General features: G+C 44.2%; 2 protein-coding genes and 1 long non-coding RNA gene across 5 annotated transcripts in view; 2 read left to right on the top strand and 1 right to left on the bottom strand.

Annotated features, from left to right (window-relative positions):
• Nucleotides 1-23,369: 23,369 nt before the first annotated feature.
• Nucleotides 23,370-75,009, top strand: GLRA1 (glycine receptor alpha 1). Its single transcript, XM_059416329.1, has 9 exons — nucleotides 23,370-23,458; nucleotides 24,110-24,237; nucleotides 30,613-30,680; nucleotides 51,500-51,723; nucleotides 54,450-54,532; nucleotides 56,110-56,247; nucleotides 58,152-58,366; nucleotides 68,314-68,460; nucleotides 74,711-75,009. Exons 1-9 carry the CDS (start codon nucleotides 23,370-23,372, stop codon nucleotides 74,999-75,001), a joined length of 1,383 nt encoding a protein of 460 aa, XP_059272312.1. The 3' UTR covers nucleotides 75,002-75,009.
• Nucleotides 75,010-94,322: 19,313 nt separating this feature from the next.
• On the bottom strand, nucleotides 94,323-126,730 carry G3BP1 (G3BP stress granule assembly factor 1). Of its 3 annotated transcripts, XM_059417200.1 has the most exons (13): nucleotides 126,613-126,730; nucleotides 124,822-124,889; nucleotides 113,794-113,906; nucleotides 109,016-109,097; nucleotides 108,366-108,539; nucleotides 105,556-105,646; nucleotides 103,859-103,952; nucleotides 102,473-102,674; nucleotides 100,897-100,998; nucleotides 100,368-100,479; nucleotides 100,036-100,164; nucleotides 99,157-99,266; nucleotides 94,323-95,817 (listed from the first exon to the last, which is right to left on the bottom strand). In XM_059417200.1, the coding sequence occupies exons 3-13, from the start codon at nucleotides 113,886-113,888 to the stop codon at nucleotides 95,611-95,613; spliced, it is 1,398 nt and encodes a 465-aa protein (XP_059273183.1). In that variant the 5' UTR covers nucleotides 113,889-113,906; nucleotides 124,822-124,889; nucleotides 126,613-126,730; the 3' UTR covers nucleotides 94,323-95,610. The 3 variants fall into 3 exon arrangements, with proteins under 3 accessions (XP_059273183.1, XP_059273182.1, XP_059273186.1); XM_059417199.1 differs by lacking the exon at nucleotides 124,822-124,889; XM_059417203.1 differs by lacking the exons at nucleotides 124,822-124,889; nucleotides 126,613-126,730 and adding an exon at nucleotides 125,885-126,271.
• A 295-nt stretch (nucleotides 126,731-127,025) lies between these two features.
• Nucleotides 127,026-130,186, top strand: part of LOC132027798 (uncharacterized) — an 8,565-nt gene continuing 5,404 nt past the window's right edge. The window contains exon 1 of the long non-coding RNA XR_009407207.1: nucleotides 127,026-127,785. This is a non-coding gene — a long non-coding RNA (uncharacterized LOC132027798). The remainder of the gene's footprint in view (nucleotides 127,786-130,186) is intronic.

The raw sequence follows: 130,186 nt of genomic DNA, 5'->3' as shown, positions 1-130,186 counted from the left end.
GGGGGGGGGGGGGGGGGGGGGGGGGGGGGGGGGGGGGGCGGTGCTGATGCTTCCTTGGACCAAAGGTTTGGGTAGTAGGGCTCTAAGTGACTCTGCCTGGGGACCCCTGACACAGATTAAACCCTTTGATTCTGCAGATGAGGAAAGGATAAATGACTTCCTAAGGTTATAGAGTGAATGGCAGAGCTCCCCAGGTCCTGCACAATTCTGTTCACCCCCAAACTGATTTGCCTGCGTGGCATCTCTAAGGGTGGTGTGCCTGCGACTCTGCCACTGCCTTTTCTTCCTTTGGCATTCTCACACGTTGTCCTCCCTCATAAGTAGAGACACACACCTCAAGAAGTCTTCCCCAGAGAGCTATCCCCATTCCCAAACTGGTGGTCTGGGCCCCGGAGTTCTAGAGAAGCTGGGAACTCTGACCATGCGAAGTTGGATAAGGAGAAAGGGCACCTGAGGAATGGGCTATGAATCCCAGCCCTGTGGGGCCTGAGGACACTGCGGTGAGAGTCTGTCGGGACCGATGGAGGAGAGAGATCATAGATCACAGTGTTCAGAAGGAGGAAATCTGTGGTTTATGGCTCCAAGGATGACCTCACTGACAGTCCCCCTTGTGCACATCACACTCTCAGCTCCACATAACTGGGGTCCCATTTCGGACACCCGGATGGTCAGAGGGTCTTGCCCCCTGCTCCCATCTGTCTGATCTCGGGACCAAGTCCTTCCTTCTTCTTTACTCCCTTCAACCTATTATCCTTTCCGCAAAGCACATTATCATCTTAGACATCAAATAAAGTAACCGCTATGATCTTTGGCCTTGGAGAGCTGCATGTTTATTGCCGTGCTCAGTTCTGCAACATTGCCTGGCTGGGGGGGGGGGGGGGGGGGGGGATGCAGCACGGCCGCAGCAACCCTGGCGGCCAGGCAGACTTGCCGCACTCCCTTCCACGAGCACTTGACACCTGATCGAGTGTCTCACACTCACGATCCCATATGAGCTTCCCAGTCTCCTAAAAAAATAGATACAAGACCGTGGTTGCTATCCCCATTTTAGAGTTGAGAAAACTGAGGTTTGGGGAAGTGACTTGCCTAAGACTATACACACACACACACACACACACACACACACACACACACTCCTAAAGCTGGAGGTCCGGTGAGCTGGTGCACTTCTCAGGCTGAGTGCCCCCTCCCTGCATTCCAGTGGGCCTCAGTGGGAGGACGGAAAGAAGCCTATGAGAGAAGATCTGGGAATTCTCCATCAGGCCTTTGGTCTAACAGCCATATTCTTCTGATTCCTAGCCAGATAGGTATTCCTTTCTCTGTTCTTGATCATTTTTAGTTATACAATATATGCATATATTCCTTTTTCAAAAATCGTATACTAGACTCCAGCCTAAAAATCCCCTTTGATAGGATCTCCAGGTCCATCCCAGCTTTTGTGTCTTTAAGGGGTATTGTACTTGATATTTCTTATTCATCTATGTATGTGTGTGTGTATATGGATACACACGCGTGTGTTAACTATTGGAGTATACACATACTATCATTTTGAGGAATCGGTCTTGGAAGATTTACCCATGGAGGCACAGAGCTTCACCTCATTCTTTTAACTATCACAGAGCATTTCATGTTCCATATATCCCATCATTTTCCAGCCATCCCCCTACTGAGGGGCATTTATACTTCCTTCTCAATCTTCCACTGATATCGGTGCGGCAACAGTCACAGTGCACCTACATCTTTTTGAACACGGGTGACGTTTTTCCAGGTGGATTAAAGAGCAAGAAATGGAATTGCTGGGGCATGGAGTATGTACGTCTTTATGCTAATAGATGCCACAGGCTAATGTTCCTTTCTTCCCAAAGCTTCTCTTCTTCCTGCCTCATGATGCTTCTCTTAACCTGGACCGCAACAAATGCACTAAGAATAACTGTTACTATTTCTTGAGCATTTATCGAATGTCAGGTCCTGTGCCTCGTCTCATAACCCCACAAAAATCCTTGGACATAAATACTATTCTATTCCCATTTACAGGTAATAAAATTGAGGCATAAAGAGGCTATGTCATTTGCCCAAGGTAAGACAACTAGTAAGAGGCAAAGTCGGGACTCAAAACCAGGCTGACTCCAGAGAACATTCTTTTAATTGCATTGATATTGTTACTCCAAGAAAGAACCAGAGAGGAGGAGAGAAGAGACCAAAGTGGATGAGGAAGACAGAAGTAGAAAGCAGATTAATTTCCCTCCCTCAATAACCAAGGGCTAATCTCTTTCGGATGGTTCTAGATCATCAGAAAGTTAATATACATCGGTAAATAGATGTGTTTTCAATCTCCACCCTTCACAGAGGAGGGGAATGGCACTGCCTCCCGCCCCCATCACAGACAGATATGGTCAGGGCTCGAAGGGCAGACCAGTCACTACAGTACCTTTCCTCTTCATCTCACCTGAAAAGTGCTCGATTCAAAGAGCTATTGAAGGTTCTGGAGGACAATTCCTTCTTGGGCTGGGGTCCAGAAAGAAAGGCAGCATAATATGTAGCCCATTAAAAAAAAAAATTTTTTTTTTTTAAGAGAGAGAGTGTGTGTGTGTGAGTAGGAGCAGGGAGGGGTAGAGGGAGAGAGAGAATCTTAAGCAGGCTCCACGCTCAGCACGGAGCCCGGTGAGGGGCTCCATCTCACAACCCTGAGATCATGACCTGAGCCCAAAATCATGACTGAGCCATCCAGGTGTTCCTAAAAAATTTTAATTGCCAGTTCTTAGTCCTCCCACCAAAGCGTCACATCCTAACCCACAAACACACAAGACTGAGAATATGGTTTCCCTTGGTCTCCCAAAGGCAGGCAAGCTCCAGCATTGGTGGTCTTGCCATGGGTTCCAGATCTGCCACTCCCGAAGCACGGCCAAAGGGCTTCTCAAAACATCTCTAATCCGAGAAACCACTCCCAGGCCTGCCAAGGGTGGCGGGAGCAGAATGGGGACAGGGAGCAAGGACCAGGCCAGCTCTCCTGCATAGTCACGAGCGGCACTCCCCACCTGGCCCGAGGGAAGCCCAAACGCTGATGTTTCAGACACCTGTTTTCAATAGCTCTCTGAGCGACACCAGAGACCTCTCCAAGTGTTTCCATAGCAGGCCTGCTGCTACTAGAACAACAATTACAATATAAACAAAGTCTCCTAATATCAACTCTGGAAACAAACTTGCTGGTTTGTTTACATTATGAGCATTACAGGTTAGCTATAAAATATGTAAACCACATAGGGAAATGGGATTCAAACTAAAATCCACAGAAATCTTACCCCATGGGGCAAATCACTTAACAGTTTGATACTCAGCCTTCCAGACGATTTTAATAACGTAATGACAAAAACATGAGTGCTTACTATGTGCCTCACATCTTTCTACAAGCTGTGTATTAAGCTACGTAAGCTTCAGAACAATCCTATAGAGCATCGTCCATACCATTGTAGAGATGAGGTTACAGATGAGGAATCGGAGAGGGTAAGTCATTTTCCTCAGGTTACCCACCTTGGAAATGGCAGGGCTGGACTGAAATACAAGCAGTCTGGCTTCAGAGAGCCTTGAACCGCTGGGCTACGCGAGCAAGCGCTTTCTGTTTTACAGAGATGGGATTATACGAAACACCATGTTGTGCAACTTTCTTTTTTCACTCAGCAATACACTGTCAGTGTGCGTGCAGATTTCTCTCACCCGTCTGCTTTCGTGGTGCCCTTCGCTGAGCGTTCCAGATTTCAGCAGGACAAAACTGCACTTGCCACCCCACAGCCCCCGCCTCCACGTCAGGCTCTCCTTTGCACAAACCAAATTCCAGCCTAAACTGAACTTCTCATCAGTCCCTGTAGTAGGCGCAGTATTCTCATCCCTGTACTGTTTTCACGCTGTTCCCTATCTCTCCATAAACCCAGAAAAAACCCTCCCCTTCGTTTCTGGCCGGAAAGGCAGAAACGAGCTCTGGATTCAAGCTTGTTGACTGAATCCTGCCTCGGTCACGTCCTTGCTGTAGGATCTTGGCAGTTTACTCATCTTAAAAACCGAAGATAAAAGCTTCACCAATAAATCAACGGAGGGACTTTTCATGCACTTTTTCTGCACAGAGCATAAGCCCTTAACGAGCCGCAATTTCTTTTCCATTCTCTGAGATCCTATCCCTGCCTCAGGGTCCAGCTCTAGCCTCACTTCCTCTGCGAGGCAGCCCCTGGACGCCCCCATCTCCCAACTGGTCAGAGACTCTCCTTCCTAAATCCCCTTGGAGGTATAGGCATGACTCTCGGCACTCAGGTCACTCACGGAGGCCTTACGTGCATTTGCGTGCCCTACTTCCTGCCCTACTGGACTGTAATCCCTTCCAAGGCCAGGAACATGATGAACCTTGTGGGACATGTGGAAGGGGAACAAGAAGATTAAGACATACCCCCAGGCGCTTCCCAGAGTTTTCAGCTTGTTCTACTTCTTCCTCACACAGAGCATCGCCCCTGTGACATGTGTATTAGGTATTCAGGGCCTATTAAGTTGAACTACTCGGTCCCCACAGGCCTGCTCCTCCATCATCTTCTTATTGGCTCTGCAGAAGCCCATGACCGGAAGGCTTCCAACCAGCCAACCCCAAAACACTGCTGTGTCTCACTGTGACCCTTTTCTGCTCCAAGACATGAGTCACAGTGAGAGTCTGCTGGACAGGGCAGCTCAGCCCAGGGTCAGTAGCCAGCGAGGTGAGCAGCTCAGCTTCATCCTTGCCATCTGGCTGAGCATGTTCAAACTCTGGGCCTTTCAACGCACCTGCACCATCACAGATAAAGCTCCTTCCCACCACGACCCGGGTCTAAAGAGAGGCCCCTTCCGGAGGGCAAGGCAATCTTCCTACAGTGGTTTTTAATTGGGCAGAAAGCATGAACTTCATTAGAGATCATTTTCTTGGTGTGACCTAAAACATTTAGCAGAAAAGAGAAACTCCTGACAGGGGCCAAGAAAAGACAAAATCATCTCTAGAGAGAAGGGGCTTGGAGGACTTTGTTGACTCTCCCTTGGAATATAAAAAGCCATGCTTCCTGGAAAAGAGGGTGACGAGTTTCAATTAAAGGTGTAACCCCCACCCTGCCTCAAGATTGTACATCCTGAAGATGAGAACAGGATTTCCCTCCCCCTGCAATTCCTGTTCTGAGTTTATAACTGAGTCTCGGTTCTTCTACCCCTATAATAAGACTGGACTGTGTAAAGACTATAGGTCTTTCCAGCTGTCATTGCATAATTCTTAAATTAAGTTGGCTCACAGAAGACCCAGCAGCTAAAACCTCTGATGAATCAGTCAGATATATTCCAGAATCCAGGCTATACCACTTAATTGACACCTGTAGGTCCGGGACAAAGACTGTTCTTAAGATTCCTAAGCCTCAGTTTTCCTCATCTGTAAAATGGCAATCATTAGTATCCACTCCCCTACCCCCCAAAAAATCACCCTAAGTTTTCAATAGGAGAAGGTGTACAGAGTGTTAGGCATACACGTGGCACAAAGAAATTGTGCAAAGCAGGAAAACCATGAGGACTCTTATTAAAAAGGGATATGTGCAGAGCACTTTGGGAGCATCAAGAAGAGTCTGTTTAACTCTGTCTGGAGGTGGGGAGACAGAACAAAGTTGAAGGAGCCAGGACACTTCAACTGGGCCACAAAGAATGACTAATTCACCTAGTGGCAATGAGTGCCAAGAGAGAATGTTGCAAACAGAGGGGGAAGGCCTGCAGAACAGGCAAGCTGGAGGATGGGGAGGTCAAGGACACTGGAGGGGCCAACCATCCACTGTCACCCAGGCTCAGCCTAGTCCTGCTCTGCCCTGTTCCCTCCCAATGGGCCTTTTACCAACTGGAAGCCCACCTGAGAGTAGACAATTTGCTCATTACCCCCAAAGTATCTATTGAATTCCTACTATAAGGCAGTAATTGTTCTAAGTTCTGGGGACAGACACAGTGATGAACAGAACAGATTTAGTCCCTGCTCTCAGACAGCTTAACTTCTAAAGGGTCAACTTGGGAAACTATGTATTTTCAGGTAATGGACACCACTACAAACCCAGGAAATCCAATGATGGGACAGATACTGGTCCACTGGAGCCTATCCCAGGCTGCCTACCCTTGCACATGCACACATCAGCTCCTTTAAGACTTGTATCATGGGGTTGCGGGGGGCCTGGGTGGCTCAGATGGTTAAGCATCCGACTCTTTGATTTCAGCTCAGGTCACGATCTCAGGGTCATGAGCTCGAGCTCTGCGTTGGGCTCTGCACTCAGTGGAGATTCTCTCCCTCCCACTCCCTCTGCCCCTCGCCCAACCCACGCTTGCTTGCTCTCTCTAAAATAAATAAATAAAATCTTACCAAAAAAAGACTTAGCATAGGTAGATGGGCCGGTGAGGAAAGTCCCTTTCTTTTTACTGATGAGGAAACTGAAATCCTGAGAGGAGAAATGATTCATCCAAAATCTCATGGCCAAGAAGTGCCACAGGCAGGTGACCTCATTCCATGCAGAAAAGTAAAAAATATCCAGGACAAAAGATTAAAATGGAGGGGGAATGTAGAGAGCGAGTAACAAAACAGGATGTACAGTAAAATCTCATTTCTATTTTTTTAATGTTTTATTGTTTTTCTATGGGGAAAAAGAAGTCTAGAGAAATGGACCCAAAACTGCTTATAGTTGTTTTATCTCTTAAGAATGAGACTATGGGGGACTTTTATTTCCTACATTAAATATTTTGGTAATGCTTGAATGTTTCACAATATGTATTACTTTTGAAAGCTGAAAAAACAGATTTTTTCCAAAAGAGGGTGTCAGAGAGCATGGGAACACAATAAAATGTGGAGCCCACCTAAATAAAAGAACATGCACCAGCTAGGGAAAAGAGACATTTGGGGTGGTCTGAACCAGTGCCCCATTGATTGGTTTCTCCAAGTAAAAATGAGCATAGAGGCTCAGACCGTATGGTGTGTTTGGAGGAATTTTCTGAGCAAATGGAAGTTGCTCTCCCCACTGAAGTCACTGTGCTAGACGTGAGATGTCACTGGAAAGCGGAAGGCCAGAGTTATGTTATATATACTTGGGTTTTTAGAACCAGTGATAGATGTATTTTCATTAGGGTAAAGGAAGCCCTACACATTCTTTTTTGTAATTTCATAAAATCTTGGTCATCAAAAAAAAGTTAGAGATGGAAAGAATCATCTGACCCAATCCTTTCAATTCCCGGGGGGAACAGAGACCAGAGGGAAAGGGATTTGTTGAAAGTCAGCGGTGAATTAATGCTCAGCCCAGACAAGGACTAAGGACTCTAGGTCTCTTATCACCATGACAGTTTTCCCTTAAAACTAAAGATTGTTCTTCTGGTAGTGTGCAAGACAAATTTCAATGGTACAGAATAATTTTATTTTATTTTACTTATCATGAATTTTATTTTACTGGGTACTGGAATTTACCAATTTCATTTTAATACTAGTAATCTCTGTTAAGCTAAAATATCAAATTAAGGGTAAATTAAGTAATAGTATATGAACTGGGCAAAATCTGTCATATGCTGTATAGGCAATTTGGGTTTGAAGAATGCTGTACTCTACCATCCCATCTTAGACACGGCCATTGGATTGAATGGAAAATACCAGAAGGACTTGTGAAACTCAGTTTTGAGTAAAGCCTAACTGTACCTCTAAGTCTCAAATGGCTTCTCAGTGTGAATCACGGACATGGGCTGCTCTATGAACTCAAATAGTTGGGAAAAAAATGGTACATTTGGGTAAAAAGTAGGCGCATTCACAAATAGAGCACAGTGGGGACATGGTCACCAAGAAGTATCTATTGAAACTATTCGTAGTTTTCTGTTCCCTTCTCATGTTAAAACATTTGTGACTCCCAATCCTTTGCCTATGAACAGAAATTCCTCTAAATAATATTTATGATATTATCAGATAACATGTATTTAGAATCTACTATATGCCAGAAACTTTTCTGAAAGTTGCATATGCTTAACCATTGGGTCTTTAAAGCAACTCAATGAAATACGTCCTAGTATCATCCCCACTTTGTGGAAGATGCCAGCTTGTGCCAAAGCGGTGACTTTACTATCTGGGACACCTTCAGGCCAATCCCGTTCAAAGTCTTCATAGGCAGAAAGACGTGCACAAACCTCACATCCAGAGATGTGTTGGGGCAGAGTGGAGGGAGTGGAGTCTCTGAGGAAGAAAATGGAGAGACTCACACCAAATCACAGCCCTTCCTAGGGAGGAACGCAGGTGGGGAGGACTTGACGATATACTGCCTTCAGTTCTGCCACCCAAAGTCCTGATTTCCTTTCCATCTGTCCCCATGGATTCATGAAGAGACGAAAGAGAATAAGAAATAATATAGGGCCGGACATAAAGGGTGGGGGGGGGGGGGCAAGATGAGGGGATAGACAAAAGGGGAGATAAGCAGAGTAATCAAGAAGGAAGCGTCTCCTCTGGGTTCAGCCAAGACCATTCTGTGTGAGTCTCCCTCGCTCTCAGGACCACACTATTCTCCTGTGTAAAATGGGTGGGTGGACTGGACTAGCTGACTTTTAAGGTCTCTCTCAGCTCTGTCATTCTAGGATTCAGAAACAACTGAAGGAGAAGGGGAGAGAGGTACAGGCGGGAAGAGGCAAATGCTAAGGAGGAAGGATGAACCGAACCACGGGGGAGGAAACCAGAGGAGAAAGAAAAGAGGTATTTCCCAAATCAGCTGGAGTCTGCCTTCTTGTTGAAAGAGAAGAATTTACAGCAATAAAAGCTTTACCCTTGGGCAGTCAGCTCCATGCCTCCCCCTAGTGGGGACCATGGTTGAGTGTGGTGAGGGCCAGGCTGATGTCTGAGGAACAGGGGCCTGAAACAGCCCTGGGAGGCTGGCAGGAATGCCTGGTTCTCCCTGGCTAGGAAGGAGGGCAACCCCTCCTCCTCTGGGCCTGACGACAGACAACGATGACTGGCATATTCCCAGGTCTGAGGGATGTCCTGGGAAAACTAGAGGCCATGCCCAAGGGAGCTAGATACACAACATTATCCCACTGTGCCTGCAAGGATGTCATCCCGGGAGCCACCCGAAAGACACAAGCCCAGGCCTGCAAAAGATCTTCCAAGGTCATCTTCTCCAACCTCCTGCCTTTAAGCATCCCTTTCGTAATAGTCCTGTGCAAGGGAGTTAGCACAAGTGACACCCAGTCCTGTTCTCCAGTTTTCAGAGTTGTCTGAGCCGTCCCAGGCCTTGAGGCAAAGACAGTACCTCGGACTGATGGAGTACGCCCTTAATGTACAGGACACGGTGCTGGGCACACAGTGGGCTCTCTGATAATTGATCAGTAGGTGAAATGGCTCTCCTCTCTCTCCCAATAATGTCTACTCTGCTGTTTAACATTTCCATCTCAACATTCTTCCTTTTGTTTATTCCACTACCCCTGTTTCAAAGTCCAACCTGTCATTTCCCTGAGAGGACAGAGCCTGGCAGATACAGGCCTCTGTACAAGTGAGGGAGAATACCCATTCTGCAGGTGACATCCCGAAAAAGACCAGAGATAAAATTGTTCACCTAACATACAATGAGCAACTTTTGTATGCCAGGTTCTTGGCTAGGAAATTGATCTGAATTTTTTATTCTTCCCAACAATCCTAAAATTAGAATCAAGCATTCCTAGCTTACAGAAGAAGAAACTGAGGCTCAGAAATGTTAACCAACTCTCAAGGTCATCGAGTAAGTAGTAAGGTCACAGTTCTTGTCCACTCTCGGCTGACTCATCCTTACAGCATGTCGCTCAGGATTCCGCCTAATCCGTGAACACTTGCGGCAACAAGAAACATGCCACCTCCTGATGATGCCCCTTCCATTACTGGGGAACCCTCCTGGTCAACCCGTTCTTTCCTCCCATGTATCAGGCAACCCCCCCCCCCCCCCCACCCACACTCTTAAAGTCCCCTCTGCCTTCCCTGGTCACCTGGCACAAATCACTGGGCTGGAAAAGGTACCTCAGATATGGAATCAGAAAACTCTGTATCTAGTCCCACCTACCACCTACCAGCCATGTCACTTTCAACCAAGGCGTTTTTGCCATCTTCTGCCATCTGCACCTCGGGTCTCTTCATCTGTGCAACAGGAACACACATATATTCCTCATCTAGTGTCTGGGAGAGGAAAAAATAAATAATATCTGCACGGGGCTGAACTCCGTGCCTGGCAAACAGTAAATATTCAAGAACGTTATTTTACAGATTCCCTCTTCCCCACGACAACCCAACAGAGATTTGTAAAAAATGATCTCCCTGCCTAAATCTTCGCTGAGCCAAACACCCACAGAGTCTTTAATTATTCCTTACAGGTCAATTTCAAGTTTGTTTACCAGCCCCGTTGTTCCTTTCTGGGCCTGCTCCAACCTGTTAATGTTCCTCTTAAAATGCAGGGCTTACACCAGAACATAATAAATTAGCCAAGATTTGAAGCACAGCCCACATCCCTTATTTCCTGCCGTACCTGCCTCTCTTAGCCTTTCTATTTTTCTGAAGTTCTTCAGAATTATTAGGTGTAAGCTAGACTGGCATAGAACTTGAGTGAAGAATGTTTGAATCTCACAAAGACTTTAATTTTTATTTGCAATAATAGCGAATAGGCCGAGTGGTTTCTGTGTGTTGGGTACCACATCAGTATCTGGGATGAATTTTGTCCTCAACCCCAGCAATCCCAGGAGCACATTTTTGCTCCATGGTCTCCTTTTTCTGATAAAGAAATAGATTTGAAGAGGCTAAGTGAATTGCCCAAGATCAACAGCTCTGTGACAGATTTGAGCCTGCTACGCCATCCCCCCTCTCAAACCAAGTATTTACTGTATCTAAGTACTTTCAGGGATAAAAAATTGGATATGATGCAGGCAGAAGACATGGGCAGGGGGAACTTAATATATAAAAAGAAATGTCTGGCATCTGCAACATTGTATTCTGAACTACACTGTCACAAAGGTCTCTCTTTCTCCCCTGTAGCACACGCTGATATCTATGGGCTCTTGGGCAATCTGAGTTAATGGAGAAAGAGAAAAAAGATAAATGTGGTCATCTCTATTAACTTTCACTGTCCCACCATTTCCTTCAACCCTTGCCCTAAGCAGACTCCACATTATAAAGAATTTTCAATGAGGAGCCTGCTGGTCCTGGCATTGAAGGAGACGGGAGCTCCTTTGCACTGGTTTAGTTGTTCTACCTTAGAAATAGTCATACTCTTTGACTCAGCAATTTTGCTTCTAGGACATGAACAGAGGTTTGTGACCAAGGGAGGTTTTCACAGCATCATTTATAATAGCTAAAACTTGAAAATAATACAAATGCCTATCAGGAGAGGGATAGCTAAGTGAATGCTAATACAGCCACACATTGGCCTAGGCAGTCATTTATAATTGTGTTTCTAAAGGTTTAATAACAAGAGAAAAATGCTCATTCAGAATCTTCAGTTAAAATTAAAAAAAGGCAGGAAACAAAACCAATTTATAATCTACAGAGGCAAAAATAAAACCCAGAAGAAATTTACTAATATGGTAACAGTTGGTATCTAGATGATGGGATTTCCAGGAGGGTTTTATTTTTTTTTCTTTGAATTTTTCTTTTTTTTCTTTTGTTGTTGTTGTTGTTGTATTTTTCCAATGTGCATTTATTGTTTTAATCGTCAGAGGAAAATGTTATTTTTTTAAAAGGGCTATAAGAGTCTGGTCTGAGGGCAGCTAGCCAGCTTGTGAGGAACAGTTTTTGCCACTGGACAGTTTCCATCTGTGCAGCAGCAGTTACTACTCTGTTACCATCAGATCATCTTAATCCTATTGACTGAAATGCCAAAGTAATGCTATTCATTGACTACCTACCCGATAAATTACCAGGAGCACAGGAGAAGGATCCTCCAGAGAACTCCTGGAGGTGTGGCAGCGGGTGGTCCTTGAGCATCCAAGTGTAAAGCCCAAAGAAAGCTCTAGAAGCCCATCTATTTATCCCTCATCAAAGAGCCTAGATCCATCAATTCTCTCTGAATCAATAGAAAATGTATTGGGCATTCACGATGTGCTGAGAATCAAACCAAGCACTACAAAAGATGGACTTACTCATTACAACAACCCCATAAGCAGCAACTTCTATCACCCCCATCTACAGATACAGAGACAGAGAGAGGATAAGTGGTGTGTCCAAGGCCACACAAGTAGGAAATGGCAGAACCTGAGTCTGATGGCAGAGTCTGTAGAGCACGCCCGGGTTCCAGGCCAGAAGGGCATTCTTACTTGGGTAGCACCTTATGCTTTCTTCAACATGGTTTCAAATAGTCATTCATAAGTTAGCACAGAAGATATCTACACCCTATGGATGAAGAAACGGATGCTTAATTATGGTAAAGGGCTAGCCCAAGGACACACAAGAAAGGATCAGGCAGGAGTCAAACAGGGATTTCTGACTCCACATCAGCAGCTTGCCCTGTACCCCTGGCTATTTCTCTTTGCCTCGGACACCTGCAGCAAGAAGCAGAAGGCAAAGGAATTTGGCCTCCTGGGTAGTCCCCCTGTGAGTTATGAAGAGGTGACCCTGCTGGAGGATCCCACAGAGTAGAAAGGAAAGAAACCCCAGAAGGAAAAGAAAGACAAAGCAGCCTTGACCCTGCATTCCTTCTGCTATTAGCCTTCCTTCATCCTCAAACCAGGAAGGGGCACCTAGTCGTTCCCTCATCGTCCATCTGTCTTCCTTTTGTCTCATTGGGTCCCACAGGTTTCCCTGACATGTCTTCCCCTGAATTCTCCTCAGGCAATGTTTCTCACAGAGGCTTACACTAAACCACAGAGGAACGGAAAGTCAACACGATGCACAGTCCAGTTGAGTGAGCTGTTGTAACACCTGTGAACAGCTGCTCCAAAACCTGGGCCCAAATTCCACCTCAGTTACAGCCACGTACCAATTCTGCCATCAGAACACCTTGATGAGGTCTGTAAGCTCTCCAAGCCTTCGTTTCCTTACCTGTAAAATGGAGGAGAAAGTGGTCCTATCTCAGAGTCGCTGGATGGCTTAGAAAGCACCGATGTGAAAGTTCTCAGCTCAGTACGTAGCACCTAGAAAGTGTTTGAGCACAGATGGCAATTGCTATCATTGTCAGCTAACCTCCGAGTCTGTTTCCTTCTCTCTAAGATGGCGGCGATCTACTCTACTGATTTTGTAATACCAGAATATACGGTCATTAACTCATAGCAGGTGTTCAATAAATGCCTCTTTTTTTAAATGCACAAGATGACCAGGTTCATAATTCTATATCTTCTCTCCCTTTGGTCTTCCCCAAGACTTTGGAACCCGCTGAGTGAGACAAAGAAGTTCCACCCCAGTGAGCAGAGCTGCAGCTCTCTGTCTTAGAGGATTCAAGAGAAGGAACAAGGGCTATTTAGAGAAGGATTAGAGCTCTGGAGCTTCTGGAAAACTCTGTGTTTACATACAAATACCCACCTCAGCTAAACCCAACCCTCTCAACTCACAGTTAAGCTCCTCTTTCCAAAGCCCCAGCTCTCTGTTGATTAAAGGCAGCTTCACATTTGAATCCAAGTTGCTCTTTCTACAATTTAAGGTCATCCTTCCTCCAAGCCCAGCGAGGATGGTTTATTTTCTCAACATCCTCCTTTGAAATCAGTCTCCTGGATGTCTGAGGACCACACACATCCAGGCTCCCCTCATGAAAACCTGTTTTCTCTGAGATAAATATCCCTTTTTGTTGATGCATTTCCTAGGCTTCATTGCAATGTGGCTTACTTTCCACTACAGGCCTCAGCTGGTATAGACTTGGAGGGAAAAGTGATACGTTTTTTTCTAATAGGCCCAGGTATTCAAACACTCACATGTCTTCATGTAGGTCCTCCTATGTGTTTGGCAGTAGGAAGTTTGGGAGTTTGTGCAAAGTGAGGGCTAAGGCATATTCACTACTGACAAAGTTAAGGGAGAGTGCACCAGGTCAGGTCTACCTAGAAAAGTTATTTAACCTCTGTGAACCTCAGTTTCCTCATGAGTAAAATGGAAATTATGACTCCCCAACCCATAGGATTATATTAAGGACTAAATACTGAAACCTAGTACTTTATAACTACTCAACACGGGCCTGCAGTTATAACTATATTATTCATATTTTGCTCAATCACCTGGTACAATCTCTGACTTCTAGTAGGTACTGCTTAGACAGTTGGGATAAATAAGTAAACAAATGAACTGATAAATTAATCCTAACTCAAAGGAGATGAGGAGGACCTCAAAGTGCCAAGGGAATGAAAAAGGTTGACCGCCTTCTGAGGGGAAAGAGCATGTTTCCACAGCATCTGTAAAAACACAGGGTCTTCGGCCAGTCGAACAATACCGGCAGTTGGTAAAGGCAGGTTGTATTTTAAAGATGAGTCAACTGAGATGGAAAAACTAAATGGAAGTCAAGCTAATGCCAGGGAAATTCCGAGAAACAACTTAATGAACAACCAAGAAGGGTTCGCCCATCCCCTTCCTGTCTTTTGGGAAGGGCCGAATTGTCAGGATGACCCAGACCACATCTGAGATCCTGGTCACATTATGGCTTTGCCAGTGGAGGCCCTGAGCAGCTCTCTTATCCTTCCGGTGGGGCCTCCAGGCCATCACCTGCACACAGAGAGGCTGTCATGGGCGTGGGACAAGGAGCAAATGTAGCGACCAATTTGGAAGTGCCATATACACGGAAAGTGTCCTCTGTCTGAGAGTGATCAACATATTGTTCTCAACCCATCCTTCCTGATTCCCAGAGTTCCAGGAATTCCCACCAGTAGGTCCAAGAGTCATGCCGGCAGTTTATCATGAACCACAGTGGCTCCTCAGAGGGACTTTGCAATCTCTGTCCCTTGGAAGAATCACCAGAGTTTAGCAGATAATAGCGTGGACTTCACAGGCCAGCTGACTGAGGGCAGAGCCCTATATAAGCCATACAACCTTGGCTACATCCCTGACAATGCAAGCGTCCGCTTCCTCATCTATAAAACAGAGGTAATGATGTCATCTCTATGGGACTGTTGAGAAGATTAAATCCAGGGACACCTGTAAAGAACTCTGCCCATAGTAGGTATTAAGTGATTGGAGGCTCTCCCTACCATGAGCTAATACCATGACTTTATCTGCTTTTATCCTATTATTATTTCTCCTCAATAGTGACACTCCCAGGTCTTGGCAACCTCAAATGATCAATCCCTACTGATCAGTGCAATTTTTCCTCCCAAAACTTTTTGTCCAGAAGCCTCAAGCTCCATTCTCTGCAAAGATATACTTTTCCAGTGAGATTTATCTGATTAAAAAGAAAGCTGCATTGAAGGTAATGAGAGCCATTTGCTCTCTTGTCCAGCTCGTGGGTTGCATGCTGATTACGTAGGGCCTGCTAAGAGCTTCGACTCTGGCAGAGCAAACCCCATAGGCCTGTTCTTCAGCACTCAAGTCTCTGAAGGGTCCCCTGGATTCCCCACACTGTGACTCATTGCGGAATGACATGCACTCAAAGGCATGGGAAAATTCCCCCAGGTGAGACATACAGGGACAGTCAGTGAGATGGTTGTTGTAGAACTGACAAAGTGAGAGGGCTGTTGTAGAATTGTAATTAGGGACCTCAGTGGCCTAGGTCAACCTGTGGGAGGGTTGTGGATGCTGCTGAAACAAAAGGATAGCTTCTCCTATTTTCCAGCCTTGGATTTTCCCAGAAGATATCAAGTATTTTCCCCAGGGACTAACTAAAGGTATCAGGGCCAGAATTGGGGACTTCTTGACTCCAGTCAAATCACATCACAGAGGCCTAGTACCTGCACAGCTAAATTCTGCTTCCCCTGGAATGCCAGGTGCTTATCACCCGCTTAACAAGTAACTATTGAGCCCTGACCATGGGCCAGGCTCTGTGCCTCATGGAACCATACTTACTAAGAGCCTGGAAGGAAGCACGCAAACACCATTCTCGCCTATGTAACCCCTTGAGTGCCCCAGACCCCAGAGAAAAGGGAGGCTACAGAGTAAAAGGCTGAGCTTAAACCATAAAACACCAAGAGCTGCTGTGATTCCAGCCTTGGAACCGACACATGGGGTGAGGAGGAGAAAGGCCGGAGGAAGGAAAACCTTGACATCAGTTAGGCAAATACAGTGTGGTGTGCCACGGCTAGGCCGCCACGCGAGTCTTAAGCCTTAATTCTCTTACTTGTAAGATGGGACAGACTTCTTACTGCTCAGGCTGTTGGCAGGACACAATGAGGCAGAATACATAATGCTGTTTCTTGCCACTAAACAAGAAAAAACAAAACACAGCTTTCTGGAAATGAAATGAGAGGTTGCAGGAGGTCTAGACTCCCTCTCCTATAGGAGATTGCCTACAGCATTTGACGACCGACAGGAAATTTTATCTTCGATGGACTGGGTTGGTGGCTCCGTGATGCCACGGTAGGGCCAGGACTAGGGTGAGGCAAGTGAGGCGCCTACGACACTGCATTTAAAGAGGGGCTCACTCTCGGGCACCTGCAAGGGCCTACCCAACCCTAAGAGTGAGTGCCTCCTTCAGTTTCCCAAGGAGCCTCCTCCCCACCCTCTCCTGCCAGCCTGCTTTGTGGAGATACAGAACATAAAGCAGAAGAGTTATTAGATAGAAGGTTATCCAGAAGAACAAACCAGAAGCAATGATAAGGCATATGAAAGATCCCTAAAGATTCCCACTGCCCTAGGGGCAGAGGAAGAACCAGATGGAGTCTCAAGGTTCCTTCCAGCTCCAAGGATCCAATATTTTATCTTCCTACACAAGAGAATCATATTCAAATACATGTGCTTTCTGACATAGATAAGGTTTTCTTACAGGGAGCAGATATAGCTGGGGGAGGTGAGCCAGGAAGGGGGAAGTAGGTGTTGTTCCGTAAGTCCCTGGGGAGAACTGGGCTCCAAGCATGCCAACTGGGACATTCTGCCCCCAGGGATGCTTAGCAGGTCACGAAGCGAGAGTAATAAGTTGTCAGGCCCTCCCTGGCCAGCTTAAGCCCCTACTGCAATCAAATAAAATTGGAATTGCACAGCTGGCCATGAAAAGCCAGATGTTGACCTCAGGCGGCAACCCAGGCCAAGGTAAGGGCAACCTGCAGGGCCTGCACTGCACAGCAACCCCGAGGTTCCCGAATGCCAGGGCCAGGGCCCAGAAAACTGGTCAAATTCAGAAGGCCAGAGAGTAACAGCCGCACCTCTTCCCAGGAGCCTAGGACATGAGCCCTCCCCAGCACCTCTCCCCCTACCTTTCCCCAGGACAGCCCACAGGCAAAAGAAAGAAAGTTTTCCCTCTAAAATGCACAACATAGACAACAGCAAATGTTGTTTCTCTCTGAAAGTGCAGAAGCTAAAATTAAAACTCAGAAAAATTCTCTGATTCATGTCTCCACCTTCCCCTAAACACTGCCTGCCTTCTCTGAACCACCATAGCCATCCGATGATACCTCCTAAGCTGGGTGGCGACCTCTGATGGTCGTTTATGTCCCTGATCTGTTCTATCTGATCCACTATCAACAAGAGGGCAAAGGTCCTTCATCAACAAATGATTATTGATTGCTACCACACACCAAGCCCCGAAGGAGACAAACACAAACCCTACCCACACGGTAGGCGTTTTCTGTCGGCAATGACATGTTCATCTGCATCTCCCCCATAGTGCCTTACATGTTTAGTGGGTGCTTAATAAGTCAGAAGGATCAGAGCAGAAGATTTCACAGCAAGAGGGCCTGCAAAATGAAGACAAGCTGGAACTCCACAGTCTAGTCCCTGGACAGACTGATGAGCCGTCCTGGTACCTTCCCTGCTGGGTCAAGTCCCAGAACCCATCTCCGAGCAACCAGCCCCTGCTGAACGGAAGTGGGCACTCAACACAGAACAGGCCATTGTGCCTGACCTAATGCCAACTGGCCAATTCAATGAGAAAGCTGAGGCCCATCTAGGAGACAGAATTAGCCTGAGACCACCCAGGAAGTTAGAGCTAGAGCTGCAACTACACTCCTGTTCCCCAGTTCCCACCTTAATGTGTTTTCTTCTGTTCCATAGTGACCTTCAAAACTGTGTCGTAAGTAAATGCCCATGCAAGCAGCTAGCAGACTTTAAGACAATCTCGGACTAGTTGACCAGGTACTTTCTGCCCAGAATAAATACTCTCTCATTGGATCACTTCCTTGCCAAGACAGAGCGGGGAGATATTCTGGCCCAAGTCAGAGGACAAGTTGCCTGGAAGCCAAGTTGGACACCCCTTACTGGGAGATGTTTTGGGAGGGCCCATTCCTCAAGCCTGGCCAGACCACGATTCAGTATAACCCGAAACAGCTGAGCACTCAAGATAGATTCATTTTACTGTAAAGGGATTAGCAAGGGGTAATCTTACCTTAACTTTTGGACTCACTGTAAGGACAGAGACCCAGGGGACAAGTCCCTGCTACTCCCAACCTCACAGACTCATTCTTTCATCTTCACCACTTATCATTGTTCTCTCTCTCTCTCTCTCTCTCTCTCTCTCTTCCTCCGCCACCCTTTCCTTCCCTCACACACGCTAAACATCCTTCAGTTCTCCAAGCCTTGTCTCCCCTCTAGACTGAACACGCGCTGTCCCTTCTACTCAAAGCGCTCCTCCTCCTCCCCTATTTCTTCCAGGCCAACCCCACACCCCACCTTCAAGCTCTACTATAAAAAATCGCTTTCCCCGCACAGCCTCTTGGAAAGCCCCCACCGTCCCACTAAGTGCAGTCGAGCGCCCGTCCCTTGTGCTCACTGAACCCTTCGATTATAGGACTGGCCACACCTGAGGCACCTTCCCGCTCACATTCTCCTCTCCTGGCTCCACGGCCCTCCCCTTCTCAGCCCGCACCTGCAGCTTCTCCTCCAGCCCCGCCTGCCCCTCCCTAGGTTACCCTCTGCCTGTTCGTCTCTCTCCTGCCCCTCACCTTACCCTCCCTGTTTCCCACCCTGGACCTCCTGACTTATCAGCTATATTGAGCCATGGAGATGGCATCTGTCAGGGGGACTTCCTCTGCTAACCCAGAATGGCTCTTGGTGGTGTGGGGCCATGCAGGGTATAATTGAAAACCGTTTCTCACCCACATGGTGCCAACCCCAGCTCATTTGAAATTCGGATTGACAGCTCCATATCGATTCCCTATTTCCAATTGATGTTGCAAGAGGAGAATGAGAACCTGAGCATTGATCTGGCCTTTCTTCCAACAAATCCCTGAAACATGAGCTGTTCCACTGGAGAGAAATCTCGAGACTGGATTGGGAAAAACCACGTCACAGACATGTTCCCTCAAAAGATTCCAGACAAATTTAGATGCCAAGAACAAATGCATGTAAAGGGGGTTGGGGGGAGAGGGAATATTATGGACTTATAAAATGATAGTTTAGGGCCAGAAGGACTCTTAGAGACTTTTCTAACCCCCTTATTTTGTAGCTTGGGAAAGTGAAAGCCACAAAGGGGAATGACTCTCTGAAGATCACACATCCCCCACTTCACAGTGTCCCCCTGCTTCCACCCCCCACCTCCTGCTTGGAAACCCACTCCTGGATCTTTCCACGGTCTCTTTTATTAGGAGTCAAAACTGAGGTCCTTTAAGTACCAAAGTCTCCCTGTGTGACAAATCTCCAGACACTAAGGTGACTCTGTCCAGTCACTGCAGCTTTTGCCATAAAGCCTTCCCAGTGAGGGACAGACAGCACACTTGGTCCCAGAAGACCTCACTGTCTTTCTGAAATTACTATTAATCAAATCTGTCTCAACCGAGTCTGATTCACTCCATTACATTGCAGTAATCCCTGAAACAATTTGCATCATTTCCAAATACTTTCATAGGGTTAGCAAATCCTCACAATCAAAGGTCTCATTTCTCAGGTTCATCCCCAACTACTCTGTTCAGTAGCTCACGGTCTATAAGCAAATGTTCAAGTTCACCAGAGGTAGTGGTTCTAAATGTACACCAAGGGCTCCTTGATGCATATGTACTCTGCAAAAAAGAACAGAGCACAGATTTACTATAGGGGGCCCTTGAACTAATTCCCTGTGAACTGTGCTTTCTAAATATAGACGGAAATGTACAATGATTATCAAGTGGAGGGGCATGGCTATTTTGACATTCAAATAAAGACTCTGCATGTAGAAAAGAATTAGAGAGATTTTGGTCTTGGGCAGTAAGAGATGGGGTATTTCACACAGAGTATCAGTGAATTATGATTGAGCTCTTTCCTTTTCAGCTCTCATTAAAGTCTCAGACAGGTGTTAATGTGTCTCCAACCTTTTCGCAATCCTTACTGGTCTTCCCCTGGGACTCTGGGCAGGCCTTGTCCATTGTGAATGTTGGTAATCAATAGTGGGCAACTAGAATTTTAGGTTTCTCTTTTTGTTTTGTTTTCACCGCTTTCCCTCTTGGGGGTTATGTCTATTCCGAGAAACAATGGTGCTTTTTCATTTTTAAGTTGTGAAATACCAAGTCCGGTGTTTAAAAAGAGTAAGTTTGAAAGAAGTGAGGTGATTTAAGGAAACATTGTAACTGACGAGGACAGGTGGTGCAGAAACACAGAATCAAAAATGTGAAAGCGATCCCCAGAAAACCCACAGGTACAGATACCAGCTGGGACTAGTGAATCTCAGAATTTCAAAGAATTCTTCCGTGAATCCCTTGAGGACACAGATCATGGGGCGACCCACAACCCTTTCTTCTCCACGTTTCAGGGTGGGGAGTGTAGCTGCAGGATCAAAACTGTCGAGTCAGACTCCTGTTCTGATGCTCCCAGATGTCACGGGAAACCATAATCTTCCACCACAAATAGTAACAGTAGCAGCGAAGTTGTGGATACTCTTCACAGTTTACAAGGCTTTCCCATATGTTGTAGCTTTTGGATGAAGCAGCGCTTTAAAATTTGAGTTCTAAACCCTTCTGTCGTGAAAGCGCTGTGTGACCTGAGGCCAGTTACTTAACCTCTCAGAGTCTCCATGGCCTCAATTCAGCTCCCCGTGCCAGAGCTTATAGGGAGTCAGTGGCCAGGTAACTGGACCGCAAATGCAGCAGACTTGGGAGCTGGGTGACCAGAGGACTCCTCGGCTTGGGGGAGGATTCTGGTATTAAATGGCACATTTCACTAATAGCAAATGGTAGAGGGCAATTTGGGGCGAATTCATTCTTTCCCAGTACGGCATAATGGGATTCGGGCTTATGAAAGAGGCCTAAGGGCCAAGAGATGGCGGGCGGGTGCTCTCCTAGCTGCTGGGAGGGAGTACCATGTTCCCAAATCTTATTATCTGAGAGGAGGGGCTGGAGAGAGAACAGGAGCTTATGAAAGCTTCATAACCACCACTCCTAGAAAGGCTCTAGAAGTGAATTATAGCAGCAAAAAAGTCATAAATCAGCAGTTGGACGCCTGTGGTCCCTTTGGCTCATGCCAGAGCCATGAAGCAGCCATGAGTCTGGCGGTGAATGGGGAAAAGCCTGGGACTACGGTACTAACTTGGGCCCACAGCAGGCATCTGGAGAGACCTCCCAGTCACTAGGGCCAGTGGTGCAGCGGAAAGCAGCCGTGAGACCAGAAGATGCCCCCAGACGTGCTCTGAAGTGCTTCAAACACACACGCACACATGCACACACGTACACATGTACACAAACAGAACAAGGCAAGAGCAAGACAATATACCGAGGGCCCGCTATGTCCCAAGAACTGTCCTTGGTTGTTTTTTAGCTGTGCTACCTCAGTTACCACTCATGTAAAACTAATGTGACCTATGGGACAACTCAAGTTCAGAGAAGTTGAGTAACTTCCCCAAGGTCACACAGCTTATAAGTAAGTGAGACAGGATAAATTCCAGACATGTGTTCTCACTGTTTTTGCGCTATCTTACATTACATTTCACGGTACATTTCAGAAGCACATACAGGTAATGCACATACCACATCCACACATCCACACAAGCCTTCCACACACTCACACCCTATACCCAACACGTACATCTACCCCACATGTACACAAACAGATGCCACACGTAACAACACACTTTCACATGAACAGAGGTATTCACATGTTTGCACATACATATCTGTGTAACACAATCCATCGCATATCCACAAACACCCCATCACATCCCAGTCGTCACACACATCTGTACCCATCCACTCACTTGTACATATCACACCTAGAAACCTGTCCACATCACACCCTCTCACAAACATCCAGGCTCACACACACACACACACACACACAAACAGTAAAATGCATTGTCCCTCATCTTGACAATCATAAGGAGCTCCTGAGTATGTGGATAAGGGATCTTCAGGTTAGGTAACGTGAGTGTTTAATAATCCTCAAGTGCCTTCTGGACCTGCACAGGAATAACAGGTCACTTTCGGTATTCTTCATTACTGGAAATAATAGTCTAATTACTTTAAAAATTGTTAATCCATACATGAATATTTATGAAGATCCTACTAACCAGAATATTTGATTAATTAAAGTAGCATCGTATTCATTCATTCATTCACTGTGCAATCGCCGAGTATCAGTTATGCCTGAGACACCGTCGTAGACACAGCAGGGGACTGAAAGAACAAGAAAACAAGACCATGATTCCTGGTCTTCAAACACAAGCACAACTATATTACCGGGTAGCATGGTCCAGGGCCTGGTGAGCGAGGGATGTGACGGGAAAGGGGGATGAGGAGACAAGATAGCTCTGGAGCTTGTAGACCTAGACAGTGGCCAAACTCGGGCGCTGTCTGGGGAAGTGGGATCTGCAGGAGCAAGTTCAGAGAGGAAACTGGGGCATCCCGTTCACGAGATGAATTTGAGGCACGGGCAGGTTTGCCAATGAGTAAAGGGGGCTTCTGCGGCAGCCAGGAGGAGACAGACTTGAGAGTCGTCCCTTAGAGGGGATCACTTAAACCGTTACAACTGTGAGATCAGAAACAAGCAAAGGCGAAAAACAAGAGCGGTTGAGTGTGGATCTTTGGGGAACGCAATGTCCTACTTGGCTAGGTGACAGAAGCTCCCATCTTATGCAACATACACACACACACACACACACGTGCGTCACACACTCATCCCCCTACGCATGGCCGTCCCGCAGTGTACAAGCTCTTGACAGGGCCGCACGCCATGGCGGCGCCTGCTCCCAGCCATCTCTCCGGCTATCATTTCAGGACTAGGAAAGCTCTCTGGCCCAAAGCAATGCAAACGACTGTTCTCGAACCTTTCGGCTTCCAATCTTGACCCTTCTTGGGGATCTGCGCACCTCATGGCAGGGGGACAGCCACTGTTCATAGACATCAGTAATTCATGCTACGGCATGAGTGAGGACCTGAAACCGCTTTGTCGCTGGGGGCTGGTGACAGAGACGGTGTGGAGCACCTCCTCAGGCCACTGTCAGATCCCCCGGTCTGGAGGCACAGAGGCAGGCTGGTTTACTCGGGGACGTCCCTCCGTGTCTTCCACTAACTGTGCTTCAATGTTCCCAACTGAGCATTTTCAAAAGCGTATGTTTCGTGAGACGGTGGTCCCCTAAGTATAGGCCTCCAAGCTTGTTAAAGCTTCTGAGAAGACTCGAAGTAAAGATGCCTGATTAAATTTCTGTTCCCGGAAGTATTTGACTCGGGCAACCTTTTTTTTTTTAATTAGTGGCTGATTCTGAAGAGCAGCTTCAGGGAAAGGCTAGACTATGAGATCTCTGAGAGTCTCTGGATGAGTTTTCCCCCAGACCCGTGAGAGTGCAGCGCCTCCTGGGAAGCTAACCCTTCAACCTCCTCCCCAGGGAGGCCCAGCAGCCGAGTGCGATTGCAGAAAACCCCAGAGACAAAGCCTGAGGAGGCAGAGGCTTCTCAGCAGCCTCAGACCCACAGCCGCCTGCCAGGGTCCCGTGTTGGCCAACAGCTGGCCAAGTAAACAGCTGAACCTGGTCTTTCCTCATTAAGGACACACACTGCCTATTTCTCAGGCTGAGAACACTCTGGTGGTTCTTGGGTGTGGGTGAGGCTGGTCTGTGAGTTCAGGGTCATCATTAACCCTCTGCTTTCCTCTCTCCTTTCTTAGCCTTGCTGCGTCCAAGGAGGCTGAAGCTGCCCGCTCCGCGCCCAAGCCTATGTCACCCTCGGATTTCCTGGATAAGCTAATGGGGAGAACCTCTGGATACGACGCCAGGATCAGGCCCAACTTTAAAGGTAGAGAAAACTTGCCTTCCAGATCCTCCGGGATCTGCTTTCCTAGATTACAGAAGCAGGCAGCGTGGTATTGTATGCAGATGATAAACTCCTGCAATGAATCCCAAGACTCTTCCCTCCCCCAGAGGCCGACATTGCTAGTCAGTTCTGTCTCCTCTCCACCAAGTCCAAACAAGTTCTCAGAGAATTGCCCTCAGCCGTACCTCTGGTTGCCAGTTGTCAGTAGGTGAATTAAAACCTACTGGCGGGGGCGCCTGGGTGGCTCAGTGGGTTAAGCCTCTGCCTTTGGCTCAGGTCAAGATCTCAGAGTCCTCGGATCGAGCCCCCACATCGGGAGCCTGCTTCCCTTCTCTCTCTGCCTGCCTCTCTGCCTACTTATGATCTCTCTCTGTTAAAAAAAAAAAAAGAGTCTTAAAACCTACTGACTCCCTCTGGCATAACAGACAGATAGACAAACATGGAATGTGAGGAAACAGGTCCACATTTTGTTTCCTACGCTCTGAACTCTGATAAGTCACTTCCCTGCTCTGATAAGTCACTTCCCTGCTCTGGGAGTCAGTTCCTCATCTCTGCGGGGATTGAGTGGGCTGTACCTGTGGGCTTTAAACTATGCTTCATGGAGCTCTCAGCCTTCCACTATGTGCCCGAAAAGGGAGTCGAGGGAATAAGGAGCAAACTCACGCTCGCTTCTCCCCCAAGCCGTCCTACTTTTATTTGTTTTAGAGAAGAAATTTCCAGCAAAAATTCATCTGCTGGAAGTTCCCAGGGATTAATATATAATTTTGAAACGTCCTATTCTCAGAGTCACGATTTCAAATGGCTACAGAGATTAGGCAGGTCACTTTACTGAGTGAGGTGAGCCAAAAGTAAGGCCAAAGGGGGTTGTAGGGACTGTGGAGAAATAGAGGTGCGGACCCCTTGAAAGGGGACAGCCTCTCCTTAGCCCTAGCCCACAGTTACCCTGCAGGAATCAGGGCCCCATATTTCCAGATCATCCGGTATTCTAAGATGAGCCAGAAATCAAGATTTATGCAAAATTTCCTGATGCCAAAAACATATAAATTTAAACAAAACACGTTTGTGAGCCAGATACGCCCTGTGGGTGACCAATTTACAAATCCTCACCGGAGTGATCTGAAAAGCTTCTTCTAGCTCAGAGTCCTACAAGATCCCGATGTCTGTTACTAGAGGAGATGGGTCCCCTTTGTCCGTGGATGCCCCAAAGTTGCAGTGATCTCAAGCAGAACAGACTTCTGCAGGTGTGGTCTTGGGGTGCTCCTGGGACCCTTCATACTCTGACATTCCCCCCAGGACCCCTGCAGAAATCTGATTTCAAGGACTAGCCTAGCCTCTGAAGACTGCGAGGACTGCTAGCCTCCGAATCAATTCTTGATTCCAGATGCCCTTCCTCACTGTTCCTTTTGGCTCAAGTCCAAGACCAAATAAGGGATGTGACAGCTGGTAACAGCTTCCTAATATTTGCTTACCTTGCTCCCCGTTCCCTAAGTACCCTTCTCAGAGTGCTCTGCAAATGGAGAGTGGTCTGTGAGATGCACTGGGGTCGATTCTTGGGGGCCCACCTCCCACTCCTGTTTACCTCCAGGCTCCCCTGGTCCCTTCTCCTGAAGCCCTATCTTCCAGCATCCTTAGCATGACCCTGGTTCCCTCAAGGACAGGTAAGGACCAAGGTTGCTGTCTGGACACCAGCCCTTCACCAGGGTCACAATCTCAGACACCCAGAAGGATCAGGTAGGACACCTGAGTGATGCAGGATGGGGATAAGGGAAAAACAGAAAGCATAGGCTCAGCCAAGGGCAGCCACCTGTCAGGTCCTAAGGTAGCTGCCAGGCAGGAATGCAGGCCCCGGGCAGCACGCCTTCCGAGATAAGACTTGAGTCTGGGGTTTTCTGTGAAATCTTCCAAGTTGGCAGCTAAATGATATCTTTTAGAAACACCATTGGCCAAATCCAACACATTCAAGACCTGACCGCCAGGTTACCTCCGGCACTGCTGGCAATTTTCCGAAATTCCGGCCCACCTCGCCCCCTGGTGGGCTCTCTCGGAACTCCATGTGACTGCCGCAGTCCAGCTCTCCTGAGAAAGGAGAGTGGAACTCGATTGTGTGCATACGCATCCAGGGCTCATGTATTCGTCATCCTTTATGCACAGCACTGCACTTGGCACATAGATGGCCCTCAGTAAACCTTTAAACATGGAATGAATGAACAAATGAACCAAAATATATGATAAGGCTTAGAACAGTTAAGTGACTTTCCCAAGGGATGCCATCAAGACTAGGGATTTTCGGGCGCCTGGGTGGCTCAGTGGGTTAAGCCGCTGCCTTCGGCTCGGGTCATGATCTCAGGGTCCTGGGATCGAGTCCCACATCGGGCTCTCTGCTCAGCAGGGAGCCTGCTTCCTTCTCTCTCTTTCTGCCTGCCTCTCAGTGTACTTGTGATTTCTCTGTCAAATAAATAAATAAAATCTTAAAAAAAAAAAAAAAAAAAAAAAAAAAAGACTAGGGATTTTCACTCAGTTAACCACATTCACTTATTTGTTTAATGCTAGTGATTTGTTGATTTATTTAATCGTTCATTTATTTACTTACTTACTTGCTTAGCAGTGGACAGTTTTAAGATAGAAGCTTGCACCCAGACTATAAAATTATTGAATTAGGGCCCTTCTCCTCCCCAATCTGAGAGACTTACTTTGAACACCTGGGCCCCAAATCTACAGGCCTAGATAATGTCTTAGACTTTTCCCAAACCTGCCATGTCTCTACCCAGTTCGGTGCCCTCCAAGTCAGGCTCTGAGCAAGGCACATCTTTCTGGAAGACCCTCCACAGCCCCCACCCGACCTCACTGCCCAGGAAATGGGAAGCAAGGTTTCTCTGTTCTCCCTCATGGTAAGAGCTGAAATGTTGGCACGAGGGTTCTCCCACCCCTGAGTCCTCTGGTCCCTTCACACTTCCACTCAAAGCACAAGTGGGATTTCCAAAAGCCCCCTAAAAACCACAGAGCTCCCAAAAAGGCGTGTAGATAAGGCCCTGTGACCCTAACACAGAGGAAGAGGCCTGCGTTGTTTGAAAACTCCACGGAGTGATTAATCACTCAGCAGTTCCCTTCAAGCACCAGAAAACTTGCCTGCTCTTGACTCTCCTGAAGACAGAGGGGCAGGAACAGCAGCCTCAGTCTGCAGAGCACAGTGGCAATAAAAATCAGAACACGGAAGGAAAGCGCGGGAGAACAGGAATCCAGTCCTCGCACAACTGACCAGACAGTGCGACCCGAAGGCCATCCCTTGACATACCTGGGCCTCTGTTTCTGCATCTATAAAACAATCCAGTAGGACGTAGGCCCTTCTAGCACTGATAGTCTGTATCTTTCTTAAGACTTTGTGTAGGATAATGGCTCCCAGGATCAGGGACACAGCCTAATACCAACACATACACAAAAGCAAAATTAAACTTTAATATTTAATGAAATATATACATTATCCCACTGCCAAAGGCAGCCAGATTGTAATTTTCTCGAGGATAATTTAATTTCAGATTTATATCAATGAACCACACCTCCCCATGGGGTCCCTTTCGCTGGCGCCCTCTCACACACATAAATCAGGATCTAATTTATATGAGAGTCACAGCAACAGACACTTGCAGGGCCTGGGTGGGAACTCTGAGTGCATCATTTCGAGGCAAGGGCAGTAACTCTTTGGGGCATCTTAATGGTATGAGACCAAATGAAAAGAAAAGCCTGGGTCTGAGTCTAAATGAGGTGTGTGGGGGGGTTCTTTAATGGGTCTTTGTTTAGGTGGAAGTGACGAGGAAGCAGATTTCCACTCAGCATAAGGGAAATTTTTTAGCAGAACAGAAGTAACCAGCTATGGAAAGAGCTGCGGACGATGAAATGAGTTCCCAGCTGCCGGAGGTGTGCAAGCACTCAGCCTTGAACAGGAGCTCGAGCCATTCTAGCAGTGGTCCCTAAACTTGGCTGTGTGTGAGAATCACCCTGGTCACTTGTTCAATAATACATTCTGGGCTAAGCTCCCATGATTCAGGTTCATTGGGTCTGGGATCGGGCTGACGAATCTGCAGTTTAAATGGTTACCCAGGGGTGCCTGGGTGGCTCAGTGGGTTAAGCCTCTGCCTTTGGCTCAGGTCATGATCTCAGGGTCCTGGGTTCGAGCCCCTCTCTGCTCTGCAGGGAGCCTGTTTCCCCGCCTTTCTCTCTCTCTGCCTGCCTCTCTGCCTACTTGTGATCTCTGTCTGTCAAATAAATACATAAAATCTTTAAAATAAGTAGATAGAGACTACATAAATACTATATAAATAAATAGATACTACTAAAATAAGTAGATAGATACTACATATTCTACAGCAGTTTGGGAAGAAATTGATGAGGTAGACCCTTAAGAAATCCTTCAGTCCCCAAATCCTGTAACCTCGTAGTTCACATGAATGGCTTCCATAAGGGAATTCCAAATGGAATTCCCAAAGGAGCTCAGAGTGTTTACCTAGATCCAGAGCTAGTCTCCCAGACTGATGGGGAAGTTGTGACCTAGAAGTGGGAAGGGGCGTGCCTGAATCGGACTGCCCGTGAATATCGGAGCTGTGTCGAAAACCCACGGAGCCTGGCACTCCCTTGGAGGGAAAGCCTGGATTCCCACCACAAGACTGGGTCCGTTCCTACACACCAAGATTTCTGAAAAGAAGGAAACTTTGACTGAGTTTGGGTCAAATATTTGGGCTCCTCTTTAAAGAGGGGCAGAGAGGAGCGGATCGCAGAGGACACAAAGACATCTGCTTCCTTCTCTCCACAGTCAGAAAACTTGGGTGTGAGTCCTGGCTCCACCACCTGCTGGCTAAATAAGCCTCAGCAAGTTATTAAAACTCTCAGCTCCGCAGCAGAGATAGTGATTTCGCTCTGGCCCCCTCAGGACCTCATGAGGATCAACAAGAAAGCAGGCCTGAAAAATTTCACAGATTGCATATTGCAATCTCCATGGGAAGGATTATGAGCTGTTATCCAAGTCTTACCTGCCTTCAAGGTCAGCTCAAGGTTTATTACCTTCAGGAGATCTTTCCTTATGCCTTGCTCTCCAGAACCTCTCTTAGACCTAGACTCCTACTGTTCATAGCAATCTTACCCATAGTCTCACACCCCTCTCTGGTTACTTTTTTTTTTTTTTTTTAAGATTTTATTTATTTATTTGACAGAGAAAGATCACAGGTAGGCAGAGAGGCAGGCAGAGAGAGGAGGAAGCAGGCTCCCTGCCGAGCAGAGAGCCAGATGCGGGGCTCGATTCCAGGACCCTGAGATCATGACCTGAGCCAAAGGGAGAGGCTTATTACACTGAGCCACCCAGGCACCCCAGCCCTCTCTGGTTATTTTATACTGGACCCCTTGTTAGCTCACGGGAAAGCCCAGTGCTTAAAATCCCGCATTCTACCACTCTGTGACCTTGAGCATGTCCCTTCCTCTTTCTGAATCTCTTTCTTCCAAGTACAGCCAGTCATCAACTTTGGAATTAGAGAAATCTGAACTCCAACTCTGGCTCAAGCACTTACTAGTAGCTGTGTGGTCTTGAGCAAATAATCTCTCGGAGCCTTTGTTTGCTCATCGACAAAATGGAGGTAATAACTGTATCTTCTTCTGGAGTTGTGGAGAGGATATGAGATAGTGTCGGTAACACTCTCAGGATAGCAGCAAACCCTGAAAGGCTCAGTAGTAGGTAACTGCTACCATTAATAAAAATGAAGAGATTGGGTTTCAACTGGACAGAGGTCCCCTAACAATGAGATCCCAAAGAGCAAATATTCCTCCATGTCTTTCCTACCTTTTGCAGTAGAATTCAAATAGCTTGCCTGGAAAGTATTTGATAAAGACTTATGGACTTCCCCTGAGGCTCCCTCTGGATTCCTCAGCTGGTAATCCCCATCCATGCCCTTTCAGGCAATCTTTCTTGGTTCATAAGTTCAAGGCAAGGAACTTGCTGTTCCTTGCGATTCCCAAGATGGCCTCCAAATGCTGGAGCCATAAATACATTTCAGCCACAAATTAGAAGGCAGCCGATGGGGTTTTGGGGAAGGGATTTCGGCCATATGGCAGGACGATGAATCATCCTATGTTAATGAAAGTACATCCTAGCTCAGCCTCTGGTGTTCTGTACCTGGTGCTCACTTGGGGACCAGGGAATCTGGCACAGTCATGTGGCTGGGAGTCCCCTACTGCTCAGGGGTGGGGTAGAGGGCAAGCAAGGATCTCCTCCACCAAGAGGGAGCCATCCCTGAAGTCAGTGTTCCAAGAGGGGTCCTGTCCTGTGGGTTTCTTCCTGGTCGTGGAGCTAAGCAGGAAATCTCTCTTGATTGGCAGGTCCCCCGGTGAATGTGAGCTGCAACATTTTCATCAACAGCTTCGGTTCCATTGCAGAGACAACTATGGTGAGTGAGTCAAAATATAGGCTGCTATTTCCTGCTGGGGACGTCTCACTCCCAAAAGTATGTCCCCTCTGCACTGGGCTCCCCTGAGGACATAGGGAATCTGGTATTTTTTTCAGATCTCCAGTGCGTACCGTGCAACTTGGGTATTGTTACTGTCTTATTCAGTGTTCTGGGTAAAGACATCCATCTGCAAACGGCCAAAGAGCCAGCAGGGCTAGTGCACACCAACACCCAGGACCACAGACATAAAATTAAGGCAACAGGCTGAAGTTTTATATGAAAAGAAAATGTTGGGATGCTGGGTGGCTCAGTCGGTTAAGTGTCTGCCTTCGGCTCAGGTCATGATCAGGGTCCTAGGATGGACTCACATCAGGCTCCCTGCTCAGCGGGGAGTCTGCTTCTCCCTCTGCCTGCTGCTCCCTTTGCTTATGCTCTCTCTCTCTCTGACAAATAAATTAATAAAATCTTTTTTAAAAAATGGAAAAAAGAAAATGCAAAGAGCTACTTGTAAGTTTATAATTCAACTGTGCAAGAGCGGAAGACTGCTTCTAGAAGCCTCAGTGGGTCTATTGGGTTGATTCGAGTCCTCTCTATGCTTTTGTGTGTATTTCAACATTCTCATTATAAAAAGTTTAAAATAAATCACTATACTGGAAAAAAAGACCAGAAGGGAAAAATACAAAAACATTAATAGCAATTATCCCTGGACTGCAGACTTACAGATAATTTTTAATTTTCTTCCTTCATTCTTTCTCTATTTTTTGAGTTTCTGCAAGGAGCAAATATTGCATTTGTGATTATAAATACTTTACTACTTTAAAATCTTTTCCCAATCCTTGAAAACAAAGGAACTACAAAAAATCAATTGTACTGGTTTTGAAAGGAGTGATCGAACTTGTGAGAAAGTAATTAGAGCTGCCTAAAGTCATCGCTTTATGAGCCAAGTGAGAGCGGGCAGCCAATCACCAAGTCCTTGTTACTGTCACCAAGACAGATGTTACTACCAGGAAGTCCATTTCTGGACATCCACCCATTTCTGGACATCCCACTACCCCTAGTCAAGTTCAGGCTTCCTTGGGACTTGCTCACGTTACTGCAAAAGAGTCTTAAATCTCATCCGGCCCCTCTCCGAGCCCTCTTTCTCACACATTGGTCTTCCTGATATACACATTCAACCACACCATTGTCCTGTTCAGCGTCTCCCTGGTGTCTCCCCATCACTTTCATTAAGCCCCAATTCCTTTGCAAATCTTAGAAGGCCCTCAGTGATTCTGCCCTACCTCACTTCTCTCTTTCACATCCTCTTCTGGATAATGGAAAGGCCTAGAGTTCTCCAGTCAGGCATGTCTCTGTGCTGATGCCATGGAGGACTCTGCCTAGAGCACCACACCAGCCCTCCTTCTCCTACTGACTCCTTCCTATTCTCCTCTAAGTTGGAAGCAGAAGCAGCTGGCATACTTTCACACCTGCGTACATGTGTGAGCTCACCTGCATTCTTGACCTAAGGCTACAATGAGTTCTTTCCACCCATTCTCCTGACACATTTTACAGTATCCGTAGTAGCACTTACCATTTGGTAAGTAACATGGAACTCAGTTAATGGTCTGCGCTACTTACCACTTGCTAAGTAACATGGAACTCAGTTAATCGTCTGCTTATTCATCCCTGCTCTCGCTACCATGTAACTTAGTGCTGGGGTGCAATCTTGTCTCATTTCCTGTGGCAACCTCAGCAGCTGGCACAGTGATTTAATAACATGTGCTCGGTGACTTTTTTTTTTTAAGATTTTATTTATTTATTTGACAGAGAAAAATCACAAGTAATTGGAGAGGCAGGCAGAGAGAGAGAGGAGGAAGCAGGCTCCCCGCCAAGCAGAGAGCCCCATGCGGGACTCGATCCCAGGACCCTGAGATCATGACCTGAGCCGAAGGCAGCGGCTTAACCCACTGAGCCACCCAGGCGCCCCGCTCGGTGACTTTTTAAGATAAATAAACCAAATATCAAGTAGGGTCTGTTGATTCACACAATTATTTGGTCCTAAACGTTTATGGAGATTAGATCTAATCTTTCAATCCCAGACTGGCAAAAATCACTGAGCTCTCTAGGTCATGGGGCAAATGGTCCAAAATCTGTCCTTTTGCAAAGAGGCCTGTCTTGATAGGGTCAAGTCGACCCTGACTGCATCCAAAGGACAACTGGTCAAACTCCCGAAAATTTAATAGGCCTATTATCTCCAAACGGAGATGATCCCACCTATTGTCTAGGAACAAACACGGCTGCCTTTCATTGGTATCCAGGTCAAGAAGCCAAGTTTTCCCATACTTCAAATGGATGTCTTGAGAGCTCCTAATGCTTTTCTTCTTATCCCTCCCAAATCAGAAGCACATTATTCATATGCTCTGTGTGGTGAGTGTTGACACTTCCACTCTTCTTCTGGAATGGTAAATAGTCGTCAGATCAAGTCAGGATCTCCCAGCTCTGTGAAGAATTTGGTTCTTGGAGGACATCTACTCTCCAACTTGTTTCCCTACAATGGCTGCACAGAGATCAATTTCCTAGACACAGGTTCCTCCTAAAAGAACAGCAGTTTTGCCCTTATCTTGTGTGGGGGTTACAAGCCCGGCTCTGGCATCACACAAACCCGACCTCACTCACTATGTATGAGGAGCTGACTTGCTTCATGTCTTTAAGCCTCGTAAAATCCCAGTGGTGACTACATACTGACTTCATCAAGGTATCATGGGTAGAAATTATGTGCAAGAAAGTTTTTATCACAGTAAATGCTTTTTGTCAGTGCTCTTAATGTTTCCCATGATAACGTTGACGATGATGACAATGGAGCCCCCAAAGCTAACGCTGATCAGCGTAGGACCTTGACCCTCCATTTCCCCTCCCCCATGTCTTCTGTCTACCTTTCCAGACTTCTGTCCTGGTGCCTTTTGCTCTCTCTAGAGACAGCATAGCAATTAAGACACAATCTTCCATGGCCAGACAAAACTTGAGGTTCAGCCCCATGACCCTGGACAGGGTAGCCTGAGTCAGCCTCCTCATCTGCAGAGTGGGGTACCAGTAGCCTCCTCCTTATGACCTATTGTGAGGATTAGGAAACAAAGCATAGAAAATGCCAAGCACAGTGGATATCAGCCATAATTATTAAATAGCACTTACAATTTTCAACACATTCCACACCCACTCTCTCATCTGATGCCTGCACTAACCCCTCGGTCTTCCAAGCACTCTGTACGCAGTAGACATAATCGACACTCTGTCGCCCAGTGTGCAGCTGAGGAAGCAGATACGAACACACCAGCGGGGGCTAAAGACCCAGTTCTCCTGACCCACAAAAGGTGTTCCCTGTGCACCACACTGAGTCACATCAAAGTGCAAAGACTCAGGAAATCGAGGGACCACAGAGCCGCACAGCAGGCTTAAGCAACCACCTAAGCATCACAAATGTGGAAATCCAACCTCACCTCGTGCCAGGCTCAGCACGCCTCAGGGGAAAATTGTACACACTAAAACTGGAGCTAGCCCACAAGGGAAGCCTGGGGGGACATGGCCCCCTGCAGGGGAGAAACCAAATCCACAAAGAATGAAGACTTGGCAATGACCTGCCTCCTTGGGAGTGGTCCACTGGTGACATAGTTTTCTCCTTCTTAATAATGTTAATCCAGAATAGGAGTTAACCAGGTTCAGCTCATACATTCCACGATACTATCATTTTCCTCCCCACTGGGTCCTTAGTTATCTATATGCATTTCATTTACTTTGCAGATAATTTCAAAAGAACATAACCTAGTATCTCAGAACTAGAAAAAAGCCTTAAGAAATTGTCGAAGGCAGTCCTTCATTTTACAGAAAAGGAATCTGACCGCTGGAGTGGGGACATCACTTGAGCAAGGTCACGAACCATAGTACAAGTGTGACAGAAATCCAGGTTGAATGCTGTTTGTGCGGCCAAGGCTTCCCCTCCCCCACTCAGCTTCTTTCTCACCTAGATCCCACCGACCAAACCGTTTGGACCATTTTCCCATTCGAGCCTCTTTCCTCGTCACTCAGAATATGCTTGGAGAGCAAGACAGGAGTCGCAACCACGCCTTAAATGCTACTGCGGGCCAGGCAGTGAGCAGAGCACTCCTGCCTGTGTCATCTCAATCAGAGCTCATGGCAACCTTCATGAAGCATGCTATATTATCTCCATTTTACAGATAAGTAATCAGAGGCTCAGAAAGGTTAAGTTACTTGCATAAAGTCACACAGCTCATCAGTGGCAGAGGTAGAATTTGAATTCAGATCTGATCTCCCCCCAAAGCCCATCTTCTCCTGAGCCAAATATAAATATATCATTCCTGGATGTTTGGAATTCCCCAGGCCTTGTGTTTCCTTTTATCATAAGGAAATCAGAGATGAAGGAGAACTTCACTGAATAGACTCCCAGCCTAGGACCTGGCCTCGCCGACCATGCAAAAAGCTGGTGGTGCCCCTTGGGCCCATGTGGCAGAAACTTTCCAGGCAGTGTTTGTTCTCCCAGAGCAGCAGGAGTGCAGAGCAGCTCTATAAACAGCTGGAGTCCCCAGGCCCAACTGTCTGCTTCCCAGGGCCTGGCTTTATTCACCAGAGCTAACAGACCTGAGAGCAGATAGAGGCAGCCAGAAAAGCAACGGGGATCTCTACCCATTCCTGACGAGGGGAACGCTGGAGCTGCCAGACCTTCATCTGACCTTTCTAGGAACTTTCATTGAGGCGAGGCAGAAAATGAGTGCAGGGTTGGAACAGGAATGGAAAAGAGAGAAGGAAGGGTGGGCCTGAACTAGAGCAGCTCCCTTGGCAGGCTATAAGAGAAAGATCTGGAGCTAGAACCCAGGGGGATCCATCCAGTTTGTCAGGACACATGGAAGTGTGCCTTAAGTGCTCAGAATCTATGTGTCTGTGTAGTACTTACACAGGTGTAAACTGTGGGACTATGCACTTGTGCGAATGTGTATGGACCTAGGCATGGGCATAGTGCGTGCTGGCTTAAAGATACTGAAATAGGGGGGCGCCTGGGTGGCTCAGTGGGTTAAAGCCTCTGCCTTCGGCTCAGGTCATGATCCCAGGGTCTTGGGATCGAGCCCCGCATCGGGCTCTCTGCTCAGCAGGGAGCCTGCTTCCTCCTCTCTCTCTGCCTGCTTCTCTGTGATCTCCATCTGTCAAATAAGTAAATAAAATCTTTAAAAAACAAAACAAAACAAAAAAAGATACTGAAATAGGTAACGTCAACAAGACATGTGTATGACCAAGTACAGTATGAACATAGGTATGTTTGCTCCTGTGGTTGTAAGTGCACAAGTAATAAGTGTGGGTTGCATGTTTCTGTGTGCACACATATTTGCAAGAATACATAAAAGTACTTAAAAGTGAATGTACAGGAAGTTCTTATCTTCAGTTCTGTAATTATATGCAGGGGCTTGTGAGTAGATGAGCACGTATTTCAGTATACATCAGCATTTGGGTGAGCACACTTGTGTGTGTATGCACATGCATGTGAATGTGTGGACACACAGTTACGTGTGAATAAGTGAGAGTTTTTAAGTGTGTATCAGTATGTAGGTACAAATACATGTGTGCATGTGCGCAGGAGCACATGGGAGTGTGCACGTGTGGGGACACACCGAAAGTTGGAATTTATGTGTAAACAAATGCGAGAGAGACATTTAAGGCGTGGTTGCGACTCCTGTCTTGCTCTCCAAGCATATTCTGAGTGACGAGGAAAGAGGCTCGAATGGGAAAATGGTCCAAACGGTTGGGTCGGTGGGATCTAGGTGAGAAAGAAGCTGAGTGGGGGAGGGGAAGCCTTGGCCGCACAAACAGCATTCAACCTGGATTTCTGTCACACTTGTACTATGGTTCGTGACCTTGCTCAAGTGTATGAGTGTATGAGTGTGTGTGTGTGCGTGCATGTGTGTGTATATTGACATCCTTTGGGCATGAATCCCAGTGTGTCCATTATTAGAACACGTGCTCTGGCCTCTCTTGCCAAGTCTTGGGCTGATGTGGCATAGAGACAGACACACTGTGTGCCGGATCCCCAGTGATTAGCAGCAGCCTATATAGCTATAGTCCACAAGTTCAGCCTCATTTCTAAGTATTAAGGAGCAATGAACAAAGTTCTGTCCCAGGAATTAAGAGACCAGGAGCTTAGTTCTAACTCTGCCTCCACTTCATGCTACTGAGATTTGGTCCCCACTAGGTATCTGGCTCCAAGAATGGTGTGTAGAACACACGAGTAATTGGTATGAAAGCCCTTCATGAATGTTACAGAAAGGTAAAGGGTTGTTTAACTACTGAACCAACCAGCCAAGGACTCCAATACACAAGCCTAAGGAGATGCCTTCTTGGGTTTTTTCCCTGCTGTTCCCTATTTATTCATTGATGCTTTTCACCTCTATTTATTAAGGTCCTATATGTGCTGAACATGGCATTAAGCTCTTGGGATAGAGTTCTGTTTTATTCATGTTAGTCTAGGCTTTCCTTCTACTACAGACAACCCACTAAATCTCAAAGTCTTAAAACAACAAAGATTGATTTATCAGTCATCTCAAGTCTGCTACAGATCCAGGGGATGCTCCAACACTACTGTCCTTAATGTCCTGGCTGAGCACTGCATCTCTGTGTCAACATGTGGTTTCACATGTTGCTTTCCTCCCGGAAGTGACATTGACTGCTTCTGCTCAGAACTCACTCTCTAGAGGAAGTCATGTGGCCATGCCTCAAGAAAAATCCCAGAAGTAAATGGGAATAGTAGGTATCTTCTTTCTTTCTTGGAGACGGCAAACAACAAAACCAAAGGTGACTACACAGTGTGATAAGAGCGGTCACAGAAATTTGCACAGAATGCTATGGGACATTGCAAATCATGACAACCCTGAGCAATATAGGCCAACACGTAACTCCATGCATTCATTCTTATGTGCTGGGTGCCGTGACAGTGCTGTTATGTGACTTTGAGTCATTTTTCTAAAATGGAAATCTGATCATGGTACCCTCCATGTTAAAACCTTCCAGCAGAGAATGATGTCATGGAATGACCCAATGGTGAGAGGGTTTTAAGAAACCAGTATGTGTTCAAGAGTGTTAAAGGGGGCGAAATTCAAGTACGAAAAGACAATAGGATCTAATGGGTTTGGCAGTAGGGGCTGAGGGAAGGGGAGTGTGTATGAAATTAGGGAATGTAACATTGGGGGCACAGAGAAAGCAGAAGACATACTGAAGCAAAGATAGTTGGAAAATAATTCTTCCAAAAAGCTTGGCTGTGAAGAGAAGGTGAGGTGGTAGTGTTTGTCATTTATGGACCACTTTATTGAAAACCAGGTATCTGTGCTTAGCAAATTATGGGGGTTATTCCATGTACTCCAACAATCCCATGTTATAGATGAGGAAACTGAAGCCCAGAGGGGCTTAATTCACCCAAGCCTTTCCAGCCGATAAATGTCCTTGCCAGTTACTATCTCCTGGTGCCTAACTTCTGAAGCCTTGCCCTTGGCCTGGCCCACCTGTGCAGCAGAGCCAAGGGGACAGTGGGACATGGGAGGACATGACCTCATCCTGGTCTTCTACATTGTGGCCGGTTAATCTATTTGTGCAATTCTACCAGAATTTATATCACAACAAGACCTTGTTCATCCTTCTCTTTGGATATTCCCAAGTAAGACTTCAAGATACACAAAGAGAGCTACTACATAAGGAGATTAAATACCCTTTAGCCCAACCCTAAATGTTAATATATTGTTTGGGAAGCAGTACTTTACAAGGCCAACCTACTTCTGGGGTCAGTGGATTGAATGAAGCAGATACATCGAACCATGGAAGATAAAACTAAATCCATCTGCTTTTTCCAACTCTGGGGCTGTCAGCTCTAGGTGACATCATCTTTCTCCTACCTGACTAAAATGACCTCCTACCTGGCCTTCATGCCTCGCCTTGTCCTGTCCACTATTGCTTCCCAGAGTGGCCAGAGGGATCCTTTGAAGCCCTAAATCTGATCACAGGGTTCTCCTGCTTCAAGCCCATGGCAGCTTCTCTTCCTCTGTTCTGTGTGTTCCCTCCGCCCAGGGAGATCTCTGTATGAATGGTTCCTTCCCATCCTGCAGGGCTAAGCTATCTCTACAGAGCGCTCGTCCCTGACTCTCCAGCTAAAAATAATACCCCTTGTGGGCACTATCACATCACTATATTCCTTGAAGCAACATCTCAAATGTAAACATTCACTTATTGGTTGTCTTGTTTGCTTTTTTATTGGAAGACGGTTCCTATCTCTCTCAATCGTCCCCATAGATCCAGTGCCTGACACACTGCCTGAACCATAGGAGCTCAGTCAGTATTGGAAAAGAATTAACCTTGCAGGTCCTCTAGTTGAATGGCCATCTCTTGCCAGAATCTCTGCCACAAACACTGTGGCCAAGTACTTTCTGCTTGTATACTTCCAGAAACAGAGAGCTCTCTACCTCTCAAGGAAGCCCATTCCACCTTTGGACCCGGAAATCTCCATTTACCCATGGATTTCATTCTGCTCCTAGAGCCATAGAGAACCAACATATTCACCTGACAGCCCTTCCAATAACTGGGGTCAGTCCTCTTGCCTTCTGTCCACACCTGGCCTCTTCAACCATTCCCCCTGGTGTCCAGACCCTTTACCATCATGGGGCTCGCTGAGTACATCCAGGGCCATTGACTTCCATCTTGAGATGAAATGCCAAAAAATGAACCGCAGCCCCCAGGAGTGCTCAGAGTGGAGCAAGGTGAGGCCACTGCCATTCCAGTCCTGGGTTAGTGGGCTTCAGAGCATTGCTTTTAACAGCAGCTCTGTTCAGCTTTATGCTAAATCTTATGTAGCACTTTGACAAACTGATTAAAGAAAACAATACGAGGCCGTTCTGGATGAAGCAGAGAGAGGCCAGGAATCTCATTCCCTTGGTCTTTCTCTCAATCCCTGCCTCCCCAAGGCCACCCCAGGGAACCCCCTCAGACTCCCAAAATCACTCCTATGCTGGCCACTCCAAAGACATTCCCCATTAGGTAGCCATGTCCCAGTGTTGACTCACACTGTGCTACAGACACTCTGGAACATTCTTTTAAGTACACAAGTAACAGGTGAAAACAAGCTTTTGTAGATGTCCAATAAAAAAAGAAAAGAGAGAGAAAGAAAACAGGAATGCCCCCGCTTCCTACTCTGCTCTTACTCCCACTGCCCTATCCCAAGTTCAGCACCACAGACAGACAAATCATGTCTGTCCTACTGCCTTGCTCGATCGCACACTTACATACATATGCACAACCGCTGTGTAAATAGGTCTGTGTTCTTTCCCTTTCCACTGTGCCTTGGACTCTCTGCCTGTCACTACATCTGGGTCTAACTCCTTCTTCGTTCTCTGCACAACACCAACTTGGAATATAAGAGGTGGTTTATTATTTCCACATGCCAGATATGACAAGTACTTTAAGTCTGTTTCCAAGCTTTATGGCCTGTCTGCAAAATCCTGTGCTCCATGGGGCGCCTGGGTGACTCAGCCAGTTAAGTGCACGACTCTTGATTTTGTGTCTGGTCATGATCTCAGGGTCGTGAGGTGGAGCTCTGAGTCACATCAGGTTCCCTGCGCAGGGGCAGTCTGCTTCACATTCTCTCTCTTCCTCTGCCCCTCCCCCTGCATTCTCTCTCTCTCTCTCTCAAACAAACAAATAAATCTTTAAAAAAAAAAAAAAAATCCCATGCTCAGGACAGACCATCATTCTCTGGTATTAAACCACTCTTCTCGGGATGCCTGGGTGGCTCAGTCCTTAAGCATCTGCCTTCGGCTCAGGTCACGGTCCCAGGGGTCCTGGGATCCAGCCCCACATTGGGCTCCCTGCTCAGTGGGAAGTCTGCTTCTCCCTCTGCCTCTGCTGCTCCCCCTGCTTGTGCTCTCTCTCTCAAATAAACAAATAAGATTTTTTTAAATGTTCTTTTCCTGATGGCCCTTTTATGATTATGCAGCTTTTTACTATTACAAACAACGACGCAAAGAATATTCTCGGACATAACTCTGCATGTTTCCTCAGGATATGTTCCAGAAGCAGAAGATTTCATCAAAGGACATGCAACTTTTTGTGATTTTGACAGAGGCATGGCCCAGCTCACTTCCAAAGAAGCTTCTAATTCACTGTGCCCCCAGCAGCATTGTCTCTCTTTACCCTTGTTGACCCAAGATATTATCAAGCCTGTTGATTTTCCCAAGGGGGATTTTTTTAAATGGTGCCTCATTGTCATTTTTGCATTTTCACTCCGGACCCCCGAGTACATTTGAGCATCTTTGCCTATTCTTTGCTTGCTGGGCATTATCAATAATAGTACAGGTTTCCCTTTTTACATGGACCTCCTTAATACAGTGGGTTTCATTTTTTGTTTGGTGGTGGCTCAACTCTATTTTTCTCCAATTAGACAGCAATTGTCCCATCATTATTCTTAAGTGGTATTTCTCCACTGTGAAATGCTCTCCGTCTCATAAACTAAATCCCCATAAACTCCTAGGTCTGTTTCCAGTCTCAGTGTGTTGTCCTGTTGCTCTTTGTCTGTTTCTGCATCAGTACCACCCTGTTTTAATTACTATGGCTTAACGTTATATTTCTGTGTCTGGTAGAAAGAGATCTCTGATGTTCTTCTGAGGTATTCCCGCTGTTTCCAGCCCGTTTTCCCTGCCAAATCAGCGTGTTGAGGCTGAAAAAAATCGCCTCAGGTTTTTATTGGGATTGCATTGAGTTTATAGATTAATTTGGAATTAATTGACATCTTTACAATATTATATAAACATGGTATGTCTCTCCATTTATCTAGGCACTCTTTTATGCCTTTCGGTAAGGTTTTAGAGTTTTGAGGGGTTTTCCTAAATACCTACGAATCACATATTTCCTGCTAGGTTTACTGGTGGCTATTTTGTGAGGGTGGTTACTATTTTAGATGAGATCCTTTTTGTTGTTGTTGTTGTTTTCCATTACACTTTTGGTCTTCCTACACGGCTAATGCGAGGTCATTTTTTTATACTCTTGGGTTTGGGGGATCCAAGAGAAAGTCTATTAAATGTCATCCAATTAGATACGGCTCAACACCCCACGAAGCCTTGGTAAAATGAACACTAAAAGGAGGCCAAGGAGAGAAGGCTCAGAAATCCCATTAGAGTCTGTTACAGACAGAAAACGGGGCTGGATGTCTCTCTCCCGGCACCCCACCGAGGGAGGCATCACAACGGGGATTTATGACAGCTTGGAGTTGGCTTTGGATTCAGAAAGGCTGACTCATGACAATCAAACCCACAGAGGACTGAAGTGGGTAAGTAAGACTGCCACGTTATTGAATTTACAATGGGGTTTTCCATGCAAGTAATAAGAATGTTCATGTCCTCCATGAAAGCACTCCCTCGCCACTCTCTGAATATCGAAGACACCAATCAGGACTCACATTAGACACACCTGCAACTGAAGGAAAAGAAGACAGATCGTCTTTAGGGATATTTCATTCAGGCCGGAAAGAGATCTAAGAAAGGCTCCCTGCCTCACCACACAGAAGTCCTCTCTGTAGGAATGAAAATATGGTGTTCCCCCCCCCCCCGATGATGCTAGATCACCAATTGCCAAATTCCTGCTCCTCAAAATACCCTTTCCCATACCACTGAACGAATATATCCCTGTTTATAAAAGAGCTCTCTAGGGGCACCTGGGTGGTTCAGTGGGTTAAGCCTCTGCCTTCAGCTCAGGTCATAATCTCAGGGTCTTGGGATCGAGCCCTGCATCGGGCTCTCTGCTCAGTGGCGAGCCTGCTTCCCCCTCTCTCTCTCTGCCTGCCTCTCTGCCTACTTGTGATCTCTGTCTGTCAAATAAATAAATAAAATCTTGGGGGGAAAAAAGAGTTCTCTAAATGAGATACAGTAGAGTAAATTAGAGTTCCAGTTATTAAATCACAAGGATAGTCCTGTTCTAAATCATCAGGATTACACATAGGGCATTGTGACCGATGCTAGGCCTCGCTAAACTCCTCTACTGGAAATTCTTCTCTACTGTGAGTTTAACCCACACAGTGCAGCCTGATTTCCATATTTCCAAATGTGTGAGCGGTGTGTCTCACCACTGCACCCGGTGCTGCCGACACTGTCCTCTTCCCTCTTGCCGGCTTAACATCCACTCCCAATCTGCACCCTTTGGCGACCAGTTATGAAGACACCTCACTGTTTAACATACCAGTCCAGTGTTCTCCGCCTGCTACTGGATCTAAGGAGATGAATGGATGGACCTGTCACATGGGCTCTGTGGGGTCCCAGTATACTACGTCTCTTATATCTCTTTCACCATCACGTAGGAATTCGGTTTTAGAAGGAGAGAAGCAGCATGCAGTTGTGAAAAGAACATGAAATTGGCAGCCACACAGTCCTGGATTCACATCCCTGCTCTAGCTCCTACTAAGGATGAGAGGTTGGGCCTAACATTTAACCTCTATTTGACCTCTCCAGATTTCAGGTTCCTCCCCTGTAAAATGAGGATAATAATACCCAATGTGCTAGGTTGATGAAAGGTTTAGAGATACAATGCACATAAAGTTCTAGCAAATGCTAGACTTCCAGTAAAAGTAGCTGCTATTAGCATTTTTATGTAATTATTAAACTCACGCTGTGTTTTAGGGATCCCCTAAAGACAAACAAAGATGCTCAGCTCCACTGGTCCAAAGCATCTACAGTTCTCTACAACAAATGTATCTCTGGATGCATGAGATCTGAATGAGAATGCACCAGGCAGGGTGGTGATTGGGAGAGGTTCAAGCCACAGAGCCAGCATCCGGAGCCAAGGAGTCAGTGGGTCGGGATCTGGGGAGTCTGCCAGCACTGGATTTGAGTGCAGAGCAGAGGATGGGTCATATTCAAGGGTCAGATCAGGACTGAGGTAGGAGCACTAGTGGACTGCTGGACCTGGGGCAGAAGCCTTGTGTCTGCTGCCCCTCGTAATACTTCCTGATAATTGCAGGTATCCACAAACCCACGGCTGCATCACTGCAGCCAGAGGCAGTATCCAATGGCATTAACGGGTCATGAAACTCTCACTTGGGGCAATTCTAGGAGATCCTGGGCAGCGTAGTCTAGGACTTAAGTGCGTGGGCTCTAGAGTGAACGTCTCGGGTCCGAATGACCGCTTCGGCACTTACTCGCTGTGTGATATTAGAAACAGTGCTTTCGCCTCTGTGTGCCTTGATTTACCTAACTGTACAATGTATTATCTAACTGTAATAATTATCTAACTGTAATAATCAAACCTACATCACGGGACTATTATGAAGATAACACACATCATGCTCTTGGCATCATTCCTTACCTACGGCAAAGTCTCAATCTTAAATATTAGTATTATTTGCACTGTTGTTATCAATTCTGCATCTACCAGTAACTCATGGTGGGAACTTGAAATCTCAGGGATTTAATTTCCTCATCTGTCCAGTGGGAGAAAGAATCTTCCCTTCATGCCAAATGTCATAGAACAAAATCACCGTGACAGTGCTTTGAAAAGTAATAAGCAGCAACAAAATATAATGCATTGTTAATAAAAGAAGCCAATGCTGTGTACTACTTAAAAGCAGACTTTGGAGAGGTACCTGGGTGGTTCGGTCGGTTAATCCGCTGCTTTCAGTTCAGGTCATGATCCCAGGGGTCCTGGAATCAAGCCCAGCATCGGGCTCCCTGCTTGGTGGAGAGTCTTGTTTCTCCCCCTTCCTTGCCTGTCAGTTCCCTTGTTTGTGGTCTCTCTCCCTCTCTCCCTCTCTCTCTCTCTCTCTCTCAATCTCTGTCAAATTTTTTTTAAAAAGCAGATTTTGGAGTCAGCCAGTCATGCGCTCAAGCTTTGGCTCTGTCACTAACTTGACACAAAGGCCTTGATATCCCCAGGCCTCAGTTTATCTGTAAAATAGCATCGCTGTGAGAATTTGGAGAGTTCACTACAGCTCTTAGCACAGGACCTGGCACTTGGTGAGGATTTAGGAAACTCCTCAGGCACCAATGAGCCAGGTCCTCACTCTCACAGACCTGGGGAGAGCTGGGCCTGGCTTGTCTCACAAAGGCTATGACTTCAGCTCCACAGTGCATCTCAGAGGTCTGAGGGAAGAAGGGCAGCAGGTGGGAGAGGAAGCAGCAGCTCATAAACCAAGCCTGGGCATCCTGTCCTCTGAGGCCCTGGTCTCTGGCTTTCAGCAGAATGGTTCAGCACTCAGGCTAATCCCAAATCCCGTCAGAGCCAAGTTCACATCTGAGCTTCTCCAAGGAGGGCAGGACCAGCTCAATGGCACCTTCAACTTGGTTCTCCTTCTCCTGCCCTCAAAAGTGTGCGGATAGGAGAAGAAGTGGGATGGGGTCAAGATATCTGTATGCAAGTCCCACCTTAGTTGCTAAATTGATGTGTGGCCCAGGGAAAGTCCATCTCCCTCTCTGGACCGTGTGTAAAATGCGAAAGTTGAGACAGAATTCTCCAAGGGCTTCTTCTCACTGTATTTAATTAGTATTTAATGATGGAGGTGACGATTCTCTGACCTACGCCACTCTCTCTTCCTGCTGTCAGCTCCGCTAGCCCTGAGGGGACTGCCTCAAATGCCTCAAAACAGGTCTCCCTGTGCCTGACTCTCTCACTTCCAAGACTTCTGATCATTCCTGCCAAACTGACCTTTCAGAAGTCAAACGGAGAGAGTGCTCACTGCTTAAGATCCCAGTGGTGCTCTGCAGACTCTACAGCACAATCCAGACCCCTTGCTTTGGCAGCTAAGGACACCACAGGCTCACACCGATCCATTTTCCAGCCATGTCAGAGCGGAGTCGTTGCGAGCATGAACTTGTATAATCCGACAAACCGCATCCAGATTCCAACCCGACTGATTACTGTGTATTTTGGACCAATTGCTTAACCTCTCTGAATCTTTGTCTATAACGTAGGTTGAAAATACCTACATTCTAGGATTGTTTTAAAGATAAAAGGAGACAAAATGTGTGGCAGATTTAGCACTAGGCCTAGAACATAGAAGGTCCTCAGTAAGGGGGACCTTTTATTACTTATACGGCCAGTGGTTGAGATAAGCTCAACGGTCTGAAGGGCGCTACCTCCACGCGGTTGCTTGTGCTGTTCCTTCTACACGAGATTCCTTTCACCTGCAACTGTATCCAGCCTCGTCCAAATACTCTGAGGACGCCCCATCCCAGGCCTCACGTCCCGTTCTGCTCTAAGCCTGACTCCTCAGCTCTGGACTTCCTCCTCACACACCCCTGGCCTCCTTTCCAGCCGAAATTAGATAGCGTTCCCATCTCAGAGCAACACAGACCTAGAGATGTTAACTTCAGTAGGACGGAGGAAACCGAAAGGGGCTATTTCCAGTGTTACCTTCTCTCTGGAAGCTTTTCCAGCTTCATCCAACCTGGCTGGAAACTATCTCAGTGGGTCGAGAGCAACATCTAATAGCAATTTTTTTAGAACCCCTTTGACCTCTGTCACTGTCAGTTTTGTATGGGAGATATTTGTGTCCGTATCTTGCCTCACCTGCCAGATAATTTGAACCGTCTGGGGGCAGAAAGCAAGACCATATGCTGCCATCCTCACCATTCTAGGCTTAATACATGTTTATAGAGCAGAAATGGCGTTAGAGAAGAGATACCCCTTGAGAGCTGGAATGCCGAGACCTAGGAAGATCTAAGAATCTGGATCTTCGTCCAGGGCTTGGGCGCCGTCCCTTGGCTCTGACTGCAATGGTAACGACACATCCCCTTCTCACCACCACACCCAAGCAGGCTCTTTCCTACTAAAACCCTTCATGCTTCCTCTTTTCCCTCAGTACCAAGTTTAGAGGAGTTTACTGGAAAAGGTTAGAACCGGAAATTAGACACAGTGGGAGAGGCAGTGGGGTGGGGGGGGGGGCGGGGGGATACATCCCATACAGGAAGTGGCCAATAAATGTTTATTGAATGACAGAAAGAGTGAATGAAGGGATTAATGCTCTACCTCGGTCTTAGAAGCAAGGCGGTTGCCCAGATACCAGAAAGCAGACCATCAGGGACTCTCACAGTGAGGATGGGTGAGTTGGTGCTAAAGACGACGGAGCGAGAGCTCTGGAAGTCCCTCCCACGGCAGACTTAGATGGGCCACCCTTGACAGCTTGAGACCTGGAAGTCCACCACCGGAGCTGGAACTTGAGGTTCTTGGGTACATAACTTGTCTGTTGCTCCTCTAGCCCCTGAACTTGAACCAGGCCCCTCAGCGTATCAAACACTGGCCAGTGTGATTATAGGGCCAAGTAAGCAAAACAGCTTTTAGCTTTCAGCCTATTACACCAATTACATCGACAGCCTCCAAACTGCATTTCCTACTGCTATTTCCCAAACCGAGAGGAGAAAATCGACGCAACAGCTTGTTTGGGCAGCAGCTGCTGTGGGGCGGAGTAGGGGGCTGCTGGGAGGAGCAGCCAAGCTGCCTGAGGACACTGGGTACATTCTCCTGGTCTCCTGCTCTGGCTTTTCATTAGGCATTTCATCACAAGACCCTACGGCTTTAATTTTGTTTTTCTCCTTTCAAGGGATGTGCCTTCCTCATTTTTACCATCAACATGCATTTACTTTTATAATAAGAAAAAATATTTTTTAAACATGTCATCAAATGCAAATGTAATAATGCCCTCTCCTCATTAAAATTCTTCAAAGGCTCCACAGGAGTCTCAGGATGAAGCCCAAATTCCTTAGGACAGTTGGCAAGGCCCAAGGCCGTGCAAGCACCCTTGCCTTACTCATCTCCCTGTGCTCCTTTGAGTGGACCACACCTTCCTGTACCTCTAGGCTTCCCAGTATGCGGCTCCTACTGCCCCAGAGGGCTTGTTCTCTTGGCTCACCATATTTGGTCTCATCTTAAATATCACTTCTTCTGGAGCCTTCCCTGACCACCAGCCCCTAGTCTAGCGGGAGGGCCTGTCTTCTACACCTCCCTGGCACCCTGTACTTAATCCTATGGGAGGCCTTATCCCTATGTCATGTCAACATCACACTTGGGCTCTGTGGCTGCAAGAATATGTCTTTCTTGCTCTTGGCAGATTCTCCAGTACCTAGAACAGTGCCTAGTACTCAGTAGATGCTCAGTTAAATGTTGCCGGAAAAAAATTAAACTAGTAGCAATTAGCTATTTGATTTGGAAGGGCTCTTAGAGACCATCTATCCTAATTACTTTAAACACCAGAGAAGCAAATTCAGGTTCCAATCGTAGGTCCTTTACTGAATCGCTATGTGACCTCAGAAGTCACATTCTCTCTCTGGGTCTGAGACTCACCACTCTAAAATGAGGAAAGCTCTTCCTGCTCAAACTTTTTCTGGCTTTGCCTCCTCCTCCCTCTGGTATTGGGTAGGTCTCAGGTACATTGACTGGGCAGGTGGGTGAGATGGTGCAGGAGAAAAGTAAGGTCAGATTCAGCCTCTCAAACTGTTCTTGGTCAAGTAGAGAAGATAAGACACACACAGTGCTAAATGACATGTTTCCAGTGATTCTGTTTTGCTAGGAGATCAGAAAAGGAAGAGACCATGGAAGCCTGGGGGCATCGACACTCCTGCAAGAGACAGTGCTTATGCTGAGCAGGCAGAATCCACAGAGGTAGTGAGGAGGGGAGCGGAGTGTCCCCCACTTGCAGCTGGCTATCCGCCCCTGTGGGAGGGGACAGCGGTTGGGGCTGACGTGCCTTCAGAGCCCAGCTGCGCCACTTACTAGCCCTGGGCCCTGGACAAGTTTCACAACATTTCCAAACCTTGGTGCTCTTTCCCTTACCACGAGAAGTTGAGTGTCCAGCTTGCAGGGGTTTTGTGAAGACTGAGTGTGTGTGACAGCATCTAGAACAGTGCCTGGTGTCTAACAGACCATTTTAAGAAATGCCACTTCCTTCTCTTCCAGCCGCATAAACAGGACTCACATGTCACTGGCAAGAACCTCAAAGTGAAGCTGGGGTTTGGGGCCTGGAGGCTTTTCCTGCACCACTACTCACAGTCTGTTTCCTCTGACGTGATTTGCCCTGTGCGCTCTCACACAAGCATACACACGTGTGCACACACACACACACACACACACTCCACATAAAATTCAAGAGAGAAAGTGAGGCTATTTCTAATTTCCCGATCAGAGGCAGCCAGATTGGGAGCTGTCCATTACTGTCAGCAGGAAGAACGAAGTATCAACATCCAGGTCTGGCCTACAGTTCTCCCTCCACCACGGCATTTATAAGACATGAGATTATGAGATCAAATGTCATTGTCTATGGGGCTGGAGGGAGAAGAGGCTTCAATCAGATTATAGAAAATTCTATAAAATACCTTGGAACACTTTACGAAGCTATTGATATTTCCGGAGGCAAACAGGATGAGACCCGTACTGAGGGGGGACCCAGCAGATGTGAGGGTAAAGGTGGCGAGGAGGGTCTTTTGTTTTAGTCCGTCCCTGCTGATGACAGATCAAGAGTGAAAGGGAGGGGCGCCTGGGTGGCTCAGTGGGTTAAAGCCTCTGCCTTCGGCTCAGGTCATGATCCCAGGGTCCTGGGATCGAGCCCCGCATCGGGCTCTCTGCTCAGCAGGGAGCCTGCTTCCTCCTCTCTCTCTGCCTGCCTCTCTGCCTACCTGTGATCTCTGCCTGTCAAATAAATAAATAAAATCTTTAAAAAAAAAAAAAAAAGAGTGAAAGGGAAAGAAAATGTAGCAGGGGCTTGTTTCTCCAGCACCTTCGGGGAAAGTCCCAGCAGGTGCTCCCGTGTAGAGGTTATTCCTGGAAGGACCGAATTCAGAGACAGACTTGAACTGAGGTTATTAATCTTTTGGGGAACTGTAGACCCTTTTGAGAGTCGAGCAAAGACAACCAAGTTCTTCTTCCTGGGAAAACACAAATAAATCCCAAATTCCACTTGCAGGATCATAAGAGTCCTAGATCCCAGGTTAAGAATGCCTCCCTAACAAAACTGAAAACACTTCTTCATGAAAATATTTCTTAACTTCATGATCCACTTTCCTGGCGTGGAAACCTACCCGTACCATAACTGCTTCTCAGGCTGCAATCGGTTGCTGAATGGGGCTCTCTCAGCAATCCTAGGACCAACTGAACAAATCCTCAGCTAGGAGTCAGGACTCTTGGGCTCTGACCTGACTTTCAGAGTGATACTGGGTCAGTCTTAACTTTCTGGACCTCAGTTTCTCCATCCGGCAGAGAAATGAAGGTGAGGGGAGGGGTGGGAGTTTTGACAAGGACGGCAATTCTTAACATATATTCAGTAGAAGGCAATCATTATGCACAAAATGCAAGAGTTCAATGCCCAAAATAAACTTCCCCTCTTGGAGATACATACAAATAACTAGCATACTAAGGTCTCCAAGAAGTCCCACAGTAAAACATCAGTTGCATTTGGTTTAGTCCAACATTCCCTAATTGGCTTGATTGTGACTTTTTTTTTTCCCAGCAGAATAACTACATCAAAGTCCCATCTGAGAAGCAATAGACTTAGCACTGAGTTCAGAATCCAGTAAGATGTGACTCCACAAACTATTCCTCCTCCCCAGGGGCACCAGGCTGGCTCAGTCAGTAGAGCACGTGACTCTTGATCTTGAAGGCATGAGTTCAAGCCCCACATTGGGTGTAGAGCTTACATTAGAAAAAAAAAAAAATTAAAGAGAAAATCCTCCCCAAACAAATAAATTACCATGTGTGATAGAAGATTGGAGAGGCTGGGACTGAAACAGAGCGTTATGAACCCTAGGACCAGCAGGAGCTCCTCAGAATTCACCCGTCCTTCCTTCACTGCTTGGGAATTCATTGTTCCCTTCAGCAGAACAGCGTGAATGCTCAGGCAGCAGCTTTTAGCCTCTCCTTTTGCTCCGTCAATCTATGGAAGAGTGACACTTGAACTTTACTGTGCATGGGAATTACTGCCCTGACAGCCTCGATAATAAAAGGGGACTTTAGGGGCGCCTGGGTGGCTCAGTCGTGTAAGCAGCTGCCTTCGGCTCCGGTCATGATCCCAGAGTCCTGGGATTGAGTCCTGCATCGGGGTCCCTGCTCAGTGGGGAGCCTGCTTCCCCCTCTCTCTCTGCCTGCCTCTCTGCCTACTTGTGCTCTCTCTCTCTCTCTCTGTCAAGTAGAGACAACTTTTATTAAAAACTTGTCAAATTTTGGGGCACCTGGGTGGCTCAGTGGGTAAAGCCGCTGCCTTCGGCTCAGGTCATGATCTCAGGGTCCTGGGATTGAGTCCCGCATCGGGCTCTCTGCTCGGCAGGGAGCCTGCTTCCTCCTCTCTCTCTCTCTGCCTGCCTCTCTGCCTACTTGTCATCTCTCTCTGTCAAATAAATAAATAAAATCTTTAAAAAAAAAATTTGTCAAGTTTTATTAAAAAATAAAATAAAATAAAACAGTATAAGGGGGACTTCAGCTTTATCTGTGATGTGCTCTCTCTTATCCAAAAACCAAAGCAAACGCGACAAAATGGCAACAGGATAAAATCAGGTGTTTACTACGTCAGGTGGACCTTTATTTTTGAAAATTTTCAGAAGAGTATCATTAAATAATATCAGTTCAGAGCTGAATATACTTGATAGTGTGCTGACAGGATCTTCAGGGGTGACTCCCCTGACTTTCTTCCTGAGGCACAGACTTTATATCTCACCCCCATAAGATGCAGCCATACTCCGAATTCTCCAAAAGGGACTTTGGGGAGCACGAAAGCCCCTGAGCCCTCCAAGAGCGGACCTCCCGGGGCCTAACCCTGACTATTCTGTCTCTCCTGGCTGTAGGACTACAGGGTCAACATCTTCCTGCGGCAGCAGTGGAACGACCCCCGGCTGGCCTACAATGAATACCCGGATGACTCTCTGGACCTGGACCCATCCATGTTGGATTCCATCTGGAAACCCGACCTGTTCTTTGCCAACGAGAAGGGGGCTCACTTCCACGAGATCACCACTGACAACAAACTGCTGAGGATCTCCCGGAACGGAAATGTCCTCTACAGCATCAGGTGAGTTCCACAGAAGCTCACCCTGCCGTCCTCCTCAGAGTGCACCTGGTCCCATTAGCCTTCTGGGAGCAGACACTAGGAGATGGGCCAGCCAGGGGTGCACAGGCCTGGGCAACCCCACACCTTTGCACGGTGTGCAGAGCCAGCTCTGTAAATTACAGTCAGGGAGGAAGAAGAACATACCAGGCAAAGTCCTAGGGGTGAGTGGTTCCTAGGGGAACCGAAGAAGCATCTTAGAAGGGTTAAGGTTGGGCCTCTAAGCTTAGCCACCATTTCAATAAAACAAGAAGGGAAAAGAGTATTTAAAGACAGTGCTCAGCAGCAGGGGTGTTCAGTTTCTCAAGATGAGTGAGTTCTAGAGAGCTACTGTTCAACATTGTGCCTAGAGTTGACAATACTATTTTGTACACACGAATATTTGTTAAAAGGCTAGATCTCATGTTAAATGTTCCTACCACAATTTAAAAAAAAAAAAAAAAAAAAAAGTAGCACTAGCAAAGGCACAAAGCCGGAAAAGTCCCAGCAACCTCAACAAAAATGGGCCTGCTAGGCTACTCACAGGTACAAACCAGGGCTGCTCCCTCCCTTCCATAAACCCCTTCCATCCCCCAAACTTTGCACTGAGTCTAGGAAGCTAGGATCCTCTTCCCAGCTGGGAGGGATCCTACAGATACTGGTTAGGAGCAAACTTTAAAAGAGTCTCCTGCCAACTCTCCCCACGTAATTCCCTATTTCCTCCCCGAAGTCATGGAGAAAATGACCAATGTCTGTGCTACATTCTTATATATGTAGCATTCATGGAGAATTTACTAACTACTAATGTGTTTTACATATATTATTTGTAATCCTCCTAACAATTCCATGAAATATTTCTGGTATGCCCATTTTGCAGATTAGACAAGTGAAGATCTGAACACTTAAGCAGCTTGCCAAAGTTCCCACCAGCCACCTAGTAGCACAGCCCAGATTCCAATCTGTTAGTGTCCATCTGATGTCCACTGAGAGCCGAGCCGAAAGTGCCCGGCATGCAATAGGCGCTCATTTGATGAATGAATGAGTATGTGTTTATTTCAAAGAGCTTCTAAGGGACACTGGCCCTAAATGACTCCTCCTCCCCCTCCAGTTCTTTGGGGGAATCAATCTTTCTGTTTCCATTAGGAGATGAGCTTTAAATATCCAGGCCCATAGGAGAGGCTATAGCCGTTCTAACCTTCAGATATGGCTGGACTCAGGGTGACTCCTGAGAGCAGGCCAGGTAGGAGAGGGGACTCAAGAATCTCAGTGGGGAAAGGAGGCCCCGAGCAGGGGACTGCTGGGAGGAGCCAGAGGCAGACGCGGTCTTCCTCCCCCTGCGTCCTGCCAGCGCACATCCAGATGGGAGGCTGATGGGCTCAGGACGGTCGCCGGTGCCCTGCCTGCTGGGGCAGAAGAGGTTACACTGCTGGATTTTGCTGCTGCCAGGCGGGTTTGGTATCTCTACAAAGCTAAGCCCCATGCAGCATGACAGAAGGACAGATCAGCAGAAAGTGATGCTCCCAAGGTCATTCAGCTTCAGAAAATTAACCTGGTGTGACAGCTGCCCCACTTTGGAGCTTTTATCTTCAAAAATTCAACTCTGTTCACTTTCTCTTCACTTTCCCTCTCCCTTCCCTTTTCCCCCCTCTTGCTTCTACCTTGTGCTTCAATGAGGCCCAAATCCAGAGCAGTGGGCATGAGCTGGAGGGGAGAAGCTGACACAGGGCCATGCCCTCATCACGTGCAGTAAGGTGCCGGTGGCCAAGTGTCACTAGACCACCACCGATGAGGCTCTTTTCAGGAAAGCAGGGTCTGAAAGTAAACACAGGAGCTCAGAATCCAATGGCCAGGAGACATAATTTTGAATCCTGCCTTTGAGTCATCACGCAGTGGGTGACCTTGCAGGAGTCCCGACCAATCCTTCTCTGGACCTCAGTTTCCTCCAGCTGTCCAGTGAGGGAGTCGGCCTGATGATCTAAGCCTCTCTGGGCTCTGAGAGCCTTTCTTCCCTATTCTCTGGAGCAGGTGCTCCGATGCGGGCAAGGCTTTTGAAGCTGAAGCCTTGCATCGTAGCCTGAACTGTACACTTTGCTTCTGTTAGGGGCACTCCCTCTGGTTCTGAGGCTTGGCCTCTGCAAGGGTGAAACAACCCAAAATAGACAGCTCTCGCGGAAGCTGGGGGCACCCACCACTTGCCAGCTAACCCCAGCATGAGCCCACAGGTATGAGTCAGCTCTGTTCGGACACCCAGAAGGCAAGGGCCTCTTTAAAATAGCATTTGATGAGTCCAGTGTATGAAGGGAGGCAGCCAAGAACCACTCGAAGCCCCTGCTGCAGGTGGCCCTGGATGCCTGAGGCTTGGGGCTGCTCGACTTGGAATTGAGCCTCCACGGAAGAGCAGGGATCAGGGCAGCACCTGGCCTCCAGGCCTTCAGGCCATGGCTGAGGGCAAGATGTTTAGAAGCCAGACAGACTCCACAGAAACCCACAAGTTCCACTGACTATGTGACTTTAGGCAACATTCTGTATCTCTCTGAGCCTCCATTTCCATATCTGGAATGTAGAAATACACATATATTATCTCAATACACACTAGTTCCCTGACCTCCTTGACCTCTCCAAGATAACTGATTTCCTGGTAATAACTGGAATGGAGGCACAGCTTCCCCCGTGTGTGGCTCTAGCATCATTCAACTCCCTTCTCTTCTCAGAATCACACTAACACTGGCCTGCCCCATGGACTTGAAGAATTTCCCCATGGACGTCCAGACGTGCATCATGCAACTGGAAAGCTGTGAGTCACTTGCATGAGGGCTTTAGAAAGAGCCGGACTCCCCTTTACCCAGGGGACTTGCAGAAATTCCCATACGGCAACAGCAGCTAACTGCTGGGCCCCAAGAGATAACTGTCCTAGCCCAAAATACCAGACGGGGGGCTCCGCTTTAGAAAATGCATTAGAAATCTAAGCCCCCCTTACTGGCTGGCTGAGGCCCAGCTTCGGAGTCAGCAGTATTCTCCCAAGAGACACTCTTCCATGTCCCTTGTGGATACACTTTCCAGGAATGGAAGAGAAAGAGCTCGAATAAGTCAGGGTCCCTGAACTCACAGGGCTGCTCCCTGCAGCTGGGGACACATAGACAGCTGGCGGCACAAAGAACTCTAACACAGGGCAGCAAGTGGTAAGTGTGTTGTTGGAAGGCTGAACACTGTGGCCTCCGGGCAGAAAGAATGCTTCCTTCTGCTTGGGAAAGAGAGGGGGCACTGGAGAGGGCTTTATGTCGCAGGTCACAAGGGAACCTACAGGAGGAGGGAGCCGACCTCTTTGACTGCAAACGGAAACCAATCTAATTTAAAAGGTGGAATTTAGGGTGACTGGGTGGCTCCAGTCATGATCCCAGGGTCCTGGGATCAAGCCCTGCTTCTGGCTCCGTGCTCAGTGGGAAGCCTGCTTCTCCCTCTTGCACTCCCCCTGCTTGTGTTCTCTCTCTCACTGTGTCTCTCTCTGTCAAATAAATAAACTTCCTTAAAAAAAAAAAAAAGGTGGAATTCAATGGAAGGACAGGGCTTCCTCATGGGCTTGAAAGACGTACAGAAACCAGGGCAGAGAATTTAGGAAGCAGACTTAGGTGGAACACCACCTCTGAGGGGACCTGGCACCAGCCAACTCTGACCTTCTGTTGCTTGATTCAAGATTCAAGTCCTGGGGCACCTGGGTGGCTCAGTGGGTTAAGCTGCTGCCTTCAGCTCAGGTCATGATCTCAGGGTCCTGGGATCGAGTCCCGCATCAGGCTCTCTGCTCAGCAGGGAGCTTGCTTCCCTTCCTCTCTCTCTGCCTGCCTCTCTGTCTACTTGTGATCTCTCTCTATCAAATAAATAAATAAAATCTTAAAAAAAAAAAAAAAGGAAAAGAAAAGATTCAAGTCCTGGGACAGAGCATCTGACGGGTCTAGTTGTGTCATTACCTAACACCTTGGCCCCAGGCTGACAGTCCCCCAACAGCTTTATAGAGTCATTCCCCCAGGGAAAGGTGCTGTGAGCAGAGGAGGGAGCGTGCAAGGTTGGCACACAGGCCCCATAGCCGATGTGAGCTGCCGAGGACCACAGGGGGAAGAAGTGGAGGCAAAGGGACAAGCGAGGTAGAAGGCAGGGGGTCGATGTAAACAATTAGACCAGTTTTAACCTCCTCAGCTGCAGGGGAGGTGAGGGGAGGGTGGAAGAAGAATGGGGAGGGGGTGGTGGAGAGGCAACGTGGTCCCATGCATTCCCTCTCGGGCCTGATGCCTCTCAGTCTCTAACCCAAACCAGCTCCGACCCGCTGCAAATGAGTGCTTCTGGGTGGTGACGGCTGCTTCTTCTGGTCTCCCACCCCAGTTGGCTATACCATGAATGACCTGATCTTCGAGTGGCAGGAGCAGGGAGCTGTGCAGGTGGCAGATGGACTAACTCTACCGCAGTTTATCCTGAAAGAGGAGAAGGACCTGAGATACTGCACGAAGCATTACAACACAGGTAGGTCCAAACATTCGTTCAACTTCTGGTTCAACAGATCTTCTGAGATGCCCGTGATGGACACGGTTCTGTGTTGATCACCCCGTGTTTAAGAAAAGAGTCTTTGAAACCAAGAAAGTGGTGCTCTGATATCTTTTCCCCGGATGTCCTGGGGCACGCACGTGACGCTCAGGCCACACATCTCATTGCCAGAGGGGCCGGGAGAGAAGAGTCTTTGCTCCAGGTAGCAGCATCCCAGCTCAAAATGAACCCTGTCCCTAAGGCAGAAGCGGGGAGTGGATATGAGGACATCTTGCAGCGTCTGTCACAGGGGACCTGGCATTTCTGACGGGACGCAGTACCCAGGCTGCTCTCCTCAGGCCTCAGCAGGAGGGAGCTGAGAGGTGATGTGAGGTCTGTGGACAGCGCAGTTGGAAAGGGTCCCCCAGACTTCGAGTTGCAGGAGAGGGGAAGGACCCATGGCCGCTGCGCCCAGCTCTCTGTCTCCCAGGCACAGGCCAGCCTTGGTGGGAAGCTGGGACACAGGAACGAGCTGGGGTTGGGCCAAGACCAGCCTTGTCTGCCCTACCGCAGGCTGGGAAGGAGCTTGCGGAGGCGCAGTGGAGGAAAGGCCTCCAGTCAGGCCAGCTAGAGCCCAGCTGAGGAGAGGGGCCGCGCGAAGTAGGCCGCGGAGGAGGCCTTCCCGGTGGAAGCAGGGGCTTGAGAGAAATCGCTGCGTGCTCTGCTGTGTGCTCTAAGATTTCTTCTTAGCTCTCATCTCTCAGAGCAAGGGCAGGCAGCCTGGGCTCTGCTGTGTTGGGCACAGCGGCCCCTTTTCAGGTCACCTCCAGAGATACTGTCCTGGTCCCTGGGCACGCCGAGGCGTGACGATACTCCCATTAGCAGCCGTGACAGCAGTGACTCACGGAGTCCCACTGCCTCGCACACCACAGCCCGAAACTGGTCACACGGCGTTTTCTCATTCATTATCTCATTTGCTCTTCCCTGTTCCCACTTGGGTGAGAGCGGAGTTCTGCGCTAGGCCCTGTGGATCCGACGGGGGGAGAGGATGCGGGGCCCCGACCGGCTCCAGGCAAGCACAGAGTTGGGGGGAGACCAGCTGTCCGCAGTCCAGTGCAGAGGACAGACAGACGGAGGTGCCTCCGCCCTCGCTGCCTTCTGCCCTAAGGCTAGATGACCGCATGACCAGAAGCGGGGTGGGGAGTAGGAAGGTCCTTCCGCCGGTTGTAGGGAAGAGGCCTGGCTCCCAGGCAGTGGGATCGGTGGGGGCCAAAGCTCAGAAGGGTCAAAGTTCCCAAGGCCAGGGTAGAGTGGAAGGGGTCACGATGAGGGTGAGGAAAGACAGGAAGTGGGACGGAAAAACAGGCCAGAGCATGGCTACGAAGAGCAGGCTGAGAAGTTCGAGCTTGTCCCCGTAGATAATGGGGACTTTTCTGTATGAGGAAGGAAGGAACGTTTTTACAACAGGAAGGAACAGGCTCGAGTCATGTTTGGGGACGGTACCTGGGGGAAGGCTAAGGACAGGTCCACGGAGGCCCACTCTTAGCAACAAAACAGGGCTGGTAAGGGTGACGGCCCCTGAGCACAGGTGTGAGCACAACAGGTGTGAGGAGTGCGCTAAGTCCTAAGTCAGGTGTGAGCACAACACGTGTGAGGAGTGTGCTAAGTCCTAAGTCAGGTGTGAGCACAACAGGTGTGAGGAGTGCACAGTAACACACAGGTGACCACAGGAGGTGGGCACCATCGCCCTCATCACCCCTAATTTACCACAGAGGAGGGAATGGAGACCCACAGATTCCGGCGCTTGCCTCAGGACACAGCTAGTGTGAGGCTGACCCAGGCCTCCAGCTGAGGCTGTTCCGACCTCCCGAGAACACTCAGCTTCTCACCGTAACTTCTCGCAGGTAAATTCACCTGCATCGAGGCCCGGTTCCACCTGGAGCGACAGATGGGCTACTACCTGATCCAGATGTACATTCCCAGCCTGCTCATCGTCATCCTCTCGTGGATCTCCTTCTGGATCAACATGGACGCCGCCCCAGCCCGCGTGGGCCTGGGCATCACCACCGTGCTCACCATGACCACCCAGAGCTCTGGCTCCCGAGCATCCCTGCCCAAGGTAAGTCCTACTGCCCAGAGCACAAAACACCTGGACAGAGAAGGACTCCCATCTCTCTACCCTGCCTGAGATGAAGGGAGCACGAGGAATTAGTCACTGTTTCTTCACCGGCCGCCCTTGGCAGGATCCAGCATTCTGGGGCATCAGAGCTCTCCTCCAGACTGGACCCTGTGTTGCGCACAGTTTCCAAACCCCACGGTTTGCTCTGTTCTCTACCAGCACTCCACACGCATCCTGCTCATGTGTCATTCACACTCAACTCCACCTCCTCCTCCATTCACTTTTAGTGCTAAACACAACCTCCTGCTCCTTGCACCGTTGACAGTCGATGTTTTGTGGTGGAGGGTCTCCAGGACCACCCCCACGTTCAGAGATTTGATACGACTCACAGGACTCAGCATAGCATTGTTCTCACCGCTAAGATTTCTTTTTTTTTTTTTTTAAGATTTTATTTATTTGACAGAGAGAGATCACAAGTGGGCAGAGAGGCAAGCAGAGAGAGAGAGAGAGAGAGGAGGAAGCAGGCTCCCTGCAGAGCAGAGAGCCCGATGCGGGACTCGATCCAGGACCCTGAGATCATGACCTGAGCTGAAGGCAGAGCCTTAACCCACTGAGCCACCCAGGTGCCCCACAGCTAAGATATTTTTATAGCGTTGCGTTAAGGACACACAGCTCGGGGACATCTGGGGGCCCCCATTGGTGGAGCATGGGACTCTTGATTTCACCCAGGGCAAGATTTCAGGATCTTGGGGTGGAGCCCCACATTGGGCTACCAGCTCAGCGTGGGTCTGCTTCCTCCTCTCCCTCTGCTCCTTGCTCCACTCTCTCTCTCTCTTTCTCTCTAAGATGAATAAAGAAATCCTTGAAAAAAATAATAAAAATCTCTAAAAAAATTAAAAAATAAAAAAAATTTTTTTAAAAGAATACACAGCTAGGTGATAAAGGAAAAAGGCAGGGTCTGGAGGAAGCCATCTGCAGCCTTCCTTGTTTTCTACCCCCAGCCCCCCAGGGCAGGACCACACAGAGCGCATTCCTACCCTAACAATAAAAAGGCAGTCACAGGTGTGGGATGTTTCTGGCCAGGGAGATAGAGACATTGTTTTGAGGTTCATTTAAGATTCAGTATGGATGATTTTTACTGGGCGCTGGCCACACAGGCCCCTTCCACCTGGCCCACACCAAAACTCCAGACTCCCAGGAGGAAAGCAAACACTTGGCACAGTCCCTGTTGTTTGTATGGGCGGTCTAGGCACAGTGAGGCATCCTTATCGCTTAGGGAAAGCGGGAACATTCCCAAAATCCAGGTTCCCTTCTCTCAATCAAGGGCCAGGCTCGCAAGCAGCTCCCTTGCAAGATAGCAGCCTCGTCCCAAATGTCGTGTGTGAACCCTTTTCTTCCCACACCTCGATCATCTTTCACATTTCTAACGTTCAACACCAGGTCTGCTCCTTTCACTATTCTCTCTTGAACCGTACTCTGCTCCATTCACTACTAACACCAGACACAGCATTTCACTCCATTCACTATTAAAGCCAGATAGATACACATTCTGCTCCATTCACTCTGTGCTAGACACAACATTTCTGCCCCATTCTTCAAACACCAGACTCAGCATTCCACTTCAGTCATTACCGACACCAGACACTAATTCTCCGCCAGTCGCCCTTGCCATAAATGCGACGTTCTGTTCCTTTCGCTGTTAACACCAGACCTCGCATTCTGCTTAATTCACTTTTAACACCAGACACGATGTTCTGCTTCATTTACTATTAATGCCAGACACCCCCTACTCCTCCATTCACCTATACGTGAGGTACAACATTCTGCTGCCTTCACTGTGAATGCTTGATGCCTCATTCTGCTCTACTCTCTTTTAATTCTAGGCCCCGCATTCTACTACGCTCACTACTACCGTCTGAGCCCCATTCTGCTTTCATCACTCACCAACAGACACAACATTCAGCCTACTGTTAATGCCAGACTCCATATTCGGCTCCCTTGAGCCTTATGCTAAATCCCACATTCTGTACCATTTCCAATTAAGGCCTCATTCAACATTCTGCTTTGATATAGGAAAGTTGGAAGAATATACAATGATCACTCTAACATCCTTCACCTGGATCCCAACTGTTAATCATCTTGCCACATTCACTTTAGTTCTATATAAAGATAAGTAGGTGGGTAGGTAGATGGGTAGCTAAGTAGGTAGGTAGTAGATAGACACAATTTTTGTTGAATCATTTGATGGTTACAGACATCATGATAAGCCATCTCTAAAGAAGGAAGAAGGACCCCAATGATATTTATCCAAATAAATTAACATTCAATAATAATTATATTTACATCAATTCTATTTATTTATTATATATCAATTTTATATCAATAATTATTGAAGTAGAAGTAATTCCATAATATCATCTAATACAAAAACTTCATGTTTTCCCAATGTCAAAAAACATCATCAGTAAATATGGCAAGGGATCCAATCAAGGATCCAATCAAGATTCATACTATATATGGCTACTCTTTTATTTTCAAAACTTTTTTAAAGATTTTATTTATTTTGGGCGCCTGAGTGGCTCAGTGGGTTGGGCCGCTGCCTTCGGCTCGGGTCATGATCTCAGGGTCCTGGGATCGAGTCCCACATCGGGCTCTCTGCTCAGCGGGGGGCCTGCTTCCCTTCCTCTCTCTCTGTGATCTCTTCCCTTCCTCTCTCCTACTGTGATCTCTCTCTGTCAAATAAATAAATAAACTCTTTAAAAAAAAAAAGATTTTATTTATTTATTTGAGAGCACATGCACGCAAGCAGGGGGAGCTGCAGAGGGAGAGAGAGAGAGAGAGAGGCAGGCTCCCCACTGAGCAGAGAGTCCCATGCAGGGCTCCATCCCTAGACCCTGGGATCATGACCTAAGCAAAAGTCAGCCACTTAACCAACTGAGCCACCCAGGCATCCCTGTATATGGTTACTCTTTTAATCTAGAAGAGTCTCTCCACTGTTTTTTATTTTCATGATATTTCACATTCCATTAGCTTTTAATGTGAGAGATGACATTCGGTTTCATCTGCCATCAACACTCGACACCACTCTCTCCTCTATTCACTCTTACACAAAACTCAATAATCTGCCTTTTGCACTATGAACACTAAGACTTTGCATTCTGCTGGATTCACTATAAATGCTTGAGACCAAATTCTACCTACTGTTATCACCTGACAACACATCCTGCTCTGTGCAATTGTAACAGCAGATGTACCTGCTTCCTTTTCCTGATGTTAGAGTCAACAACCTCCTCCACTGTCTACTAAGAGTTGGTGTCACATTCTCTTTCGCTTACGACTGATGCCAGACAACACTCTGCTCCACTCATGGGTAACGCCAGACTCAGTATTTGGCTCCATATGCTACTAATATTCAAGCTCACATTCTTCTCCATTCACTTTTTTTAAAGTATAAAATTCAGTAGCAGGTAATAATATTTGCAAAGTTGCACACACTCACCACTGTCTAATTCCAGGACATTTTCATCACCCCGAAAAGAAAGCCCCATAACTCATCAACAGTCATTCCACATTCCCTACTCTGTCCAGCCTCTGGCAACTCCTACTCTACTTTTCACCTCCGTGAACTTGCTGCTTCTGCATAGCTCATATAAATGGAATCATATAATAGGCACACTTTTGTTTAGCATAATGGTTTTAAGATTCACCTGTGGTATACACTATATCAATACTTCATTCCCATTTGTGGCTGATTAGTATTTCCATTGCATGGGTCTATCACAATTTGTTCATCTATTCACCAGTTGAGGGACATTGGGGTTATTTCCACTTTTTGGCTATTTTAAATAACACTGCTATGAACATCTCTGTACAAGTTTTTGTGTGCACATATGCTTTCAACTCTCATAGGTATTTACCAAAGAGTGAAATTGTTGGGTCATATGGTAACTATATGCTTAACTTTGTGAGGAACTGACAAACTGTTTTCCATCACTTCATAATCTCACTGGGTTTCCAATTTTTCCACTTCCTCACCAACGCTGCTTCTCATCTGATGTCTTTTTGATTATAAACATCTTAGTGGATGTGAAGTAGTATCTATCTCACTGTGGTTTGGGTTTGTATTTTCCTAGTGATTGGTAGTGTTGAGCATTCTTTTCATGTGCTTATTAGCCATTTCTGTGACTTTTTTGGAGAAATGTGCCTTCAAATTTTTTGCCCAATTTATAATAAAAGTATTTCTCTTTTTATTGGTGAGTTGTAATAGTTCTTTGTGCATTGTGGATTTTAATCCCTTATCAAAGATAAGATTTACAAATATTTCCTCCCATTTTGTGGGCTATCTTGATTGATAGTGTCCTTTAATACACAAAAGTTTTTAATTTTGATGAAGTAAAATTTATCTATTTTTTCTTTTGTTGCTCGGCCTTTGGTATCATAGTTATAAAACTAATGCTTAATCCAAAGTCACAAAAAAGTATACCTATATTCTTTTCTAAGAGTTTTGTGGTTTAGCCCTAAACCTGGGCTTTGACCCATTTTGCATTTCGCATACCGTATAAGGGAAGGATAGCATTCTTTTGCATGTGGATGCTGTTAAGGCAGCACCACTGGTTGAGAGGACCACCCTTCTCCAGCATTGAATTTACAACCTTGTCAAAAATCAATTGGCCACAAACGTATGGGATTATTTCTAGACTCTCAGTTCTGTTCCACTGATCTACACATTTACTCTTATGTCGGTACCACACTCTTGATTACTGTTGCTTTGAAGTAAGTTTTAAAATTGGAAAGTATGAGTCCTCCAACTTTGTTCTTTTTAAAGATTGATTGGGCTATTCTGGGTCCCTGGCATTTCTATTCGAACCTGAATATGAATTTAAAGTTTCGTTTGTCAATTTCTGCAACAACAATAAAAAAGGAAGTTAGAGTGAAAATGCACTGAGTCTGAGTCTGTTAATGAGTTTGGAGAGTGTCACCATATTAATGATATCAAGTCTTCCATTCCATAAACACATGATGTCTTCTCATTTACATAAGCCATCCCTCTGCCTTCTAGACTGCTTGGTTTATTTTTTTTTTCCTTCCAAGATTTTATTTAAATTCAAGTTAGTTAACATATAGTGTAGTACTGGTTTCAGGAGTAGAAGTTAGTGTTTCATCACTTAACTGTAACAGCCATTGCTCATTGAAACGCCCTCCTTAATGCCCAACATCCATTTAACCCATTCCCCTCACCCACCTCCTGCCAGCAACTGTCAGTCTATTCTTTATAGTTTAGAGTCTCTTATGGTTTGCCTCTCTTATCTTTTTATTTTATGTTTCCCTCTCTTCCTCTATGTTCCTCTGTTTTCTTAAATTCCACATATGAGTGAAATCATATGGTACTTGTCTTTCTCTGACTTATTTTGCTTAGCATAATACCCTCTAGTTCCATCCACATCATTACCAATGGCAAGATTTCATTCTTTTTGATGGCTGAGTAATATTCCTGTGTGTGTGTGTGTGTGTGTGTGTGTGTACCACATATTCTTTATCCATTCATCAGTTGGTGGACATTTGGGCTTTTTCCATAGTTTGGCCATTATTGATAGTGCTGATAAAAATATTAGGGTGCAGGTGCCCCTTTGAATCATTATTTTTGTATCTTTAGGATAAATACCCAGTAGTACGATTGCTGGGTCATAAGGTAGCTCTATTTTCAACTTTCTGAGGAATCTCCCTGCTGTTTTCCAGAGTGGCTGTACCAGCTTTCATTCCCACCAACAGTGTAGGAGGGTTCCCCTTTCTCCACATACTTGCCAACATCTGTCATTTCCTGACTTGTTAATTTTAGCCTTTCTGACAGGAGTGAGGTGGTATCTCGTTGTGGTTTTGTGTTTCCCTGATGCCGAGTGATATGGAGCACTTTTTCATGTGTCTGTTGGCCATTTGTATTAGACTGCTTGGATTCTCAAAACCTCACTCCTCACAATCACACTACCATTCTGTATGGCCACAGGCCCTCTCCTTAGGATTTAATAATCTCTACCCACCCCTCAGTTTTAAAATATATAATCAATCCAATGACAAATCAGTTGTCATTCTTATTGAGGATCCCTGGTACATGATGGGTTGCTTCTCTCTTTCAGCTTTTAAGATTCTCTCTTTGTCTTCTGACAGTCTGATTATGAAGTGTGTAGGTGTGGAGCTCTTTTGCATTGCTTGGAGTTCATGAACTTCTTAGGTGTATACATTAGCGTCTTTCTTCAAATCTGGAAAAATTTTGGCCATTATTTCTTCAACTACCCTTTCTGCTTTTTTCTCTCCTCTCCTTCAGGCACACTCACTAAACATATATTTGTGTACTTGATAGTTCCCCACAGGTCTCTGAGGCCCTGTTCATTTTTCTTCATTCTGTTCCTCTGACAAGATAATCTCAAGTTCACTGATTCTTCTTTAACTTCACAGATTCTTTCTTCTGTCTGCTCAAATATGCTATTTATCCTCTCTAGTGAACTCTTCAGTTATTTTTCAACTCCAAAATTTCTATTTTATTCTTTTTATCATTCCTTTCTTAGGTTCAGTTTGGTGAGACTTTGTTCTCATCATTTCCTTTGGTTGTTTATACAGGCAGGTCTCCTTTAATTCTTTAAAAACATTTAAAATAATTGATTTAAAGCCCTTATTAAGGAACACCTGGGTGGCTCAGTTGTTAAGCATCTGTCTTCAGCTCAGGACATGATCCCAGGGTCCTGGGATAGAGTCCCTCATGGGGTTCCTTGCTCAGCGGGGAGCCTGCTTCTCCCTCTGCCTGCTGTTCCCCCTGCTTTTGCTCTATATATCTCTTTCTGACAAATAACTAAAATCTTTTAAAAAAAATGATAATAAAATAATTTAAAAAATAAAAATCCGAAAACAAAAAAATAAAGCCTTATCAAGTCCAACATCTGGGCCTCCTCAGGGGAAGCTTCTTTGGAATGCTTTTTTTTTTTTCTTCTATATATGGGCCTGTCTTAGTGAATTTGGACTGCTATAACCAAGTAACCAGAGGTCGGGTGGCTTATAAATAAAAGAAATCTATTTTTCACAGTTCTGGAGACTGGAAGTCTGAGATGAGGTGAAGCATAGTAGGGTTCTGGTGAGGACCCTCTTCCAGCTGCAAATTACCAACTTCTTCTTATATGCTTACAGGGTAGAAAGAGAGTTAGCCAGGTAGCTGGCCTCTTCTTATAAAGGTGCTAATTCCTTCAAGAGGGTTCCACTCTTAAAATCTAATTACATCCCAACTACCCCACCTCCAAATACCATCACACTGGAATTAGGATTTCAGCCAAGGAAGGGGGTGGCAGGGACACAAACACTTACTCCGTTGCAGGCCCATCCTTTATGTCATTGCATAGCTTATAATTTTTGGTTGAAAATTACACGTTTTACATAATGTAATGTGGCATCTCTGGAAGTCAGATTCTCCCTCCTCAAGATTTGTTGTTGTTTTTGTTTGTTTGTTTGTTTGTTTAATAACTCTTGTGAACTAATTCTGTAAGCTCTGTATCCTTTGTTTTGTGGAGTCACTGAAGTCTGCGCAGTTAGCTGGGTGGCTAGCTAAAATTGGACAGAAATTTGCTTAAATGCATGGAACCTAGAAATCTCTCAGTCTTTTCCTAGAGCTCTACAGATGTATTAGGACACACCTCCAACACTCAGCCAGGCAGTTTACAGTGATGCCTCACCCCTCACTTGCAGCTTGCTCAATGTGTCAAGGTTAGCGGAGTTGAGAGCTAAGGGGCCTTCTCGGGCCTTTCCTGAGTAGCACCCAGGCCTAAGCACACACAGCAATTCTCAGAAATATGTCAGAGCTTCCTAAAGCTCCCTATGGACATCTCATTCCCCTAGATTTTAGTTTTAAGCTTTTTAATCAACCTATTATTTGTGTCAACTTTACCTAAGGCCTCAGGCTGACCTGATGTTCTAGAGTTGCCATTGACTGTTTTCAACAGATGCCCCTAGGGAAAAGGCTGCTCCACTGGCCCAGCTCCAAGGCAGGTGAAATAAAGACAGCCTTCCTTGTGAGTGAGGTCTTTCGGCGAACCACAAAACAGGCCAAATAATGACAGTTCTCTGGCAAAGGGGGTTTAAAGAAGCTCCACCTCTGTTCTGCCCCATCCACCAACTGCCTGGTTACTGGTCTTCAGTCTGCTTGCAGGCTGTTGGTTTTCTAGGCTAGCATAGAAGTGGGGACCGGAGAACGGAATTTGGCAAGTTAAAACACCACAAGGCCCCAACAGAAATGAAAACATATGTCCACACAAAAATCTGTGAACATCTAAGATGTTCACAGTAACATTATTCATAATAGCCAATGGTAGAAACAACCCAAACACCCATCAACTGATGACTAGGTCAACAAAAGGTAGTATATCCATACAATGAAATACTATTTGGCCATAAGAAAGAATGAAATATGGGGCACCTGGGTGGCTCAGTCACTTAAGCATCCAACTCTTGGTTTCTTTCTTTTTTTTTTTTAAGATTCTTATTTATTTGACAGACAGACCACAAGTAGGCAGAGAGTCAGGAAGAAAGAGAGAGGAGGAGGAGGCAGGCTCCCTGCTGAGCAGAGAGCCCGATGTGAGGCTCCATCCCAGGACCCTGGGATCATGACCTGAGCCGAAGGCAAAGGCTTTAACCACTGAGCCACCCAGGCACCCCCCAACTCTTGCTTTCAACTCAGATCATGATCACAGTGCCATGGGATCCTGCCCTGCAGCAGACTCCATGCTCAGCAAAGAGACTGCTTATGATTTTCTCCCTCTCCCTCTGCTCCTCTCCTGCTTGCATGCTTCCTCAATAAATAAATCTTCAAAAAAAAAAAAAAAAAGGAATGAAATACAGATATATACTGCAACATGAACGAATCTTGAACACATTATGCTAAGTGAAAGAAGCTAGTCATAAGAGGCCACATGGTATATGATTCCATTCACAGGAAATGCCCAGAATGGGGGATCTATAGAGTCAGAATGTAGACTAATGGCTGCTTGGGATGGTGGTGGGGGACAGAAATTGGGAGAATAGAGAAAAGAATAATGGCTAACAGTCATTTCTGGATTTCTTTTGGGGGTGATGAAAACGTTCCAAAATTGACTGTGATGATGGTTGCATATATCTTGAATGTATTAACGACTACTGAAATGCTTTAGCTTTGTGAATTGTATGGCATATGAATTTTATCTCAATGAAGCTAGGTTTTGTTTTCGTTTTTGTTTTTAATACCACAAAGTTTGATGCTCTTACTGGCATCCAGCTGACTTTTTTTTTTTTTTTTAAGATTTTATTTGACAGACAGAGATTATTTATTTGACAGAGATTACAAGTAGGCAGAGAGGCAGGCAGAGGGAGAGGAGGAAGCAGGCTCCCTGCTGAGCAGAGAGCCCGATGTGGGACTCGATCCCAGGACCCTGGGATCATGACCTGAGCCAAAGGCAGAGACTTTAATCCACTGAGCCACCCAGGCACCCTCAGTTGACTTTTTAAGTAAATGCTTTCATGATTGCTGTTAGCCTTTGGTTAACAGAGCTTCTGACCATTTTTGCTGTTGTCCTCATTGTTCTTACAGCGAAGAGAGTTTTTAAAATCTTACGTTGCTACTTTTGTTAACATCCTCTGTTTACTTACAGTGTTAGGTACATCACTCCCTATCACCCTTAGACTAAGCACAACATTCTGTTTACTCAACGATGCCCCCTCTCCTTGCTACTCTTCTAAGTACCATATTCTTATTTTCTCCAGTGTTTTGTATAGTCTTCTTGGTGCATTTTTTTTGTTTTCCTCTGCACTTTCCTAATACCCCAGCTGAGGAATGAATAGCAGTGGGTGATGGGGAAGTTACTGAGGAGCAGAAATATTGAACTATTTCATTCTCCCCTGCCCTCACGCCCCTGCGCTCTTCCTCTCCCCCACTCCAGGTGTCCTATGTGAAAGCCATTGACATTTGGATGGCAGTGTGCCTGCTCTTCGTATTCTCAGCCCTACTGGAGTATGCTGCTGTCAACTTTGTGTCTCGGCAGCACAAAGAGCTGCTCCGATTCAGGAGGAAGCGAAGACATCACAAGGTAGGCCTTTGGATCGCTACCCAGGGAGGGACAGCGGGGGGTAAACAGAAGAGATCCAGGCAGCCTTGTATTGTGATATTTGTTTCTGTGGACCGTCCTTCTCAGTGGGTAAGGCAGACATAAAATAGGGATGAAGTCCTAGAACTCCTAACTTCCTCTCCCACAAATAATGCCTTGTTGGGTCTGTAGGCAGGAACTCTTCCAACCATGACACTTATAGAAATGATCAGGTTATACCTGAAGACAGAACTGATGGAGCAAACACTGATGGGCTACCATAATAACTAGCTGTGACCTGGAAGCTTGGCAGGCTGAAAGGTGGTTATTGGTGTTTTCTGCAAGGCTGCATTATTTCCAAGGGTTTGGTTCCAGAAAGGAAGTACGTCACAAAAGGTAAGATCTTTGGGTAGAATGCCCAGAGCCAGGCCTTTGCTTCCCACTTCCAAGAGAAGAGCATCATGCAAGATGCTCCTGCAGAGTGAATTCTCTCGCTTTATGAGGGTGTGAATAAAGAACTACTTGGCCAACCATCTATACGAAGTCACCAACATCTGTTAACTCAGAGGCTGTGCTCCAACCAGCAAAGACCACTGGGGAGAGTGCCATCTGTGGGAACAAACTGGTTGCACACCTAGGTCTGTAAATATTTTCCCCAAAGACTTCTCCCCTGGAGATCAGAGAATTTGCTTTTCTTTCCAACCTCATCTCCACACCACTTTCTCCTTTGCTCTCTGAGCACCAACCACCCTAGTTTTTTCTCCTTTTCCTCAAACATACACACAGGACTTCAGATGTCTTGTTCTCTCCTGGAATGCCTTCCCAGTGAAATTTGTTTAGTGTTAACCAACCACTCATTTTCTGATTCTCAGCTGAGGCATCTTCCCTGATACCTGGGTGGAGGGAGAGGTCCTGTAGTGAGGTTCTCATGCACAGCTGTCAAGTATGGCCATGCAGACTGTATCCTACACAGGCCCCCTTGCCAGTGAGGCACTCTTCTCTAAGTCCTGCCTCGGCACGGACTGTATCAGCCAGAGGACAGGATTCCAATTCCTATGTCTAGAAAGGAGGGATGCCATTTTTCTAATCTGCCCAAGGATGCTGTATGAGCTAGCAAAGGTCATGCTCTACTAAAGCTTAGCTTCCTTCCTTCTGAACATTCATTTTGATTTGTAATTGTACATTCATGATGTAGCTGTTTGGTACTTATCTCTCCCACTGAATTATGAACTCCACACAGGTGGAGACCATGCCTACTTTTGCTTGGTGCTGTCTCTGGTGCCTAACAGAATGCCTGACACATAGTGAATATGCTCTAGGAACCCAGAGGAACCCTTCCGGTCAGAAAGCCTGCACAGGAGTTTTTCCAGCAACAGATTAGGGCAAACAAGAACCCATATATTATGACCTGTCAGGCCATACCTCATACCTGCCACACACCATGTCCTACAAGCTTTAGATCATCCTACTTCCACTAGCCCCCTACCCCAGCTACCAAGTACTATGTCAATGGACCCTGTTTCTTTATCACTGGTTAGTATGTGACTTCAAGCTCTCCTTTTTCTGGGCCCAGTTTCTCCATCTGTAAAGTGGACTAAATTGGCACCCTGGGGGACTGTGGTAAGGATTAAATCAGATTACAAAGTAGCTTTAAGTTTTGTTCCTGCCACAGAAGTGCCAAGGAACCAAATGATTACACATGCACAGATTTCCATCAGTGAGTTTCTTAAACATCAGCAATCTGGTTCAATTATCTTCTAACAGTTTACCATAGGCAGGAGGCAGACATTTCAAGACAGAAGATGTCCATGGGAGTTCAGGTATAACCATCCTTCTAAATCTGCATTGAAAAAGAAAACTATCTCAGGCACAGCAAGCCAGACAGGATTTCTCAAAAGACTTCTAGTTTTAGTCCTCACTGCCCATTGGATACTTGGCCTTTGACTATTAAAATAATCTAAGCAAGGAACTGACCACACATAACAATCTTGGGAATTCATTATTTTGCCTTTTCCCACCGGCTAGCTGCTTTTTTGCATTTTCCTCTATGAAAAGAGGGTTAATACATTTGTTGAAGAGACACTTCCTTAGGGAGACTATGTCCATGATATTTGACTAGCATCAGGACACTAGATTGTGCACTGCACAACTCGAGGGGGCACTATTTGCAGAGACTAAAATGTAAATGGAGCCCTTGCAGACACAGAGTATGGTGGGCCTACTGTACCTCCGAAGGCTGCCTCCACCATCACCAGCTCCCTACCAGTTTATACACCAGCAGAAAACTAAACCTTCTCCAGGTGAAATGTAAATAAAGCCCTATGGGATTTGATCAGATATCCCTGCTCAGTTCCCACCTGGCTCTCTCATAGCATGTTAGAGCCCTATACAGGGAATCCTGTCCTCTCTTCCCATGCCAATGACAACAGCAAGGAGGAGCAAGTTACTAGGATCACAGAGGTGCTGGTGGCAAAAGCAATGGAGGTGCTCAAGGTCCCATGGCTACCACTGACCATACACCATCAGCTGCTTACCTCTTCATCAGTGTTTCTGTCCTGAAGCAGATAAAAATAACCCTGCTGCTTATCAGATCAAAAATAAGAGCTGAGACTTACTCCCAGGCAGAGGTCAAAAACCAGTAGCCAGAGATGAAATTCAGCATGCAACTGTCTTTTTTAATTTCACTAGCAGTGTCTTAGAAATCTAGAATAAGGTACAAGCATTTAAAAAAATCACACTTTTATCTTCAAATAGTCACAGCTCTCTGGTCCCATTGGATTCCCATCCTGCCTGATCCTGGGGCACTGGAAGAGCCTTTAGATAGGGGAAGCATTCTCTGAGTCCCTTCTGACTAGAGATTTCTTCAGCCCTGGCTCATTTCTTCACTCACATTTCTCCTGCGTGGCCCCTTATGTGCAGTTGAATCAGTGTGACCTTGTTCCTAAGAGCTCTGATAATGGCTCAAATGTCAGAAACTACAAGGATACAGGATGGGGTTCACCATAAAGCAGTGCTTCCTTTGGAGTAAACCCCTCTGCATGTGGCTTGTACAGCAGCAGCGTATAAGCTTGGGCTGCAGAACCTCCCTTCAGCAGGAAGTTTGCAGAGGGGGTTTTCAGACCCAGATGGTGAGTGAAAAGGAGCTACCTCCATGCCTGAGCTTCTCAGAGCCTGTGATCTTGGCTGGGCTCCTCAAATCCCACCATCCTCCCATGTTACCTCATTTGTTGGGCACAAAGCCTCTGGTCCTCAAATTCCCTGGCCGGCCTCATTAGTCAGATTATTAGGAAATCTGCGAGCCATACTGGGCAGGCACACTCCCAACCTCCCTGGGTTCTAGAGGAGACGACCAGATTGCCCCCTGCTCCATCCCCAAGCTTTCATTTCCTGCCATCTGCTGGGGAGAACAGGAATAGCATGCCTCTCTCCCATCATTTCTCAGGAATTTCCTTTCTCCAGGCTACCCTGTGAAACTGATGCTCATCTAACCAGTTGGGGCCTCCAGGCCACACCTCCACCCCTTCTACTCCCATGTTTGATTGATGAGAAAGGCAGAGAATAATTTGCCCAAAGCTGTATATAAAATTAATTGGGTGCTTCCCTTGCATAACTAGAGCCTGGTAAGAAAACATTTTCAAGCACCCCATCCTGCAGCAAGGACAGATTTATACTGGTAAGCAAGAGTGTTGGGCCCAGACCCCCTCCCAGGCACAGGGTCCAGTAATCTGAACAGTTGCCTCCAACTCCTTTCCTTGGTCCTGGCGCAAACCCTCTACTGTTGTCCTACTCACAGACACATTATTTATTGAAATGTATTTGCCAAGCACATGTTCTTTCCCCCTTTCTGCAATGAGGTTGTTGGACCAGATTCAACAATTTGCCAATGATTTCTTTTTTTTTTTTTTTTTAAGATTTTATTTCTTTATTTGACAGAGAGAGATCACAAGCAGGCAGGGAGGCAGGCAGAGAGAGAGAGGAGGAAGCAGGCTCCCCGCTGAGCAGAGAGCCCGATGCAGGGCCCGATCCCAGGACCCTGAGACCATGACCCAAGCCTAAAGCAGAGGCTTTAACCCTCTGAGCCAACCAGGCGCCCCTTGCACCTTGATTTCTTGAGCATTTTTCACGTCTCAAATCCTCCTGGTACCAGGAAATAACCCCATTTAAAAAAAAAAAAAAAAGAATAAAAGAAAAAGGAAGCTAGGAGTAGTGAAGATATACTGGTAAACATTTACTTATTCAGTAACTATTTTCTGAGCTTTGAGCTTATGTCCAGAAATCCTGTTCATATGTTCAGTGTTGAGAGTGCAATGAACATGAGTAAGACTGTGCCTTCATGGAGCTTAGCGCCTAGTGGGAGAAACAGACATTAATCTGAAACCCATGTGGGGAGCCTGGGTGGCTCAGCCGGTTAAGAGTCTGACTCTTGACTTCAGCTCAGGTCACGATCTCAGGGTCCTGAGATCGAGCCCCATACCGGGCCCTGAACTGGGCCTAGAACCTGCTTAAGATTCTCTCTCTTCCTCTCCCTCTGCCCTTCCCCCACCCTGCTCTCTAAAAAATAAAAAGGTTTGCATGAAGTAAAGATTAAAATATATTTTAAAAGAAACATAATGTGATAAGAGCTTTAAAACGACAACAGAGAAGGAGGCACAGGGAGCTCATGGAGCACACAGCAGGGGCACCTTGTCTACCCTGACCCTCGGGGATGGCTTCTGAATCAGACGTTAGTTAAGTGAAAGAGAAGGCGCTGGAAGCAGAGGTTCGGAGTCTATCCAGGAAGAGAGAACAATTTGAGCAGAACCTGCAGTTAAAACAGAAGGAGCATGACACTTCTGAATATATGTAAATATTTGGGGGCGCCTGGTGCATACAATGCCAGAGAGAGAATGGCACAGCTGAAGCTGGAGAGGCAGGCAGAGTTCCGGTCATCCAGGGCCTCATTCACCACCTAAGGATGTTAACTATCCTGCAGCCAGCAGCAGCCCGTTAGAGAGTCCAAGCAAAAAATGACCAATTGGGTGTGTGTTGTGACAACTCAGCTGGATCGAGGGGGTCGGCCCAGAGGCGGTAGGAAGACTGGGCTGGACGTTGTCACCACAAGGCCATGGGGTGACCCAAGCAAGGGTGACAGGAGCAGAGCTAGCAAGGGGCTCCTACGCAATATCACCTGCTCTCGGTCAGCCCTGCCCGACACAGGAACAGGCGGGAGACAGGTGGGAGGACCATGTGAGCTGCTCCAAATGCCCCAGAGCCACACATGCCTCCACAGCTCAGCGGAGGCCCTCGGTGCCACTGCAGGGCTCACATGGGAAGATCACAAAGCTAGACGTGATGAGAGCGGACAATGGTGTCTCCACGAGTCAGATCAGAAGATCACCAAGAAGTGGGAAAGGGAGAAATTAGAAGAATACAGGCAGCAGGCCTGTTGGTGGTGAGCATAAGGCAGGGACAGAGAAATAAACAAGGGGTGACTGGCAAAGTGCAACCGACTGGCAGGTATGCCAAGCATAAGGTAAGGGGAAGGGCAGAAGCCTGTCAAGGTAAGTTGGAGCCATATGATCAAGGGCTTGGAATGAGCTCTATCTGAGGTTACAAGTACCAGGGCTGTGGGAACGTGGAGGGACAAAGCAGCTTTAGCTTCCCTGCAGCGTGTGAAGCAGAGCTGAGGCCCACAGCGTTTGCTCTCTCCGGGGCCGTTTGCCACCACCCCCAACCCATGCCCGAGAACACACCCCCTGGGGGATGGGGTGGGGGAAGAGGGCAAGGAGGCAACAGAGGCAAAGCAGGGGATCTCTCCAAATTGTCCCCGTCGTTTCTAACAAAACAGCATTCAGAACGTCTGCTCATCTGTAACCGCGGATGGTCAGAAGAACGTCTTGATGTACTGGGGTGAATCTTTCCCCACTTATAGGAAAATACGAAGTAAAAAAAACCCCGGAGACTCAAATAGAGAAGGGACTTGCCTCAGGCCACAAGGCCAGGAAGTGACGGAGCCGAACTTGAACACAGGTCTGCAGACTCTCGGCCCCACTCCTATCCCCTGGTTTGCATCTGTGTCTACGTGCAAGTGGCGCCCCTCTCTAAGGCATCACTCCCCAGCCAGCCTAAGAGCCTTCAGAAACCTGGAATGGTAGCGGCAAGGCGGCAGGGAGAACCAGATGGGCCTGGCCCGGCCCCCAGGGGAGTGCCTTGCAGGGAGGGTGCCCAGCCCTTGTCTTATTTTAAGTAGAGCCCCATGCTGAATCTGTTCCAGGAGGATGAGGCCGGAGAGGGCCGCTTCAACTTCTCTGCCTACGGGATGGGCCCAGCCTGTCTGCAGGCCAAAGACGGCATCTCTGTCAAAGGCGCCAACAACAACAACACCACCAACCCTCCTCCGGCACCATCTAAGTCCCCGGAGGAGATGCGAAAACTCTTCATCCAGAGGGCCAAGAAGATCGACAAAATATCCCGCATTGCCTTCCCCATGGCCTTCCTCATCTTCAACATGTTCTACTGGATCATCTACAAGATTGTCCGCAGGGAGGATGTCCACAACCAGTGACGGGTCTGGGATGGAGGGGCGGGGTGGGGGGAGGCTGGGAGAGGGCCGAGTGGGAACAGCACAGGAATCTGAGAGCCTAGGGAAGAGGAGGAGAAGAGAGGGCGGGGGCGCACATACACAACTCCCTCTCTCTCTGCGCTCCGTGCAATAGCAAAATGCAGTGATGCATGAATCTTAGAATGTGGCACTATCTATTTAATCGCGGGTGGGCTGCTGGGAGGGAGGGAGGGTGGGGCTTTTCTAATATAGGAGCTGAGGGGTCGGGAGGAAGGGGAGGGCTAGGGGCGGGGGGTTGGGAGTCAGGGAATAACAGCTTTCAAAAATTTGAATCCATGGGCTGGGCAGTTTTCCTATTTGGAAGGAGTGCAGTCTGCCCCAGAGCAGAAGGAAAGCAATGTAATATATGATATATATTCATGCTTAATATTAATGCAACAACCACAAGAACAAAAGATTTGTTTCTAAACCTATCAGCCTAGTAACTGCTTAAATTTTTAAAGTCACAGACGTGATGGACAATTTTTCCCAGAGTGGAAACAGTCACAAATAAGCTTGCTCTGGTGTGTGTCCTGTATCACAGCCCTCCAAATGCCATGCCTGTCTTCAAACCGGCCCGAGGACACATGCCAAAAAGCCATCCCACCTCTGCTTCAAGAGGGTAATGCGGCCTGGCCATGGGTGGTGGAAATAAGAGAGGGAATGACTAAGGAGATGGGACATCTCAGAGGCCCAAGGATTGGTAATCAAGACAACTCCACCTCAATCCTCAGGTCTCAAGTCTAAGGACCACACCGGCCCCTCTCTGAGCCCTCTCGCTTCTGTGCTTCGACACCTCCCCCCTTACCTTCCACTGCCACCCAGAAATGGCCGCCATGGTTTTCCCATTATATTGCCAATATGCAATCTTTTTTATGGTTTAAAAAAAAAAAAAAGTAATAATCTCAAGAAGTAATATGCAGATAGACTGAGTATAAACAGATGCACTTTTTTCAAATGTCTATTTTTTTGGAGAGTGTCTTTGGAATTGCAAGTAGGTATATATTTGGGAAGGTGAGGTCAGCGGGATGAAGTAGATTTATTATATAGTGGTTCGACGGAGGAAGTTTTAAGAGGTAAAAGGGTAGTAATGAGGCTGCTGCAGATCAGATGCATATTGGTAGAAGGAGATAGTGATGTTCAGAAAGTCTGTTCATTATATTTTGACATTTCATATGCCACAAATAATGTGGAAAGCATGGGGGGGATGACCCCATGATATTTTTATAAGTCTTTGTTTGTTTTCCTTTTTGGTGCTTTGCTTAGCTTTAACAGTTAGGGAAGTTAGACAAGTATTTCTTTCCTTCCAACTCTGATGTGCCAGAACTATCCCAGGTTAGCTAGGGCACTCCAGAAAAAAGAAGAAGGACTAGGAAGTAAATGGTGAGGGGTGGGAGATCCTGCTGAAGGACACGGATGTTCACTGATGGAGGGAGGGTGTGCAACGGGGACCGCTAAAGACAGGAGTAGTCTCCAGTAGCCTCGGTCCTCTCTGCCAACTGCATCATGCCTGAATCACGGCACCGCCGTCTGGGGCGTGCTCCCTGCCGCGGCCTGTGATCAGTATACTGGGTTACATGTCTTCCTTTCCACTCCAGTGTCTTGGCATTGGAGCTAAGTAGTGATAAGATGGTGGCACACAGCGGACAGTCGGTTTGTCCTGAGGCCTGGGTTTCACGGTGTTAGAGTACCCCCGGTATGGGGGAGGGGAGAAAGGAGACAATAGGAGCCTAACTCTTCCCTAAAGCCTTCCCCAAGGAACATTTCTCCCGTTCCCTGTGGCACAATAGCTAATACCTCTAGAGGCCCAAAACACCAAACCAAGACAAGGACCTAGAGTGATTTGGGTAAAGAAAATGCACTGTGCAGCCAAAAAAAGCATTTGGCTTTGAGGCTTGAATGAAAAAACTGTTTACATCCAGGGTCAAGGTTAGTAAGTCATTGTCTTCCCTTCTCTTGGCCTGTGTAGACCAGAAAATTCAGTTGTATTCTAGCCTCGGATGATGCGGGGTAGAACCCAGAACCCCCAGTGGAGTCTCTCATCCCCGACTATCCTTTTGTCCTTTTCCCCAGCACAAACTCTGTCTAAGGGAGGAAGCGAAACAGATCTAAACAAGTACCGTCAGTTCAGGACTAGAGGATCGGTCTCTGAACTGCCATTAGCACGACATTCACTTTATTTAAGGGAGGAAGTCCTTAATCCTGCAGTGGCGCCTGAGTCACTGGAGAGGCGATTTGCCCCTTTCACTGGCACTTTATTCACTTTAAGGGGAAAATTGTTTTTTAATAAAAAAAAAATTAAAGAAGCCCTTTTCTCTAGTTTACTCATTACTGGACTAAATTCGGAATGTCTGAAGTCTAGGTGATCAGGCAGCAGAGGCGTTAGGTCTCTGTCAGGGACTAAAGGCAGTACCAATTGTTCCAGCACATTCTGTCTCCACTCAAACAGCAGTATCTGCAGATTTCAAACTAGGCTCCTTGTATGTGGTGTCTGGAATCGCTCCGAAACAGAGAAATCACTGGGCCGTTTGCCCAACCTCTGCTGGGTCGTTGAACTTCTGCCACCATATTCAACTTGTGGGCCCATTGGGAGCTGCCAGGTCTAGTCAACAGTATCTGACAGATAATAGAATCATCTTTTTGAGACACAGAGAGGGAGAAGGTCACTGATATCTTTACTCCAATTATTCCAGACTTGGTATTCCTCATGGAAAATAAACGTGAGTGAATACATTATAGCAGAAAAGAACCTGAGTTTTAGTCCTACCACTAATGTGTTGGGGAAACTTTGGTAAATGATTTAGCTCCAGTTCCTCTAAAAACACAATGAAGAGAGTGGTACAGATCTCTAATGGCTTCCAGCTCTAACTATCCCCTGTGCTTGAACATAGGAGGTTCACACATAAGTTGAAAGTCACTTTTGCTTTCCGAACCCTCTCAATAGCCATGCATATATATATATATATATATATATATATATATATGCACATGTACATGGACCCACACAATCCCTATCAGCAGCCTTTCTTCTCTGGAATCTTTGCAGATTTGTTCTTCTTTTTGCTCTACTTTCTCAAAGATGAGCAGTCATGATAAGGAACGTCGTGATAAAGTCAAAAATACCATCATGAATTAGAAACGGAGCATTCTCAAACAGAAAGCATTATCATTACTGTACAATGTAGAAAGGAGTTAGCCATGAATTACATGGATTTTATCATTATAAAAAAATCAAACTAGACAATTTAGGTCAAAAACATTTCTTAAGTGCTCCAACAGACCGGAGGATGCTTTCATTTCCCTTCTAGTCTGTGCATAGAGCCTATCACACGTGGGGACCACGTATGCCAGATGTTATGGCGGGGGGACCTGACAGAGGGGTGATGAGTGGTTTACTGGTTTTCAAACTCTCTCCATGGCCAGGCCAGTGTTTATGCATGAAGGCTACTGGGAGAGAGCAGATAGTGAGTTCATCCACCTCCAAAACCCACAGCTAATCCTAGGAGTCAGATTTAAGAAATATCAATTAAGCAGACAGATAATAATACCGATACTTTCTCACCTTAGTTTACAACTTACCTAGATTCCTTTCAAGAGCAGCCACAATAAGTGGCTCCACTCTGCCACCCTCTGGTCCTTTCAAACATTCAAGAGTCCAATCTTGGCTAAGGCTACAGGGAGTGACCAAGGACAGGAGTGATTAGAAAGATGCCGAATATGTGTGAGAGAGGCAGAGAAAGGTAAAAGAAGGTCATCGGATTCAAACTACTTCTTCTTCTAAGCTGTCACTAAATAAGAAATGCATCCTCTAAGAGGACTATCAATACTTTTCATAGACTATTTTTCATACCAGGGAGAAAACAAATTATGACAGGAGCTGCTTCCTTCCCCTCAAAGTACACATTAAAAAATAAAAATGCAAAACAGAGGACACACTGTTACAGGCATCATTAGAAAGAGACTGTGTTTTGTGAGGCTCCACGATACTAAACTGCAGAGCCCAGTGGCCCAGCTGCGGTGCCACCATCACAGATAAGCCAGTCTTCTGTGCAAATGAGACTCCTTAGTCAACTGCACGACACTGAACCTGAAGGGAGCTGAGTTCTCATCATGTCTGCAGTGACTGCCTCCCTGAGTAGAAGCAGCTGGCGGGGAAGGGGCCTGCTGGTGGTATAATGTGTATCGGCTTGAGGACGGGGGTCCAGAGCGGAGATCGGCAACTTTTCCCTAGTCTGACTGGAATCCCAGGCTAGGGATGAGGAGTACCATTCTGGAAGCTGTCAGATGTATCACCCAGGCACCTTCTGTACGGTCTGCCCACCCTCCACACCAACGCTGAAGCGGCAGGCAAGATGGGGTTTTCTCTGGGCTGTGTCTCTCAGACTGACTAGAAAGCTTGCACTCAGAGGGGCTGGTTAAGGCCTGCTGAGGAAGGTCAAATGGGCCTCTACCCTCTGATATAAATCTTCTCTAATTCAGAAACCAATCAGATCAAAAATTCTCTAAACAGCATATTCTTAAAATACCATTGATCTTTTCTCCCTCCACGAAGCCCCTTCTCTCGGAAACCAACTCGAGAAACTTGAATTGAGAACCTTCCTATTTTCCTACAGAAATAGGAGCTTATCCTGACCAAAGGAAGGAGTAAAAGAAATACGCCTTGTTTTGTTTGAGCCGGCTTTTTAAACTACTGTATCAGGGTAAGGAAAAGCTCGTGATGGAAAGGCTTTGGTTTCACAGTATCCCGAAATCCCAATAAATAAGGAGATATCCTTGGACAGGTCAAAATCCCAGCAAAAGTAAGAGAACTTTGAAAAATCCTGAACTGTCACCCTCCCAACCCAAGGAACCTAAAATCTTGAGAGCCCAGAATAGATGATGACACTACCAAATCCGGATCCTGTTGCTTCCTTCAGGATTTCTCCAGCTGTAGAGACAGGAAAGGCAGGAGACAGGTTTGTTCAGACATGGTGCTATTACACACTGTTTTGATGGAGCTGTGTGGTTATTTAAAGCAATAATTAAGGTGCTTTATCATTCTTTCGAACAGCAAAATGAGTTCCAAAGTAGAAATTATTGCCCAATAATTTTTAGGATCATTAAGGCTTCTTCAGCTAACATCCAGACCATTACTTCTCCCTCTTATGCTTTCCCCTGACCTCCTCCCACTGCCTCCTCGCCAGCATATCCTGTTTCATAGGCTTGTGCATCTCATTTTGTGAAACCAAACAGTTCCAGAAGATGCTGGTTTATTTCGGGGTGGGGGTGGGGGGAGGACTAGAATGGACATAGTAGCTCCTGTCTCATTTGTTTTAAGGCCGCAATGGCTATTCTTCCTCTTGCCTCTGCATTTTGACATTTCACTGTTCTGGGAAATTTCCATTGGAACACTGGGTCGAAAAGTCAGAGTCTAGAGAATGGCAAGCCAAAAATATACCCTTCAAGAGCCCAGTGATGGAAATTATGTACTATGTAAGGCCATTAACCAGCTACAGAGCAGTACCAGCTAACTAACATGGGGACAAAAGACATTTGCTGTCTCGTACAGATGCAAGCATAATGGGTCCCCATTCCCACACTTGCCCTGCTGCACAGTTCCCTGCACGGCCTTGTTCTTGGCCTGCCTTTCTTCAGATTCCACCTTTCTTAAGCAGCTTCAGAGACTCAGCATCCTATATAACCACACCTGCCTTCTGGGGTGGACAGAGTTCAATAGGAAGTGAGTTCTTGCTCTGGTGCTCCCTCGGGCTCACCATGGGAACACAGGTAAGCTACTTGGCCTTTCTTTTTTTTTTTTTAAAGATTTTATTTATTTGACAGAGAGAGATCACAAGCAGGCAGAGAGGCAGGCAGAGAGAGAGGAGGAAGCAGGCTCCCTGCTGAGCAGAGAGCCCGATGCGGGGCTCGATCCCAGGACCCTGAGATCATGACCTGAGCCGAAGGCAGCGGCTTAACCCACTGAGCCACCCAGGCGCCCGCTACTTGGCCTTTCTAGGCCTGCTCACTACCCTACAAAAACAGGAAGTTGAAGGAGATTTTTCAAAGTCAAACCCTGGATACTTTGATGGGTTAAAGAAAAGGGTATACCATGTGTTAGAGAAGGTTTCAGTAATTCCCTGTTTCAGTGTCAAGCTGGGAACCCTCTCAGGCCTTTTGGTGGCCAGGTAGGGAGAGGTCAAGAAAGAGGAGAATCTTGGCCCTCAAAGATTACAATCTTAATAGCTTTGTTTTGGTGTGGGTTTTTTGGCCATGGAAGAGAAGGTATTTCACAGCACTGATGGACTTGCCTCTCAGACTGGCTTCTCACCTGAGAATCCCATCAAACACCAGGACAACATTCCACTCTGGTATTTTAGCATGTATGTCCTGTGAAGGCTGTAACCCACTTCCCATGGCAGCTGAGTTCTCTCTGACAGAGCCTCTGGAAGAATCAAAGATGAAACACATCAGAGCAGAACTTGTGAGATATCCCTAGAGAAGTAGCTTACAGGGACTCTGAGCCCCCTCCAGCCTGTTTCCCCCCACATACAACTAATCGTAACTAGAAACTTCCAGCAAGATTTAAGAATATTTTCCCCTACTTGTCCATTATGCTAGCTGCAGTTATAGGCAGAGACTCCAGACCACTCAAGAGATTCATCTAAATTCATACCATTAGCTAGGCTATTCTAATAAAAAGAAAAAATACTATAGCCACTGTGGCTGGCCTGCTCACTCCATGCTGTACTGCCAAACAAAACCTCACCCTGGCAATGATGTCTCTGAAATTGCTTCCACACTCCTCTAGCTCCAACAAACACTCCTTATAATCAGAAAACACTGCTCCTATCTTTCCCAGCAAGGACATATTTAGGCTTTACATCAATGGAATCTCTTCAAAATGTTTATAGGTTGACATTATGACAAATGGTCTTCACTCTCTCTTCACCTGATCCTGGAATTAATGAGAATATTGCAGACTAAAACTTTTTTCTTATTTCCAAGGTTAAGAATTAATAGACTTAAAAAAAAAAAAAGGCAGTTTTTAAATTTCCCATAATAAAATAGAAACCACACTGTAAACCAGTTATTTTCTACCCTACTCTAGCATGGATACATATGTGATGACACAGCTACAGTGAAACAGTGATTGGATTTCTAGGTGGTTACTATATGGCCTCTGTAAAATTGTTGTTGTTGTTAAGATTTTATTTATTTATTGGACAGAGATCACAAATAGGCAGAGAGGCAGGCAGAGAGAGAGAGAGGAGGAAGCCGGCTCCCCGCTGAGCAGAGAGCCCGACAACACAATGCGGAGCTCCATCCCAGGACCCTGAGATCATGACCTGAGCTGAAGGCAGAGGCTTTAACCCACTGGGCCACTCAGGTGTCCCTGGTCTCCATAAAATTCTTATATATTTTCCCCTCCAAGCTTCAGCTTTCCTATCTGTACAAAATCACTGAATTCACTGAGCTTGAAGGGGTCCCCTAGCAGAAAAGTTTTCTTTTAAAGCTATTTCTCCAGTTGTCTTTTAGCTGCTGAAAAAAAAAAAAAACAAGAGCACTTCCCCCAAACTTCCCCCCACTCCTCATGCTACCCTCTCTGTTTTCCTCTCTACACGCATTCGTGGTTTTCTAGGGTAGCAGAAAGGGCACCAGCTTCCAAGAAGGCAGAGATGCATCTACTCTAGGCAAGCAATCAGCTTCTTTATGCATTTGGGGACAGTAACGCCCACATCACAGGTCCACTGTCTGGATAAAATGACACAATACGTGTTAACCCCACCCTCTCACAGTAAACAACGTAAAGCATTGTCATTATCTGTCTCTCAAAATTCTTACCACGTCTTCTTCTGTTTGCCAGAAGAGGTCATCCAATACCTTGCTTTCAGATTGTAGGCTGGCTCCCCAAAAGCCCAATCCACCTGCCCTACAGAGCAGCCTATTCGGTGACATTTCAGGACAAGCCCCTCCGTGCTTACCTCAGAGTTCCTATAAGCACTGAAGAGACCTGACTGCACTTAGCAAGCATCTACACCTCTTTTGCCCAGGTATCCTTTGACTACCACCTATATAGAAAGCACGTATAGCTCTGAAAACAGCAGTTACTACATGGAAACTAGTAAAAGATTGTGAATGAACCCTGAATATCACAATACAGCTATTGGGCACCTAATATATATCAATTTCTTAAATTACATAATTTAATTCCCACAGTGGCCCTGATCTTCTCAATTTATAGAGGAAACAGGCTCAGCGAGTTTATTAGCTCAAGTCAAAGTCTTGTCAAAGTTCAGATATTCTATAGACAGCAGGAAGCTAAGTTTTGGAAAGAGGCATGGTATGTGTTTACCTCTTTCACTTACCTGTTTCTGACCTTTAACAAACGATTTGGCCCTCTGTGACCTCAGTTACCCCTCCCCCTGTAAAAGCTTTATCTCCCCAAACTACTGACTATAAAATTAAGTGATTGATGTGGTAATTTATTCTATCATTTTTTTAAAAAGTATATAGGTGTTTATTAGTTCACTTTAACTTGACTGAATCTTATAACTGGACACTTTTGCCTTGGTACATTCTACTTACACAAAAATTTACGCTCATATAATCTGTTAAATGCCAAGGAATACTATCTTGTACTAGACTAGAAATCCAACTACTTCTTAAGAACCAAACAAGACAATCTGTGGCTTTCCTCTTCTCAGAACTTGGATATAAACAATACCAGCCCACCTTAAGTTGAGAGCCTACTAATCTAGTTTTCGCGTATGAGGGATTTATAGTTGATATGGGGCAATTTTCTGGCTATGAAATTGTGGAAAGAATGAAATGAGTAAGCAAGAAGGCCAGGTAGAAAACCTGCTACTTGTAGGAGAGAAAACACTGGTTTGTAGTCCTGCCTGAGGGCAGTTGGTGCGTGGAATGGTTTGGATTTGGTCAGCATCAAGAGGAAGGACTAGACTTTTTCTGGAAGTCTTTCCCAAGTTCAGAATTCCTTTAAAACATCTACTCGACTAAGAACCTACTACAAACAATGCCAAGGCACAGGAATGAAAGATAAACATCATTCCTAACTAAAGAACTTAAAATTTAGTGCAGTGATATGTGACACGGATATGAATAACTCATTCAAGGGAAGATACAGTAACAGAGGAGGCAGTAGAGACAGAATTCAGACACACGATGTCTCAGAGGGACTATCCAAGGACATGAGAGCTAAGCTAAAACAAAAGGTTATTTTCCACAGCAGTTTGCTATCCAAATTTATGTTAACTGTGGTCTCACCCACCTTTCAAAGGGTTAACACAAGTAAACCACTTCCTTCAGGCAGGTATTCAGGTGAAGTGGGAGCATCTCTTCATATGAGATACCATTGCAACAAGAGTATTAGAAATGGCAGGCTGACCAAATGTTCCAGGGCCTTCTAATGGTCCTTTACTTCCACCCAGGCTCTGGAAATAGAGTGGGAAAATGGAATTACAGGAAATGTACGGATATATCTTCCTCCCCTACAAAAAATTATTCTAAGTAGAAACTGCAGCTTGTCTCCAAGTCCGTTTGTTCCTGACTTAATCCCCTGGGTAACTGGATGTGAGCTAATTAGCCAGACAGGAGGTCATGAGCCAAGGCCTCTGCTTACTACACTTCCTAGGTCCCACTTGCCTTCATCTATGTCTCCTCAGTTGTATCCAGAAGCTACAGCTGACACCAGGAATGGCTTAGCTACTTCTCTGAGGACCGGGGCAGCTCCTTCCATGCAGCCCTGGATGCTGGTGAGGAAAGGGGCACTCGGCATGGACCCTATTTAGTGACCTCAAGTCAGATTCAGTGAATCTCCAGGTAGCTGCTGTAGACTTGCCTTCTGATGACTTTTTGAAATGTCCCAGAGCCTGGAGAATGCAGTTCAGCGTTTCCAGGTCTGAGTTATAAGTGGAAGCTCAAGGAACAGATCCTAAAACCTAGTGTCAGGACTAGAATCTGTATGCTCCTTCCAGTCTATCAGCTTTGTTTTTAACCTCCCTTGCACCTGCCTATTTAATCTATTATGGCCAGGCAGTATGCTTTAAAAGCAGGGCATCCGAATGAAACCCAGTCTCTTTTCTTTCAATATAGGAGGGGATGATAGGAGTGCCAAAATAATCACTCATGTGTGATGCAGAAAGTATTAACAGAGAAAGGAGGGTACCACGGAGCAGGCAGAACACAAGCCATGGAACATTTCAAGGCTTACAGGCCATTTGAGCAGTGGTACCTTAAAGAGGAGGCTTTGATGGATGGGGAACCTATTCAGCAAAAGGAATGTGAGTAAAAATATGGAGGTAAAAAATAAGGGGCATATACAAGGTACAGGGATTATCTGTTTAGCTAAAGTGTAATGAATGCTAGGCATGTTTGGAAAGATGGATTCGATGTATATCATAACCACCTTACATATAGCATAAAGGATCAGGACTCTGGAACACAGCAGTTCTCAAACACCAATCAACACAGTATCCCTTCATGGGCAGAACCCGCTTATTCTATCTTCTTCCCATGAGCTGACACTTCCAGCCTAATTCAGATTTCCCTGTACTGATTTAGGCAGAACTTATCTTTGCCTTCATCTACGAAGCAGATATGGTACCCTCTAGAAATTCACATCTTCAAGGGCATTGACCCAACCCAAGTAATTACTAGGCATTTAGTTGTGTTAGGTAGGCACTAGAAAGTGGGTAAGAGAGGTATGGCAAAGTCATGGTTCTACAGTGAGCTCACTATTCAACAGTGATTCTTAAAAGTTACTTCTCGAGTTTCAGCTTTATCAACTATCAAGCCAATACTTAATACAATGCACATGTTTCTAAAGGAGAGCTGTGGTCCAAATACTATTACCTTTTGTGATCTGAAATATTAAACAGAGCTGACCTAGAAGGAAATTACAGTCTAACATGTTCTTTTTATTTCTTAGCTGCATCTGAAATGACTCCTCCCAACCCAGGGAGAACTTCCCTATTCAACCCATGAGATCATCATGTCCACAAAAAAAAAAAAAAAAAAAAAAGGGTATGGGAAGCAAGGGAGAAGGGTAGAAAAAAATACAGATGAAATGCCACTGGTTTTTAATCAAGTCATTGCTACTGGAATTATGTAAAAAGAATTGTTTTGTTTTGTTTCAGAACAATGGACTTTCTTAGGCAAATTCTTTAGAAAGAATATTACGGGGCAATAGGTATTACCTATGCTGTAAATGAAAGACTTCCCCAAATCTTACTTAAAAGTAGTACGTAAGTATCAAATAAGCAGTTTACTAAAAACAGTTTCCATATTAGTGTATTTCTACCTCATTTAAAGGTGTATCATGCTCAACAGGCCTGAACAGCAGCATGTTAAGAGCTAAAAAACTGGTATGTTCCTACAATGCACTTTGAAGCACTTGAAATTCCTATTTCATACTTTCATGGTCCAATCTTCAAGTACTTAATCCACTATAGTATTTTCAGCACTAATGAGAGCTAAAATGAGAGGACTGTAAATCCCCAAGGATGCATCTTGCTACTTAGACTTAGCATACTGGACACAGATAAAATAACTACCTAAGGGGGAAAAAAAAAAGGCAAACAGCCAAGTTCTACTTTCAAAACTAAAGATACAGCAGGTACCTCAGAGGCCTCCAAGTAAGTTTTAAAAGCTGGACACAATATATGTCTTGAACTGCTATAATTAGCCTTGAAATGTACAAAGCAAACCACAAAATGACCAAGACAAAAAGCTTAACCCTTTTAAGCCCTCTAGGTAAGAACAAGACTGCCAACAAGACTCATTGTGTAGATCAGCATCACAACGGACTGGTTGGCTGAAATCCCTTTATCTAGAACTGATATAATTCTTGCAGTGTTGACAGCTAGCCATCATCTTGGGTAAAGGGCCGCTGGTGCATGATTGAGAAGAACAGTGAGTGCTCACTTTCCAAGTAAGTGTTCAAACACACTAAAGGGCTTCCAAATGAGTCTTTTGTCCTCTCAAGACAGGCCACTTCCAGAGACCGTATTCTCAAACTTGATGGGCCCAGGGAACCCAGAGGAGGAGAATAAATTACCTTGCAGCCATACTGTTATAAACATGCTGGAGCCATACTTGAAAAATGGGAACAAAAAGGACTACTAGTGATTTCCAATTCACAAAGATAACACTAATGAAAAAGCAGTAGTAGACGGATTTAAAACATTCTAAAGGAATTATAAATTATCAAATAAAGGCTCAGTCACTGGGAAAAAGGGTAAATTATCAAATAAAGGCTCAGTCACTGGGAAAAGGGTATTTTATTTACATAACTTATCTTAGACTTCGTAACCTTTTTACTCAAGATTTATCCACTCAGATGGGCCAATTTCTACCGAGAGAACCAGAGTGGGCACTCTTGAGGGTCATACCCCAACCTTGCCAAAGCAAATGACTTCTGCCTAACTAGAAGTCATCTTCAAAGGACTTGCCCTTAGATTTTCCCCATTTCACGCATTTCAATATTTGCACAACAGACCTACCCTTTGTCTTAAAAGCTGCCTGATTTGATAGACTGAAGAGCAAACACCATGTTATTTTTCTGCAAGTCATTTTACACTTCCTTTTTTCCAAAAAGGAACTTCAAAGTATGTCATGACCTATAGGGGATAAAAGTGTTAATTTTCAACAGGTCCAGGGGATGTTACCTTGAAACCTCACAATCTGGCTCATTAAACTTTACTCAGAAAGTTATTTTAACCCCGAAGAACAGGCCCTGTGTAGTTCTTCAGGTCACAATGCCAGCATTGGCTGTGGAGCCTGTTACAGGTAAGACGAATCCAAGTTACAATTCCAACTGTGATTCCGATACTTTTGGGAGATGTAAAAAGATATGTTGGGCTGGGCAGTGTGAGTTAAACTACAAAGTGCTTCATCACCCATAATGGAAGAGGTTCAAGATGACTCATACTTCCACGTAAGAGACTACAAAAGTCACAAGCCCACATAAAAGCAACTGTCAGCTAGCCAAAGTAGAAGAGATTTAGAAGGAGCCTCGGGACGTTTTAAACAATTAATTGGTCTGGAAAATTGGGTCAGAATTACTCACAAAGCTCCTCATCCTTTCCCACAAGAAAATGTGATAGTATGTCTTTTATATGGAAATTTCTTTGTATATATGTATAAACTTGGTATGGCCTTAATGCTGCAGTTAAGGATCTGTTTGGCTACCACCTTAAGCAGCGTGTTAAGCAATCGCTTCCTTAATGTAACATTTTTACTTCTTACTGGACTCTTCACCTGAAGCAACCAATTCCCTTGTACCCCTTACTCTTCCCCCTCTTTTGCATGAAATCATAAAAGTTATGGCAGTTATTTTTTGGCTTATTAAAAAAAATCTATTTCCGCAGTTTGAAGATGTAATGTAAAATTTCTGTGATACATGTATATAAATATATATTTATTGAACCATCCATATACATATATCCATGCTGATTCCAATGAAAAAAAATTAAAGTTTTCTGAAATTTTCTCTGTGATTAACTCATAGTTGTTACTGTTTAAGCAACTTTATATGTGAAAAAAACTTCTTAAGTACTGTGATTACCTCAGAGAGGAACCTACGTTTAATCTGGAAAACATCATTTCACTTAAGACAAGGCTTTATGTTGGTTCATTCAAGAAATATTTATTGATAGGTACTATGGGAGATACAAAGATGACTCCGACACAGATCCTGCCCATTAGGAGCTTACAGTCTAGTAGGGGAGATAGAACACATACATGGGATACATGGTCAGAGCTATGTTTCAGTAAGATGAATCTAATATTGTGTTTAAGGTAGGGTGGGGGTCAGAACAGGTAAAGGAAGTTGAGAGGCCGTTGAGATTATCTGAGTGAGGAGGAAAAAGATATGAAAGACTTGAGGTAGCACTGACAGGACTTAGCTGGAGTAAGAAAAAAAAGCAGCAGAGGACTTAGACTTGTGGCATGGTAATGACATGAACTGAGAGAACAATGGACTTGGTTTGCGAAAAGAAAGTTGGCACATAAAATTCTTCCGCATAGAACAAAGTGTCTGGATATAATGGGCACAGAAAGAAATGGCCTATCACCCAGACCAAAGATGGAAGTACCTCGGAAAGACCAGTGACTTCCTCCCTCCTCTGCCCACCCCTCTAAACTCCCCAACAAATCCCTCCACTATGAATTGTCATAGCGCCTACAATTTATTAAGTCCTATCTCTAGACATGCCTCACTTATAAGAATGAAAACAAATACATTTATTCAACCTAATGAGTCATGTTTTAAGGACTCTTTCATGGAAGTCACTGTACCTTCTGGTGAAATAGAGGGATGATCCCCTGTCCTTTTCCTCTAGGACCTTATGGTCTAATAAGGTAGTAAAACAAATACAGGTCATTCTAGTTGTAAGTTGAAGGGGTAAACGATGAGCTAGAAGAAGGTATTAAGGTGCTCTATAAACACATACTTTAAAAAATGAAGGTTGGGAAAGAATCTCAAACAGGAAGGGACAATGTAGAAGGGAAGTAGACAAGAATGAATTTGCTCCCCACTTCAAATTCTGGCCAAATCAACCCCAAAAAGGGGGCTCCCCACTCCTGCTGCAAATCTTTTCTCTTACGAAAAGAAAAATACTCTTGAACTGGGTCTTGAAAAAAGTAATTTTGATGGCAAGAGATCTGGTGAAGGGGGGGGGGGGATATAGATGCAAATCTATCTTCTGGGAAGAAAGAAGGCACTTGAAGCCACAAAAATCAGCAAAGGCGTATTAGAAAAATTCTAAGTAGTTTAGCATGGCTGGAGCATCACACCTCCATGAAGAACGGGAGAAATCACTGGAAAGGAAGATTAGGACCCTGACACGGACATGGCGCTGCCAGGCACTAAACAGGGTACATGCCTAAGACCAAATTGTTGCCCCTTAGGAGCTTACAGTTATAACAATACAAGGTGGGAAAAGCACCACAATGTACAGAATGCAAAATGCTGAAGGATTTAGGAGAAAATTACAGCTGAGTTTCAGCTATTAACACATTAGGATACCCAATAGCTTTCTGACAGCTAGTAGTAAACCCATCCCTGAGGGGAGCACAACATAATGTCCTTAGACAAGAGGCCCTGGTGGAACTAGGCATTAAGACAGTTCTAAGAAAACAGAGAAAAACTGGGTATGAAAACTGAGCGACAGAAGCAACTGAATAAGCATATAAAATGTGGCTCTTTCCCTTTTCTCCCACATCCTGACCTCTTAACAGTCCTGGCTTCCTACAGTGAACCTAGGGCAGAGTAGTGACCCTGAAGGTGCTTTATGTTACTTCTACAAGCCAATTTGGGACTCTGTGCTAATAAGCCATTCTCTGAGCCATCGATCTTTTGAAAAATGAAGTGCATGTACAAAATTCTTTATTCCTTTCCAGCACTAACATTCTAGGATTCGAAGAATTCTACGAGTCTCTCCTGCCCCTTATGGTTAATAATCAGAATGGGAAGAAAAACTTTAAATATCTGATGTTCCTCACTTAGAATTATGATTTTTTCCCATATGAATCACAAACGATTGTTCCCCCATCAGCCAAGTTCCACCTCTACCCATTCTTCAAAATCTAACATCTACCTATATAAACTTATTTGTAACATGATGCGTTCTACATAATCTACTTAAGCATACACTGAATCTTTAAAGAATCTTCTCCCCTAACTACTTTATGCCAGTTTTTTGGTATACTGTCTTCATTTAAAAGAGCCAAATCAGTGTATACACACTTCATAAAAACATTTAAGAATTTATACCATATCCAAAGTCCAACAGGTGACATCAAAGCTTGGGGGGAAAATCAGTAACTAAGGTAGTTAATTATAGCAATAGTTAAAACTGCCTACATCCAGATTAAGAGATAAAACCATCTCTCTAATTACTACCAGAAATATAGGCAAACATCTCATAAGCAGGTTTCTGAAAAATAAATACTTACTAAAGTCAATAGTGAATTTTTGGTAAACATCCCTTAATTTGCTTTTTGAAAAGATGAAGACCCACTAGATGGCTATAAATCCCTTAGGAATCTGACATTGGCCATATTCTGAAGTACTCAACATGTACAGCTTTCTGTAACTAGCCAGGTCACATGGTCTATGGAAGTAACTATGAAACTGATTTCCCATACTACGCTCCTCTTGTAGGGAACTTAAAAACAATACAAAACAAAACAAACAAAAGACTACCAGGTTCAAGTGGAAACTGGAGAAGCAGAGACTGTCCAAGGTTTTCAAGGCAAGTCATATGATCAGAAAGTGAACAACCTTAATTCTAAGCCAATAAATAAATATAACCAAAACCAAAACCATGGGTTTTTTAGACCACTGCTAATCAACTTTTTACTCATTCAGGCCATAATGAGAGAGTTTCATAAAGCATGAGCAAATCAGACTAATTTCAGCATTAACCTGAGCTACATATTCACTAAGTAAGTTTTCGCTCACATGTGCTACCATTTCTCCTTTAATATAGTCTTGTAAGAGTTCATAAGCCTACCTATGGTCCCCAGAACCTCGATATCAGGGTCAACAAATACAAATCCCAAAGGTATTACTACCTTAAAACCAGAAATCTTTACTGATCTAGTGCCATGTGGCCTTTACTTGATCAGCAACTTCCCACACAAAATGTTGCTAAATTTCTAACACTTTCTTTGAGATTTCTAAAACATTTGCAGAAGACTCTAATCGTCCACCACCCATCTGTGGTATATTAGGCAGTTATCTGGAATCCCATATTCAAATAAATGTTGAAGTTATCTTTTTTACAAGGTTCAAAATTACAAAGTCATCTCATTTGTATGCAGTTCTTGCAGAAATTCTTTTAAGTTGCGTGAAAATGAAACTTCAAGTTATCTGTAGATCAGTAGATTTGACAAATGCAACTATTTACTTAAAAGGAACAAGCCACTCAGCATAAACAATGGTCTATAAATTTAAACATCATAGAAAGATTATTTCCATATAGATTCTGTTTTCTATAAAGTGCCACGTTTCCCACTAAACTATTAAACTCTACAAGGGTTTTCAAATAAAGGGATGAAAAAAGTATCAAGGATGGCAGTTATAAGAACAAAACACAACTGCTATAAATCCACCTGGATTAAGATATTATAAAAATATTGTTACCTTCTACATCCAGATTTCAAGGTTGTACTACACGTATTAAAACACGAGAAAATAACCTAAGAACAAGTCATTGTTACTGTGTTACCACCATCTATACAAATCAAAAGGAGCCCTGCAAAATCCATTGTTTCCTTATCTTGTTTACCTTAAAGGAAATGGAGAAGAGTAACATTAACCTGCCTCTGAATGTTTTACAGCCTCCGGTCTCTGTACTGTATTAACTTATTATGATCGTGTCCTATTCTTGAGTATTATCACTCAAACATAAATAGGTACACATTAGGGTTCTAGAGAAAAATCGTCAATTTTGGAGACCAATCTGCTCCTTGCTACATGGATCACTTCAAGGCCTAAAATTTAACTGTTCTGATGCAATTTCCTCACCTATTACTTTGGGGGAAAAAATAGCACCTAATCCACAGGGTAATTGTGAAAATTAGTTTTCCGACCTAAAACCAAAGCACAGTTCAACCAATACTGTGGTAGTAACCTACCCACAACCCAAAGCCATTTATAGTGATTTTTGGATTACCCATTTCACTGTTCCCAGCAATAGCTCCAAAGTTGAGAACACAGGAATAGACAAGTAAAACCCAACCTCACCACAAAAGAAAACAAATTGTTTTATTAAGGCCCAAGATCTTAAAAGATGAAGACCCATTGACCCAAACTAATCTTACTTAGCTAAAATACTCATGGGTGAAGGGTTTAAAACTCAGCAGAAAGTAACTGCACATTGCGTCATTCTTACAGACAAAAAGTTGTATTTTAAAATCCTGAAAAGGTTGAATGTGATGAGCTGACGCTGCCTATAAAAAATCTTGCCCTAACCTGTTTTCACTTTCTCCATGTGTGAATACACAGTATCTAGGGTATCATGTTTATTCTATCAGCAATAATGTAAACAATGATACTAGGATTCTTCACAGTGTTAACCATGATGCTTAATCTGACATATAAAGTCCAATGCTATTTAAAACTCCACAATCATCCCATGCTGATGGCTTGAAATTACTTGAAGCAACCCTGTGTTTTCTAAGCTTAGGCAACAAGTTACAAGAAGCAACTAGCATATTGTTATTACCTCTTCAAATATTTCTTTAAAAACCACAACGTGGGTACAAATAAAGGAAAATGAGATTATCAATTCCCTGCAGATGTTACTTTAATTCCTGAAAGAGATTTCTATTTGCTAATTCATTTATCTGAGGCTATTTTTCATAGAATTGAGTCTTTACTCCAGTTGTCCCCATCCACCCCTCCATCCTCCATGTATTATAGGGAATGAGAAATACCCATGATCTCAATGGAGTTTGCTTTATTTCTGTGAAACATTTGGCATTGTTGGCCCCACCCACTAAATGCCAAATGTAGGACTCCTCTTCCCTCCTCCCCAAATCTCACCCATTTCCAAGTGTCCTCTAGGATGTATTAACAGTCTGGGCTGAGTATCACTGCATCTAGGTGGTGCCCTTTAACTACTCAGTAGGAAAAAATGCCTAGTGAAATGTATGGATTAACATTTACTTGTGAAAAATGATTTCTAGGTTATCCATAATTTATGACCCTTAGAGTTACTAAAACTTAGTATTTTTTTTTCAAAAACAACTCCAGCTAAGTTTTTTTTTTTATTTCCACCACAGGCTTAATATAAGCTACAAAAGTACAAGCTGAATGTCTTCCAATTATCACTGGCCTGGGCCAAATGAAGTGGTTACCAAGTAGTTATTTAAGCTGACCCAAAAACAGCCATGTGACTCAGTTATAGAAGTCTTTATGAAGGAGATGTTGCCAATTTTCAAATATTTTAGGTACTGAGGACTGATAATATCAAACTTCATCTTAGTTTAAGACTACACCCTTCAGCAAACCTACAGTTTCCCAGTAACAGCAAAACAAACATTCCTATTCCTACTCATATACTATCCTCAAACAGTCCTAATGATGAACACTGTTAAGAAACTGTTAAGAAAATAAATAAGTTAAATTTGACAACCTCGTTGTCCTTCAATTAGTATGACAAGTTATCACACAAAGGCTTGCTTCACAAATGTGTAAACAAAACCTTCACCCACCTCACACACAGCACTCAAAAAATTAACATACTATGTAAAACGAATATTAGTCTATATTGCCAGGTTAAATTTTCTTCCAGAAATATTTTAATAAAAATTGGCCATTTCCAAGAAACACCCACTGCATGCCCATCAATAAAAGATAACCATTAACAAAATAGAAAATTTACCATATGGCTATGATTTAAAGAAAAAAAACGGGCACTCAACCACAAAGTCCAATATTAAAGTCATATTCCTTTTTATGGGCTATGATTAGGATTCTGAATAGATACCGAAATAAAACTTAATACAAATGGTGGACTATTTAGGTCAAAGGACCTCTATAGAAGCATATCTGTCCTTTAAAGGCATTCCAGTTTGAAACTCAATTTTAAAAATAAGGCATAACAAATGAACAGAACATATACCAGGTGAAAGAGGGATTCTTCAATCCCCAACATACTCTACACCTGATAAAACAAATCTAGACTTTTTTTTTTTTTTTTTAATTTTTCTTTAAACAACTGCCAAGGCTGGAATCAAAGATAAATAGAAGGCACAACAGTTTTGCTCTGGTTTTGTGTTATTTGGATTTTGGGGTTTCTTTTTTGTTTTTTGGGTTTTTTTTTTCTTTTTTTACAAATACAAATTAAACATGAAAAACACTCTACTTCAAAAGAAATCTAAATCAGTTGCATTCTAGACATTTAAAACCTATCCCACAATTTAAATGGTAAAAACAGTAGGCTTATAATTGTTTTGTGATCACATATCAAAAGAAAAAAAATATTCTACTAACACCTTTTATTCAGTTTTTAACCATACCAGCAAGAATCAAAACTGTCAATTTTTCTAATGGCAATTTCTACACACCAGAAGGTAGTTGTGACTCTCAAAGAAGAAACAATTTGGATTTTTCCTGCCTTCAAAATGTTTATCAAAACCTGTGTTTCTCACAGGCTTTTGAAACACATAGAAAATAAGAAATATTCCAATGAATGAAACATACCAAATGTCAGTAATAAGCAAGACACATTCCTTTGGGGAAACGGCTGTTAAAAAAAAAAATCCAGTCTGTATATGCAAAGTAAAGCAAGGAAATTCAGTCTTTTTCTCTTCTTTAAAAATCTGTTTTTCCTAAAATATCATTCCACAAAATTGGAAGTGAAGGACTAAAAGGTGAGGAAGAGGGAAGGGCAGGAGAGGGAGCACACATCATTAACACAAAAAGTAAAATTGTACAAACTTAAGCAGTTTATAATAGACTTGGGTCAAACTCCAGGATACCAAACGCTGGTGTAGTAAGAAATTCACCATTCTGCAGGAGCTAGAAGATTTGTACTGCTGCGTGAAGATCAATGAAGAGCAATTCACTGCCTTGGAGCAATTCCCCTTCCCACTCCAAATCCTGGTTTCTGCACCATGCCTCCACGGGGAGGGCCTCTCATTCCACCACCCAGCCCACCTCGAGGGCCTCCAGGTCCCCGCAGGCGGTTATCTCGACGGTCCCCTTCCCGGGCAGCTCGGGTCTTCTTCTCCTCCACATTCAGACGGACCTCACCTCTGAACATGATGGGCTGTAGGAATCAAGGTAAGCAGACTTACACAGAGCTCATGGGCTACCAACTACCAAATATAAAAGAAACAAAGCTATTACGAAGAACCAGCAGCTTACAATTCAGCTACATTCTCAGTTGCTTTTATTTCCAACTCAGAACAGGTAATATGCAAGCTAGTTCGAAAGAAGACAATTTACAACATGGCAGCACAAGTAAGTCTCATTGCACTTTTTAGAGCAAATCTTATTTTCCCACAGAATGACATAAACAGAGTAATATAAACAAGAACTGCCACCTTCCCCATGGATTTGAGGATTTAGAATAATCTTCCATCATCATCTAATGCGAAGACTGCTGTACATGATTTATGGGAAGTACATATCTATCTCAAAACATCATTAATTTCATCTAAACAGAACTGTAACAGAATGCTATTTGTGTTAACAAATTTTGGGGAAATACTGAAGATTAAATAAAGATAACAGAGCTTAGCAAAGGTAAAAAAGATACATCCACACTACATCTTGGGCCTTCCTTTTAGCCAAACAGATCTAAAGTAGAAAACAGTTACTCGAGATTCCAATGAACTCAATTTATGCTCCTCACTGGCACGCACTGGTTTTCTAAGTGACGTATTTCTTTAAAGTATCTAACACTGCTTACTCTGCAAAGAAGTGTTCTGTATAGTTCACACCTACTATCTCACTTAACACTCACAACCATCTGAGGGCTATCATTACATCTACTTGAGAGATGAGAAAACTAAGGGCCAGCAAGGTTAAGGAACTAACACATGGGTCACAACCTAATAAGCGATGGAAGCTGAATGTAAATGAAGGCATCCTGAGAGGCAAGTATACACTTTACACCACAATGCTATATTACAGCCAGTCAAACACCACGGTCATCAGTCTTACAGAAGCTATTTCTGTACAAATACAAATTATTGAAGAGAGTATGGTAGGAGTGCCAACACAGTGAGAAGAGGGAAAGGCAAGCTTCACCTGAAGCTCCCAAAGGACAAAGAAGTGATGTGAAAGTACACATTAAGAAACCTGCATAATGGGAGGGAGGAGGAAACCTTTTTTTTTTTAGATTTTATTTAGTTGTCAGAGAAAGATCACAAGCAGGGGGAGCGGCAGGCCGAGAGAAGGAGGCTCCCTGCTGAGCAGAGACCCTGGAATCACAACCTGAGATGAAGGCAGATGTTCAAATGAGACACCCAGGCACCCCAAAAAGGCCTTTTTAGAACTCTAATAGTAACACATTTAAAATTTTGATTAGGGGTGCCTGGATGGCTCAGTCAGTTAAGCATCTGCTTTCAGGTCAGGTCATGATCCCAGATCAAGCTCCATGTTGGGCTTCCTACTCAGCGGGGAGTCTGCTTGTCCCTATGCCTATCCCTCTGCTCATGCCCTCTCTCACACTCCCTCTCTCAAATAAAATATTTTTTAAAAAATAAAATTCTGATTAAATGTGTATTTGTACTTGTACATTTATAAATATGTTAATACTACAATATTAAAAATATTTATGTAACTTCTTAATATTCACACTATATAATCTCTTCACATATTAATCTGAAGCCCTGTTCCAGGCAATATTCTATATACAATGAAAAAATAAAACCATATTAAAGTCTGAAAGATAAGGGGAGAGAGGTTGGGGCTGGGTATGTTTCAAAAGATTGTAACTGAAGACATCTCTGAGCTGTTATCAAAAGGGCAGAAGCAATCTGAATGAGAAAAATGTACCAAACATACAACTCCTTTCTGAGTAAATTTTATTTCAAAATATTCTCATGCACAAAGATGCATGGGCTTATCCAGGTACATTAAATGAAACAGACCTCTTAACCTTGGACAACTAAGAAGCCAGTTACCAGGTCTGACCTCTTTTGGCCCATTGAGAATAACAGATCCTCTAAGGATGAATTCAAGCCTGCACCAAAAAGACTGGCCACTGGATCCTTTTTGCATGCTGAATAATGGATTTATGCACAAAGCCTATGGGACATTTCCAAGTTCAGTATGCTGTGGCTATGCTAAGATAAGCCACCATTCTCTACTCAGGAGATGCTTCATAAAAACAGTGGCTGAATAGTTTGAAAGATAAATACACAGTCACAGATTAAGGCTCACATAACGTTAGAACCACAACATTAAACGATATACTATATATAACCATCAACACTGTGAAGAACATCAGATTCTGTGGAACCTCTGGGAAATAATGATCTACATGATTAATAAAATGTGTAGTTTTAATCTGCAGAGACTGAAAGATTAGTTGTTGCCGAGGGCTGGGGAGAGAGGATACGGGAAAGGACTGCTTAATGAAGAGTTTACTTCTGATAAAAATGTTTTCTAGCAAGACAGGTTGCACAACAATATGTAAAATTAAAAGCCCTAATTTTACACTTTAAAATGGTTGATTTTATATTATGTGAATTTCACCTCATTTTTTTAAAAGATTTATTTATTTATTTATTTGACAGAGAGATCACAAGTAGGCAGAGAGGCAGGCACAGAGTGAGAGGGAAACAGGCCCCCTGCTGAGCAGAGAGCCCGATGTAGGGCTCAATCCCAGGACCCTGAGATCATGACCTGAGCCGAAGGCAGAGGCTTTAACCCACTGGCCACCCAGATGCCCCATCACCTCATTTTTAAAAAGTGAGATTTTTAAACTCTCACACACCCATCTCAGTAAATAAATATTTACACTTTTGTTCTTTTCTACTACTACTACGACTAATACTAAAAAGTTATTTTTTACTAATGAAAGATGTGCAGGAAGGGAAGGGTTCCTTAAGAACTATACAGTAATAAGATTCCAATTCTACAAAATCCCTCTTATTATTAGAAAGTGACTGGTAAGAAGAGATCTGTTAATAAAAGTGGTTCCAGGCAGGCTGACTCCAACCTCGACAAGTCAGAGAATAAAAGGAGAAGCTCCTCATAGTTAGGCCCAGAAAACAGTCATATATCAAAATTGCCCAGAGGAAGCTGGCTCCTAAGTTATCGCCGCTCAAGGTTAACACTGTATTTCATCTCCAAAATCAGAAACCCACTCAAGGAAAGAAATCTGCATAAATTTCAGTGCACTGGTAACTATTAGTTATTTCAATCTTTTTTCATTCAATGGCTCCAAAATTAAGTTATTGTAGACAGAAGTTTTGTTAAACTTTCAGGCAAATCTTTTAAGAGTTATGGCCAATCATCATGGAATTTATTACCCAAACATGTGGGAACTAACTGTACTCTACTCCTAAGACACAGTTTGAAGGATGAATACATTCAAAGATCCAAGATACTCCTGTCAAAATAAAGAAAAAAATCAAGATGAAAAACTGCTTACCCTGTTGCTAAGGACCTTCTGAACAGGCTCAGAGTCATCAAACACAACAAAACCAAAATTGGGTAATTTCCCGCCACTGTTAATGCGTAGCTCCACCACATTCCCATAACCTGCAAGAGAAACACAGATTCTCAAATAACTGATTAGAACACAATTCCAAATTCCAAAATAAGAAGTGCCATTACATATAATACATACTGGACTTCAAAGACGTAATAAAGAAAAACAAAATCTCTCATTTTCACATGTTGAAATGTTTTAGATACATTGAGTTAAGTAAAATACTTAAATTCTCCTGTTTCTTTCTACTTTTTAAATACGACCACTAGGGTGCCTGGGTGGCTCAGTTGGTTAAGTGACTGCCTTCAGCTCAGGTCATGATCCTGGAGTTTTCAGGACTGAGTCCCCCAGAGGGCTCCCAGCTCCATGGGGAGTCTGCTTCTCCCTCTGACCTTCTCCCCTCTCATGCTCTCTCCCACTCTCTCAAATAAATTTTTAAAAAATCTTTAAAAAAAATAAAGTAAAATATGACCACTAAAAAAATAAAATAAAATGTGGCCACTAGAAAACTTAATATTATGTATGTGTCTTATGTACTTCTACTGGACAACACTGCATTAGATGAATCAAGTGTTTAAAACTCAACCTACTTAAGGCATCTGAGTGGCTCTAACAGTTAAGTGTCTGCCTTCAGCTGGGGTCATGATCCCCAGGGTCCTGGGATGGAATCCCAGGTTGGGCTTCCTGTTCTGCAGGGAGTCTGCTTCTCCTTCTGCCCCTCCCCCTGACTTATTCTCGGTCTCTTGTTCTCTATTAACAAAATCTTAAAAAAAAAGAAAAATGTATAAATCAAAAATAAATAAATAAAACTCAACCTACTTTGAAAAAAATCTTTAAGCTCCGATTTGTCTACTTCATGTGGCAGATTGCCAATGAAAAGTTGGTGACTATCAGGGTGTCTCACAATTCTTCGGGGCTCAACATCACCTTGCTCACCAGCTTCACGGACTTAACAAAAACAGCAATGAAAGACAGAGAAAGACAATTTTCAGTGACTATTTCATTCAATAATATTTTTTTCCACCCCTAAACCCAGGAAATTCCATTAACTCCAGAATTTTTTAAAGTAGAAAATATCAACCACCCCTAAGAAACAAGCTCTCACCTCGTATTCCCCCCCACCTAGAGAAGTCACCCTTCTGGGCGCTTACTTGGTCTAGGTCCCCTCTGGGGAGGAATATTTATTCGTTGTTCTCGCACTCTTTGATCCCTCTGAGGTCTCTGCGGTGGAATCTGAGACTCAGGCTTAGACTCCGGACGAGGCTGAAAAATGTAGAAGTAAACTTCTGTTTAAAAACAAAGCAAGCTGACCTTTTTTCTTATAAAGTTTCTTAGCTGACAATAAGGTTTAAAAGAGAAAATGACAGGGGCGCCTGGGTAGCTGTCAGCTGAGTTTCGATTCAGGTCACGATCCCAGGGTCCCAGGATGCAGCCCGATGCGGTACTCTGCACTCAGTGCAGAGTGGGCGTGCCCCGTCCCTCCCCTCGTGCACAAAAGCACACTCATGCTTTCTCTCTCAAATAAATAAATCTAAAGGAAAAAGTGACAATTCTCTCACAAAATTACTAAAAAACCACCTCTTCTCTATGTACCAGTTCCAACATTCTCTAAACCTACAATGAAACCTAATGACATGAAATACAGGCAAATGTGCCTAATATACAAGCTTAGAAACTCACCTGTGAAGCTGGTACTTTAACAACATGAGGTGGTATCCCAGTAACTGGAACAGCTCCACTGGGTGGAAGGTTCTTACTGGTCACAGATGCCCAAGAAAATGTCTAAAGGAACAAAAAACATTAGTTGATTACCCATACCAAAAGAATATAAAAGCTGTTAGTTCTTCATTTCTTCTATATAGGAATCACATTTTCACAGGTAGAATGGAGTATCTCGAGATTCCTTTTTTTCCTCCTACTTAGAAAATTTAGTACTAAAATTCCCTAGGACTAGTAAGTACAACAAAAAATGAAAGGTTTAGCATCTTAAGAAGCTCCTTTTGGGGCGTCTGGGTGGCTCAGTAAGTTAAGCGTCTGCCTTCAGCTTGGGTTGTGATCCCAGGGTCCTGGGATTGAGCCCCACATCCGGCTCCCTGCTCAGTGGGAAACCTACTTCTCTCTCTCCCACTCCCCCTGCTTGTGTTCCCTCTCTCGTTATGTCTGTGTCAAATAAATAAAATCTTAAAAAAAAAAAAAGCTCTTTTCACTCAATTTCAGGTTTGTGAATCAAAGAAAATTCTCCCCTCCAAAACCAGCTCTTTCTCCCATGATTCCCCCAACTGAAGGTACAAGCATCAATTCAATGACAACTTTAGAATTACCTTAACACCTTTTCAATCCATATCAAATTTACCAAATCTTCCTATTTATCTTCTATCTTCACTGCCACAACCTTAACCCCAGGTTATCAGTATTTCTCTCCAGGACAACAACAGCACCTTCCCATTCCAACCTACTTTTCTACCTGCAAGCTTAAGTCATTTCACATTTCTCTTTCCTACTCCCCTAATCACTGCAAGAGAGAGACCAAGAATACTATGTTTTACCAATAGCTCCCATACCTAGAATAACGCCTAGCACAGAAGCACTTGAATTAACTGATAAATGGCGTAAGAACCCTGAATATATATAATATGTATATTATATATATCTTTTTATTGTCTAATATATATATATATATATATATATATATATATATATAACATATTCCTTCATAGAGCATCAAATGTAAAGGTTCTGTGATTTCAGTTATCATCACCCTGAGGAGACTCAGGATTAACTGAAAAGTTACAAAATTTTTGAAATCAAGTATTCTAATTAGAAGACTAGCTACATTTCACAGTTTGTTTCTACTTCTACTGTAAAGTTATCCTCAAGTAGATTTCAGGAAAAAAGCAGGAATAAGTCTATTGTGCCATGGTATTTTTCAAAAAGATACACTATCACTTACTGGTTTTAAGAAACAAGTCGCGATTTGAAACAAAGTATTTAAAAAATAAGAGGTTAAGGATATGGTGATAAAATAGCATCTGAAATTTCTGCTCTAATATAAAGTATTCAAGTTGCCTTGGGAGAGGAGGACAGTTACTTATATAAAATGATATGCAATTTACTTCTTATCTGAGGTATGGCTCAATACGTAAGAAATTTCCCTGAACCGTAAAGTGTGCCTACAAAAGCCAATGTAACAATAATAAAGGAAAAGATCTTTAAAAATAAACCAGAAACAGAGTAAGAATAAAGACACATTGCATACCCTCAAGTCTTCCTGTACTGTCTGAGTTATGTCCGTAGGTGCTGGGGAAGAACTCTTCTGCACATCCTCCGGAGCAGTTTCTTCCAGTGCTGGCTCAGACTTTTCCTCTTGGATTTCAGAAACAGGTTCTTGTTCTTGTTCTGGTTCAGGATCTGGCTCTGGTTCAGCAACAGGTTCCTCTAAATGTTCTTCTAAGTCATTGCTTTCATAGGAAAATTTGAGAAATATCATTCTGCCTCTACTGATTTAGCAAGAAATTCCCAAGTATTTATTAACTATAGAGACCTGAACCAAAAAATAGCTCCCTCTCTCCAAAAAAAATCTAGGAATTCCATATCTGAATATTAACAAGACAACTTTTTCATACAGCAATCAATGACCAAATCTTAACTGCAATCAGATTTTCTAAATTCTGATAAGCAAATACATCAAAATAAATTGAAATGAACCAAATTATGGTTTCTGTTACAACACAGAAACTCTCACAATTTACCTACCACACATAACAAAAGATTAACAGGCTGTAGGAAGGGGAAAAGAGTTTTCCAATGGGTATAGTTGTAGTTTTGTGAGATGTAAAGTTCTAGAGATCTGCTGCACAATTATGTGCATATAAACATTACTACACAGTGCACTTACAAATGGTTAAGAAGGTAAATTTTATATTATGCAATTTTTACCACCAAAAAAGCCTCTCATTATAAAGAAACCAGTTACAATTCAGAATACTAGCTCTTAAATCAAAATGAATGTTAATGTTACAGTTTTCCCCCTGGAAACTCGGGGGGGGGGGGGCATTTGGCATGTTTTTGGTGGGACAACAGATTATTTTCAACCAGCAACCCAGGTGAGTAATGTGGTTATAGTCCATCACCACACCTTGAGAAATACATAAAAATATCCTTTAATCACAAAATACTAACACCAACAGTTTCATATCACATAGCATCTAGTAGATACTCATTTCTATTCCTATCAAACAAATTTCTGTTCTGGATGCAGAGGAAAAAACACAGCTTAAAACAGTCACACATTTAGTGTCTGAGTTAATTAATGAAACTAACTGCTATTTAATTCATGTCTGAATTTTTACCAATGTATGCCTGATCTTTAAGTCCTTGAACAAATTTATGCCCCCCAAAGCACCTAATGCAATGCCTTCATGTATTACTTGATAAGAAATCCCAGAACCTATTTTTCACTTACTGCCAAGCAAGTCATAGCACTTTTCTCAGTTCAGATCATCAAAAGCAAAACCTTTTTCTAAGAAATTACTGTTCTATTCTGACATAATTCTGAGAGAATATGACTTCCCTCTAACAAAGGGGAAAACAAGACAATCAAATTCTCATGCAGCTCCTGACAGCTGAACAAAGTTTTTCTTACCTGACAGTCTGATCATAGAAAGTTCCAGAATCATCAGGTACCACCTCAGGTGTCTGCTGTCTTTCTTCAGGCTCCTCTACCTCTTCCTCAGATTCTGTGTAAGAAAACAAATTTCAAGTAATTAGTGCTTATTTAATTCTCAAATACAGGTGCCCCTTGCACAAAAGGGTTTGAGCTATGCAGGTCCACTTATATATTCTTGACAAATATATACACTACAGTACTATAAATGTACTTTCTCTTTCTTATAAAGTTTTTTTTTTTAATTTTATTTATTTTACAGAGAGAGACAGAGACAGCTAGAGAGTGTACACAAGCAGAGGGAGTGGAAAAGAGAGAAGCAGACTCCCTGCTGAGCAGGGAGCCCGACTCAGGGCTAGATCCAGGAACCTAGTATCATGACCTGAGCCAAAGGCAGACGCTTAATGACTGAGGCACCCAGGCGCTCCCCCTTATAAAGGTTTTAACAGTATTTCCTTTTCTTTACCTTAAGAATACAGTATATAATACATATACAAAAAATGTGTTATTGACTATTTATGTTATCAGTAAAGTTTCCAGTCAACAATGGGCTATTAGCAGTTCAGTTTTTGTAGAATGAAAAGTTACACTGGGACTTTCAATTTGGGCGGGTTGTGTGTGGAGTGCTCCATGTTGTTCATAGTTCAGTTTTATATTCACTTTCACAATGCTCATCATTATCAAAAAAGCAATGAGGTGGGTGGAAGGATGGGTTAAATGTGTGTTGGGGATTAAGAGGTGTATGTGTATGGGTAATGAGCAACAGTATTACATGGAAGTATGGAATCACTTATCTCACATACAAAACTAAAATAAAAAGAAGTAATGAAATAAATAAATAAATAAAGCAAATGCAGCAATTTGGTGGTATCATGGCAAAGGCTCTAAGGACAGAATTAAGGCTATTACAGTGTTTGGGTTACGAACATGGGAGTGTGAGGTCATACTGTCCATAATCCAATGCTGGCTCTACCACCTAACTAGCTATACAGTATCAAGCAAATTACTTCTCTGCATCTCAGTGCCCTAATCCATTAAATGAAAACAGTACTTAAAGTACTTACTTATAAGCCTGTTGTATTACACAGTAAATATAAAGCACTTAAGACTCATTTCAGCCACACAGAAAACACTAATATACTGACTATAACTAGTGTTTAGAGACAATTCGTCATGGGTTTCTCATGTATCTGCACATATTACAACTACGGCAACGCTACCCTTTGTTACAAACTATCTTTAAAGAACATTTTATACAGCAAACAGCCTCAGAAAAATAGTGTCTCCCTCCAGAGCACAGGGCAGGTATGTTTACTGCCCATCATAAAGATTTTGATTCCTTGAACTTAAGGTTCCACTCCTATAATGAACCCCACTCCGATGAAGGTATCATCTGGACTTCATGGTGTCCCGTGGAAACTGTGGCAAAAATGCTTAACACTGTTGCAGTGAGTAATTACCTATTACTAAGGAGTTTTAGGTCTTCCAGAAAAAAGCTAACCTATTAGTTCCACACAGGTATAAAAACTCAGACCCTTCCTCCATCTTGACAATTAGAAGTTATTAATGAAGAATATAGACTGTAATAAAAACATTCAAGAAACCCACACTCTCTTCAAGTCAACCGCATGACATCAAAAAAAAAAATTAAAAAAAAATTTAGACAAGTAACTTACCCTCCTGAGGCTCAGTTACAAAGCCACCAAAGACCTCATCTTGGTATCTGAAGATATCATTGTGAACGTAGAATTTATTTGCAACAGAGCCCTGCAATGCCAACAAAAACTTTTCATTTATTCAGCAGACTTTCAAAAAGCCAAACCACCCTACACCAGTGATTCTCAGCTATGGAAAATATGCACCAAGAGAAGACATTTGACAATGTTTGGAGAGATTTCAGTTTTCACATGGGGAGTGCAACTGAAGCTTGAGAAGAGAGCAAGGGTGCTGCTAAACATCCCACAATACAAGAACAGCCAGCCACAAGGAAATTATTTGCCCAAAATGTTATTAGTAACACCATGAAAAACCCTGCTCTACATTATAGCCATTAAAAACCACAGTCAAATATATTGCTTCCTTAAAATACCACCAGACGAATATCCAAACATTGGTAAAAGTCTAAGTATATAAGATGCCGCATACCTCAAATCATTTTTTGAACAATAAATACAAACTACCAACCGCAACAGGTATTTAAAATTCCTTTAATCTGTATCCAACAATATTGATATAAGCACTCAATGATGGTACAGCTGAAAGGTGTGCCCACACTAGGTAAGACACATCAGAGTATAAATCCAACTATGTCATTAACTAGGTCTTCAGTGTCTAACACTGTCTCATTTGTTCCCCCCCCTCAAAAAAAAAAAAAACCATCTTACAGCTTTGAGTATTAGTATTTGCTTTGAGACAGTTCATGTAACAATGCATCATATTAAGATAATGTTAGATTCTTCCTCTTTAACAGGAAAAGGAACTTTAACTGGAAAAATTGGTAATCATATTCCACATGATTCTTTGTATAGTTAGAAGTCCATCAAGTTCATTCTACAGATAATCTAAGCCATCCTCTAAAATTCATGACTAGGGACGCCTGGGTGGCTCAGTTGGTTGGACGACTGCCTTCGGCTCAGGTCATGATCCCAGAGTCCCGGGATCGAGACCCGCATCGGGCTCCCAGCTCCATGGGGAGTCTGCTTCTCCCTCTGACCTTCTCCTCGCTCATGCTCTCTCTCACTGTCTCTCTCTCAAATAAATAAATAAAATCTTAAAAAAAAAAAAAAATTCATGACTAAAAACCTGTAATTTTTCAAAAAGATAATAAGTATATTCTAACAGTAAAAAGATAATAAGTATATTCTAACAGTAAAAAGAATGGGGCTTTAGATTCATCATTCCAGACAGAAAATTATCTTAAGGACAATGCTAGAGAAAACATCTTATCGCTATTGAGCCACTTCTACATGCTTATGCAGATAGGTGCCCTGACTCCATTCAGTCTGCACCAGTCAGGAAGACAGTACAAATGTAATTATTCAACATAAACGTGTGGCCCTTTCGTGACAAGCATGGTTAACTAAAAAGAACCAGGACTCCTTGAAGAAATAGCAGATGCCAAACAAGCACTAGGGCTGGAGCACGGAGAGTCCGAGATGAGACTAAAACATCTTGTTTCACAAAAGTTATGAAGTGGTCCCTTTGCCAAAACAAGTAACAGAAGCCAGCTTGAAGGAGCTCAGACTTAATAGATCTGGGGTATTTTAGACATTAACTAGTGGTTCACAGACCTTAATTAGTGGTTTAAATCCATGAAATAAACAGACTCCACAAATAACAGCAGATAGAAGGCAGAGTACTGTAAAATGCCAACTAATTAATACCAAATGATAGAAATTGACAATCACCATTTATTACCATCAGAGTGGCAGGTGACTCCAGCAACAATGATGCTAAAACTAGCAAAGTCTGATGAAGAACAAGATAGTCTCAAAGACAGCAACCACAATTTACTATTAAGAAAAATAAAAATGCTACCTTCACAGTGGCAAAACGTGGTGACATCACTTTAACTTAGTCATTAATTGTTAACATCACTAATAGATAGGACTAAATGACATCCAGTGCCTTCCTAATGTGAGGCACTAAAAGACTAATGTGTGTATAACCTAAATCTAATCATAAAGAAATAGACAATTCAAACTGAGATAGTCTACAAAGTACTTTGCGCTCTTTAAAAATGTCAATGCCATAAAAAACAAAAAAAGAATTACTGCACATTAAAGGAGACTGAAGAGACATGACAGCCATATTATGTGTAACTTCAGATTGAATCTTGGACCAGGAAAAAAAAATACATTGGATATTACTGGAACAAACACCAAAATTTAAATATGGGCTACAGGGACGCCTGGGTGGCTCAGTTGGTTAAGCAGCTGCCTTCGGCTCGGGTCATGGTCCCAGGGTCCTGGGATCAAGTCCCACATCGGGCTCCTTGCTCGGCAGGGAGCCTGCTTCTCCCTCTGCCTCTGCCTGCCTCTCTGTCTGCCTGTGCTCACTCGCGCTCTCTCCCTCTGTCTCTGAAAAATAAATAAAATCTTTAAAAAAAAAAAAATAAATAAATAAAAAAATAAAAAAAATAAATAAATATGGGCTACAGAATCCTAACTGTATTAACATCAGTACTTCCTAAATTGGTAACTGTACTATGGTTATGAAAGAGTATACCTTACACTTAGGAAATGCTCACTGAATTATCTAAGGATGACTAGGCTTGATGTCTCCAACCTATTTTCAAATAACTTTGAGTTAAAATGACAGGTAAACAGAAAAAGAATTACAAACATATAGGCAAGTGCTAGCAGTAGTTCTAGGTAAGGAGTATGAATTGCTGTACTATTATTATGACTTTTCTCTAAGTTTGAAATTCAAAATGAATAGTTTCTTAAAAGATATGCACAAACTTTCATTGTTTCTTTTTTCATACCTCAGGAGCAAGGACAAATGTCTGCATGAATCTCCTCAAAGCCTGGTTGTTATTAGAGAGCAAGCCCATCACCTGGACCACTACACCATCATTCAGAGTGGCATGCGCATCAACATGGCGAATCTTAGTGTGGCAATTGGTAAAGTTTTGTGACATCACTTTCCTATGGATCTCCTAAGGAATCAAAGCAGGAGTTAATGACTTACGTAACATTTACACAATTTCCAACAACAAAGAACTTCCTGATACAACACAAGTAGAGTTAGTTTGCATACTTAAATTACAAACTACACAGCCCATACTCTAAATTTGCCTTAGAACAGTTTATTCCCAGTGACCACCTTGAACTTTTTAAAACTGTCCTGAATTGACATACCTAAAATGTTTAAATGAATGATCCTCATGCTAAAACAAAATATCTCCTAAACAAAAAACCTTCAGACTACAGGATTCAAAATGAACAAATATGACACTCTGAGCTTTCCAATGGCTGTATTTACCAAATCATTACGAATACCAAAATTTCTAAAAAAGAAATATGGAAATTTGATCTTTAAGTATCAGTAAATCTACCAAATACATATCTGCCTCAATTGTATGGGTTATTTTTTAGTTGCGTTAACAAGCTGCAGAAAGCCTGGGATGCTTACTTTCTGTCCATAGACAGCATCTGCTGGCTTTCCATTTGAATCCAATCCCCCATGGACATAAGAAGAGTTCTTTCCATAAAACCTGAAAAACAGAGAGACAATTTTCTTGTCAGTTTCAAGTAGCCTAAGACTAGATACTTATTTTTTGTTTGGTACCCACTTGCCTCAATGGCAGACTCCTGAAAGCAAGATGTGTTTTCTTTTTCATCTCTGTATGGAATCTTAAATCTACCCCCTTCCTTCATGTCATTCAATATTTGCTGAACAGAAACAGATTTGGTCAATGAGGCAGAACACTTATTTTATAAGACATAAACTCCAGATTTCATAGTAGGATGATTGTATTGGTAAAGATCTTTTAGTTCATGTCAGGAAGGATACTTAGAATCAAACAGAAGTTTCTGTTTTCACTCTAGAAGCCAACAGGCAGTTTAGATACAGGTAAGGCCATCTATACCCTCTCATAGGCTTGGAGAATCCAATCCTTCTATAGATCTGAGAATGCACGTGAGGGGTTTCCAAGAAAAACCCAGTTACTGGACAGGTGTGTGGCTCAGTCATTTAAGTGCAACTCTTGATCTCGGCTGAGACCCTGATCTCAGGGTTCTGAGAGTTCAAGCCCCACGTTAGGCTCCATGATGGGCACAGAGCCTACTTAACGTGAAATAAAATAAAAACCCAGTAACTCATGCAGTTGAAGGTTTAAAAGTAATTTAACAATTCTGCTGATGCATTAAGAGCTTCAAATTTTAAGTTCCCATAGCTTTAATTCATCTATATCCTCAACTGTTTTGTTTTCATTTTAATACTGGATCAGGAAAACCTGACACAGATAACCAAAAGTGCCACAATGCAGAGATAACTGCTATTAGAATTTCTTGACAGCTACACTACAGGTATACAACTTTTCACAAATGAACCCATACACGTCATTCGACATCCTGGTTCTGTCTGCCCTCCCAAAAAGAGGACAGATTAGGGCCCACAGTTACCCCAAGTAGACCCTGCAAATTTTAAAGTTATAAAAGGCTTGAGTGAGCCAATGAATCAGTTCACTGATGGCTAATCCACTTTTTCCTGTCAGAGAGAGAGGGCACACACAAGCAGGGAGAGAGATGGGCAGAGGGAGAGGCAGACCCCCTCCTATGCAAGGAACCCAACGCAAGACCTGATTCCAGGACACTGGGATCATAACCTGAGCGGAAGGCAAATGCCTAACCCACTGAGCCCCCCAGGCGCCCCTGGCTAATCCACTTTTCATTACAGGCATCATCTCACAGACACTTCAAGTTCCGTTCCAGACCACAAGGAAGAGAATACTGCAATAAATAGAGTTGAAAAGCTTTTTTGGTTTTCCAGTGCATACAGAAGCTATGTCTACACTATAGTCTATCAAGTGTGCAACAGTAATTCTATAAAAACAGTGCACATACATTAAAAAACACTATATTGCTAAAAATGCTAACCATCACCTGTGCTTTCAGTTAGTCCCAATCTTTTTGCTAGTGGAGGATCTTACCTCAATGTGGATGGCTGCTGACTGATCAGGGTGGAACATGCAGAAGGCTGGGTAGCCATGCCAATTTCTTAAAGACAACAATGAAGTTTTCCCCATCAACTGACTCGTCCTTTCACTAACTAACAATTTCTCTACAGTGTGTGATGCTGTTTGATAGCATTTTACTCACAGAACTTCTTTCGAAACTGTGAGTTAATCCTCAGTTAATCCTGACATTGCCTTAACAACTCATTCTATATAATAACCTATCATGTTGCCATTTCAACAATCTTTACAGAGTCTTCACCAGTAGATCCCATTCAAGAAATCACTTTCTTTGCTCATCCATAAGCAGTTCCTCATCTGTTAAAGTCTTAGAGTTATTGCAGCAATTCAGTCCCATCTTTAGGCTCCACGTCTCATTCTCATTCTCTTGCTATTTCCACCTCATCTGCAGTTACTTCCGCCACTAAAGTTTTGAACCCATGAAAATCATCTATGAGGGCTGGAATCAACTTCTTCACTCCTGTTCATCTTGATATTTTGACATCTTCCCATGAATCACTTCCAGCAATATAAGGCTGTTTCATCTACCCTGAAAATCTGTTGTGTGGTGTAGCCGCCTTCATTAATTCTCTTAGCTAGATCTTCTGAAGAACTCGCTGCGGCTTCCACATCAGCACTTGCTGCTTTGCCTCGCACTTTCAGTTTATGGAAACAGCTTCTTCCCTTAAAACCTCATGAACCAATGTCTGCCAGCTTCAAACTCTATTGCTGCAGCTGTGTCACCTGTCAGCCTTCACAAAACTAAAGAGTAGGGGCCTTGCTCTGGACTAGGCTTTGGCTTAATGGAATGTTGTGGCTTATTCAATCTTCAAACTACTCAAACTTTCTCCATATCCACAATAAGGCTGTTCTGCTTTCTTATTACTTGTGTGTTCATTCCAGTAGCACTTTTAATTTCAAAAACTTCTGCTTTGTACTCAGAACTTAACTAACTGACCCAAGAGGTCTAGCTTTTGGCCTGTCCTATCTAGCTTTCAGCATTCCCTCCTCATTAAGCTTACTTGTAGCTTTTAAGGAAGAAATATGGGACTCTTCCTTTCACTTAACAGTAAAAAGCAATTATAATAAGGTTAAATAACTGGCCTAGTTTCAATATTGTTGCGTCTCAGGGAACAGGGAGAGATGGGATACAGCCATCAGGGGAGGAGTCAGAAGACACAAAACATTCATTGAACATTAAGTTCATGGTCTTATATGGATGGGCATGAACCCCAATATAACTATAGTAACAGCAAAGGTCAGTGATCACAGATTACCATTAACAAATACAATAACAAAAAAATTTGAAAAATATTTGCAAAATATCTGCAAAGCACCATAAAGCAAAACACAATAAAATGAGATATGCCTGTGTATCTAAGCTGTACTTCAGAGATAAATGTGAAAAAAGAGGTGCTGGCATCAATATATATCAATATTGACAAGAAACATATTGATTCATTTAATTATCTTTCAACTCCTGCTCCTTTTCAAATTTCCAAACTTATCTAACCTGAGGGCACAGAATCAAATTCTGACATAAAACATAAAAAGAAAAAAGGAATAGGGCACCTGGATGGCTCAGAGGGTTAAGCCTCTGCCTTCAGTCCAGGTCATGATCTCGGGGTCCTGGGATCGAGCCCCACATCGGGCTCTCTGCTCAGAGGAGAGCCTGCTTCCCCCTCCCACCTCTGTCTGCCTCTCTACCTACTTGTTATCTCTCTCTCTGTGTCAAATAAATAAATAAAATCTTAAAAAAAAAAAAGAAAGAAAAAAGAAAAAAGCTTTAAAACCTGTTCAATCAGTTAATAGTCATGTCAGCACCAGCAAATTTTTAACCTCTTACCATCTTTATCTGCAAAATAAAGCTATCCTAACAATGCTTTACTAAAGGTTTCTGTAAAGACCTATAAGAAACATGTAAAATTGGAAAACTATAAAGCCTTAAAAGAATATGAGGTATTTTCCATTTTCAGAGCAAAATTCAAAACAAATTTATAAATTTCCTTTTGCACCCAATAAGCATGTAGTATCTAATATGCAAGCTCGTCAAAGTATAGAGGAAAATAGTCTGGTCCAGCAAATACACATTTTAGAAACTCTAAGAAATATTCTAGGAGCGCCTCAGTGGCACAGTTAGTAAATGTCCAACTCCTGGTTTCAGCTCAGGTCTTGATCTCAGGGTCATAAAATTGAGCCCCATATCCAGCTCCACACTCAGTAAGAAGTCTGCTTAGGACTCTCTCTCCCTCTCCCTCTGTCCCTGCCAAGCACATGCACGCTCTTGCTCTAATAAATCTTAAAAAAAAAAGATAAAGAAAAGAAACAAGAAATCATTCTAACAAGTCCACGTAAGTAGACATATCTATAATCCTGTATAATGTAAGACTGTTTGTAAGAGGAAATAATGGAAGCAACCAAGAAAAATTCATCAGTGGGAATTAAAGTATGCTACATCTCTATAAAATGAGATGCTAAAATTAATGTTAATACATGCAGTACCCTTAAGGAGGACCCCAGACTATCAAGTAGAAAAGCTAAAAGACAGTATGTAAAAAATCTGCATATAGAGAAAAAAACTGCAAACATGGTTTTTACTAAACTTCCATGTTTACTTCATAAACTTAATTTACAAGCCTATACCATTTCCACTGAAGTTTCCCCAATTTTTTAAAAGCACATCAACACAAAAGTATCATTACAGGAATAGTCTTCAACACATTCACTAAATATTCAAGGTTCATCAAAAACAGCACAAAAAAAAAACCAAACAAAAGCATAAATATACCTTTACATTCTCAGACAGTTTTTCTGATAATGGGTAAGTTTAAGTAACTTAGTCTAATTTCTTTCTACTTGTATATTCTATTTAAAATTATGATTTTAGGGATACCTGGGGAGCTCACTCAATTAAGCATCTGACTCTCAATTTCAACTCAGGTCATGGTCTCAGGGTCATGGGACAGTCCTACCATGGGCTGCACACTCAGCAGGGAATCTGCTTGGGATTCTCTCCCTCACCTTTTGCCCCTCCCCTTGCTAGCACCTGTGCAGGCTCACGCTCTTAATAAATAAATAAATAAATCTTTAATAATCTTTTTAAAAAATAATTTTAACAGAAATTATTTACTGGCTCTTATGTACCAAGCACTATTATGCAACAGCCCTACAAGGTGCATGATGCATTAAGAGACTCTAATAGTAATAAGTACTCACAGGGTAAAAAATGTCTTACCTGTGTAGCATGTCTGGGGCCTGGTTCAGCAGCGTGTAATACTGTCTCACAAATTCCCGCCCGACCAGCAGGGGACTAGGCTTCTCCATAACCATTGCTTTGGTCAATTCAACCTGGGGGAGAAAAAAATGTCAAGTATGTTCAACGTGAAATATCAAGTACAAGGAGGAAAGTGGCAGGGGAGGAAATATAATCATTTAAATAAAACCAACTCAAAGTACAACAAGGCACAAGAACAGTTCTTGGTTTTAAAAAATCATAAGAACAAATAAAACCCACACAGACAGGATTTTTAGTCAAATTTATTGCAATGAGATGAACAGTGAGGGGAAGGGGGCGATTCACGATAAAGAATTCATTATTCCCAACAGTCAACTTCTTCAAAATGAATATAAGAAGGGGCGCCTGGGTGGCTCAGTGGGTTAAGCCGCTGCCTTCGGCTCAGGGCATGATCCCAGGGTCCTGGGATCGGGCCCCGCATCTGGCTCTCTGCTCAGCAGGGAGCCTGCTTCCTCCTCTCTCTCTGCCTGCCTCTCTGCCTGTTTGTGATCTCTCTCTGTCAAATAAATAAATAAAATCTTCAAAAAAAAAAAAAAAAGAATAGAAGAAAATCAAAGGTACATATTTCCAGCATGCACCCTACCGTTAACTTCTCCGTATTTTTAAACCCAATTAAGAGTGTTCTGGTTCTAAGATTCCAAACACATTCTTTTTTTTTTTTTTAATGTTTTATTTATTTATTTGTCAGAGAGAGAGAAAGAGCAAGTGAGCACAAGTAGGGAGAGCAGCAGGCAGAGGGAGAAAGCAGGCTCCCAAAGAGCCGGGAGCCCTACGTGGGACTCGATCCCAGGATCCTGGGATCATGACCTGAGTGGAAGGCAGCTGCTTAACCAACTGAGCCACCCAGGCGTCCCATCTAAACACGTTCTTATTTGTGGCAGTATTAGATTCAAGAGTGATAAATTTTGACATAGAGGCACATATAATCACATTTTTAGTCTAACTAAATCAGAAAATTTTTTAGTATCTTTAATCAAGAACCACAAAATCTAAAAATTCTGAGCTTACTTCATGATGACACCGAAAATAATCTAAAAATGGGTGAGGTAAACAAAATGTTATTACTCAACAAAGTAATCTCAACACCTCAAAATCATGATTTAAAGTTAGTATCCTTATGATCTATGAGTATTAAGAGAGGCAGCTGGCACACACACAAGTAAGTCCTCAATTACTGTCAGTTATTATCAAAACAAAACTTTCCGGAAAAAAAATCTGGCATGAGATATAATCCAACTTTTCATTTGAGGAGATAAAATCATCCTGAAGTTAAACACACAGGTAAACAGAGAGACATGTACAGATCAATTTCAGTATAAAAGAGGCCAAGAAATTTTACTTCTGTTTTCTCAAAGGACAGGCAGAACAACTGATTGGTCAATCCTAAACAATCTGTGGAGATCTGTTTATCCTTATCTAGTGCATTGTATTATTCTTCACCAAAATCTAAGCAATTAGTTCAAGGCCAGTCTGTATTTTCTCCAGATTACAGGCACTAGATCAATACAAAATACAATCAAAACATAGCTCATATTGGAGAGCAGTTTACCTGTAAGCATGGTTAAGAGAATATCAATAACAAGAATCTGGATCTTAGGTCTTAAACTAATGTACATAGACTAAGGCAGAATGAGAAATTGTTGTATTTCTTGTGTGGCTCACAGTCCCAAAGGAAAAAAAAAGGTAATTTCAGATGTTTTTACTGATTCTTAATTTTTCAGAACTTCAAAGCTACGGATATAGACAGGAGAAGATAGTAACAGTCATCTAAGCCTATGGTTTTCAAGTTTTACTATTTCCCATTACTTTCTATAAACCCAAGCAACTGCGCTTTTTAAATATGTATTACAGTTCCCATATAAATTTTCTTCTTAAAAGGGATTGGCTACTCTAAAAATCACTAACATCTGACCCAACCTCAAATAAAAGGAAAAATCCAATGTGATTCTTGGGGCGCCTGGGTGGCTCAGTGGGTTAAAGCCTCTGCCTTCAGCTCAGGTCATGATCCCAGGATCCTGGGATTGAGCCCCACATTGGGCTCTCTGCTCAGCAGAGAGCCTGCTCCTCCATCTCTCTCTACCTGCATCTCTGCATACTTATGATCTCTGTCTGTCAAATAAATAAATAAAATGTTTAAAAAAAAAATCCAATGTGATTCCATCACATTCCCAGATCCCACTAGTTTCACATATGGAAGATAGCTCTCCCAATTCCTCGGAAACTGGTAGTATCATTTTCATTCCATTAAGTTGTGCTTGCATATTTTCTAATACATAAAGAGGCTGAAAGGAAAGTTTTGCTTCCCTCTATTATCCAAAATATATAATACATCCACAATATAAAAAGCAACTTAAAGGGAACCTGCACAAGACAGACAAATCAAAGAATACATTAAGCAAACCCCTATTTAAGCAAACCCCTATTTTTCTATTCCAGTTGCACTTACTTCTCTTGAGCACCATCTGCTCTTAAATTCCCAGTCAATATTACAAATGTCATTACCAGACCAGTAATATCAACCTAACTGCATCCTTAGACACTGCCAAGCAGTCTCATTATAAGATAAATTACTAAAAGACATTTTATCAAATATTACTTTCTCACCCAATATTACTATGCAATATAATAAAAATCCTCCAAATTATGTATCAAACATAAGAAAAATTATAGTCTGTAGACCACCTCTAAAACTTCTCTTTTCCCCTCCTTCAAGATTACCTATATAATTCAAATTAAAGGAATAAAGAAAGCTTATTGGTTTGATTATACCATTAACAAATATTTTATTTCTGGTTATCCCCCTAAAGCCAGGAAAAAAAGTAAAGCTAAAAATTTACATGCTAAATTGATCTCCATCTCATTTGTAGATTTTTCTTAAGAGTTATTAATTCTGAAGACAATACTATGATCCCTATCATTTACCAAGTTTCCAACATTTCCGTTATTATCTTAATGGTTTAACATAATTGAGTATTTGGAGATATACATTAGAGAAATGTATGTAAAGTTGACCTCAAATACTCACCCTCCCAGTTAGGCGCAGACACCCATCCCACCCACAGTTGAAATTCCGTAACTTTTGACACCCCAAAAACTTAACCAACAGCCTACTTCTGACCAGAAACCTTAACCAGTAACAGTCCAATTATACATATTTTCTATGTCATATGTATTATATACTGTATATGTAAAATAAAGCTAGAGAAATGAAAATATTAAGAAAATCATAAAGAGATAATACATTTCCAACACCATTCTGTATTATTAAAAAAAAAATCCATGTACAAGTGGACTCCAGTGTTTAAACTCATCTTGTTCAAGGGTCAACTGTTTCAGGGTGAGGATTATAAATATACAATAGAAAAACTATTCAAGCTGAATCCTTAAATTTCATAATTATATCATTTGTAAATTACACCTCCAAAATTCTATATAAAAAGTGCTTTCAGGAGTGCCTGGGAGGCTCAGTCAGTTAAGCATGCAACCCTTGACTTTGGTTCACATCATGATCCCAGGGTGATGAGACTGAGGCCTGCCATCAGGCTCCCCACTCAGTGCAGGGTCTGCTTGAGATTCTCTCCCTCTGCCCTTTCCCTCCCCCTGCTTACAGGTACATGTGCACACCGTCCTTAACTAAATAAAATTTAAAAAAGAAAAAGAAATCCTTAAGGAGGGAAAGTTACTGAACATGACCTTCAGTTTGCCAGTTTTACTGAACCATCCAAGTCTAAGGAAAATCTGAGTGCTCTAGTTCTGAACAGTGAAAAAAGAGATACAATAAAAAGAACCCCCCTAAATTTTCTTTAACCAATTTTCACTGTGAAAAATTCTCCAACATTATTTACTTGCTTTGCTCCTGGGCTGTAACTTAAATCTCTGTGCCCCCACAGTTCTTTCATCTGTAAAACTGAAATTGTAACAGCAAGAACTGTCTATTGAATAGTAAGCACTGAATGTTAGCTATTAATATAAAATTAACTAACTCTAATTAAGGAAAGCTTTTCCACATTCCACCCTTTTCTGTCCCCAGAAGACTATTTAAGTATTCTGCTAGCAGTACTAAAATACAGGATTCCTGTGAGAGTAAGAATTTTTCTACAGAGTACCTTAGATGCCCAAGCACTTAATGTAGCAATAACTTTTCAGAGAATTTCTAAGTTGACTTGATGATTTTTTTCAAAGATTTTATTTGTTTGACAGAGGAGAGCATGCACAAACAGGGGGAGCAGCAGAGGGAGAGGAAGAAGGAGGCTCCCTGCTGGGCGGAGAGCCCAACCTGGGTCTCAATCCTGGGTTCATGACCTGAGCCGAAAGCAGAGGCTTAACCTGCTGAGCCACCCAGGCGCCCCTATTTTCCTTTTAAACAACACTATTTTATTCTAATGGTAGGTTAACAATTTGTTGAACTAAAAAGATTTCTGAAACAATCTTTACTCATCAAAGACATGAGGAGTATTTCCCTTGAGAAAAGTTACTAGAAAGTAAGTCAAAATGTTCATCTCACTTTAATCCCAACACTAGCAAACTAAAAATAGAGCACTAACCACATCTGGGGTGGGGGAGGGTTAATTTTATATTATGGAACTACCCATGCATGAACTGTATTAAAAAATTAAAAAATAGCAAGATGTAAAAAAATTTTTTTTAATTTAAAAATTAAAAATAAAAATAAACATAGCCAGGTGTAAATATGCAAAATAAACAAATATAAAAACATACATAAACGAAAGGAATAAGTACTCACCTTTGTAATGTTATGGGAAGTTACATTCTAAATAACGTATATAATGGAGTGCTACGGTAAAAACAATAAAATTGGGGCTCCTGGGTGGCTCAGTGGGTTAAAGTCTCTGCCTTTGGCTCAGGTCATGATCCCAGGGTCCTGGGATGGAGCCCGGCATCCCCGAGGCATCCTCCTCAGCAGGGAGCCTGCTTCCCCTCCTCTCTCTCTGCCTGCCTCTCTGCCTACTTGTGATCTCTGTCAAATAAATAAAATCTTTAAAAACATACACACACAATAAAATTCATACACCTCTGTATTGCTGGAATATCCTGGCGAGAACATGCATTATTTTTACAGTAAGAAGAAAAATGCGACAAAAGGTACCAACATCCAATAACTACTAGTGGCATGTTAGTTATCTTAGTTATCTTACCTATTTTAGCTCTCCTGAACAGATCTTTAAAATCAGAACTGTAATTCCATAAACTAACTCCACTCTGTGATTTTTAATTAGTATGAGTGGGCTACTTCACAAATCTGAGGACCTAATTCCTAGCAGGCAATATGGATGATCCAATTTCAACTTTTTCATGTGCAGGGAGTTTTATCTGGTTACTTTCTCAGAACTTCAGGGCTAATGTCTAAGAGCTAAGCATTCTCCTAAAAAGTTCTTAGTTTCACCTTCAAATTGGTCTTAGATCTATCTATTTACTTTGGTTTTTGTTTTGGTTTTTTTTTTGAAGATTTTATTTATTTGACAGACAGATCACAAGTAGGCAGAGAGGCAGGCAGAGAGAGGGGGAAGCAGGCTCCCCACCCCCGGCTAAGCAGAGAGCCCGATGTGGGGCTCGATCCCAGGACCCTGGGATCGTGACCTGAGCCGAAGGCAGAAGCTTTAACCCACTGAGCCACCCAGGTGCCCCAATTTACTTTGCTTTTTTAAGGGACTGTATCAGGGGTACCTGGGTGGCTCAACTGTTAAGAGTCTGTCTTCAGCTCAGGCCATGATCCCAGGGTCCTGGCATCAAGCCCCCCATTGGGCTCCCTGCTCACCAGTAAGCCTGCTTCTCCATCTCCCTCTGTCCTGCTTGTGTTCCCTCTCTCACTGTATCTCTCTCTGTCAAATAAATAAATAAAATATTTTAAAGAAAAGATGTCAAAGATTCTATTTAAAAAAATAACAGGGGGTCTGGGTGGCTCAGTCAGTTGGGCGACTGCCTTCACTTCAGGTCACGGTCCCAGAGTCCCAGGATCAAGTCCCGCATCGGGCTCCCATCTCCACGGTGAGTCTGCTTCTCTCTCTGACCTCCCCTCTCATGCTCTCTCACTCTCTCTCAAATAAATAAATAAAATCCTTTAATAAATAAATAAATAAACAAATAAAGGATTGTATCAGAAAACTTTCTGTTGAAGTTTTCCAGTTTTAGGAAAGAATTCACTTTTGGCTTAATAACACTATCATTTTTCCAACAATACCATTTGGTGTTGGCATTCAGATTCCTCAGAGCAAACAATGAAAGCATCAGAGCAAACAATGAAAGCATGATTATGGTACAGTACAGAAAAAAAAGTTTAAGGTAACAGAATTATTAGCTACCTACATGGAATTTAAAAAGTTCAATTTTCATCCTTTTCTTACCTGATCCGAAAAGCACGTAACACCATCAATAAATGTTACAGTAAAGTAACATTTAATGGAAATGTCAATGATCTCTCAGATTAACATAATCACTGATGCATTTTTTTGGTGGATTTACCCTGATTGCTGAGTTACTCTTAAATTTCAAAATGTCTACTTAATCCCAAGTTACCAAATTGCATGACAGCTTTAAAGAAATTTCCATCAATAATTTTGCTAAAGTTCACAAAGAATGTCAAGTGTGCTTCCTTTAACCGAGTCTAAAAAGCTGTGAGCATTTATGTTCCCAGAGCAGGGAAGCATGAAGACAAACCATAATCCACCTCGATTAATAGTACAGCTTACTCTGGCAAAAATCAATGATCTCAGGGTCACGGGATCCAGCCCAGAGTTGGTCTCCCACTAGGTGTGGAGTCTGCTTGAGATTTTCTCCCTCTCCTTTTGCCCCTCCCCTGCACTGGCACATGCTCTAAATAAATAATCTTTTAAAATAAATTTTAAAAATTAAAAATAAAAAGATAAAATCTATCACTTCACACAGAAGATCCCCAAAGTATTAAAGTATCAGTGGGTGGCTCAGTGGGTTAAAGCCTCTTCAGCTCAGGTCATGATCTCAGGGTCCTGGGATCAAGCCCCTCATGGAGCTCTCTGCTCAGCAGGGAGCCTGCTTACGCCTCTCTCTCTCTGCCTGCCTCTCTACCTACTTGTGATCTCTGTCAAATAAATAAATAAAATCTTTAAAAATAAAATAAAATATCAGTCAAGAAGACATGGGTGTCCTGGGTGACTCAGTTGGTTAAGCGTCTGCCTTCAGCACAGGTTATCTAAGTCAAGGTCCTGATATTGAGCCCTGCTCAATGGGGAGCCGGATTCTCCTCTCCTCCCAGCGAGGGTTCTCTCTCACTATCTCGGTCTCTCTCCCAAATAAATAAATAAAATCTTAAAAAACATGTATCAGTCAATATCGAACACTGGCAAGAAGTCAGGAAAAGAGAACCTGTGAAACTGAAGGGAGTGTCAACTGCTCCCACCACAGGGAAGAACGATTTTGCAGTTATCTTATAAAATCCAAAAGTTCAATGAATCTAGCAATTCTCTTCTAGATTTGTACACGAGAAACTCACCCGTGTACAAAAGACATCAACTTGAGAAATAATTTCTCAAATAATTATCCACCTTATTTCTAAAACATAAAACAACCATCTATGTGTCTGTCAAACAGGTAACGGATTAAGGTGCAGTTTATCCCTAACATTCAAACCTCTATATCTAACATAATCATATGGGGCACTTAAAAGATTAAAAAGCAGTACTATTTATAATTACTCCAGGTTAACTGGAGTGAATTAGGGCTGTCCCTGGGAAACCAAGACATAAAGTCATCCTATTTATAGCAGTCAAAGTCAGCATGAAATAGATCTCAAAAATATTACATTAAAAAGTTAGTTGCCAAATACATACTGTATGCTTCTGAACATGTTTAGAAGTGTTTTTAGTATACGTTCACAGGTACAATTATTTTTAAAATAGTCTGTAAAAACAGACAAATAGAACCTCATAACAGAATAGTTATGAAATATACAAACACATATATGGACAAGTAGGATTTTCAACGTTAAGTGCAGATAATCCAATAGAAAAAGGATATTCTGTTCAACAAATGGTGGAACAATTATACATCCATATCTACAGAAAAAAATGAACCTCACGTCACGCATCACATCATACTAAAATTTAACGGGGTGTCTGGGTGGCTCAGTAGCTTAAGTGTCTAACTCAGCTCAGGTCATAATCTCAGTCCTGGTATCAGAGCCCAGAAGACCTCAGGAGTCAGGCTCTCTGCTCAGCAGGGAGTCTGCTTGTTCTCTGTCCTTCCCCCTTGTCATGCGCTTGCTTGTATCAACATCACTAGATCTACTGTTCAATCTATTTTCTAAACTCTTCACATTTACCACCTGTCACTTCCCTTCAAAATTCTTCATGGTAGATCTTTGGAGAAACGGTTGACTCTAGGACTGACAAAGGCAAAATACAAGTGAGCCTTAACTGATAAAGAAAATGCTAAAAACAACAACAAAATAAGAACAGGGAACATGAAAGGACACAAGGGCCAAAACGAGAACAGTGTGAGCAATAGAATTAGTAAAAAAGCAAAATAAGTTAGATACCCCTGGATTGCAACCCGAAGAATAAAATAAGCATGACTCACTCCATATCCGGATGAGGCAAGCCAGAGAGTCCACACACAGGCCATACTTGAGACACAGCCTAGGAAAGCCTGGAAATTAAGTAGTTGTCACACCTGTACCTTCCAGATTCTAAATCTTTCAAACTTTTCTGAATAAGGAAATAGCTAGCAAATAATGGTCTACAGTCCCCTACTACATACATAAGCTTTACAAAATAGTTTAGACAACTACTTGGGTTTCAGAGCCTCAATGCTTTTTATAAGAGAAAACACAAGATTACTAAGCTATGTAAGAGCACTCTTAGAACATAAAAGAACTATACAAATACACAATGATGCTGTTACACAGCCATTCAAATTAAAAGCCACAAGGATGACAACCATACAAAGTAGAAGTCTGTCCCATCTAGGAAGCCCCTTTCTCTGAACCATCTCTTAACATCTACTTTAATAATTATTAAATACCTGGGGCACCTGGGTGGCTCAGTCAGTTAAGCGGCTGACTCTGGGGTTTTGGCTCAGGTCCTGATTTCTGGGTGTGAGACACCAAGCCTGAGTGGTGCTCCACTCACTATGGAGTCTGCTTGTGACTCTCTTTCTCTCCCTCTGCCCCCCTCCTCCATCTCCATGCCCCCAGCACACTCACACTCTCTAAAATAAATAAATCTCTAAAAATAATTATTATAAAGTAACTGAAATACAGCAAGCTGAACAGCTAAACAATATTACAACATGACTAACTGCCAGAGGACAAAACAAGAAATCTATCTAAGTCATCTAAAGACATTTACTAAGGCCACAACCTGTGAAAAATTTTTAATTACTTTCTGTCTTATAAAGCCCACTCTTCATGAGCAGATTATTCCTAGCTCTTTACCACCTGGCTTGCAATTCAGCTTTCTCCACCAAGGCCAAATACAAGGTCCAAGAATACTTAAAAAAAGGAATAAGGTGACTTTTGAGATTTAAAAATATATAAACCTAACTAACCACCAGTGTTATCACCAACTACAAGTGAGATTACAATTGCTGAGTCTAAATTTAACTCCATGGTTGGAAGGACAGTGTTGCAACTAAAGGTTTTTCCCACTAGCTGTTGGGGTGGGGGTGGGGGGGGGGGGGCATTTTTTATCCCCACCTACTCCAACAACTCTGTCCCTTTCCAATGAACATATAATGCCTATCTGAAGAATTCTAAAATATTTAAAACAACAACCCAATTACAAAATATTGAAAAATCAAAGAAGTAATTTTACTAAAGTGGCAAAAAAAATGATTCATCAGGAATTCAGGTTTTATATTAAATTTCATCTTTTAGCATTGCTCCATTGATCCTTTGAACCATATGCAATTCACAAATGTATAAAAACTTAAACTGGGCGCCTGCGTGGCTCAGTGGGTTAAGCCTCTGCCTTCGGCCCAGGCCATGGTCTTAGGTCCTTGGATAGAGTGCATCCCCCCGCGACCCCCCATCCTCCCCATGGGGTTCTCTGCTGAGCAGGGAGCCTGCTTCCCCCTCTCTCCCTCTGCCTGCCTCTCTGCCTACTTTTGATCTGTTAAATAAATAAATTACTTTAAAAAAAAAAAAAACACCTTAAACTAACCTCTACCCTTTACTTTCAAGGCAAAGTACTAAGATAACTAAAATCAAATTACAAGAAAAAGAACTACTGCGAAACAGGTCAGCAACAAACATTACCAAATCTTCTGATGCACCCTTAGCAGACTGTCAGCTGAGAACAGCAAACAATGTGAGTTAAATAAAGAACAAAGAACTGCCTACTTTTCTATCTGTTTGAAGTACAAAAACTTAGAAAGGATTTAATAACAAAAGTAACCTAACTTGGCTAGGCAGAAGGAAGGCAAACCAGTCTTACATTATTACAGTCTGCTTCATTTGTTCTTAAGAAATGTGTGCAAAGGAGATATGCCAGGCTACCAACTGTTAAGTACCACAGTTTTCATATTCCTACCCAAGTGATAACCATTCACCAGAGGGAAAGAATATGCTAAGAAATATCTGAAAAGGAATCAAAATTCTATTATTGCACAAGGAAATTTCATTCTGATGTATTTTACTTTCTGACATATTCTACTTCAAGCAGTAACACATTAGTGGACACCAAGTTTACAGTTTAAACCTATGTCATTATGTTTTAAAAGTTGAAGCCTAAAATGCTAAGTCAATAAGGCAATCCATCTAAATAAGTGTAACTAGAATTGCTACATGAAGGCCACGTAAAACAATGTTATATTCTAAAGCAATCTGTTATTTATGGCAACACCAACTGAAGAACTTGGGCCATAGAAGATTCTGATCCCTTATCTATTGCTACTTTCTGTTAAGAAACATGGAAACTACTGGGTAAATGGAAACACTTACAGATATCAAGCTTCCTTGTAGTTTTTTTAACTTACTTGCAAGGATGGAAATTTTGTGTTCCCTCTGACTGCAAAAACTTCTTAAAAAACTAATCCTAAAGGCTCTAAAAGGAAAAAAAAAAAAAAAAAAGGTTGAAAGCCATTCCAAGCCAAAATAATTCAGAAGAGCTAGTGCCAAAACTTACTAGTTTTATCTCAAATAGAGACATTTGTGATATTAAGTAATGTCCTGGATCTGCAACGATTTTCTAAAGCCAAGGAATATACTGGCTTTTAAAAATCGCAAATATATGCTCATCTTTGAAGGTATCTTCCATACTCGTATATAGAGGAGCCCAACAGCAGACGCGAAATAACTGAACTGAATGTGAAGAGGCTTTCATCCACACAAGATCCCAACTGCCCCAAGGGAACGACTTCCAACACACCTCAATCACCTGTAATTCACCTAGCATAAGCTCCAGAGCTTAAATTTATAACTGGGCACCATCCTTTCCGTCCCAACTTCACATCTCAACCCACACATGCCGGCGAGATCTGAAACTCATCGCTCTAACCCGCTTTTTCTCCAACTGCAAAACGAGGAAGTTAAACTATCTTCCCAAAGGTCTTTCTCAAGTCTGCCCCGTAAAGGAAAGACGGGAGAAAAGGTTTCAAGGTGTAAGAGCAGAGCCTAACTTGCGGCTGCCGGGAACTTCCCACCATCGCGCCGAGCATCAATCGGAGAAGGAACACCGTCCACGTTCATCTGCACTTATTCGTCTTTCTCTCTACTTTTTCCGGAAGCTCTGAGGGCGGCACATCCATCAGCTTTCCGTGCGCACACTCGTAGAAAGGAAGCCCAAAGCCCTTCATGTCCTTTGTCACAATCCCACTTCCAAGCCGCGTCTCCCCGGAAGCCCACAAGTGGCTCAAGCACAAATGCCGCCGCACTCCGCGCTGCAGCTGGCCTCTTCGGGCTGATGCCGCTACCCCCGGGGACCCGTGCTCCGGGGGCCACCGCGCCCTGCGACCGCGCAGGGCGCCGGCCCAAGGACGGAAACAGGCTGGGGGCCTAGCAGACACACGACCTCGGTTCCACCCGACACCTGCCCCTTACCGTCGCCGTGCCTCTGACCACGTTTCCGCAACCACTGGACGTCCGCAACCACTGCAAAAAGCCAAGTCGCGGCACCTATCTCTCCGGACCGTTGTGGGGGCACGGGAGAGCCACGCAAGTTGCTCTGCAAGGCCCCTGGCACACAGCGTGGGCTCAGGACAAATAGCAATTATTACTTCCACTCATCCGTGCCTTGGCTGCTCCCCCTTTACTCCCTGTAAAACCGGGAGCAGCACCTCTGCTTCCCGAGCCCAAAACCTCCTGGGGATTTCGTGTCGCCCCCGCTGCTAAATAAAGCCTCCTCCCGGCCGGACCAAGCTGGAACCCGTCGCCGGGGCAGGAAAAGGATCTGCGGGCGCGCGGCGGGGAGGGAGACGGGCGGGAAAGGCCGGCGGGCGGGCCGCGCGGGGCCCCCGGATTCCGCGATCGCCCTGGGGCCCGGGCGGCGGCCGCGGCTCGCTCTCGCCCCGCGCGGCCGTTGGGTGTGGCACGCGCACGCGGGGGACGCGGACACGGCCACGCGCGCCGGCCGGCCGGTGGGAGCGCGGCGAGGAGGGGGCGGGGAAACTCCGCGCGCCCGTGCGCCCGCCTGCGGCCGTTGGGGGGGGGGGGCGGTGCACGCCTAGCGCGGCGGCCACCGCCACGACCGCTGCGACTTCTCTCGCTCACACGCGTCCCAGCTCCTCTTCGTCCCTGGGCCGTCCCGCCCCGCCCACAACACGGCATACCTGCGCGGCTGAGCGGGAGAGGAACAAGCGTTGCTCCACAGCACGGCAGAAGGAAAGATCCCCTCACGCAACTGCGTCCGCACACACGCGTGCTCCGTCGCCGGTCTATATAACCGCGACTCAGCCTAACTTGTTGCGGCCAGGTCGAGCAGGCTGGCGACCAATCCCGACTGCGTCCTCTGGGCTCTTCGAGCAGCAATTGGGTAGGGACTCAGGATGAAGGCGTGGCTCTTGATTGGCTTTGACTCATGCCTATGAGACTGTGAGGATCTCGTTTCCCTAGTAACGGATTGGCACTGAGAGCCACCAATTACTTAAAAGGACGGCGGAAAAGAGGGTGGGAAGTTCTTTGACCGATATTCATGGTAGCCAATAAGTGTGCGAGACGGCTCCCATTCGTTAAAATGTGTTCCCTTGGGCGGAGATCCGTTTTCCATACAGGAGCGGTTGCTCCACAAGGTGGGGCCCGTGTACTTTGGGGAAGTAAACCCCAAGCAACTAGGAGGTGGGCGCCAGGGAGGCCAAGGGAGCCCCCGGCCAATGGCAAAGCGAGAAGGATCTGATTGACGCGGGGGTTGGACTGCGCCAAGGAGACCGAGCCCCAGGGCCGCCGTGCCCTCTGGGGATGTTCAGAGGTTCCTCTGGCCCGGGCTTCCGTCCTCTTTCCTTTCTTTCCCTCACTTGTTGGGTCTAGGCCCTGAGGCCTTTCTCCCACCTTTTCTGCAGCTCGGTACCCGGGAAACCAAGTACGAAAGTTCCCGTTTGTTTGGTTTTTTTTTTCTTTCTGTAGCAACTTTTTTATTTCCACGCGGCCACCTAAGAGCACTTGCTGGCTCTCACCATTAGTCAGCACTCTTGTGGGACGACAGTTTCAGAGCAAGCGAGAGGGGAGAGTAGCGCCCTCGTGTACCTGCGATCGCGTACAAAGGCGGCACGGGGAAGGTGCGGTTGTTTGAGAACGCGGAACTCGACCCTGCTGTTCGCGGCCGATGGCCGGCTGGTGGGAGCCCGCTGAGCTCTTTCCCGTCTGTTGCCGCCAAGGAACCGTAGCCTGTGAGGTCTCCGCTCCGGTTGGTCCTTCATGCAACATCCCGTGCGTCTCCACCATTGCCATGCAGTGTTCGAGTAGCTCGGGGTGTGGGGGCTGCTTTCGCGCCGCTGCGTCTTTAAAAGGTCAATTTGTCAAACTCCTACTCGGACGCCCCAAAGGTTTCCCGGAGCACTTCAGGGGTTGAGTGGCGCTCCAGCGCGGTCCTGTCCACGTCTCTCTGTTTTACTGGGCCCTCTGTTGGTCACCACGAGCGTTTTGGAAGGAAATGGTCGATTCTCATTCCAGGCATGTGATCTCCCGTTAAGTTTTGCAGAGAATTGGGGAGGAAGCACCTGGGGTGTCTGTCGGGGGAGAAGGGGCACCGGCAGCAGCCTTCTGGGATCCGGGCGCGTCCCCTCTCATTCCCGGCGCGGGGTCTGGCCCCAGATGAGACTCGCGGCCGCCCCCAGGAGCCTAGTGAGAGCGTCCTTCTGGCCCCCCAGGTCCCACTGCCCCATTGCCCAGCTCGTTCAGCATTTATGAAACTCCTATTAAGGGCTGGAATCAGAGATGATCTGGATGCCTTCTCTGCTCCCCGTCACCAGTTCAACAGACTGGGGCACTTTGCTGGGCCAGGAGCCCCGCAAAGAGGCGAACAGGCGTCCGGGGCTATGAAGGCACCCTATGGAACTCAGCCCAGAGGAGAGAGTCCGCTAAAGTTTTCTGGGAGTAAAAACAACCCCCCCACCACCCCCACCCCAGCCCCGCAAGGACGGGGTCAGCTTTGCTAAGGAATTGGAAGTTTATTCTGACGGCAGAGAACGGCCCCTGGAAGGCTTCTTAAAGGGTGGACTCGCAGATTTCCTTTTATAAGACAACTCTCCAAATTAAAATGCTAAGGAGAGCAGATTTTCAAAACTTTAAGTTTACAGATTGGTAATTTAACCCAGATGGCCCGTGATAAGAGTCAAGGCTATTCTTAATCACATTTGGAGCGAATTTTAAGTGATAACAGCTTTCTGGTGAGGCTTTTTGGCAGTCACTATTAAAAATTGTGTGTATAGGGGTGCCTGGGTGGCTCAGTGGGCTAAGCCTCTGCCTTCCGCTCAGGTCATGATCTCAGGGTTCTGGGATAGAGCCCGCATCGGGCTCTCTGCTCGGTGGGGAGCCTGCCTCCCCCGCCCCCCACCGCCTGCCTCTCTGCCTACTTGTGTTCTCTGTCAAATAAATTTAAAAAAAAAAATTTTTTTTTTAATTGTGTGTATCATCCAAAACAATAATAGTACTTCTTGGTTTATAGCCACACTTCTTCACCTTTTTTTTTAAACAAAGAAGCATATACCAGCGTGTGCAACTGCAGCATTGTCAGCTTTGTTAGAATACTAAAAAACTGGGGCACCTGGGTGGCTCAGATGGTTAAGCATCTGTCTTCTGCTTAGGTCCTGATCTCCACGTCCTGGGGTGCAGCCCCATATCCAGTCCTCAGCTTCTCCCTCTGCCTTTCCCCCTGCTTGTGCTCTGTCTCTCTCTCTCTCTCTCTCTCAAATGCATAAATAAAATCTTAAAAAAAAAATACTTAGAACCTGAAAATGTAATTGCTCATCAGTTGGCAAACCGACTAACCAGTCATGTGCAAGTAATATAGAATACATGCAACAGCTTAAAAAAGAATGAGGTAGAATATGCAGATATTGATGGGTCCTCGTTTGGGTCCTCGTTTGGATTGTTAATTGAAAAAAATCAAGTTCAACAAAATGCACAGTGAAATCCCATTTAGGATTAAAAAAGCAAAAAACAAAACTCCTGATTTCTGTATGTTAAAATCAGTATGTAAGTGCAAGGAAAGAATTCTAAATTTAAAACAATAGTTATTCCCCCTAGAAAATCCCCTATGTTGGGAGTGAAGAGGATAATGTATCATTTGAAAGCTGTCCAATGAGACTGTGTTCATATGCACTGTGTTGTGTAATAGGAAATAAGAAGAAAGGAAGGAAGGAAGGGGAATTGGGATTACCAGAGGGAGAATGAGGACAAGAACCCTCGTGTGGCCATTCTTCCATTCTTCCACGGGAGAGAGCAAGCACTGGTTCTAAGGCAGGGGAGTCAGGGGAGATTTTCCCCCAGGAGACTTACAGCTTCAGTTACAGCTGGGTAGAGGGACTACCAGCGTCTAGTGGGCAGAGACCCGGGCAGAGACCCAGAGACTCACAGGAGAGACACCCTCCATCCTCCCCACACCACACCCCTGCCATGACAAAGGTTTTCCGGCCAAAAGCTTAACAGTGCCAAAGCTGAGACACCCTGATCTGCTTCCTGAGTCACAGAGGAGAGAGTCCCTAGCCTCCTGCTGGTCTTCCTCTCCACTGGCAAGCAAAGTCTGCATACTCCTCCTGTATACTACTTTACCCCCTTCTCCTTCTGCCAGTTCTTCCCAAAGCTATGAGAATCAGAGTGGGAAGAAACCATGGCCAAGATCCCAGAAAACACACTTTAGTTGGTGGGGAGGGGGTTGGTGGCGGGGAATATTAGTTAAGGAATGATCCT

This window comes from Mustela nigripes, chromosome 12 (genome assembly GCF_022355385.1).
Source record: "Mustela nigripes isolate SB6536 chromosome 12, MUSNIG.SB6536, whole genome shotgun sequence".
Taxonomy (NCBI): domain Eukaryota; kingdom Metazoa; phylum Chordata; class Mammalia; order Carnivora; family Mustelidae; genus Mustela; species Mustela nigripes.
This window is presented reverse-complemented; position numbering and strand designations above follow the sequence as displayed.

Excerpts from the sequence above, each read along its gene's own strand:
- GLRA1 (XM_059416329.1), top strand. The coding sequence starts at position 23,370 with ATGAGTGAGGACCTGAAACCGCTTTGTCGCTGGGGGCTGGTGACAGAG. Across the intron at positions 54,533-56,109 it reads CATCATGCAACTGGAAAGCT|TTGGCTATACCATGAATGAC; the intron begins GTGAGTCACTTG and ends CTCCCACCCCAG. Across the intron at positions 58,367-68,313 it reads CCCGAGCATCCCTGCCCAAG|GTGTCCTATGTGAAAGCCAT; the intron begins GTAAGTCCTACT and ends CCCCCACTCCAG.
- G3BP1 (XM_059417200.1), bottom strand. The coding sequence starts at position 113,888 with ATGGTTATGGAGAAGCCTAGTCCCCTGCTGGTCGGGCGGGAATTTGTG. Across the intron at positions 102,675-103,858 it reads TTCTATGATCAGACTGTCAG|CAATGACTTAGAAGAACATT; the intron begins GTAAGAAAAACT and ends TTCCTATGAAAG. Across the intron at positions 100,480-100,896 it reads TTAAAGTACCAGCTTCACAG|CCTCGTCCGGAGTCTAAGCC; the intron begins GTGAGTTTCTAA and ends TACATTTTTCAG.